We start from the raw sequence: 144179 nt of genomic DNA, 5'->3' as shown, positions 1-144179 counted from the left end.
CTTTGTTGCTGCTCAGGCCTTTCTCTAGTTGCAGTGAGCAGCGGCTACTCTAGCTGTGCTGCACGGGCTTCTCCTTGCAGTGACTTCTCTTGTCGCAGAGCATGGGCTCTAGGTGCACAGGCTTCAGTAGTTGTGGCTCCCAGGCTCCAGAACTCAGGCTCAGTAGTTGTGGTATGGGCTTAGTTGCTCCATGGCATGTGGAATCCTCCTGGACCAGGGGTCGAACCTATGTCCCCTGCATTGGCAGGTGGATTCTTAACCACTGGACCACCAGGGAAGTCCCTTGAGATGGAAGCCCTTCTTCTCTTAGTGCCCTCCAAATCTTATTGAAGCCCAGCAATAATGTTATTCCTCTTGTTATCTGACAATGAATTACAGTCATCCAAGTAGGTAAGATCACAGCCTTTAAACAAGCTGGAAAACTGTAAAATGCTTCAAGTTAGTCCTCCTGCAAAGATCTAGCTTTCTGAAATACTTCCTTCAGGGTCTTAGAGATGAGTCTCATGAGCAGGTCTTGGGTCCCCATCAAAATGCTCTAATGTCAATGCCCTCCAGCCGCAGGCCACCAGGAACACAGTCACAGTTGAGCTTTTATTACTTGTTGCCACAAAGGAGAATACACACCATGAGGAACCATGAGGTGTCTCAGTCAGAGGGAGTTAGAAAGGACTAATTACAGAATTTGGGTTTTGGTTGGGTAATTTGGGGAGAGTTTAAGAAAGCAAGGAGGGCTTCCCTGGTGGCTCAGTGGTAAAGAATCCACTTATCACTGCAGGAAAAATGGGTTCTGTCCCTAATCTGGGAAGATCCCACATGCAGTGGAGCAACTAAGCCCGTGGACCACAGCTGCTAAGCCCATGCCCTAGAGCCTGCGCTCTGCAACAGAAGTCACGGTGATGAGAAGTCCTCGCACCACAACTAGAAAGTAGCCCCTGCTTGCTGCAACTAGAAAAAAGCCCGCTCAGCATGGAAGACCCAGCACAGCCAAAAATAGATAAACAAAATCATGAAAGAAAGGGTTTGCTTTAGATAAGGTGCTGTCAGAAAGCGGGGACAAGTGTACCATTGGGTATCTCAGTAAATCTGACTAGAGTGAGGCTAAAGCTAGAATTGGGAAAGGCTGAAGCTAGCATTGGTAGATAAGCAGCAGTCACTGAGCTTAGCCAGGAGAAGGCGATGTTTGGCAGTGTGTCGGTTGCACAGTGACCTTGTTTTTGTTTGTGCTTAGACAAAATTATGAAGTGACCTTGTTTAGTCTGACTTGACTGTAGTCTTGGAGTAATCTTATCTGACACTGCATGCCAAGTCACTTCAGTCATGTCTGGCTCTGCGACCCTACGGACTGTAGCCCACCAGGCTTCTCTGTCCATGGGATTCTTCAGGCAAGAATACCGGAGTGGATTGCCATGCCCTCCTCCAGGGGACCTTCCCAACCCAGGGAGCGAACCCTTGTCTCTTACACCTCCTGCATTGGCAGGTGGGTTCTTTACCACTCATGCCACCTAGAAAGCCCTATCTGACACTGGTGTTCTGTATAATTATGTCTCACAGGAGAAGAACATGGTCTAGAACATGGTACCAGTCCAATTTGTACAAACACCAAGGCTCAGATGTGAGCATCAGACCATTTCCTGGTTGTCAGGGACTGCTTCTTTTCTTTCTCCTTCAGCCCAAGGCAGGTGAAGTCAGGCTGCTGGTCATCACTCTTGGGTAGCCACATTTCCCCGCTGCATATCGGGAGGTGTTTTGAAAATAGTCTTTACTGGGACTAGGAGTTTTCTCTCCTGCTTGCTGCAGAGTGAGTCGCTGCATGCTTTAATATGAAAATGACTGCACAATAAGAAGTTAATCCAAAAAGACTTTGGGTATTTTGCATCAGCCAACTGTAACACAAGCAATCATCAGAATCAATGACCAGTAATAGGTCTTGAAGTCAGAAGTCTAGAACATAAAACCCAGATAATGAAAACATGTTTCAGAATTCAGTCAGGTTTGTTTTAGACAAGCAGGTGGCTTTTTCTTTTAGCCTTGTCACAAACTCTTCTGCTTGCCCTGTAGTGCTTACATAAGTATAACAAGTAATATTGCTCTAGCACAAACTTCCCCTTGGCTGGCTAACAGGAAATCAAGGGCAATGTGATTGCCCAGGACAACTCTGGCTAATAAGTTTAGATGAGTTGTTGAGCTTCCAGAGCAGAAGTATACCTTTTATAACTTCCATTAGTGGCAGAGACAAGATTCAGACCCCATTCTAGTTGAATTATCCCCATTATGGGAATTGCAGCTCATAGTGCAGATCTAAAGAGGAAATCAATTCTCCCTCTGGGAAGTACTCCTGAATAACTTGTGTTTGCCTCATTTTAGAGGCTTCTGGGCATCCTTCTCAAGGTAGAAGACTGATGTCCACATAAGAAGTGGTACCCTAGTGGAGCACAGATTATATTATGCAATGTTAAGACTGCAACTATCACTTTCTACAACAGAAGTAAGCCAATTTGTGTCTCTCAAGGTGGACATATATCTTTTTTTTTTTGGACATATATCTTTAGTGGAGTTAAATAGTTCCCACAAAGCAGGTTGAAGAGAACAAACAGGCCACTGCAATCAAAATATGCTCAATATTAGCATCTACTCCTGATTGATCAGGCCTTGCTGATAGGATTATAACAACTTCAGCAGAAGCATTTTGTTGAGGTGAGGTCAAGGTCCAATTTTTATAAGACTAAACGTTGAGGTTAATGCTGTGAGGAAAACAGGTACTAGAAGGGACTTGTAAAAGGGAATCTACCTCCTGAAGTGTTTCAAGGAACAGCTATTAAATTGTTGCCAGCAGGGTTAGGTATGGGGTAACAGAGTCCACAGTCAGTTAAATTCAGAGCACTGGTTACAGGGAAAACACATAAGAAAGCATTACTTTTTCTTAAGTGATAGAAGGAGACATAGGGTGACAAAAATCATGGGATGGAGATAAGGGATGTCCCATTAGTGTTCTAAAAGGCCTCAAGTAGAATAATAGGGAGGTTTAGTGAAAGAGTAAAGGAATAGAAAAGTATGTAGAAGAGTCAGAAAATTCATCTTGTTCTGTCATCTGGGGCAAATGCTGTTCACTTTAGAGGTCAGCAACTTGTCCTGTCATCTTGGATAGAAGCTGTCCACCTCTGAAGTCAACAGACTTTGGAGGATTCCTAAGAATCCAAAGTTTCAGGTCTCCAAGTAGAGTGGATGTCTTGTAATCAGGATGAACTGACATGTATCTTTTGAGTTGAGAACCATGAAGCCAAGCATCAATATATTGAAGCCATACACCTGTGACATGTGTTAACAGTACCTGATAAGGTCTTCTCTTTTGCGGCTCAAGAGCAGTTTTTCTCCACTGTCTTTTCCAGAAGATGAAATCTCCAGGTTTCCAGAGCACATCAAGGCTGTTCAGGTTAGATATTTTGGAAATGTGACTGTACACATAGGTGATAAAGCCAGAGGTATTGTCTGAGTCCTTTGCATTAACAGAGTAGAATTGAAGGCTGAGGGTGAGATTCCCAAACATATAGAGCTTATTATTTCATTAACCTTTAGTAATTCATAAGCTAGTTTGGGGGTCCCAGAGGCAATTGACCTTACAGACATTAAAGTTAATGGCAATACTTTAGGTCATAGAAGATTTAGGGTTTCTGACAGCATTACTAGTTTTTACTAAAGTGTTCCATTAGTTCTGTCTATTTTTTATGAGGATGCTGGGTGATAAGGACAATGGAAGTTTCTGGGTAAAAGGGGAAAAGTTTACCGAGCTTCTTAAAAATGGCACTGGTAAAATGAGTTCCACTATGACTACAGGCATAAGTTGGAATGCCTCACGATGGAAAAAAATGAGATTAAGATTTTATTTTTTCCAGTTAGAACCTACTGCATGTTTAATTGTGTACCATCCAAATTTATATGTTAAAGTCCTAACCCTCAGAACTTCAGAAAGTGATTTTTTGGAAGTGGAATCTTTGCAGATGTAGTTAGTTAAGTTGAAAGGTCATCAGTGTTAGCCCTAATCTGGTATAACTAGTATTCTTATAAAAAGAGAAATTTGGACACAGAAACAGGCACATAAACAGGGAAATTGACAGCCATCCACCAGCCAAGGAGAAGGGCCTCACAGCCTTAGAAGAAGCCAACCCTGCCCACACCTTGATCTTGGACTTCTGGCCTCCAGAACTGTGAGACTGTCAATTCCTGTTGTTGGTGCCACCCAGTTTGTGGTACTTTATTACAGCAGCCCAAGCAAACTAATCCAGGGCTGTAACCCTCTGACAGGAAATGCTTTAACCACCCTGAAAATAAACAATAACCAGATACTTACAGCCTTGTTATTGTTGTTTAGTCACTCAGTTGTGTCAAACTCTTTTGTGACCCCATGGACTACAGCCCCACCAGGCTCCTCTGTCCATGTGATTTCCCAGGCAAGAATACTAGAATGGGTTGCCATTTCCTCCTCCAGGGGATCTTCCCAACCCAGGGATCGAACCTGTGTCTTCTGAGTCGTCTGCGTGGCAGGCAGATTCTTTACCAATGAGCCACCTGGGAAGCCTACTTATAGCCTCGTGGGGAGTTGTTTGTAGAAATTAACTTGGAGGTATTCAAATGGCCCTTCAAGCTTCAAATCCTGTCCACAACTCAACATTACAGTTTAACCAGGTTTATGTTGTTAGAAGGTAGAGCATGATTTGGGAACATGTCTCTAAAATTACCCCAACCCAACAATATTAAGTATAACATCATGGCAAATTTATCTCTGCTATTATTGTTAATATCATGAAGAATTCTGTCTAACATCCATTTTAAAGGATTTGACATAACTGGTTAGCCATACCAAGAGTACCAAATATTGTCTTTATGAAATGAGCCTTCAAACTTTTCCAGGTAATTTTTTTCCAAATTAGAAGCTTCTATCTGACAATAAACAGTAGCTAACAACAAACTTAGAGGAGTCTATTAATTCCTCTAAGGCCTCTCCTTTCTGAGTCATTACAGGAGCAATTATCTTAGTAAAAGCTGCTTATTTAGTGGTGAAAATGATCAGCTAAGGTTTTATCATGAGATGCTGAGCACTTTGAATGATGCTCCACTTTTATTGTAACTATTTCTTTAAGTTTTAAAAGTTCTTTAATTTGTCCATTTTTACAAGTGTTTCTGTTGAGGTCAGAAAACCTCTGTGTTTCAAAGCATTTTGAAGTCAGATAAACCTAAAGCCATGTACTTACAACCAATATAAATATTTTCTTTTATCCTTTGTCAATTGGTAAGTTTAAGTGAGGGCAACCAATTAAGCTACCTGAATAAATTTAATTTATATGAGAGGTTTATATTTTAAGAGTAAATGTAAGTCTGTGATTGTATATTCTGTTTGTCAACTTTGGTTGTACTTCTTATATATGAACAATTAACAAACACAATTATATTAGCATTACTCAAAGAGGGTTCTAGAAGTTCTGTACAGTATATGGTGTTGGGGAGGGGTAAATCCCCCCCTCTTACATTCTTGTGGCTAGACTAATAATAAAATTGATACAAGACAGATTAAAAGGAGGAAAAGAAACAAACTTTAATTTGTGTGTACAAAAGTCTCAAAGAAATAGGATCTAAGAAATAGCCAAAGCAGGCAGCTTTTATACTTTTTAGACAAAGAAGCAACACATTTGTAAGGAATTGACAGGACAGAGAAAGGTAGATTTTGGGTGCTCAGTTAAAGAAGAATCTAAACAGAGTATAAGCTTGGGGTAATCAATGAAAGAAGCGACAAAAGTTTGTTTATACAAACCAGAGATGGCCTAAATTCCCCACCTCTGATGTTAAGAGCATCCTACCTCCAGATGTAGATGTGTACCTTCCACAGGAGATTTATTTCCTTCTTTCAGGGAGACAGAAAGGAGGTCAGGGTGTCCCTCTTACACTGGCCATTTCTAAGTAACTTTTATTAAAAATATTTGATATGTCACTAAAGCATATTTTGAGGTAGCCTGCTCTGGGTCCCAGTGGATACTTTTTTGCTGTTGGATTTTTTTTTTTTTTCCGACAGAGGGTATGGGGTTTCTTTTTATAAGCAAAGGAAAGAGGCTGGGTTTATAGCATTGCAGCAATAGACAGTGATATTTGAAGAAGAAAGCAATAGCACTTTATAGGAAGTAGGTAACAAGCTAAAAAATGGTGAGCACTATTTTTTTATTTTTTTCATTTATCTTTATTAGTTGGAGGCTAATTACTTTACAATATTGTAGTGGTTTTTGCCATACATTGACATGAATCAGCCATGGATTTACATGTATTCCCCATCCCAATCCCCCCTCCCACCTCCCTCTCTACCCGATCCCTCTGGGTCTTCCCAGTGCACCAGGCCCCAGCACTTGTCTCATGCTTCCAACCTGGGCTGTTGATCTGTTTCACCCTAAATAATATACATGTTTCGATGCTGTTCTCTCAAAACATCCCACCCTCGCCTTCTCCCACAGAGTCCAAAAGTCTGTTCTGTATATCTGTGTCTCTTTTTCTGTTTTGCATATAGGGTTATCATTAATACAAGAGGTTTTACAGCATGGAGAACCATGAAGTTTACTTAGAGCTAAACTCACTGAGGTTTTCACATGTTTTGCTACTGCTGTTCCATTTCTTTAGAAAGTGGGATATGTCTTGACTCCGGGGTCTAATCAAAGACTGAAATAAGCCCCGGGCTCTGATTAGTGCCATGGAGCTGAGGTGGTACTCCTAGTGCCTGTTCACACTCTTTATGAACCATAGAGGAAGTAGGCTTGTGAATCTATAGAATTCTGTAAAACATTTTGTGGTTAACATTTATTGTATCAGTCTTTGTGCTTATCTAATACTATGTTTCTTCTACCTTGAAAAGTACTCAGTCATTAAAATATATTCACATTTAACCTGGTCCTGGTCTGAGTACATCACAGTTAAGGCCAGGTCATAATAGTTGATTAGCACACAATAGCGGAATCTGGGCAGGGTCAGGGTATAAATACAGCGTCACTGCTTGTGAGAGCTCAGACTCTGGAGAAGAGCCTAGATGAAGACATCAGAAACCCACCTTCGTGCCTAGGCTCATATCCAGAGAATCACTAACATCTATCCACTCACCTGGGGTTGCAGTTGCCATCTATCAAGTCCTACCAGAAGCAGACTTGCCGGAAAAAGAACAAGGTAGTAGGAGAGAAAGTGAATGGGGTACATGGAACAAGCAGTAGAGCTAGGGTTTCGAGGTGAAACTCTCCAAGACTCTATTTACTATTAATTTATCCTATTTGCTGCAGAAAGAGTTGGAGACAGTTATAAGGATTCATTCAATAGAGTCATCCAAACAAATTTTAAATCAAGTAAGATAGAGAACAAAAGAATAAAGGGACAATGCAGGTAATCTAGTCCAGGAGCACGGTAAAGATGCAGTTATGACGCTGGGACTCAATTCAAACCAGCAGCAAAGGCAGAATTTGAACTAGAGTAGTAGGCTTAAAGGAAATAATGGACTTGGACTTTGAAAGATAAGTGGCCTTTGTGTGGGTGGAGATGAAGTTAACAGCCATTTCAGGCCGAGGTTGAGCTCTAACACCTACACTAGGTCTGGGTAAAGCACCTACAGCAAAGATGATGGGGCGGAGCCTTGGGAGATGGATGAGGCTAGAGGGAGAACAAGCGGCAAATCACACAGTCTTTAATGAATGCCTGCTTTTCCATCACTCAAAAGTTTTGAAGGTTCTGAAGTATGGGGAAACTTAAATGTGCTTTAGAAAATACATTGGATAATGAGGTAAATGTAGTGTCTCAATGTGAGTGCACCTAGGTATGGGAATGGGCAGAGTTGTCTACCAACGGTTGCCTGGTTACTGTGACTTAGGGAGACTGTGACATCACAAAATAGCAGCAGGGAGGATGGGTGGGGATATGAAGGGATGGAGGGTGAGAAAATGGGACCATGAGAGATTTCAGAGACGCCCTAGTAAATAACTACTTTTTGCACTTTTGCCCCAAGGGAGGTTGTTCAAAAAAGAGATACATTCCCTGACATCACTATTCATGTGCCTGAGTGGCTGAGGGGCCCATGGTGAGGTGGAGTGGAGAGGGAGCCAGGAAGAGCCATGATGCCTCACAATGGAGGCATGATTCATCTTCTGCACATGGGGCCTTTTAGTCAATCAGAGAGCACCTTCTGCTGACATGTGAATAGTGATGTCAGGGATGACTAATACAACCCTCTATTCCTTCCCCTGGGGTAGGGAGGATTGTGTGAAGATGGAAGTGTTATGGGGGAGTACTAACTTCTAGGTACAGCTAGTTTCTGTGGTATGGGCACTGAGGTGGGAAGCAAGAACACTGATTTCTAATAGCCATTGGCCAGCTCCCACTAATGGGAGATTTTGGTTTGTGAGACAATTAAAGCCTCACAATGGGAGCATCATGGCTCCTCTGTCCTCCTTCTCCCTCCCTCTCTGTGGGTTCCTTAGCCAATCAGAGGGCACCTTGTGCTGACATGTGAATAGTGATGTCAAGGATGGCTTCCACTACCCTGTCAAGTCCTCTTCCTAGGACTAGGTCTGGAGAATGAAAGTGGGTGTTCAGGGGGATTACTACTTTCCAAGGCCAACTCTATTACTATTAATGGCTGGGCACATGGGATGCTGCCATCAAATCAATCACCTTGGCTGTTGATACAGAGTTTACCATTAAGAGTCATCCATTGGTCAGCTTCCACCACTGACAGACCTTAGTTTGAGAGGCCATCAATGCCTCACAATGGAGATGTCAAGGCTCCTCCCCACACCCCTTGAGTCTCTCATCCAATCAGAGAGCACCTTGTGTTCACATGTGAATAGTGATATCAGGAATATTTTCTGCTACCCTTTCAAGTCCTTCTCCTAGGACTAGGTCTGGAGAATGAAAGTGGGTGTGTCTTGGGGGACAACCATCTTCCAAGGCCAATCTTCCAAGACCTCTCAAACTAAGGTCTCCTATTGGTGGAAGCTTGCCCAATGGCTACCCTCCTTTTCTTCACAGTCTTTTTATCAGCAGCCATGTGCTGGCATCTTACCCCAGAATTTCAGATCATAGTTTCTGATCTTTGAGAAGAACTAGGATTGGCCCTAGAAGATAGTGCTACCCTCATGACATCTCCACTTCCATACTCTGCACCCTGCCCTACGGGAAGGAATTGAGAGGGTAGGAGAACTTATCCCCAACATCACTATTCAAACATCAAATCTAGGGTACTCTCTGAGTGGTCAAAGGGAGCTACGGGAGGGGGAGGAGCCATGTAGTCTTCAATGTGAGGCGTTGTTGAGCTCTCAAACTAAGATCTCCCATTGGTGGAAGCTGGCCCAAAAGCTGCCTCCTACTTAGTCACATACTCTGTATCAGCAGCCCCTGTGCTTGTTTACCACTCCAGCACTCCAAATCATAAGATCTGGCCTTTAAGACAAATAGGGATGATCTTGGAAGTAGTGCTCCTTCATTATACCTCCACCTCTAGTGCAATCTACCTTGGGAAAGGAGTTCAGAGGGTTCCAGAAGCCATTACTGATATTACTATGCATGTGTCTGACCAAGGTTCTCTCTAATTGGCTGAAGGGACCCATAGAGGGAGGGGAAAGCCATGATGCCTCTATTGTCAGGTGTCAACTGGCCTCTGAATCTACGTATTCCCATTGGTGGGAGCTGGACCAATAGCTGCCCTCCTACTTAATAAGAGTTACTCTTTGCCAATCACGTGGGGGGTTTGTGTTAGATCTAAAGGTGAAAAGGTCTCTCTCCCATTACCACTCTCCTGAGTATACAAAAAGCATAAGCGAGTTTTAATGAAGGGATTATTATGTCTTAAGATGTTAAGAGATAAATGTCAGTTGAGAGTTTATGGAACAAGATAGATACTATTACACAAAATGGGAAAGGAATTTTTAAATCTTTCTGTGTAGTTATATGTAAATGCATGTACTATATGGTCTATATAATTTATATACTCTATAAACATATAATGTAAAAACATTTCCAGTCAGAAAAGGTATAGGCCTTTTCCTGACCCCATTTGAATCTTTTGAAACTGATTTTAATTTGCTTTGGGGATATATATGAATTGGGCCATGGTTGCTATGGAGATCTCAAAGCTCATCCTATCTTCTCTCTCGTTATGTCTAAAATGATGTCTTTGGGGAGATTCAAATTATGAGAATGAGGACTGTGGGTGTCTGCCTCTCAAGATGCCACTTGTTATCAGCTACCATCTTCTCCTAAACTAGAAAGGTTCATAGATTCCCAATCTTAATAGATGATTACATTTCATAGTAGATCTTTTATCCTGTCAACCATTCTGAATAACACACCAAATTAATTTGGGGGCATAAGTGGATGTGCTTTTTAGGAGAGTTTGGCTCTATTTTCAGCTGTGAATTATGCATTAGTAAGAATTATTTGGACAGCATTCATCATCGTTTCCAAAGTTAATGAAATTCCATTACACTTCAGTACATTTTCATTTCACCCAGTGGTAAATTAATTCTCCTTCCCTCTTTCAGTCTCTCGCTCCCCTTTTGCATCATTTACAGTAGTTACAGAGTGGGAACATGGAGAGGTTTCACAACTAGAATAAGTTAAATAAGGGCCAGGAAAGACAGATGTTACTGACTCCCTCTGTAATGATGATGTACTCTATAACTCAATGCCAAGATGAGCAAGGTTGCTTGGTTTCACAGCTGTCACTGCTGTTTCCATTGCTCAAGAATTCAGGGCAAGGACCAGATTCAGAGGGCTACAACTTAGAAGTTGGGCTCATGTCTCATCTTAACACAGAGCTCCAACTTAGAAGCTGCGCACAGCGGCAGCTCAGGCCACCGAGTCACCACACTGAATAGATTGCTTGACCTAGGGAAACTGTTTGAGCCAATGAGAGAGCCAGTAGCACTGCCAGGTCCAGCTTTACCCCACTGAGAAGCAAACCTGGAGCTCTCCTAGGTGCTGGATATTTTCCTTTAATTGTCTTGGTAGGACTTCCCTGGTAGCTCAGACGGTAAAGCATCTGCCTACAATGTGGGAGACCCGGGTTCGATCCCTGGGTCGGGAAGATCCCCTGGAGAAGGAAATGGCAACCCACTCCAGTACTCATGCCCGGAAAATCCCATGGACCGAGGAGCCTGGGGGGCTACAGTCCATGGGGTTGCAAAGAGTTGGACACGACTGAGCGACTTCAGCTCAGCTCAGTCCTTCCCTGGTACCACCCTGCTTCCAGTCCTAGTTACAACTCAAACCAAACCCTGCTCCCACATGGCAAGAAACCTATCTGTCTGGTTCTCCAGCAGCTGACCCAAGTGTACACTGGCAACTACTTTCACCCTCGCTCACGGGAGGCTGTGCGTGTTTCTAGACTCTTCTTCCAGTGAATAGTGGTTCAAACAGAGTTCTGGCTCTGAACTCAGAAAGACCAGGCATAGAGGGACTTGGACTTGCTTGGGAATGCTGCTGCATTCCAGACCAACTTGAACCCTAGTTTCCACAGCATGAAATGGAGATGAGATCCCTCTTAGAGACTGATGATGAGGAAGACATGAGATGCTATCTGGGAAAATATTGAGCATGGAGCCTGAAGCTTGGTAAATGGCAGTTCTTATGACTATTCTAGTGATGCTGTCTGACTGCTTTCCAATTTCTTGTGCCTTTTCCCTTTTATTTGCTCTGAGGAACGGCCTCCTGCTCATCCCTGATGAGGCTTAGAGGGAAGCACTAGTGTGTGACAGGTACCGTCCCACTCACATAATACCCCTGGCTTCCTAGTCTAGGCCAGTCTAGTCCAACCTAAGCATGTGACTTGCTTCCTTCCTCATTCCCCCACTCAGAAATCTGCCCAGATCCTGTTGTTTACCTCAGCTATTTAGGGGTTGGCGTTCTGCCTACAGCATATTTGAGAAGGCTAGGGCTTCTCTCTGCTGTTTCATTCAGTCCTGCCTCAGGTCCCATGAGGCACTGTGCTGGACAAATAAATATTTACTGAGAACCTGTTCCTACTCCGGACATCACACTAAATACTAAAGATTTGATGGTCAGCAAAATTAGACATAGTCTCTGTTCTCTCAGAACTCAGTCTACTAGGAGAGATAGATATTAATTCACACCTTAATGATTTAATAACTCGAGGCTAAGATAGGTGCTCTGTAGAGTGATTTTTACCACAAAGCTAAAAGAAGCTAATAAAGCTTCCAGTAAATGTCAGGGCCCCTCATTTGAACAAGCCCCTATAAGATACTGGGAGTTATAGAATGTTCTAGATGGAGATGGGATATAGATATTAAAGTCACCCCCAAAATATTACCCTTTTGGCTCAGCTGGTAAAGAATCCACCTGCAATACAGGAGACCTGGGTTCAATCCCTGGGTTGGGAAGATCCCTGGAGAAGGGAAAGGCTACCCACTCCAGTATTCTGGCCTAGAGAATTCCATGGACTGTATAGTCCATGGGGTCACAAAGAGTCGGACACAACTGAGCAACTTTCACTTCACTTCACTTCACAAGATGATACAAGACTTGAGGTGAAAAGGAAGCTCATTTTCAGAGTGTTTACTGATTTCATTACACAAATAGGTAACAAATTTATAGCCTTCAGGCAGATATATGTATTATTTTTAGAAAAAGGATGGAACTTTTGAATCATTTATAAAGGGAAGGGGTTCCAAATTCCTAAATATCAAAACCATACAAAAACAAGTCTGTTTCCATGGCTGAAAAAGTCCTTAGTTCTGTCAGAACAATTAGAAATGACCACAGTCAGATGAATTGTTTTCTGATCAATGGTATTCAGCCAAAGTAACTGGAATAAAATCAACCAGATGGCAATCCCATTGATTGTACAATCATCTGCCATTTTCCAATCCAAGAAAATGATCTCCACATGAACAATCCAGGCATGTCATAACAGAGATTCTTGCTTATATATAGTAGTCACCACTTCAGAGTACTCTTCAGCTTGATTTAGTTGCTCTGTATAACACAATGTGTATTTATTTAGATTATTTGATGCTCTCTACTTCAATTAACTCCAGACAGTTTCCTTCCAGAGGTAAAAGGCAGAGAGCATATTTATTTGCCTGCTTTAACCATATTGGCAGGTAGTCAGGCAAACACAACCATGACAACATCTGTCTAGTAAGCTACCCCGAGCTCACAGGCCAGGAGAGTGATTTGAGTCAGGTGGAGATAGCGGGTAACCTTGACAACCTTCTTAGTTGTCAGGGAAATGACAGAACCGGGGAAGTACCTACTCTTGCTCAAATGAAAGCCAAAGCCATCAATGAGGGGAAGTAATTAGTCCTGATAGTGAAAGGTACTGTAAATCCTGTGACCACATGCATCCCCTTATCAAGAGATGTTCTCCAACCTTCACCAGTCCTGGGAAGCTCAGGGTACTGGAACTAATTCAGGACACAGCAAACTCATACATAAACCTGAGGATTAAAAGGCAGTGTGATGCATTCATTAAAGGGAGCACTGAATTAGGCTAACCCCTAGAGGCTGTGTAATTTTAATAGAAAAAAAAATGTCAAATAAATGCCCCTTCTTTGGACCAGGCTTCAGGCTAAGATCATGAACTTCATCTTTCTCTAGTGTTCTTCATTTTCCTTAAGAATGATTTTGTCACCACATAACACTTGGTCACTGCTGTTTAGAACTACTGCCTCTGCTTGTAACAATACTTCATGGTAGCCCCCAACAACAACACAAAAATCTCCATTCTAGACAAGAGACAAAGAGGCATTTTCATCCTGCTTCCTCAAAGATATCTCATCAGCAATATACAAGCAGTACAGATACTCTGACTCCTAGTCAGCATTTGGTAGTATCAGTTTTGCTTCGTTTTAAACATTTATTTCTTTTCGGATAGTTACAGAAGGCAAGGGATCCTGACTTGTTTTGGCCACGTGGCATGTGGAGTCTTAACCACTGGACTGCCAGTGAACTCCCTGAGTGTGTCAGTTTTTAGTTTTGCTATTTGTTTTAGCCATCCTGATCCGTACATAGTAGTATCTCACTATGGTTTTAATCTGAATGTCCCTAATGACTAATGAGGCTTGAGCACCTTGTCATGTGCATATTTGCCAGCATTATGCCTGGCACGTAATAATTGCTCCTTTCCATGATGGTTTCTCCTCCTTTCTTCCCAAATACGTGATTTTAACAGATGTCATCCAGAGACAAGACTTTACCTCCCTTGCTCAGGATTTTAGGTAGCAGTCACAAGCTTGAGGAGAAAAGCTTGGGAGACCTAGGAAGAGAAAGGATGTCTTTGAGAATTTCTCACACATCACACCATGTAAGTGACCTCAGACTTCTGGTGGCAAGAATTGCCCAAATCCTAAAAATTATTTTCAATACTAGCTTCTTCGGATTAAACAACACATACACCATGGGGCTTTTTTAAATCAAATAATTATTTCAGTGAATTATACAGTGAAAGACAGCTAAATTTGAAGGCAGCTGTGACAAGTCCCTGAAAAACTATCCATATGCCCTGCTGGCTGCATTTTTACAATTATGATTCAAATACAATGAGATGAGTGCATTTACTACCATACAATCTCCCCTTCATACTCTGAAAGGAAGTCTGTAGTTTCTCATTTCTTTTGCTGTTTCACCAATAAAAACACCTTGATTCTTGAAGCCTGGAATCTGATTACAAAGTCCATTTTGACTCATTAAGTATTTACTGAGTATCTAAAACACACCAAAACTAGAGTAGGCAATCTGGGAGAATTTAGTGATTATAAAAGACACAGTCTTAAGCCCTGGAGGCAGCTTGTGGTCAGTCTACTGGCAGCTTGGGCTTATTTCAGGAAACAGCTGAAAATTCTGCTGATAGTCTAGACTTACTGTGTGGAGTCCAGGCAAGAGGGCCTCTTTTTTTAAAGCCTTTTCTTTTTTGATGACCCTCCTGACACAAAGTTGTCTACAGTCCCCAGCTCACTTCCTCTTTTTTAACAGCCTTCTCAGCTTGTGTTCAACCGTTTCCTGTTGACCTTTTCTAAATGCACTTGTTTATTATTATCTGCCTTAAAAGCAAAAAACTGTAGCGAGACAGCATAAAATGTTATATAAGCTCTTGCATGTATTCTTAGCATAAGAAACAAACAAACAAAAAAGATCAAAAGTGGGAAGAGGTGGGACAATAGATGATAAATTCTTCATAGAAAGTCTTCACCTAATTGATAATTTAATGGGAGGAAGACGGCTCAAACACTGGAAGGAAGTCCATCCCTTTTCGTGAATAACTGTGCATGCTTGTTTATTTCTGAAGGGACTTTTGTGTGAGAGAGGAAGGAAGGTTTGAATCACTTAACTATACAGTCAATTCATAACAGTCTGTTAAGCAATTGTTCTGATGAACTGAACAACAGACAATCAAAAGTTCTTCCCCTTAATTACCTATCTTCCTGCATAGATCTCCCCCTCCACTTCCATCTAGCAAGCAATTTGTTGGAAATTAGGAAAAATGTTTTCCCAAGGTAATCTCTCCCCCTACAGGCAAATAGCCTACCAAGCAGCTTGACCAATTCCCGGAAAAGAATGGCTGGATTACTCTGCACACGTTTACGACGGGGTCTGCGTGTCGAGAAGGGACTCCTATCCAAGTTCTCGGGGAGGAGGTGGTATAGGGTTGTGATTAAGGGCTGAAGTAGTCAGGGGAGCCTTGGGACTCTGGGTAAACTGCTCTCTGAGCGTCAGCTTACTCGGTTGTGAAATGAGGATCGTAATTAGTACCTCATGGGGCTTTTGTCAGATCTAAATGATACAATAAAAGCAAAGGCCCTGCCTCAATGGATACGCTTGGTGATGTCAGCCATCATCGTTGTCATCATCATGATTAAAGGTGGTTGACTGTGCAGAGGATAATTACAAGAGTACGTGGGCCACTTCAATTAGGGGCTATGAGTTTGTTGCAAGTCAATTTTTTAAAAATACATTCTAGCAGAAGCAAGTTATCCAGGATTCACCTTTGCTTTCATTCTCACTTCTGATATTCTTTCCTGCAAGCAGAGAAAAAGGTAAGATTACACCTAGTCCACTGGGAGCTATGGTCACTCCCCCAAGGATGGGACTGCCTCTCTGGAAGATGAGATCGTTGACTGGGGGCTTCTAGGAGCCCTAGGGAGACAGCCTTCCCTTTCTCCCTGCACTAAGAGCGCCTTCTAGTGCCTAAAGCTCCCCTCAGGATCTGTGCCTTCTGGTTTTTGTCAGACACCCATTCCTTCCCACTAGAACCCTCAGGCTTTCTTTGAATATGCAAATATCATTGATTAGGTCTCCTAATCTTGCTCTGGGCATGGGAGCTATATTCACCTCTGAAAGTGATTTTACAAATATCTAATCTTGCCCATTTAGGGTGGATTTTCAGTTCAGTCGCTCAGTCGTGTCTGACTCTTTGTGACCCCATGGACTGCAGCACGCCAGGCTTCCCTGTCCATCACCAACTCCCAGAGTTGACTCAAACTCTTTTCCATTGAGTCTGTGACGCCATCTAACCATCTCATCCTCCATTGTCCCCTTCTCCTCCTACCTTCAATCTTTCCCAGAATCAGGGTCTTTTCAAATGAGTCAGTTCTTCGCATCAGGTGGCCAGAGTATTGGAGTTTCAGCTTTAGCATCAGTCCTTCCAGTGAATATTCAGGACTGATTTCCTTTCCTTTCTGGTTGGATCTCCTTGCAGTCCAAGGGACTCTCAAGGGTCTTCTCCAACACCACAGTTCAAAAGCATCAATTCTTCGGTGCTCAGCTTTCTTTACAGTCCAACTCTCACATCCATGCTATGACTACTGGAAAAACCATAGCTTTGACTAGACAGACTTTTGTTGGCAAAGTAATGTCTCTGCTTTTTAATATGCTGTCTAGGTTGGTCATAACTTTTCTTCCAAGGAGCAAGCGTCTTTTAATTTCATGAGAGTGGATTTTATCAGATCGATTTTTAGAGTTCTGATGTCACCCTGCTTATGTCAACTACCTGTGTGCCTTGGTCAAAACATTTTTTCTGTCCAATGAAATGGGTTACTCTAGAAATTCTCTGAGGATGCTTCTTTCCTTCTCAGACCTTCTAGGGTTCTGGGATTCCAACTGAGAGAGAGAGGACCATGGGAAAGGACCCAATACACCCAATATCACATCTAATTAATAATAATGCCTAGAAAAGATATTCTCCCAATATCAACTTGGTCAAAAGGAAAGTAATTGAGTTGTAGAAACCTTGTAAGATTTAACATATCTGTGAAATCCCATGTTACTGGTCAATTGGATGATTTCTGCTGGCTTTCCCCTATGTTAGCACAGAAGAGGGCCTTGCCTGGAAGCCATGCTCCTTTTCCCCACTAGATGGCATCAACACTCAGCCTTGCCAAATAGTGTCTTCTCTGTTGTCATTTCTACCATGCTCAGTCTTACCTATATATATGTTGGATCTGGGACCTTGATACTTAGTATTTATAGTTCTACTTTCCTGAGCAACTAAACAGGTTAAAAGAATGAAACTAGAACACTTTCTAACACCATACACAAAAATAAACTCAAAATGGATTAAAGATCTAAATGTAAGACCAGAAACTATAAAACTCCTAGAGGAGAACATAGGCAAAACACTCTCCGACATAAATCACAGCAGGATCCTCTATGACCCACCTCCCAGAATATTGGAAATAAAAGCAAAAATAAACAAATGGGACCTAATGAAACTTAAAAGCTTTTGCACAACATAAGTAATTGTCAATAATGGCACAGATGTCAGAAAAACACAGAATGTAAAGCTAGGAAAGAACCAAAGCCACAGGGAAGTAGGATCCTTTAATTTGTAGAGGATGGAATAGAACTGGAGTGACTTGGGCAAGGTCACCCAGGTAGGTAGTGGCACCATAAGAACTAGAACTTAAGTCTCCTGAGTCGCAGTCCCCAGGTCTTCTCCTTTCCTTCTTTTGGGAGGTCGATATGCTGGTAGTTTCATTTAGAAGCTGTGTATCCTGGGGCAGATTGATTTCCTCATCTGTAATATGGGCATAACAATAGTATCTACTTCATAGAGTTTTACTAGAATTAGAGACCGGGTGTGTAAGAGACCAGGAGGCACAGCACACTCAGGGTGGCATGTCACAGCCAGGCGAGTGTGTCACACAGGTGTGTCACACGCAGGTATGCCCAAAGGCATCTTGTTCCACAATTTCCCATAACAGAGTCTAATACAATATATGACTTACACAGTGTTCCTTCTCTTTTCTCCATAGGGACAGTGCATACCTTTTAAACAAAAACAATAAAACTCAATTCAGGAAATAAGAAATGGAAGGGATCGGTGTCCAGTGAGAAGCTATCTAAGGCCTCTTTCAGGGCTAACAGCCTCTCAATGGTTGGTCTCTGGCTCAGGTATTAAGGTGAGCTGTGCCTAACTCCTGGTTTCTTCCTCAGGGACACAGCCACTCCTTCACTTGCCAGCTTCATGATTCATCCACACCAATAAAACCTGAAGCACATGAGGACCACAACCCCATCTAGTCCACTGGATTACTTTTGAAACATGGATCACTCCATAATCGGGAGCAATGGCACCGGCAGTGGTAAGTCTTTCCCCTGATAGCTCTATTGAGGGGGAGCACTACATTTGCAAATATGACAGTGTAACTTAAATCAGGGACCCACTTCCCAGAAATTTTTCTTAAAATAGAAATGACTGAATCTCTTCTGAAAGCCTAGACCTGTGCCAGGTGAGAGTCCTAGAGCATCACCATGACCATGTGAAGTCGTTCAGTCATGTCTGACTCTGTGACCCCATGGACCGTAACCTACCAGGCTCCTCTGTCCATGGGATTTTACAGGCAAGAATACTGGAGTGGGTTGCCATTTCCTTCTCCAGGGAATCTTTCCAACCCAGGGATCGAACCCGGGTCTCCCGCATCACAGGCAGACGGTTTACCGTCTGAGCCACTAGGGAAGCCTAGAGCATCACAGTAGTTGAATTAAATCCAAATGATGACCACGCCTCACATTTATAAAATGCCTACACATCTATACCCCTGGAGAAGGAAATGGCAACCCACTCCAGTATTCTTGCCTGGAGAATCCCATGGACGGAGAAGCCTGGTGGGCTACATTCCACAGGGTCGCAAAGAGTCGGACACGACTGAGCGACTTCACTTACTTACTTACTCACTTACACATCTATACAATGTTTTCTTTACTCTTTACAAAGCACTCTGGGGTTTTTCTCTCATTTGATACTTGAAACAACACTGGAGTAAGTATGGCAGGTAAGTCCCCATCTCATAAATGAGAGTATAAGAGGCAGAATGAGATCAAGCACAAAAAGACTTTAGAATCAGACCTGAGTTCTTATCATAGCTCTTGCACTTCTAGGTGTGTGACTTTGGGCAAGGTAATCTTTCTAAGCCTCAGTTTCCTCATCTGTAAAAGGAGGATGATTGTGGTGGTTATGACAATTAAATGAGATGACACATGGAAGCCAAGGTCTTTAATACTCAAAATATGTAACCTGATATTGTTAAATCATTGACAATTTGTGACAGAAGTCAGAACAGATTTCTCAAGTCCACTGGGCCAAGTGGTCAAATCAAACACATGCATACCTAGATCCACAGTGAGACTTTTCTCTCTGAAATGGCAGGCTTTTCTTATCAACTAATCTTGGAAACCAAAATCACCTTTTTGTCTTGATGGAAATTTACAAGTAAATCACCAACATTTCATTTGGTGAAGCACTTGAGGCAGTCAACTTCTGTATGTTGCTTTTCCAGCCCAGCGTTTCTCATGATGTACTCATTTGCCACTTACTGATACAGAACTGTTCATCCTCTTCTGTATTAGCATGGTCACTTCTGCTCCAAGACTCTGTGCAGAAGCGTGAAGTTAGGAAAAGGCCAGAAAAGCAGTAACACTGCCAAGGGCTGAAGGGTGGAGTACACAGGGCCAGGCTAGGAAGTTTCAGCCAAGAACTCCCAAGTTCCTTTTCTATGCCCAGACAGAAGAGTTAAACCACTTTTTTTTTTTTCCGACTGCCATAGTGTGCGATCACTGATGACACACAAACACAGTAAACTGGTGTTATTTCTCTAGAGAGCAATCTGCTTTGAAAACTCTTTATATGCCTCATTCCGTTTTTGAGAACATTTTCCAAAGAAACCAGCTAAAAAGGACCACAGTGGGTGGGAGGGTGGCAAGCTATATAAGGTTGTTCCAAGCCTTGCTATATATAATGGTGAAATGCTGGAAACCACCCAAATGTTCAATAATGGTAGCATGTAAAAAAAAGAAAAGTAGAGTCTATGAACCAGATGGAATGTTCTTTAAGCATTAAAATGGTAAGCATGGGGTCTGTGTCAAGTGAAAAAAAGAGATCAAGATGTGATATAGACACAAACATTACAACTCTGTAAACTCAAAATGTATGTGGACATAAATATCAAGGAAAGAAAATGTGTAATGCATCAGTTCAGTCCAGTTCAGTTGCTCAGTCCTGTCCGACTCTTTGCGACCCCATGAACCACAGCACGCCAGGCCTCCCTGTCCATCACCAACCCCCAGAGTCTACCCAAACCCATGTCCATCGAATCATTGATGGCATCCAACAATCTCATCCTCTGTCATCCCCTTCTCCTCCTGCCCCCAATCCCTCCCAGCATCAGGGTCTTTTCAAATGAGTCAGCTTTTCGCATCAGGTGGCCAAAGTACTGGAGTTTCAGCTTCAACATCAGCCCTTCCAATGAACACCCAGGACTGATCTCCTTTAGGATGGACTGGTTGGATCTCCTCGCAATCCAAGGGACTCTCAAGAGTCTTCTCCAATACCACAGTTCAAAAGCATCAGTTCTTCGGCACTCAGCCTTCTTTATAGTCCAACTCTCACATCCATACATGACCACTGGAAAAACCATAGTCTTGACTAGACGGACCTTTGTTGGCAAAGTAATTTCTCTGCTTTTTAATATGCTATCTAGGTTGGTCATAACTTTCCTTCCAAGGAGCAAGCGTCTTTTAATTTCATAGCTGCAGTCACCATCTGCAGTGATTTTGGAGCCCAGAAAAATAAAGTCTGACACTGTTTCCACTGTTTCCCATAAAGTGATGGGACCAGATGCCATGATCTTAGTTTTCTGAATGTTAAGCTTTAAGCCACCTTTTTCACTCTCCCCTTCACTTTCATCAAGAAGCTCTTTAGTTCTTCTTCACTTTCTGCCATAAGGGTGGTGTCATCTGCATATCTAAGGTTATTGATATTTCTCCCGGCAATCTTGATTCCAGCTTGTGCTTCTTCCAGCCCAGCGTTTCTCATGATGTACTCTGCATAGAAGTTAAATAAGCAGGGTGACAATATACAGCCTTGATGTACTCCTTTTCCTATTTGGAACCATTCTGTTGTTCCATGTCCAGTTCTAACTGTTGCTTCCTGACCTGCATACAGGTTTCTCAAGAGGCAGGCCAGGTGGTCTGGTATTCCCATCTCTTTCAGAATTTTCCACAATTTATTGTGATCCACACAGTCGAAGGCTTTGGCATAGTCAGTAAAGCAGAAACTGATGTTTTTCTGGAACCTTTTAATTTCATTTGCCTTAGCAACTGTGCATGCCACTTTGCAGATGTTATTTTAATCCTCCTGACAACTCATCAGCTTGTCAATTTTCAACACACAAAAATGACCCCTGCTGGCGTGATAATTTGGATTGTGTATAACAGCATCTTGAAAACTTTACCATATAGAGCTCTGCCATTTACTAGCTGTGTGACCTTGGGCAAGTCAGTCTCTCCAAGTGGCTTCCTTTGTAAGATGGGAGAGGACAGCTGACTAAATTTTAAATCTCTAAACTCTGGAAATTGAGTGTCTTTGAGGTATCCAAAGAGTCCCAGTTTGAGTTATTCCATCTTTGGCCTTTCCCCAAAGTGTCCCTTCACAACAGATTGTCTTGAAGTGTGATGTAAAATGTCACTGGAGAAAAACAGGACTTTTTGATTTTAAAACTCGACATAATACAAAATGTTACATTACTCTCTGTCATATTTCCATGAATTCTGGGGACCCGGCTGACTGTGCTTCTTCGACCACACACACCCAGAAATTTGGCAGAAGTGGCAGGGAGGGGGAGACGTAGTCAGAAAGAATTTGGGACCAGGCTCAGACGGTGTGAGGGAAAAATGTTGAAATTCTCTGCTGTGGCTTCCTGGAGGCCAAAGGGAAAATAGATTCTGCTTTGTCTTCGGTTAGCATTTAAATAAGCGTCTCACGCCGGAGGCAGCACTTCCCGCGGGTGTCTGCCCGGCCAGCGGAGGTGGGTGGGGCGGTGTGTTTAGCCACGTGACCGGGTTAACCCCTTCTAGACCTTCAAGGCCAATGTGCTTCCCTCTTTGCGATAAACCGCTTCCGAGGCGGATTCTCATCTGAGCCTGCTTTAGCTTTAGACGACCCTCAGGGGAGATCCTCTCTTCTTGCAAGTGCTTACTTCCAACCAGGCCGTTTCCACTTGTAAGAGGGGACTGCAAGCATCCTAGTGACAGCCGTCTCTGTGTTTGGACTGTATCTGCTCCCGCCTTGTACCTTCCCACCGGAAGAGGGGCCTGGGGGAGGGGACGGCTGGATCTGTGACCGCACCAAGGCTTTCTTGCCACCTGAAGGGAAAAGGCCCTACCTTGACCCCGCTTCCCCGCCCCCCCAAGAGCTGAGGGAAGCAGAGACGGAAGGAGGGTGGTAGCAGGAACACAAAGAGTCCTGGCCTTCTGTGAAGCTCCAGTATTCTGATTTAAAAGGAGATTTCTGAATGACTCTCATGTTTGTTCCCCGCCCCCCTCCCCCGCCAGCAAGCCCTTTTGTTAGATAGTTCCACACAATTAGTATTCTTTGCATGAAAATTTGATCTCTTATCTCTGCCTGCAAAGCCTTCTTCCAGCAATTGGGTTGCAAAATGCTTGTGCTCTTGGCCTCCTGAGTTCATTCCCCTGTCTGTTACCTGGTGAGACAACTCCAGCGCTCTGGACTCAAATGAAAACTCTGTGCGGAGGAGGATGGGGAGGTGTGAGGGCAGATGAGGAAGAAAAAGCAGGATTAGAAAGCGTGGGATTATCCTGATCTGAGCTGTATTGTATATAGTCATGATTAATAGTATCAGGCCTTTTAGGGGATAATTCTTCTGACCTCATAGAATTATTGTCAAAATAAGTGGGACAACGCGGGGAAAAAGTGCATAACTCAAAGCCTGGCACATAATGCATGCCTCGGAAATATTAGCTATTGTTATTACTATTATAGCTATTGTTATTATTACTAACATTAGCTATTATTATTACTAACTACTTTATATCTAGCTCATACTGTATACTGAGCATCTGATGCTTTACATCAAGTGGTTTCAAGATTCATAAAACAGTTTTAAGCAATTGTTATCATCCTCATTTTACAGATGAGGAAACCTAAGCACAGGGTCAAAGAGTCTTTAAGTGGCAGGACTGGGAAGCAAGCCCAGACATTTTGAGCTCCAAAGCCCATGCTCTTTTCACCACACAGGCATGCGTGTTAAGTTGTTTCAGTCGTGTCCAACTCTTTGCAACCCCATGGACTGTAGCCCTCCAGTCTCCTCTGTCCATTGGAATCTCCAGGCAAGAATACTGGAGTGGGTTGCCGTGCCCTTTTCAGGGGATCTTCCCAACCTAGGGACTGAACTCGCATCTCTCTGGGAATCCTGCATTGTAGGCAGATTCTCTACTGATGAACGACCGGGTGACAGTGGGCAAAAGGCAAGTTTGGGGACTTCACAAGGTAGCCAGCCAGTCAGTCACTAAATTTCAAATGTTTATATAGAATGGCAGCACTTCTCCCTGAACCAATTTGCTTCAAATATCATTCCCCCTTCTTTAAACAGAGCAAACCCATCCCTGACTCACATGTCAACAAAGTCCTTTCACATTTAGAATTTTCTTTCCCCTGCAGTCAGCCCTGTGGTGATTCCACAGGCCTGGGGCCAGATTCCAACTCAGAGTGGAGGATGTGTGAATACCATAGGCTAAGAAAATCGCATGAGACCAACTGACGGGTCCCCAAAGTGCCATCTTACCCAGTTCTTTCCCAGCAGGCTGAGGATTAAGATATAAATGAAACATATGGAGATGGGAAAAAGCATATGTCAGGCCTGCTGTGGCCCACGTTCCTGTTAAGTGCACACCCGGGGTCATTTTCAATCATGAAAACACCATCAAGCAGGCTGCCTAAATATTTCTACAGAACTGAAATTGAAATCAGTGCTTTATTTCTCACACTTTCTTTCTGAAGTCAGCCTCTTCAGCAGTTTCCCAGGGTAGGCACATCCAGAAGGAACCAGAATTTGGCATCCAGGCTCCTCCTCCCAGAGAAAGAAAAGAACTGGGTAGATCCAGAAGACTGAACAATTCCTCCTGGGTATGTTTCAGTTGAATTAATTATCTCCAGGCATAATAATATTGACAACAACAAAAACATATTGAACACAAACCCTCCACAGAGTACTGCTTAGGGTTCTGAGGGTAACACATATATGAATTTACTATCCAATAAATAGCCACCATTTATAAAGCCTGGTTTTAAAAGCCACTTCTTCCATGAAGCCTCTCTGGCTTGGCTGGTACTTGATCACCTCTTCCATCCCCACCTCCAGATTCAAGTAACAGCTGGATATGGCCACTCTTTTGGGATTCCCAGGTGGCTCAGTGGTAAAGAACCGGCTGCCAATTCGGGAGGCATAAGAGATGTGGATTCAATCCCTGGGTCAGGAAGATCCCCTGGAGAAGGGTATGGCAACCGACTCCAGTATTCTTGCCTGGAGAATCCCATGGACAGAGGAGCCTGGTGGGCTACTGTCCATAGGGTCGCAAAGAGTCAGACACAAGTGAAGCAACTTAATATGCATGCTTGGCCACTCTTTAAGCTCCAGAATAGACCACGAGGCACTGTTTTGGGTGGCTCTCTCCTGTTCTGGCTCCTAATACCTCTGGAAAACGCAAGAGAACTCTAGAGTCAGATTATCCTGAATTCAAATCATGTTTCTGTGAGGCGGGGTTAGGGTGGGGGAAAGATTAGAGATCAAGAGATTGGCTTGAGCCCAAATGTTTGCCTGGTTTTGCTGTTGCAGAATAGGGTTCCTGTGAGGATGTAGTGAGAATTATGTGGAGCAGCAGGTAGGAGCCAACTCACTGGTTCCTTCATAAAAATAACCGTTGTTTAACATCCTTTAAGTGTGTCTTTCATAACTTAGCGGGATCTCCATCTGTTTCCCTCCCATGTCCGTTTCAGTTTCATTGGGAGGATATAGGTCAAATTCCAGCTGGATTACATAGTGGTTCCCAGCACTGGGACTGCAATTCTCACTTTTTTTTTCTTCTTCTAAAAGATTGTGTGGACAGCCTTTCACGGGTGTGCAGAGGAAAGTTCATTAGATAGGGTGCTGGGAGACCTGGGTTCCATCAGCTGTGGGAACTTGCATCAGCAAGCCTCTCTGAGCCTCAGGGGAGAATAAGAGGACTCAATGTAGTGGCCTTGATGTTCCTTCCCAGCTCTCACATTCCATGATCTGTCCTCGACACTAATATCTAGAAACTAAAGAAAAGCAATGTCAAGGGAATGTGTCTTTCCCTGAGAGCAGGGAAAGATGTTCTATTTACTTGGCCTCAGAGATAATCTGCTCTTTTCCTCTCCTCCCCCCACCCCCATCTATCCCAGCACTTTAAAAATTCTGGAGGATTTTCTTTTCCAGGGCTTGGATGTCCTGCTGACCCTTAAGTTTTGTTCTATGTTACTGAATCTTTCAGCGCAGCTGCGTAGAGAGATGACAACCCATTGGAAGCCTGCTTCGGCTCTTGGCTGCCCACGTGTGCATCCCCACAGACCCATGTGCCTCAGAGCATGTGCACAGAAGTTCCCCTTTGCCCTCTCAGGCCTTTTTGTCTCTAAGAGTACACATTTTCTAAAGAGATCTGTGAGCTGGCCATGAAAAAACAATGAGGCTTACAGTGCAAGCTTTTGACTCCGCAAGGGTATCAGCCCAGTGACAAACACTTGAGTTCTGCAAAGGGATTCTCAAGAAGAGCCAGAGTTAGGGATAGAATTGTTTAGTCCATTTTCTGACCCTGGGAAACTTTTCCTTCTTGGGTGGCAAGGAGAGGAGATTCTTGTGCATTTCACTTCCTGTGTGTGATCTGGATGTCTTTACCTTCCCCATACCTGTGTTAGCTCCTTTTCAAATGTAGGTATGAATGTGTGATATGGGTGAACTATCCTATGGGGGTGAGGGTGGGGAAGAGAAGGAAAACTGTCTATTCAATGTGTTGTACCACCACACTGTCTCAGGAAATTGTGGTACAAAATGCTCTCAGGCTTCCTTGCCTGGCAGCTCAGGGTCTGTGATGTTCCTCCCTCCATTGTAATGCTCACCCCAAGGCCTTGGCCAGACCTTGGCTTTCAGTGAACCCTAGAGCAAAGCATTTGCCTGCCCTTAGTGAACAAATGTCAAGTATCAGGATGTATATGACACTAGATCTGTATTTGAATTTTTTAATATTTGTCATCATCAAAATGTAATGATGATGCTAGGTCTGGATTAGAATTTTAAAATATTGATCATCATCAAAGTGTAATGATATTAACCACTCAGGCTGTACTTGACATCACACTAGACATTCGGTACATTTCCTTAGTGGTATATGTTATACAATTAATCATACTTATAGAATCAGAAACTCTGGGAATGGGGCCCAGCAATCTGTGTTTTAATAAACCACCTCAACTCCTCTTTTCCTCTCCTTCTCTCCCATCTGGATTTTACCAAGTTTTAGCTCTTTTAGAAATTCCAAAGTGTCTTTAAAGGGCATTCCTTGATATTTTATGCTTTTGGGCATCCCCTGAAGCTCCCTTTATACTACAGGCCCTCTATTTAGAATGAGAAAACACAGCCCATGTTTGCTCTACTTTATTTGAAATCAAGCAAAAAAATAAGGACATTTTCTTGCCCTTTAATAATTTTCAGTCTAGACCTTTTCAACACCCCAGTGGCCATTGAAAATATTTTCGTTTCTTCCTCCTTCAGTACTGTGGAGGCTTTCAGTACTCTTTCATTCATTCAAAAAATATTCATTGCAGGATAAACAGTGAAATAGATGTGGCACATTTTCCTTTACACATACATTTTGAAGTCAGCCCTGAGTACCTGGCATTTACAGTCTTAGCTGAGCCTTTCTAAAGGCTGCTTAAGAGAAGTCATATTTATCTCTATTGCCAGATATATATTAAACATCCATTTTCAATGGTTTCTTATTGAATAGTTTGTGTCCATCTTATTAAAGACTTAAGAGACTGTCATAGTGGTACTTGAGTTAAAAGATTTAGTTTTAGGAAGACCTCATCAATGATTAAAAAAAAAAAGTCCATGTCTAGGGACTTCTCTGGTAGCCCAGGGGTTAAGACTCTCCGAGCTTCCAATGCAGGGGACTCAGGTTTCCATCCCTGGTCCTGATGGGGAAACTAAGATCTCATGCGCCACAAGGCTGAGCCAGAAAAAATAATAGGCTGAGTGTGGGGACTGCATCAATGGAGAAGTGAAGACATGGGCTAGGAATTAAAAGTGGACTAGGGCTCGTCATCTGGTAAATTAGAAGACACAGTGGAAGAAGTACTAGATATACATGGCCTTGAATCCTGGCTCTGTCACTTGCTAACTGAGCTAACCCCGGGGAGGTTAACTCTTTCCTTATCTGTAAAATGAGGAGATAACAGAAGCTACATCTTGAAGTGGTGTAAGAATTAGATGAAATAATCCATGTAGAACCTTAAGCACTGTGCCTATCAATGTATAAGTATTGGACAAATGACATATTACTATTTACCTGTAAGTATCTAAGACTCTAAGATGCAGCTTTTGCTCCTAGCAGATTGCACCACCACCATGATGCCCTTCCCATCTGAGGTCTGTCTGATCCAACTGACAGTGCTGGCCTCTTCTTCCTCTCCTCAGAAGCTCATGCCCCCCACCCTGGTGATCTCAGGACATGAGAATCAGTCCTCCACCACATCCCAGGAAAGAGCAAGGTCACCCTGGTCCTCAGTGCAAAGGGAAGGGGAAGGGGGGAGTGGGGAAAGGGGACTGAAGGATCATTGGCGGGAGGGGGAGGTGGGGGCGGGGTCAGGGCAATGTGCTGCAGTAGGAATTTCGGACCTGGGAAAGCTGCCATCAATCAAGCAAGAAATGACCAGAGCCTGAGGTGAGCCTGTAACTTAGAGAGAAAAAAAGTGTGGATTTGGGAAAAGGGAGGAAAACGTGTGAGTAGAATTGGAAGAGATGAGTCCAGAATGAAGCAACACTCTTCCCCCTGTATCACAGCCAAGCGGCAATAGATGTGAGACAAGAGTCAGAAATGAGAGGAGAACGAAAATCCAGAGCCCTGACTCTGCTGTATATATGACGGATGAATCTGACAGGCAGTCTAGGATGCAGAGGGACAGTTGTCTCAGGGCTGTGAGGCTTAGCACTCTTCCCACAGGGCTGTGATGGTAGCAGCTTCAATGCAAATTTGTTAGACTTGATAAGTGCACTGTGTGTTAATTACTTGTGAATTCAACGTATTAGTAGAAAAAAGTGACAATTCCTAGACCTAGTATGAGTGTGGTTTCTGAATATTTTTCCTGCTGGTGTCAGGTTTAAGGGAAAAAATAGCCAAGTAGGAAAGAAATAGCAGGAATTCAGGGTTTTTTTTTGCTCACGGGGGAACACAGGCTTTCCAAACAGGGGCGGAGAGAAGTTAAGTGGCCTGGGTTGTTTCCCAGCTCTGAGTTGGCTCCAGAACACACTCAATCTCCCCAAGATGGCAGTCTTCAGTTCCAAAATTTTTCTGAGAAATGTACAGGCAGTCCTGCGGGGGCTCCTTAGGGAGCTGCTGTAGCCCCAAAGACACATCTAAGGGGATCTTCCCTGTCTCTTTCTTTCTTTTTTTTTTTTGTTTTTTTTTTTCCCTGTCTCTTTCTAGCCAACCAGTCAGGCGCAGAGTAGGTGGTCATAAAAGCTTTTGTTGAATGACTCACCTACTGGACGTTTCACAGTGATCTGTCAAAGATGTTGGAGAAAAAGAAGGGTTTATCTATAGATTAAAAGAGACCTGTTTGTGAAGTTCCAGATAAATTCATCAAAGCTGAATTTCTGTGTAGGTATATGTGCTTTGCTTGTGTCCTAATCATGTGTGTCTTTTTTTTTTTCATGTGTGTCTTAATAATCATGGCTACCATTATGTATATCATGCAGAACACTGGTGTCTCTATACAAGTAGGAGCAGGGCTTCAGGTACTATAATGCCAAAGGTTCCCTGCCCCCCCCCCCCCAAAAAAAAACACACACACACTAGTATTTTTTCAAATTGAAGTCTAGTTGATTTACAGTATTATTTTTCTCCACCAATATTAAACTACATCTTCACCAACACTTATTTTCCGCTCTTAAATTTTTGTCAAATCTGTAGGTGTAACATGGTATCTTGTGGTTTTCATTTGTGTCCTCTTGAGTGCTTAAGAGTTTGAGAATCTTTTTTTATGCTTATTGCCCATTTGTGTTTTCTCTCCTGTGAAAGGCTTGCTTATGCCTTTTGCTCACTTCGGGGGGAATTGCCTTTTTCTTAAATATTTTTTAGATCTTTATGCATTCCGGATAGGAATCGTTAATGAATATTATATATGTAATATATAATTATGTATCTGGAGTGAGTAACATCAGTAAGTCCTCTCCTTCACTTTAAAGACCTAAAGACACTCTAAAGGTAATTCACGAATTAGTCTACACAGTGTCACGAATTAGTCTACACAGTTTTAAGAAAATCTTTCCTTGTGATCAAGCCCCCTAGAGCCTCACAGGAACCTCTCTCTTCCCCCAACCTGGGCCTTCGCGTCGTGTTTCAAAGACTAGCAAACTCAAGATGCAAGCGCACCAAAGAGACACTCAAGAAGAGCCCCATGAGTGAACAAACGAATGAAGGGAAGAATGGTACTGCGTTGTTAGGTAAAGTGAGGAAAAAAGGAATGTTGGATGCTGATGATCGGCCGGCCGCCAGGACACACGGTGCGGGGAGAGCAGGGCAAGTAAAAGAGCGTCTTTACTTACACCTGGTCGTCGCCGCCTAGCGGCTCACAACTTGGTGCGCAGAAGGCAGCGCTGAGCGGTCGCGGGTCCGAGGTGGGCGTGGCGGCCCTTTGGGCCCCGCCCCTTCCCGCCCCCCGACGACGCCACGGCACCGGCTCCGCAGCGGCCGCGCGAGAGCCTGCGCACTGGGGCCCCGGCGCGTGTAGCGGCTCCCGGCTCGGCTGCTCCGAAGATGGCGGAGCGCGCCGGCGGTGGCACATCCTTGAGGGGACTGCGCGAACGGATGGGTGAGCTGGTCGGCGGCTCCCGAGGGTGCTCGGGCCTGTGCGGGACGCGGGCTTCCCGCGGCTTCGGGGACCGTCGGAGCGGCGCGGCTCGCGCCAGAGAACTTGACTCCACAGTCGCCTCACGCGCCGTCGGGTCCTCCCCTCACCCGCGTCGGAGCGCCCTGGGACGGGACGGGTCGCCGAGAGGGGACGCGGGCGGGAGGGGAGACCAGCCCAAGTCCTTCAGCCCGCGCGGTCCAACTGCCACTGCCGACGGCCGCACCCCCTCCGGCGGGCGGGGCGCGAGAGAACTAACGGGCGCTGCTGGCGCGGGAGGGCGGGCGCCTAGCACCCCGGAGCCCGAGGACAACCTCGAGTCCCGCCTGCCGTCGGGGGGCGGCGGGCGCCGGGACGGCCCTCTCGGCTCCGGGCAGCCCTGGAGATTTCCCTCAGCCCTCGACGCTCGCGCTTTCTTCGTCGGAACCCCGGGCTCTCCGGAGGCTTGACCTCCCGCACCCTCTGGTTAGGATCTGGTTAAGGTCCTGTGAGGAGGGGGCCGTGAGGGTCTTGATTTGCAATTTGGGATGAGACTTGCCCCCATCCCCCGCTCCTCTTGGCTTGCCTCCTGTAGCACGTGATCGCCAGGATGTCACCTTCCGTGGGACGTCTTGCAGACCCTAGGTTGAACTGAACGAAACTCGGCGCTTCTGGGTGCTTTCTTCTAAACTGGTCCCATCACCAAAGAAATTTGTCTCCTAAATCGCTTATTTTATAAAATTTGGCAGCGCATGGCTTAGCCCAGGAGACTGCTCCAGTGCTTGAGCTAGTACATGTTGCTTGTGGGAGGTTGCTTTTAGTACTCGAGCTAGTTTCTTCCTATATGAGCTTGAGTAAAACAGTCTTATTGATTTTATTGAAGTCCTTCGGGAATTTTCCAATTGCAGTTAAGAAATTAATTTAGACTGGCTGCAATTGGAAGGGTTTGTGTTACTTTAGAACGCTTTGAATTAACTCCCCAGAGACTATGTCAGCAGCAAATACACTTTCATTATTGCACAAGGAGAAAAACTCTTCTGTCTCTAGCTTATTATGGTTCACCTACGGGGAGAGTTTGCAATAAATTCAGATTGTTTTATTGCTTATTGGCACCTAAGGTTCTCTGACATTGACTTACTTCACTGATTTAAACTAACCAGCATTCTGGATAACCCCCCCCCCCAACGTATTTTTATATTGAACATTGCAAAGTATTTTTAAAATTTTACATGGGACAGTTGCTTGAATTCACAGTATTTCAAACCAAAAACTTGAAAGCGAAATAAAAAAGGCTTAACTCAGAACCCTAGTTGACATCTTTGCTGTCCATTTCATATTAGGAATGAAAGCATCACATATTAAAGTTTTCAGAGGATCACCTTGATTAGAAAGAACTTCATGGTCACAGCATTTTCCTGAGGGGACAAAGGGTTAATGAAATGTGCTGCCACTTTGTGGCAATTGCTTCTTTTCTCTTACACAAGTGAATAAACTTGTATAACAGTGAATAAACTTTGTTGCTGTTTTAGGCAAAATTCCCTGAATCCCCCTTACTTTTGTTGTTTCCTGATTGCAAATTTCTTCGGTTTCTTTTTTTTTTTCCTTAATATTTTCTCACCCTCTCCCTGGCCTAATGACATGCAAACTTTAAGTTAATAAGGTCATGAACAGAGAGCCTTGGTGTGGGTGGGACGGATCTGCAGGGGACCACACCACTCCAAACTACTCAGCTTTGAAGAAGGATGGATTCTAGGACTGGGCCAGCAACTGTGTGGGAAGGCTCAGGGACTGGGTTGCTGGAAGACAGTCTGCTGCTAGATACCACTGGCAGCCTACGCTTTGAAGGCTGCATCCAGCAGGAGCTCAAGACTTGTAGTAATTTACCTCTTTTTATTCTGTTACCCAAACAACAGTGAATAGCACTGTATTCGTTCATCTGTAGCAACTTGGTTTCATGGTATGTGTGTTTCTTGCCACAACCATAGCCCTTAAAATAATTTTTTTTATTGCTATTATTTTTTTCTTTTATTTATTTATTTATTTATTTTTATTAGTTGGAGGCTAATTACTTCACCTAAAATAATTTTTAAAAAACCTTTCAATCATTTTTTTATTTGCAATCTATGCCCTTTGCTAAGTAATAAGAAATACTATTTCACTAGTTTATGTGATTTAATGTTTCCAGTTAGTACTGAAGAAAGGTCATGGAGAGGTGGGGCTATAAATTTTACGTGGAACTTTGTGATGTCTAGAGTAACAACTGTGGCAGATAGTGTAGAATTGCTAATAAGTATTGGGATGAATATTTCTCATTGATATCTCACCCATTTTGGGGTGATTGTGCTTGGGTGCAGATTTAGGAAGATTATTACCATTCTTGAAATAACTGTCTTAGAAAAATGTTCTTCCTTTCTTGCATTTTGCTTGCCCTAGTAGAGCAGAGCCCTTATGACACAGATTTTGTGTGTGTTGAGGAAGGAGGTTTAGGAGAGAAGCAGAAATTTTCTATGTTGAAGTCGGTAATGACCTAAAATGCCGTATGTCCAGAAGGGGCCTCAAAATTTCAATATCTTTAAAAAATCTATCAAGTGTAAAACATTCTTTAACTTTGGCCTTCTAGTGGCACCTATTTTTGGTTCATTTTATTCTGAGGCTTTTATTGGGTTAGATAGCTGGAATGATTTTTATTTTCTCCTCATAGAAGGAGAATGGCAGAGTTCCCTGGTGGTCCAGGGGTTAGGACTCTGCTATCACTGCTGAGGGTTCAATCCCTGGTTGGGGAACTAAATTGCCACAAGCCTTGAGGTGCCACCAAAAAAAAAAAAAAAAACGAGAATCGTTTTCTTTTTGTATTGTCTTTTACACATTTTCTTAAAACTTAGGCTTTTCTTAGCCACAGCATAATAGTGATTTCTTAAAAAAAAAAAAGTAAATGCTTTATTTTAAAATAATTTCCATTGCTGTATTTCCAAAGTATGTTTTATACCAAAACCCATATATTTCATTTACTTGTTGTTGAATAAGTTGTATACATTTAGATCTTAATTCCTTCATTGTGGTATTTTAAAAAGAAGTAACCTTAAAAGTAGCTGAAGTAAGAGTATTAGACTAAGTCATATAAAAGTTGATATGGGTTTTGTACAGTCTGGTCCTTCATAATTATGTAATATTTCAAAGTAAATTTACAATTGAAGTAAATTCTGGCTTTACTAGTTCCTATCTGTGTGATCTGGGAAATTCATATTTAGCTTCAGTTTGCTCATCTGTAAAGAAAATAATGAAGAAAATAATATCCACTTTATAGGATTATTATGAGAATTAAATGAGGTAATCAATGAAAACAGCTTCATAAATGGTGAAGTGATATACATTACTCATGGCAATTTTTTGGAAATACAGATTAAGATTCATAATTCAGTTTTAGTAATAATATCTGCATGTTTTCTTATTTAATCTACAGGCAGAAAGTAACTTTTAACTTTAATTTGGAGTTTAGAGTTAGTATATGAACTATAGAAATACTCTATTGCACCTGTTACTTTAAAGTGAATTAAATTCCTCATTGAATAGAGTTGAATAAAATGTTCATTTTGTTAACTCCAGACATGGAGGCTTTCCTCTAGTGTCTGGACATTTTTAGAGCCTGTCCTTTTGGTGAATGTATTTCTGTCAGTAGGAATTTGGAAGTAAAAATCAGATTTGAGGGACGTTCCCTGACTGTCTAATGGTTAGGATTTGGCACTTTCACTGCCATGGCCTGGGATCAATCCCTGGTCAGAGAACTGAGATCCCGCAAACCAACCTGTGCAGCCAAAATAAAAAAAAATTAGATTTGATATTATAATCTGTATATGATGTGGTCCATTATTGCCACAACAACTACTTTTAAGTTTACTTGTGATTAATAAGATCTTTAAATCTGGTAAGATTGTACATTTTGAGGGAAATTGTCCTTGTGGCCAACTAAATTGTGCCAAAATATGGACTTTCCTTAGGACTTTTAAGCAGGAAAACTGAACATGCAAAAGCAACAGTGGTTTTCTCTATGTTCACATAGAAATGTGAGTGGAAGGGGGGTGTGTAGGATGGTTTATTTAACTTATAGACTATATAAGAGTTTTAGTACACCAGGACTGAAATTGAGAGAATAATTGTGGTCCACAAAATTGATAAATTACTGAAGAAGTTTATAACTGAAGAAGTTTCGAAGAGTCTAATCTTCAATTCAAATTTAGCTAGATCGTGGATTATCTGAGCTGTTTGGTCTCTGGGATTAAAAAAAAATCATTTCCCCTTTTGAAATGGTGGTCTCTATGGCAGCAGTTGTGTCACTTTCAGAGTTACTCTGTAAAATGGCTCCCAGATATCTTTCATCAGTGGCAAGTAACATCTCCAAGTTCATTCATTCTGAGTACAACCACAGACCCTCTAGTCTCTTATTTTAACTGCCCATCTTCAACTGTTCTATGTCTTTCTTGATATGTAGAGACCAGAATTGTATGCAGTATCACAGGGGCATGTTTCCTGTGCTTTTATACTAGGGTAGAAGGGAGTTTTCAGTGTTATTCTCCAGCTCCTTCCTGAAGATGCCTGCTACTGTGAGGCATTTTAGATGGAGTCATATATGGAAAGAGTTCAGGGAATTCCCCAATAACTTGTTTTGGTATCATCCACAATTTTAGTTTTTCTTACTTTCTCTCAAATTGTGCTCCCACACTCTTATACTTCACCCTTATTGAAGTTTATTTACCATTTTCTACCTGTTTACACAAGATGTGTTAATTAATATTTATTAACTTGACATTTTCCTACCTCGAAAAATACAATCCCATTGGAACTTCCTTGAGTGTTTCTCCACCTTCACTGTGCATCAGAATAGAGCTTTTAGCAACTGCAAAGGCCTGGGCCCCATTCTCAGAGAGTGGAAGTGGGGAGGGGAAAGCATTGCTAATTTCTTTTTAAAACAATATGGGTGACTCTGCTGGGGAGCCAGGGTAGACAGCCCCTGATCAAGGTGATTTATAAATGTTCTCCTTAATATTGGGCCCAATCTCTGAGGCTCTCACTGTTGACACTTTTGCTTCCAAATTCAAATCCATAAACTCCAGATCTTTTTTTAATTACCCCAATTTATGGCAAAACATTTTTTCCGAATCCTTGCCAGCTCAGTTTTTCTAGTACTTGGTGTAATGTCTTGTCTGAGGCATTTTTGAAATCTGTTACTCATTACCTCTTATTCATCCACCAGCTCATGTTGCTGCTTCCAGTGACAACTGTGTGTGCACAGATAGGCTGGCGCGTCTACAGTAAACAGTGTTAATTCTTTGTTGAATTATTGTTGAAAATCATAGGTACTCAGTATGTCTTTGCTGACCCAGAGTCATCTGTCATGCCTTCTCGAAGAGATGCTATCCTTTATCCTCGAAGATAGAATTTGCTGCCCTTGGATTAGCTGTTTGTCTTCTTAATATTTAATCCCTTTCCTTTATCTCCCTGTATTTTAGTTGCTGCTGCTAATGCCATTGCTGAAGAAAGACGAAGTCAAGGTAGCTTTAGTTCTGTTCCATCCCAGCCTTCAAATATAAAATCACCATTTAAGCCAGGTATAATTTCTAGAGTACTTTGATAGATGTCAAAGTGTTATATCCTCTAAGTTTGATATCCTATTGACATCTAATTATATTTCTTTTTTTTAGTAATAGATGGCTCTGTGCTTAAAAATGACATAAAACAAAAATTAGCAAAGGAGCGGAGAGAAGAGAAAAAAAGACAAGATGATGGTATTTTTTAAATTAATTTTTATTGGAATATAGTTACTTTATAATGTTGCATCAGTTTATACTGTACAGCAAAATGAATCAAGATGATGGTATATTTTAAACTTTTTAAAAAATCAAAATGAATAAATTTTACATTAAGGTTACATATTTTCAAAGTGGTTTTACTTTTTAATCTTTTTTTAATAGTATATCTTATGCAGTATGTGTTACTGTCTTTTTACTTTATGTGCTATATTGGATTAAAAGCATATACTAAATGAGATAAGATTCGTGAAAAGTATTTGGCCAAATTTTTTATTTTTGAAATAGTAGTTTCTGTTAGCTTTCATTTTCTGAAAACTAAAGTATGAAAATTTCTTCAGCGTTTGTAGAAACAAGCAAAATGGGATTTCAGTAAAAATGACTCTGAAAACAAAAATGAAGGAATTCCCTGGAGGTCCAGTGGTTAGGACCCTGTGCTTTCACTGCAAGAGGCCTGGGGTTCAATACCAGGTTGGGGAACCAAGATCCCACAAGCCATGGCATGGCCAAAAACATAAATGAATTTGCTAATAATCTTACTATAGATTTGGTGTCTTTCACTGATTGCTGTGCTTTCTCAAGTGTGACTTTGTATCAATTAAGATCTAAAAGAATCTAATATTCTTTTCTAAAAGAACCATAATCTTGAGAGAATGCTTTTTCAGCTATGTATTTTCCTCATCTGGCCTTGTAAATCCACTGCAAAACTAGTGCTCACCTTCATTCAAATGGAATAGCAGTTGTCTCTGTTTTGGTGAGGAGCAGATTCTTCCTGTAGCTCTTTAGAAGAGTATTTTTACAACTGCATGGGTGCTCTCCAGGCTTTAGTGAGAGGAAATTTGAATGTAGGAAAACATCATGCTGGTCAGTAATGTGGTATGTGCCTAAGTCCATGAAGGTCAAATTGGCATGCTCAATATGGTCTGCTTAGATGAGGCCTTTAAAAAGAAGTTTCGTATTAGAAGAAAAAGCCATATATTCTGGCCATGTGTTTTTTAATTCTTATTTTAATGTACAGCATATTAATCTGATGGGGTTTGACTTCTCAGCTCAAGTCAGCAGAAACATTGCATGAAAGAAAATATTTCTTTTGAATTTGGAATTTTAGTTCAGACAGGAGGAGAGTCATTTAAGCCAATTCACTTCTCAGGAGTTAAATGAACACCCAGTGGAAATGATTCTTTTGTGGCCATCTCTGGTCATTTATATAATAAATCTTTAATTATTAGCACAGGTTATGTTATTTTTAAGAAAAAGAATAAAATACATTAACTTTCTTTCCCTGTCTGTAATGTGGAAAACTTAAACAGTTTTTTTCTTGGCTCTTACCTTGCATTTGGAATATTTCAGCTAATAGAGAGACACAACTACTTGAAAAAGAAAGAAAGTCTAAGATCGTATATGAAAAACAGATGGAAGAGAAACAGCGAAAGCTGAGGGAACAGAAAGAAAAAGATGAACAACGGAGAATATCTGCAGAAAAAAAGAGAAACGAAATGCTAGAGGAAGAAAGGGTATGTGTTTTTCTTCTCTGTTAATCAGATGATACACTGTGTTGCCTGGTTCTGCAGTGCTTTTTTCTTAGCCCTTCTCTGCTTTCACTGGAACCGATCCCGATTCTTCTGGAACTAATACCAGTTCTTCTTTGCTCTTTCCTTAAACATTAGCAGCTCTTGCCCCATCCTGATCTGAGGCCTGAGTTTAGGCTTTAGTAACTGAGGTGAAGAGGAGCCTTGCACATCCAGGGAGAGAGCCCTGTGCACCTGCAGGGTGCCTACAGCCTGGGCTTTGTTCTGAGGCACTTTCTCTCCTACCAAAGGTGTTGTCCCATTGCCTAGTATTCACCCACCCACTATCAGGCCCTCTCTGATAGGGCCCTCTCTGACCCTGACATCTGCTTCTCACCACTCCCCTCACTGTGTGAGTGGCAGAGCCCAGCCGATCAGAGCCTTCCACTCTCCCCATGGTTCCCTGGCTCCCTTTTCTTTGCTCTCTCCCCCTCTCCCCTTATTGTTCCTTTCTCTCTGTGTTGTGGTCTTGCTCTCTTCCTATCTGGACTCTGGGTGTCTTTGGCACTCTGTTGATACAAGTCACTACCTTTGTCCTGCCCTCTCTTTCTCTGTCTGTCCCTCTTCAGTCAGTTTGCCTTTGGCTGTTTCTCTGTGAGCATCTGGTTACCTGTCTCAGTTTGTAGGATTCTCTCTGACACCAAGTTTTTCTCCTGTAGGTTGTTCCGCATCTTTACTATGAGTGTCCTTGGCTCCTTCGGAATTGGCATGTTCCATCCTTTTCTTCACTGTCATTCTCTCTTTCTCTTTGTTCCAGTGCCCCTCAAGTGTCCCTGAGTGAGCCTTGGCCTGTCTCTGGCTCTTTGTCTGACTCTGGCCCTTTTCCAATAGCACCCCCTTTTTCTTTCTATTTTCTTTGTCTTAGCTTCTCCCTCCTTTTTGCTCCCCATCTTTGGAGTTTCTGCCATTGTTCTCTCAGTGTATGGGTTTTTATCCTCTCTCTGTTTTTTTTTTTCTGTTGCTCTAATTTTAAAATATCTTTTCTTTCCTTTTCTCTGTTTCCATTTCTCTCCCAAGAGCCCTCTTCTCTGTGTCTTTCTCTGTGGTGCTCACTTTTCTTCCTAACTTTTGCACACAGTTGGCTCTTGAAAATGCCTCACACCCGCCCTCCCAACTTCTTATCCCCATCAGTGAATCTTCTTTATTTTAGGACTACTCCTGTGGTGTTTCTTCCCTATCCATGGTTCACCAACACCTTCTCTTTTTCCCCACATGCCAGTATTTAATGAATTCTCATTCAGAACTTGTATCACTCTATCTTCCTCTGTGAACTGTTTCCTTAAAATTACTTCTCTGTGGTAAAGAAGAGTGAAGGCCAGAGAAACTGAACTTGATAAAGACAGAACCAAAGAGAGTAAAATAGGAAACTGTGCTGGGTCAGGAAAGGTCCCTGGAGGACAGAGGGAGAGTCCCAAGGACTATGAGTAGAAAAGACCATCTTAGGAAAAGAGGAACCTGAGAGAGAACACAGGGAAGGAAGACGCAACAAAACGGCACTGTAGACAGAGTGGGAGCCAGAGAGAGAGAGAGAGAGCCAGATAAGAGGCCAGAAGACAAGGAGAAAGGTCAAAAGAGAACCGGCCCCAGAGAGCTAGTGTGGGAGAGGCCTAGACAGAGCAGGGACCGAACATCACTGAGGAGGCTGCACATAGAAAAAGAGAATGATTCAGTAGAGCAGGAAAAAACCCCAAACTCAGTGGTGGTGAGGAGGGGCAAGTATGGACGGGGGCATATGGGAAAGAGGACAGGAGCTTGCACTTGAGCCACAGATGCCAGAAGGAACCTGAAAGAGCATGGAGGGTCAGCACATCTGGAAACAGCAAATAGAGTGCTTAGGAGAGAGGTTTTAATAATACAAGAATATTCTGTTTTTAATCTTTATTATACTTCTGGGGTGTCTAAGTAATTTAGAATAACTTCCTTTCTGTTAGAAAATATAATTTAAAATATTGTCATTAGATAAGTTTCATTTTAAAATTGCAGTTGCTTTTCTCCTCAGAGGATATGGATGACTCCATTTTCCTAATATGTTCACCCTCTAAGCTGTGAGAACATTGTAAGGATGATGTTGCTATGAAACAGTTGTTGTCAGGGAAGAATAGAAAACTTTCTGGCCCTGAGGTTGATTTGCTTACGTGAGTGTAGTCCGTGGTATGTTACAGCACAGAGATGAGGAATAGAAAACTGCATCTCATTTCTGACAGTGGCGCTGTTTTGCCACTGTGTAGCATTTGCATTCGTAGACCTGTTGTCCTGCACAGTTTAGACTAAAGCTGAGGTCAAGACAAACACAGCTCTTTTTAAAAACTTGATTAGTCCACTACAGTATTGTAGAGTAATTAGCCTCCAATTAATAAAAATAAATGGAAAATCAGAAAAAAAAGCAAAAAAACAAAAAAACTTGATTAGTTAACACCAGAATTTAAGAAGTTAGAAATATGGGTATAATAGATGATCTGGCATAGTTTCACTTGTATGTATTGGCTGATTTTTTATTCTGCCTCATTCTACAAAGAATTTAAGGTATATTTTAAAAACTATATACCACAACCAGATGAAAAAATAAATGTTTGAGGGAATCAAGCAGAGGGGGGAATTAAAGTAAGAAAATCATAAAACATAAGATATGATTAGCATACATCAAAGCATACTACTCAGTCCTTGTATAGTTGCTGGAATAGGCTACACCTTTATTTCTAAATTTCCTAATGATACAAGCAAAGAGGGACGCATGGTCAGTTTCTCAATTCATATCCATAAGATTAAAACCTACTTAGTTGGGAAAGTATGGATTCATACCTGAGATGTTTCCAATTTTAACTTTTCTTTTATAAAAAAAAATTTTGCCTGATTAAAAAATTTGGTGGTAGGGGTATTTTATAACTGATAGATCAGAATTACACTAGTGAATATAATACATTCCTAAACGTTTCTTGGCTTTTATTTTAAATAGGAGAAATTCAAAGCCGTCCTTCATCGTACACTGGAAAGGAGCAGCCACATTAACCGTCCAAAAAGATGGTCATGGGAAGGCTGTACAACAGTCAATTCCCAAAATAAGACTGGTAATTAATACAACTGCTAAACTTTAAGTTCATTCATTTTCACATGTAGATATTGGCTATTAGTATAAGGTTGCGTTTACAACGGATTTTCAGCTTTGTATCCTAAGTGAAAACACTGCCATGTACTCTTTGGAGTGCATTTAAATTTGTGTCATGTGAGATTGCCAAAGAAACAGGTGAAATTTTATAATAACTTTATTTTATACAGTATACCCAAAGTCTTACCATTTAAACTTGTAATCTCTGTAAAAATGAATAATAATTGATAAGCTTTACACAGCTTTATCCAGTGCATATTTTAAAAATAGATTGCCCTGTTTACTAATGATGTACTATAATTTTTCCTATGTGTGGATGTAATTCTAAGCAATTGCATAAAATGTAAGTTAAGTTTTCATAATTTATAAGGAATGATTGACAGTATTGTGTACCTAATTAATACATGTTTATGCTCTGTATAAGTGCATCATGAGCTCATCTTGTTTCAACTAATGATGTTTTTTTAAATATGAGTACAGTAAATCTTGCATCTTTTCTCAGTCAGTAAACATTCTACATCTACTGAAAAGCTTGAGCAGGGGACTTGTGGATTACACAGACAAATGTCATCTACTGGTCTTCAAAATTCTGTTGCCAAGAGTAAGTATTTATTTCATGTATTTTACTGAGTTTCAAACCAGTGAAATCAAGTCTTTATATGTGTTTCTACAGTACCACTTACTCTTTAGATTGTAGGACATTTAGATTTATTTTAGAAGAGCACCACGTTGTTTCACAGTAGAGACGGTCATTACTTTTTTGTATTTTCATCAGTATGTTGAAAATCAGTTGTTTCTTTTTAAAAATAATTTTTAAAAATTTTTGGCTATGCTGGGTCTTTGTTGCTTCTTGGGCTTTTCTCTAGTTTCAGTGAGCAGGGGCTACGCTATAGTTGCAGTGCATAGGCCCCTCATTTTGGTGGCTTCCCTTGTTGTAGAGCATGAGCCCTAGGGTGCCCGGGCTTCAGTAGTTGTGGCACACGTACTTAGTTGCTCCAAAGCATGTGGGATCCTCCCAGATCAGGAATCCAACCCATGTCCCCTGCATTGGCAGGCAGACTCTCCACCACTGCGCCACCAGAGAAGCCCCTTGTTTCTTGGTTTGTGTACTAATCGTATCAGATGGGTTTGTTGGGCTCAGGTAGCCCAACAGCTATGAAATATATTTTGACCCAAAGACATTGCCATTAAGTGGCACAATAATTTATTTTAGAATTAATCCATATTCTGTCTAACCTAAAACTGAAATCCGTTTTTCCAGAAACTAGAGTAGTCCATTCAATTTCCGTTAAGTTTCATGAATGTCACCTAATTTAAGAAAAATAATAGCATATATATAGCAGTGGACAGGTTGATCTGCTTCATATATATGTAAAGTTGACAAGCAAGTTACCTTCCTATTTTATAATTAAGACCCCATGAAATTCAGTGATTTCCATTCTACCCTGGTCTTCTGTGGTTTATATTTTGGTCTTCTGATCATAATTTTTTGGTCATTCGATCATGTTTTTATTTTATTTTATTTTTTCGATCATGTTTTTAAACTGTACATTCCACTAACAAGTCTGTGTCTTTCCCCAAAGCAAATAAAGTGGTTTTTTAACAGTGTTAATGAGAGAATATTTCTAAGCTCTACTTTACAAGTCTTTGTAGAGGTAATACAGTGCTCCTTAAAATAAAATAAAACTTATCTACTGCAGATACTTCAAATACATTTTGCTCCTGGTGTTTGCCCTTTTAGTTAGCACTCCTTAGTTTCTTGGCCAGGAATTGAACATGCACCCTTGGCAGTGAAAGTGTGGATTCTAATGACTAGACCACCAGGGAATTCCCTAGCGTTCCTTATTTTTTTTTTTTTTTTTATCTTTACCTGAGTGTGTCAGTGACTATATCTGGCGTATACTATATGGTGCTTCTCACTGATAGTTGAAATGGATTAGATAACCATACCCATCAAAAAAAATCCTTTTTCTTTCCAGAGGAAAAAACAGAAACCTTTGCAGGAGAAAGACATGGCAAACATATTCCACTTCATTCCCTCAAACTTGGCTGTAGAAAAGATATACCATTTTTGTACCTTGTGAATTGAAACAAAGGCATAATTATAGTTTGAATTAAAAATGTTTCTTCTGTGTTATTAGGTGTCTGAGCATTTTTTGAGCATGCTGATTGCTCTAAAATTCCAGTGTGGAAAAAGATTCTGGATATCATTTAAAGCATATAATTAGTTAATTGTAGCAGTGGTTAACTTAGTGGGAAAGATTTCCATTTTTGTCTAAATATATGTTGAAAAAGGATTTTTTGTTTTGTTTATACTTAAATTACATCATTTGTACTTTTAGAACTCTTAAAATTTTCAACAATGAACTTGAGAGATCTTTCGTTATTTGTCAGTTTTGACGCATCTCATTTTCTCTTGTAATAAATAGTCAAACAGGAGTTGATCCACTTTCCATCATTAACCTTAGTATGCTTTTCCAGAGCACTTTTACGTATAGCCCAGGTTCATTCATAGATTAATATGGGAAGATTTTCTTTAGCACCTTGCTTGTCATATAATAAAATTAATTTATTATTCACAAGCTCAATCCTTTAGAAAAATTAGATAACATTTATTGCAATGTCATATGTGTATACTTTCATTTTATTTTAATTGTTTCACAAGCGTTGACCCTGTTTTACTATCTAATTGATTGGAGGAATTAGCAAAGATTTCTCCACAGACATTTCTTATATTTTTAATATAGTGAGCGGACGCTCGTGTGTTTTTGTTAATATGTGTACCAGCTGTATTAGTGAAGCATGTAAAGAAAAGGGACAGGTGATGACTTCCAAGTTAGTAATGAGTTAAATTGCACTGAAGGAACAATTCCAAGTAATTTTTTAAATGATATCTTTACTTGTTTGTAATCTGAGAAGGTATGTGTGGAAGATACTTTATGAAATAACTTGCTTAAAGGTATGGTATATTACACACTCTGAAATGATGAATGCTGTAATTAATGATTCCACGGAAAATAAAATCAATATTTTCACTGGCTTACCTTTGTAAAATCCCTTCAAACTGAAATAAAGCCTGTTCAAACCAGAGAGATGAACATTTCAAACTTGAAGTTCATAATCTAACCTGTGATGTTTTAAATAGCTTGCTTTATATTTTAATTTTTTAAAAAATATGTTTGGCTGTGCTGTGTGTGTAGCATGCAGGATCTTAGCTCCCTGAATAAGGATCAAACCCCCACCCTCTGCAGTGAAAATACAGCCTTAATCACTGGACCACCAGGGAAGTTCCTAAATAGCCTTTCTTTAAATCTTGACTGATTCAAATAATCTGTTTTTCTTCTACTCAGTGCTGACTTACCATAACTTTACACTATTTTGTCATTTCTTGCAATGTGATAGTAAGGGATAGGTGATCTCATCATATGATCAAATTAATTACATTTCTGTGGATCGTTGGAGAAGGCAGTGGCACCCCACTCCAGTACTCTTGCCTAGAAAATCCCATGGATAGAGGAGCCTTGTAGGCTGCAGTCTATGGAGTCACTAGGAGTTGGACATGACTGAGCGACTTCACTTTCACTTTTCACTTTCATGCATTGGAGAAGGAAATGGCAACCCACTCCAGTGTTCTTGTCTGGAGAATCCCAGGTATGGGGGAGCCTGGTGGGCTGCTGTCTAAGGGGTCGCACAGAGTCGGACACGACTGAAGTGACTTAGCAGCAGCAGCTGTAGATTGTGCTGTGCAATTACATTTGTCAGTAGAATTTTCAAATCATGCTATATTAGCAACATTTAATCAGTTAAATGTTCACTTACTTAAAGAGTAACCTGGTTTTAACTCTGAGCATGTAGAATCTCTTCATAATACTTGAAATTCAAAAAAATTCTTACAAGGAAGAGTAGAGAAGATAAAAATTTACCACTAGAATTTTCAAATGATGCTATATTAGCAACATTTAATCTATAGCTCCCCAAAAGAATTCTTGTTTTCTTCTTTTGGTCACTCGGCTTGTGGGATCTTAGTTTCCTGACCAGGGGTTGAACTCTTGGCAGTGACAGCACAGAGTCCTAACTCCTGAACCGCCAAGGAATTCCCCAAAGGGTTCTTCTTTAAACAGACTTCCATCAGTATTCTGAGCCGGAATATTTAAAGTGAAATGGAAGTGTCTACGCAAAAGGGATTATTTTCCCACATGACTAGTTTGGGTTGCTAAAATTGTGACATCTGTGCCAAATATTAATTATCATTTTTATTTTAAAAATACTAGTTGAGAGAATTCCTTGGTAGTCTGGTGGTTAGGACTTGGTGCTTTCACCTCTTTGGCCTGCAGTTCAATCTTTGGGGAACTAAGGTCCTGCAAGCCATGCAGCACAGCCAAAAAAAAAAAAAAAGCTCATTAAAACTAAAGTGTATAAATTAGTTTAGTAATAGATGTCATGGACTGTGTCTAAAATTATACATTGCGTATTCCTAATTTGGGAACTGTGATATTGTCAGTCAGTATGAGACATTTTCTCTCTTTTTATTATTTCCTAGATAATTTTATTTCTCTTTGGATAACTTACTTAAAGAGTAACCTGGTTTTAACTCTGGGCATGTAGAATCTCTTCATAATACTTGAAATTTAAAAAAATTCTTACAAGGAAGAGTAGAGAAGATAAAAAAAAAAGTTTGGAAAAAAGGAGTGGCTCACTCCTGAAGGAATCTGTTTAAACGGCTTATAAATAGTGCGGTCCACTGGTTAAGACTCCATGCTCCTAATGCAGGGGTTGTGGGTTCGATCTCTGGTTGGGGAACTAAGATCCCACATACTATGTGGCATGGCCAAAATTTTTTCTTAATTTTCTTAAAAAGTATTATTTCTTTGCCTTTGATCTCCAGAAATACCAGAAAAGAGGCGAAGTTCATCTTTGACTAGAAGATGTAGCAGACTGCATTCATCTACAGAAACAGAACAAGTGGAAGAAAAACGACCTGGTTAGTTATTTCTAAGTGCCAATCTTAACTGGTGGTTTAAATGTATTATGTTTATGTCAACATTCAGCTGCTTGAGAAGTCATTCCAAAACATTGGAAGCCAAAATATCCCTTCTTTAATTAAAAAATATACTTTGGTGACATGCTTATTTGGCTGAAGCCAGAAGAATCTCTTTATTATTTTTTTTCTTTTTCCCAAAACTGAATTTTATTGGAAGGTCTGGTTCTCATTTAAGTGTCATACAACAATAAAATATATAATTCTGCCATGAAGCAGAGAACTAGACCATAGAATGTTGGTACAGATAGATTTGTCCTGAAGCTCTTGATTCCTTTGAACATTTCATTAGTTCATACATAGAAGTTCTAAATTACTGGCCACATTTTAAACTTCAAAGCTTTGCTGCTTCACAGCATAATCCACATCTATCCTTTGGGTGTATTTTCACTGCTGATCATTACACACAAGATTTCAAAATTATTACTGAAGTACATGTTTATTTAAAGTTGTTTTTGACACCTTTCCCTTAAACTTTCCCTATTAAACATGATTGTTACTTTTTGTTTCATAACAAACTGTTCACTTATAGAGGATTCAGGTTACATCCTGTTAAAACAAATGTCATTGTGGCAGGGATCTTCATGAACTTAAACATTTATTGGAGCAAGCTATTTACAGCATGATTTACTTAATTCACTCAGTCCCTGGGAGCTAGTGGCAATGAACTTGACACATGTGACTGTCAGTGACATATATCTGGAGGAATCCATGTTGGAGTGCTTTTGTCATGCACAACTTTTTTCTCCACATGTGAGTTTCTCCATAGAGACTCTGTACATTGGGTACGGTTCTGTTAGATACATTACCTGGATCCCCGCATTGGGATTATTGTGGGATGCCGGGGCCTTTGCCTGTCTATTCAGGTCTTATCTTCCCTAACAGTGCAGTCCCGTCAGGTGGCAGTGTTTGGTCCTGTTATGTATGTGTGGTTCTCAACTGCCTGTGCTTTTAGGCTGGGATACTTACCACTTAGAGCAGTTCACATTGCTCTTTCTTGCTTTCTTCATTTATTTGTGAGACCTGAAACTGAGTCCTTTCTGTTTGTTCTCATCATTTAGTTTGTTAGCTATATACCTCTCTTTGGGAGAATACTTTAATCGGTTGCATGCTCATCCCAACAAAAGTGTCAGTAGCCAGGAACAAAAGTACTGTTTCATTAGTAGTTTAATAGCAATAATCTAGGTAATAAGCATAAGGTAGAGTGCCTGAAAATGTTAGCATTTGAGCTTAAAAAGTAGGTTGTATCACTTAATTTTTTTTCAGAAAAGCTTAAAAATAATTTGAATCAATACTTTGCAAATGAGTGAGTCTGTACAACATTTTATGTTGCATATTTATTTTATGATGGCAAGCATAGTGGAATAGTTATCAGGGTAATTTATAGGATGAGATAAGGAGTTTTGATGGTTGTTAAATTTTAAAACCGTGGGTTTTTTTTACCTGTGCTTAAATATATAAGTATTATATATTATATAAGTAATATATAAGTATTATAACAGTATTATAAAAAGGGCTGGATTTTAGGTATATAGAAAAACCTAAATAAAATCAAGAGAGAAAGCCAACCTTCTTTTTGTTTAAAATGTGGAAGAATAACATTGAGTGACTCTTTAGCTTTTAATTAAGAACATAAAGATTGTTAGTAAAATAGGGACTTCCCTGGCAGTCCAGTGTTTAAGACTTTGCCTTCCAATGCAGAGGTCCAGGTTTGATCCCAACAGGGATCAAAATCCCACATGCCTTGTGGCTCAAAAACCGAAACATAAAACAGAAGCAATATTGTAGCAAATTCAATAAAGACTTTAAACATGGTCCATGTTTAAAAAAATGTTTAAAAGAAGATTATTGGTAAAAACGGATTTTCAGGGTTATGGGTCACATATCATGTTAAATATGCTTCTGGGTAGTCAGTCCGCAGTCACAGAGAGCTCTAATGCATTGTTCCCATCCTTTTTCTCTTTTTTCCCTCCACTTTTTCCTTTCCAGAATATATCCCTAGCCCCCTTTGCTTGTTTTTCGGTAAATATCCATATGATTAGTGAACCAAAGTGCTATCATAGACTTTGTTGTAGTGCAGCTTTATTTCTCTTGATTTTAATTCCTGACTTTGTTTCTGCCTAGTTGTATGTGTGTCACATTATTTTCTGCCCATCTCTCCCCAGTGTATTGTGATGTATTCTAATTCAGTTCAGTTCAGTTGCTTAGTCATGTCTGACTCTTTGCAACCCCATGGACTGCAGCACCACAGGCTTCCCTGGCCATAACCAACACCCAGAGCTTGCTCAAACTCATGTTCATCGAGTCGGTGATGCCATCCAACTATCTCATCCTCTGTCATCCCCTTCTCCTCCTGCCTTCAGTCTTCCCCAGCATCAGGGTCTTTTCTAATGAGTCAGTTCTTTACATCAGCTGACCAAAGTATTGGAACTTCAGCTTCAACATCAGTCCTTCCAATGAATATTCAGGATTGATTTCCTTTAGGATTGACTGCTTTGATCTCCTTGCAGTCCAAGGGTCTCTCAAGAGTCTTCTCCGACACCACAGTTCAAAAGCATCAATTTTATTTATTTAATCGGTTGTGTGCTCATGCCAACAAAAGTGTCCTTTTTGGATATCAGTCAGACTGATGCTTTCTTTATAGTCCAACTCTCACATCCATACATGACTACTAGAAAAACTGTAACTTTGACTATATGGACTTTTGTCGGCAAAGTAAATGTCTCTGCTTTTTAGTATGCTGTCTAAGTTTGTCATAGCTTTTCTTCCAAAGAGCAAGTGTCTTTTAATTTTGTGGCTGCAGTCACCATCTGCATTGATTTTGGAGCCCAAGAAAATAAAGTCTGTCACCATTTGCATTGTTTCCCCCATCTATTTGCCATGAAGTGATGGGGCCAGATGCCATGATCTTTGTTTTTTGAATGTTGAGTTTTAAGCCAGCTTTTTCACTCTCCTCTTTCACTTTCATCCAAAAACTCTTTAGTTCCTCTTCACTTCCTGCCATAAGGGTGGTATCATCTGCATATCTGAGATTATTGATATTTCTCCCTACAGTCTTAATTCCAGCTTGTGCTTCATTCAGCCCGGCATTTAGCCTGATATACTCTGCATAGAAGTTAAATAAGCAGGATGACAATACACAGCCTTGAAGTACTTTTTCCCAATTTGGAACCAGTCCGTTGTTCCATGCCTGGTTCTAACTGTTGATTCTTGACCTGCATACAGGTTTCTCAGGAGACAGGTAAGGTAGTCTGGTATTCCCATCTCTTTAAGAGTTTTCCATAGTTTGTTGTGATCCACACAGTCAAAGGTTTTAGTGTAGTCACTGAAGCAGAAGTAGATGGTTTTGCTGGAATTCTCTTGCTTTTTCTGTGATCCATTGAGTGTTGGCAATTTGATCTCTGGTTCCTCTGCCTTTTCTAATTAGAATTCTAATTACTTTTTAAAATAAGTTACTCTCATCAAAAATCTCAATGGTTTGTTTTAAATTTCTTTAGCTATTAGAAATCTAGTTATTATACTTTTATTTTCTGTAGCACAAACTGTCAGTGTTAAATAAGTGATTAGGCACATACAGGTATGTAAGTAAAATGCTTTCTCTGCCAAAAGTGAGGAAATGAAAAATAGCTGAGTTTTTTGGTATATTTACCAAGTCTTAAAAAAGCCATTATCAAATACCTTTTTATTTATTTATTTGTCCCAATTATTTTTATTAGTAGGAGGCTAATTACAGTGTTGTAGTGGTTTTTGCCATACATTGACATGAATCAGCCATGGATTTACATGTGTTCCCCATCCTGAACCCCCCTCCCACCTCCCTCCCCATCCCATCCCTCTGGGTCATCCCAGTGCACCAGCCCCAAGCACTTGTCTCATGCATCCAGCCTGGACTGGCGATCTGTTTCACACTTGATAATATACATGTTTTGATGCTGTTCTCTCAGATCATCCCACCCTCGCCTTCTCCCATAGAGTCCAAAAGTCTGTTCTATACATCTGTGTCTCTTTTTCTGTCTTGCATATAGGGTTATCATTGCCATCTTTCTAAATTCCATATATATGCGTTAGTATACTATATTGGTGTTTATCTTTCTGGCTTACATCACTCTGTATAATGGGCTCCAGTTTTATCCACCTCATTAGAACTGATTCAAATGTATTCTTTTAATGGCTGAGTAATATTCCATGGTGTATATGTACCACAGCTTTCTTATCCATTCGTCTGCTGATGGTCATCTAGTTTGCCTCCATGTCCTGGCTATTATGAACAGTGCTGCAATGAACATTGGGGTACACGTGTCTCTTTCAGATCTGGTTTCCTCGGTGTGTATGCCCAGCAGTGGGATTGCTGGGTCATATGGCAGTTCTATTTCCAGTTTTTTAAGGAATCTCCACACTGTTCTCCATAGTGGCTGTACTAGTTTGCATTCCCACCAACAGTGTAAGAGGGTTCCCTTTTCTCCACACCCTCTCCAGCATTTATTGCTTATAGACTTTTGGATAGCAGCCATTCTGACTGGCGTGTAATGGTACCTCATTGTGGTTTTGATTTGCATTTCTCTGATAATGAGTGATGTTGAGCATCTTTTCATGTGTTTGTTAGCCATCTGTATGTTTTCTTTGGAGAAATGTCTGTTTAGATCTTTGGCCCATTTTTTGATTGGGTCATTTATTTTTCTGGAATTGAGCTGCAGGAGTTGCTTGTATATTTTTAAGATTAATCCTTTGTCTGTTTCTTCGTTTGCTATTATTTTTTTTTTTCGTTTGCTATTATTTTCTCCCATTCTGAAGGCTGTCTTTTCACCTTGCTTATAGTTTCCTTTGTTGTGCAAAAGCTTTTAAGTTTAATTAGGTCCCATTTATTTATTTTTGCTTTTATTTCCAATATTCTGGGAGGTGGGTCATGGAGGATCTTGCTGTGATTTATGTCGGAGAGTGTTTTGCCTATGTTCTCCTCTAGGAGTTTTATAGTTTCTGGTCTTACATTTAGATCTTTAATCCATTTTGAGTTTATTTTTGTGTATGGTGTTAGAAAGTGTTCTAGTTTCATTCTTTTACAAGTGGTTGACCAGTTTTCCCAGCACCACTTGTTAAAGAGGTTGTCTTTTTTCCATTGTATATCCTTGCCTCCTTTGTCAAAGATAAGGTGTCCATAGGTTTGTGGATTTATCTCTGGGCTTTCTATTCTGTTCCATTGATCTATATTCCTGTCTTTGTGCCAGTACCATACTGTCTTGATGACTGTGGCTTTGTAGTAGAGCCTGAAGTCAGGCAGGTTGATTCCTCCAGTTCCATTCTTCTTTCTCAAGATTACTTTGGCTATTCGAGGTTTTTTGTATTTCCATAGAAATTGTGAAATTATTTGTTCTAGTTCTGTGAAGAATACCGTTGGTAGCTTGATAGGGATTGCATTGAATCTGTAGATTGCTTTGGGTAGTATACTCATTTTCACAATATTGAGTTTTCCAATCCATGAACATGGTATATTTCTCCATCTGTTTGTGTCCTCTTTGATTTCTTTCATCAGTGTTTTATAGTTTTCTATGTATAGGTCTTTTGTTTCTTTAGGTAGATATACTCCTAAGTATTTTATTCTTTTTGTTGCAATGGTGAATGGTATTGTTTCCTTAATTTCTCTTTCTGTTTTCTCATTATTAGTGTATAGGAATGCAAGGGATTTCTGTGTGTTAATTTTATATCCTGCAACTTTACTATATTCATTGATTAGCTGTAGTAATTTTCTGGTAGAGTCTTTAGGGTTTTCTATGTAGAGGATCATGTCATCTGCAAACAGTGAGAGTTTCATTTCTTCTTTTCCTATTCTGGATTCCTTTTATTTCTTTTTCTGCTCTGATTGCTGTGGCCAAAATCTCCAAAACTATGTTGAATAGTAGTGGTGAGAGTGAGCACCCTTGTCTTGTTCCTGATTTTAGGGGAAATGCTTTCAATTTTTCACCATTGAGGACAATGTTTGCTGTGGGTTTGTCATATATAGCTTTTATTATGTTGAGGTATGTTCCTTCTATTCCTGCTTTCTGGAGAGTTTTTATCATAAATGGATGTTGAATTTTGTCAAAGGCTTTTTCTGCATCTATTGAGATAATCATATCGTTTTTGTCTTTCAATTTGTTAATGTGGTATATTACATTGATTGATTTGTGGATATTAAAGAATCCTTGCATTCATGGGATAAAGCCCACTTGGTCATGATGTATGATCTTTTTAATATGTTGTTGGATTCTGTTTGCTAGAATTTTGTTAAAGATTTTTTTAACTATGTTCATCAGTGATATTGGCCTGTAGTTTTCTTTTTTTGTGGCATCTTTGTCTGGTTTTGGAATTAGGGTGATGGTGGCCTCATAGAATGAGTTTGGAAGCTTACCTTCTTCTGCAGTTTTCTGGAAGAGTTTGAGTAAGATAGGTGTTAGCTCTTCTCTAAATTTTTGGTAGAATTCAGCTGTGAGGCCATCTGGTCCTGGGCTTTTGTTTGCTGGAAGATTTCTGATTACAGTTTCGATTTCCTTGCATGTGATGGGTCTGTTAAGGTCTTCTATTTCTTCCTGGTTCAGTTTTGGAAAGTTATACTTTTCTAAGAATTCGTCCATTTCGTCCAAGTTGTCCATTTTATTGGCACAGAGCTGCTGGTAGTATTCTCTTATGATCCTTTGTATTTCAGTGTTGTCTGTTGTGATCTCTCCATTTTCATTTCTAATTTTGTTGATTTGGTTCTTCTCCCTTTGTTTCTTAATGTGTCTTGCTAACGGTTTGTCAATTTTGTTTATCTTTTCAAAAAACCAGCTTTTAGCTTTGTTGATTTTTGCTATGGTCTCTTTTGTTTCTTTTGCATTTATTTCTGCCCTAATTTTTAAGATTTCTTTCCTTCTACTAACCCTGGGGTTTTTTCATTTCTTCCTTCTCTAGTTGCTTTAGGTGTAGAGTAAGGTTATTTATTTGACTTTTTTCTTGTTTCTTGAGGTAAGACTGTAATGCTATGAACCTTCCCCTTAGCGCTGCTTTTACAGTGTCCCATAGGTTTTGGGTTGTGGTGTTTTCATTTTCATTTGTTTCTATGCATATTTTGATTTCTTTTTTTTTATTTTTTTAATGATTTGTTGGTTATTCAGAAGCGTGTTATTTAGCCTCCATATGTTTGAATTTTTAATAGTTTTTTTTCCTGTAATTGAGATCTAATCTTACTGCATTGTGATCAGAAAAGATGACTGGAATAATTTCAGTTTTTTTGAATTTACCAAGGCTAGAGTTATGGCCCAGGATGTGATCTATTCTGGAGAAGGTTCCGTGTGCACTTGAGAAAAAGGTGAAATTGATTGTTTTGGGGTGAAATGTCCTATAGATATCAATTAGGTCCAGCTGGTCCATTGTGTCATTTAAAGTTTGTGTTTCCTTGTTAATTTTCTGTTTAGTTGATCTATCTATAGTTATGAGTGGGGATCTATCCATAGTTATGAGTTAAAGTCTCCCACTATTATATCAAATACCTTTTTAAAAATGTTTAGGGACTTCCCTGGCAGTCCAGTGGTTAGGATACTGCACTCTCACTGCCCAGGCTCTGTGTTCAATCCATGGTCAGGGAACCAAGATCCCACAAGATGCATGGTGAGGCCCACAAAAAGCAAGTTTATTTTATTTTATTTTTTTTTAGTTCTACCACTTTATTGCTACCAACCCATCTCCCTCCACCCTCGTGCACACGTGCTCAGTCATGTAACCCCATGGACTGCAGCCCACCAGGCTCCTCTGTCCATGCACTTTTCCAGGCAAGATTACTGGAGTGGGTTGCCATTTCCTTCTTCAAGAAAGTTTATTTTCAAGTAATAAATATTTAAACTGATAAATATTTAGTGTAAAAAAATTTAATGTAATTTCCTATTATCGCAATACTAACTGATAACTGAATATTTGCATTTACATATTTTTAATAAATTGCAATCATAACCTGCTTTTGTTTAGACTCAAAATATACCATTTTCTTTGTCCAAAAATTGCATATTATTACTCTTAATGACTGCCTTAGTATAGTCCAAATTTTGTGTTGACTATTTAGATTATATTTTCAGTTGTCTCAGTATTATAAACAATGCTGTATCAAGTAACCACATACATACTCAGTTTTTAATTTAATTTTCTTTTAAGGATAACCTAAAAGTGAAATTGCTAGAACAAAAAGTATGTACTTTTCAGAGTGGCTTTTGATACACTATTGTCAAAATTGTTCCCATAGATCATGTGCCAGTCCATACTTCCACCAGCCTAGTTCCCAACATTGGTATCTAACTAGTACCAGTTATTATAATTTTTTCCATTTCTTAGGCTAAAAATATTTAGATTGTTAAAACTGGAAGAGACCTTGCAGATCCAGCCCATTCTGATTACTGTGTGTTAGACGCTCAGTCATGTCTGACCCTTTGCGACCCATAGACTGTAGCCCACGGGGCTCCTCTTTCCATGGAATTTTCCAGGCAAGAATACTGGAGTGGGTTGCTATTTCCTCCTCCAATTCAGATTACTGTCTTACTACAGTTTTTAGTATGGGTGAGAAAATGCTCTTGTTTATACTCTATTTTAAAACAATCATATATAGATTGAGTGTCTTATGTAATCACCTGTAATGGCAAAATCCCTGACCCTGGTGACTTTGTTTAGATTACTTTTTATAAGTGTCCAAGGTTTTGTAATTGTCTGTGAAAATCATTCTGAACTTTAGTGTGATTAAAATAGAAATGCTTATTGCAGACATCAGCTTTGGGGAAGTATCTTATTTTCATCTAGAGAGCTCTGTTGCTTTCACAATCCCTCTCTCTTAGTGGTGGTGCCTCTGAAGTACCAACTTTGAGATATTTCTGTTTCTGTCTTGTGTCTATGATCCATTTCACTAAACATTTCTGTATGGTGTGTCATCCCTGTGATTTCCTAATAAACGACTCTGTTTTTGTTTTTATACTGCTAATGGTACAGTTTCATCTTGTCAAATTTCTCCCTGTGTGGAATTTCACTCTCTGTTCTCATTTATCCACAGGCATCCACAATATAATCCAGTATGTAAACATGCCCCTGCTTAGGCTTAGCAGTGATGAATTGAAGAGTCCCATAGTGCCTCGCAAGTCAACAGCGGTGATGCCTTTCCAGGAGAAAGTAGAAATACCTTCCAAGGCTAATGTGGGAGTGGCTCACAAGGCGAGTGTGGAAGTGCCCCCTGAGGTGAGCGTTGAAGCACTCACCAAGGCAAGCTTGGATGAATCCCCCCAGGTGAACATGGAAGCACCCCCTGTAGTGAGCGTGGAAGCATTCCCAGAGGAGAGCATGAAAGAACACCCCAAGGTGAGTGTGGAAACACTCCTGGAGGTGAGCATGAAAGAACACCCTGCGGTGAATGTGAAAGCACTCACGGAGGAGAGCCTGAAAGAACACCCCAAGGTGAGTGTGGAAACACTCCTGGAGGCGAGCATGAAAGAACACTCTGAGGTGAACATGGAAGCACTCCCAGAGGAGAGCATGAAAGAACACCCTGCGGTGAATGTGGAAGCACTCACGGAGGAGAGCATGAAAGAACACCCCAAGGTGAGTGTGGAAACACTCCTGGAGGCGAGCATGAAAGAACACTCTGAGGTGAACGTGGAAGCACTCCCGGAGGAGAGCATGAAAGAACACCCTGTGGTGAATGTGGAAGCACTCGCAGAGGAGAGCATGAAAGAATACCCCAAGGTGAGTGTGGAAACACTCCTGGAGGCGAGCATGAAAGAACACTCTGAGGTGAACGTGGAAGCACTCCCAGAGGAGAGCATGAAAGAACACCCTGTGGTGAATGTGGAAGCACTCGCAGAGGAGAGCATGAAAGAACACCCCAAAGTGAGTGTGGAAACACTCCTGGAGGCGAGCATGAAAGAACACTCTGAGGTGAACATGGAAGCACTCCCGGAGGAGAGCATGAAAGAACACCCTGCGGTGAATGTGGAAGCACTCGCAGAGGAGAGCATGAAAGAACACCCCAAAGTGAGTGTGGAAACACTCCTGGAGGCGAACATGAAAGAACACTCTGAGGTGAATGTAGAAGCACTCCTGGAGGAGAGCATGAAAGAACACCCTGCGGTGAATGTGGAAGCACTCGCGGAGGTGAGCATGGAAGCACCCCCCAAGGTGAGCGTGGAAGTACTACCAGAAGTGAACATGGAAGGACCCTCTGTGAATGTGGAAACATCACCTGAGACAAGTGAGGACCTATCCCTTGAAGCGCATGTGGATCCATCCCCAGAGGTGAGCATGGACTCATCCCCAGATGTGAGTGTGAACCCATCTCCTGAAGTGAGCATGGACTCATCCCAGGAGGTGAGCACGGAAGCATCATCTGAGGCTAGTGTGGACATATCTCCCGAGGCGAGCATGGAAACACTCCCCGAGGAGAGTGTGGAAACATCCCCCGAGGAGAGTGTAGAAGCATTCTCAGAGATAAGCATGGCTGCACTCCCAGAGGAGAGTGTGGAGGTGCTCTCCAAGGATAGCACGAAAGGGCCTTCTGAGGCAAGTGTGGAGGTGTCCCTGGAGACCTCCCCTGAGGTGACCGTGGAAATATCTTCCAAGGTAAAGTGAAAGATTCTCCATAGGTTTGTCAAGTGCCTTTCATTGACAGATTTTCTATTAAAATCTGTATTTTTTGTTGTATAGATGATGATGGGTCAGATTTCACAACATACAGCGTTCTATGATAAAATATATTCACTTTAATGATTTAAAATTATCTACTGCTCATTGTCCCAGAGTTTCCCCCCAAAGCTGGAATAATAGATAATTTTTAATAGAAGGGACAAAATATAGCGGTTTATATGAATTATGTTTCTAAACTCTGAAGGAATGTTTTTGAGAACTATCACAGAGCTCAATTAAGATTTAAAAGTAAAATTAAGTTTTGAAGTAAAAGAATTCTAAATTATTTCTATGACCTGTTTGAATTGTATAATATAAAATGTTAGTCTGGAAGAATGAATGTCTGTACCTAAGCCTCATGCATGAAAAGAAAATTGGGATTTTAGGAGCATTTTGTTCAGAATTTTTTCTTTTGGAAAGGTAGCCACAAAAGGTAATACTAGTAATTTTTTTGTATGATTGTATTGATTTGTTCAGAAATCAGAAATGGACGAACAGCCCTCAAACCCTATTACCAAGAAGCGCATACCACCATCGCAGATACCGTGTTATAGATGGTCGTCATCTCCTACAAGAAGGTGGCGTCCACCATCTCCCATCAGTACTAGGTAAGTAGCTTATTTGCACCTGTTCCTGATACATGTTTTACCAGGGTAAACCTCGCATCAGTGTTTCATAAATAATGTAGTATGCATGGTAATGAAAATATAAAGGGAAAAGCCTTTAAAAATGGATTTACCTTTCTCTATTATAAAATATCATATCATATAATGTCAAGACATTATAGTGTGTGAAATGGTACAGTAAAAATCAGCACATATATATTATAAAATCATACCAGACTTCTTTCATTAACTGCTACTTTTTCCCAGCAGGCAAATTCAAAAGAATTGCCCCCCATCACCTTCACCTGGCACGTCAAAACAATCGACACAGTTTTGTTTTTCCTATAAAGTAACTCCTGTGCAGCGTACTGCATTTGCACAAAATGCATTAGGTACTATGGGAATGAAAAGCAAAGCCGGTTCTAACACCGTTAACAACTCTGAGACTGCAAGCCAAAAGGATATGATCTGTGAAGGTGAGTTCCTTCACTGACAAGTTCATTTCAGCAACCAGAAAATCTCAAGGTAGTTTGGGAACTGTCATTGTCATTTTATTCCCCAGTTCAGAGAACTACAGGAAGCAAATATTCTTTAAAATAAAGAGCATTGCACCAGTCACACTGGCACAATGCTTGTTTTTTCTTGCCTCAACTTCTTACTTAGTCCTATTTTTGGAACTGATGTTTAGTGTGTACAGATGGGTTGGATGAATGCCATGGTGTAGATGGTCCCTGCAGTTCCTTCCAGCTCTGATAGTGGATGGCCCTTCAGTATTTTCCATCCTTGGAAGAGAGCACATGCAGTCATTTGTGGCTGAGCAGGTTTCCATCAGGAGCTCGAGGGTAGTTTCCATACATAGGATGTAACATGTGTCAGGTCAGTGCGTGGGTTCCAAAAAACATCATACTGGTTTTTTGACTATCACATGCATTCTTTTTTTTTAATTGAAGTATAGTTGATTTAAAATTTTGTGTTACTTTATGGTGAACAGCAAAGTGATTCAGATACACATATAGAGATAGATATTCTTTTTCATGTTCTTTTCCATTATAGGTTATCATAAGATACTAAATATAATTCCCTGTGCTTATGCTCAGTCCAAATGAGGTATAAATCTTTTATTTTTCTTTTTTGGCCATGCTGCACAGCTTGGGGGATCTTAGTTCCCCAACCAGGGAGTGAACCCAGCAGTGAAAGCAAACAGTGAAGTAGGACCTTACTGTTTATTTTGTATATAGTAGGGTATATCTGCTAATCCCAAACTCCTAATTTATCCCTTCCCCCCTGCCTTCCCTTTTGGTAACCATAAGTTTGTTTTCTGTGTCTGAGAGTCTATTTCTGGGTTTTTAAAAATTGAAATATAATTGATTTACAAGAATTTTCCACAGTTTGTTGTGATCCAGACAATCAAAGGCTTTAGCATGGTCAATGAAGCAGAAGTAGGTATTTTTCTATAATTCCCTTGCTTTTTCTATGATCCACCTGCATTATTTAATTTTAAATACACTCATGAATTTTGCTTTTTGAAGGAATTCCACAGTGAATTCTTTGTAACAGAAGCAGTCTTTTTATTACAAATTATATATTCCTGATTTCTTAAAATCCTCATTTTCACATGTAGTTTATTTACAAATTTGCCACATGAACTAAAATACTATGCCTCCATGTGGTCACCTTATTTTACTGATAGTCTTGGTTTCTTTGGTTATCCACAGTTAGCCACTTTATAATCAACCAAATATATTAACATACTGTTATCAACACTCAGTGAAATAATATTTATTTAATAAAAGTGATGCAGAATTTTCAGAATGTATGCTGGATATATTTTTGTTTAATTGACTTGAGATTTTTACACTTCAGGGAATTCCCTGGCAGTCCAGTGGTTAAAGACTCGGCGCTTTCATGCTGGGTTCATTCCCTGGTTGGGGAACTAAGATCCCCCAAGCTGTGTGCCATGGCCAAAAAAGAAGAGAAAAGATTTATACCTCATTTGGACTGAGTATAAGCTTATCTTCCTCCATATTCAGTATATCTTAATCTTTTTTTTCGATAGAGGCAATTTAGTCAGGTATCTCAAAACAGCTAAACCAAAGCAGGAACACATTATTTCTTTTGGGGACAAGTAGTTGTTAAAAAGTTAACAAAATGGTGCTTCTGTTGTTGGTGGCTTGGGGTGGCCATGAGGGCATAGGAATTGAGCTTTTGAACAAAAGCTGTTACTTAAATTACTTATAGTTTATTTATACGTTTTCTATCATGGACATAGTGTTTTTTTTTTTTTTTTTAACATTGCACATTGTTTTGCACCTCTTTGTTGGACATAGAGGCAGTAAGTTCCCTAAACTTAACTGTTTTGCATGTTAATTTAAACTAGAATCTGGTAATAAAGGCACACCAGGACCTAAGAATGCTGAGGAGGCAACAAAGATTTTGGCAGAAAAACGACGCCTTGCTCGTGAGCAAAAAGAAAAAGAAGAAAGACTACAAAAAGAGATGGAACAAAGGTTGGCACAGAATCATCCTTTCTATACAGTAAATCTTGGTTGGGACCCAGATTCTGAAAGTCATACTTTAAGTTAGATGTATATAAATTCTCAAAGAGTAACTGACTTTTTCTTCAGTGTGAATCAGAAATGACTCATTGTCTTCTAAACAAACGTGGTAAACATTTCAAGCAGACAGGACGCTAGTGTAGATGAGTGTATGTTCCTCTTTAGTCTCCACGTGTCATGTGCTCTTGAGGTGCGCTGTGAAGATGCATAAAGAGATCTGTACTCACGTCAAGGGCCTAGCACTCAGCAGTAGCACCTGAGTAATCACACAAGACTGTTTCCGTTGGCATTCACTGGTGTCAGTCCCTTTCTTTATTTCAAAAGTCCTTTATAAGTTTAGAATTTGTAAACCTGTTTATGAATAAGTTGCATACATCATGACCCTTCCCTCCTAAATACTTCCCTGTATACTTCCTAAGAAGAAAAGCATTCTCTGATGTAACCAGGGTATTCATAACTAAAATCAGAAAATTTATTATTTTATTTTCTAATCCCGGGTCAACATACAATTCAATTTGCTATTTGTCCTAGTGACAGTCTTCTTTTTAAATGACAGTTCTTTCTTAAAAGTTAACATGTATGTGTAATAGGAAACTAAAAAACACAAACAAAGTCATCCATAATCACAAGCAGTTTACCTTTTGATGTGTCCTTCTACCAGTGACATTCTTTATATAATTTTTTCAGTTCAGAATTCAGTCCTTAAACAGTTCATAAAAATAATATACACACACACATAGAGATAGTAACTGGTAAAGCAACTTTGCTTGAAACTTTTTTGTAAGTTTGCAATGAAAAAGTTACCCCCCAAAATTTGTAAACCTGAAAAGGATACTTCCTTATGTGTTACTGGGTTTCCAATGATCTGTGGGCTGCAAATGTCATATACAGTTGTGGGCTACTTCAGTCTAAAGGTTTCTTGATCTTTGATCTGGAGGCCCATTTGATTTGGGACCCTGTAATGTAAACCTCTGTCCACGACCTGCAAAGAATAATAACTGATGTTGTTTTTAACTATTGTTCTTGAATCACTTTCATATCGTTTCCATGTATCTTATATGGGTTTTTGGGGGAGAGGAAGACATTTTGAATAGCAGAAAACCCTATAACTTGAAGAATATTATTTATTAGTTCTTGTAAACAGAGCTGGTTTCACATTTTAAAAGCCCTGAATACCAGTCATTTTGATGGACTTTTCTCCTCTGAGCACCACCAGACCCTTCTGTACATTCCTTCTGTCACACCCCCATGTGAGATCAGGTTGTGAGCATACATCTAGCGCAGTTAAGGAGGAGTGATTATGTGTGTGTGTGTGTGTATGTGCACATTTGTGTTTTAAGATGCAAAGTAGCCCACTACTTGATAAAAATCTTTTTCTTCTCCCGAGGGCTAGTTCCCTCTATTTAAGTAGGTGAAATTATGCACATCCTGTGGAATAACAACACAGAAAATGTAGGGAATCTGGTGTAAATATAAATTGTATTACTATACATAAGCAGCTTCACTATAAAACTGCACATAAAAAGAATTATTATTTAATTTCATTTTCATCAGGAAAATGAAAGATGTAGCAAAGAAAGTGGATGAAGGTCAAGAAGACAAGTTTTCAAAATTTGGAGATGGGCAACAACCAAAGGAGATGAAGAAGAGAGAAAGTCAGGAACAAGAAGACCAAAAAGTAGAACTCCAGGTTTGCTGGCTCTCCTTGAGAACCAGATTGTAAAATTCAGTCAAAACCCAAAGCAAAAGTCTGTTTATCCAAGAAAGAAAATGACCAGATGCTGCATGCTCTGGTTGCATTTTTACTTTACCGTCTAGCTTTTACCCAGTGTTGCTGTCAGTCCTCCATTACTACTAGCAGAATCCTAGAATGTTTTCCAAGTGAAACAAAAGCAGAAAGCAGCAAATTACAGATTAGCATTCCTCTAGTTTATCTACATAAATAATATTACAGGTTGGCTTCAAGAAATCCAAATTGCTCACAAAGATTAAACATCCTGTGTGAATTTTCCCAATCCTGCATTCTGTGGTGACATAGCTGCGCCACCCCCCTAACAGATCAGTTGAAAATTATGAATGCCTCAGCAAATTCACCAATTAGAATGTCTCACTAGTGTAACTTTAAATCACCTAGTAAATAAATCCCAAAACTGAGCTCAGACAATATTCAGTTTAAATTATTATTATAGTCCAATTTATATAAAAGTTTCGGTGTATCATTTATCAAAATCAGTTATGTGTTTCATAAATGACTATGCATTTGCATTCCTTGAGAAAGTATGTGTATCATTTATCAAAATCAGTTATGTGTTTCATAAATGACTATGCATTTGCATTCCTTGAGAAAGTATCTTTAAGAATCCTCTTGGTGCTTTTGAAGTGTAAGACTTGGCTCCTGGTATCTGTGTCAGTGGAAGACTACACTGTCACATATTTCGAAATGATAGTGGTCTGACAACCTTGAGGTCCTGAAGGGGTTTAACATGCCTTCTAAATCCCTAGCCATAATAGTTAGCCTAGTTCTGTACATTTTTGCTAACACTGAAAACTGATGATCCATGAATGTTGTATATATGAGTACTCTCAATCCAAAGGTTACATTTTATTTTGGATAACGTCTCACTGTTGCACTGTTGTCATTCAGATATATTGAGAGTCAGTGATATTTTTATACAAATTTCCTAGAAAAGTGATGCCAAAATAAAAGCTCAGGAGGAGGCTGACAAACGCAAGAAGGAGCGTGAGAGGATTATGTTACAAAATCTGCAGGAGAGATTAGAAAGAAAAAAGGTATGCCTCCTCTCTGTTGGGGGGATTTGATTCTTTGTTTAAAACAATGTTGGGTACATGATTCCAAACTATGTTTTTAACAATGACAAGTGATATGCTAGCTGGGGTTGTTTTTCCTCTGTACTCTCTCATCTTAGGATCTGACTCCTACTCCCTAGAATGGGCTCCTCTTAATAACCGTAGCTCTTCCTTGTGGACCACTGATGACTATCAGAGGGATGTCTCTCTATAGCAAACTGCTGGGAACAAAGCTCCTTTGAACCGAACCCCTTGTGTCATGGTAGGGGTTGGTAGAAGTTTGAGTTTTTTCTAAACTGGGCTGGAAATTGCAGCAACTGAACTTTAAGAAGTAGAAGGTGGAGGCTTATCAGAGAGGCCAAGGTGCAGGCTCTTTGTAAGGTTGGACTGCACTGCAATTTGTGCAACCCACGTGTCTTACCTGGGAGCAAGGAAGACCCCAGACCAGGCTAAGGGACTTCCCGGCCTTTCTGTCAGGAGATCAGTCACCTTGAGGAGCCCAGAGAGCTACAGCTCTCCTTACCTTCTGGGAAGAAGGGAACTCTTAGCCTTCCTGTGTGTGCTCCTTCTAGTAACAAAACCTGTGACAGCATTGTATTGTTGAGATGCATTCTTTTCAGTAACATCAGCTTCACTCATGGTCTGTTGAGACAAAAATCATGTTCACAAGTTTTGATTGGTTTGCAATAATACGTGCTTAGTCTAGTAATAAATTTCCACGTTGGCAAAATCAGGAGTGAGAAGTCATTTGGATTTCTGCGTTAGGGTAACAAGTACACCTTGTCACCATTCAGAGTATTTTCTAGATGACCGACCGTGAAACTGGGCTTGGAGGAAAGTGCCCACCCAGCTGCTGGCCCAGCATCTTGCATTGACTTTGGCACAGACAGCAGTATTGTCTGCTTCTGGAACACAGAAATAATCAACTTCTTCAGGACCAGTGTTTTGTTTTTAATCTGTTTTCATGTTTGAATTTTATTTTTTTAAAAAAATAGAGAATTGAGGAAATTATGAAGCGGACGAGAAAGCCAGATTCAAATGCCTCAAAGGTAGTCTGTGTGCTCCTACCAGCAGTGTATAAGAATTCCTGTTGTTTTACATTCTTGCCAACTTTTAAATTTTTGTCAGTCTCTGGTGCTAATGAAATAACATTTCACATTTCCCTGATTATTAAAAAGGTTGAGCTTGTTTTCCCATCTTTAGTTAGCTTTCATGTTTTTTCTTCTGTGGAATGCTTGTTTAGTCTTTTGCCCAAAACTTTCTGGCTGACTTATCTTTTTCTTACTCATTGGTAGTTTTTTAAATGTTATAGATACTTCTCCTTTCTTGCTTGTAAGTGTTGCAGATCCCTTCTCTCAGTTTGTGGCTTATCTTTTCTTATTGCTGTTTGCTACTACATAGATGTTCTTGATTTTTCACACCATGGAATTTATCAATATTTTTGGATGACTAATGGAGTTGAGTCCCTTATTGGCCATTTGGAGATTCACTTTGGTGAAGTGTCTTTTCAAGTCCTTTGCCCCTGTTTCTATTCAGTCACCTGCATTTTTCCTATTGATCTGTGGGAGAGTTTACAAGTTCTGCTTCTGAGCCCCTTGGATATCTGTATTGCAGGTATCAGCCCCCAGGCTGTAGTTTGCCTCACACTCTCATAATGTCCTTTGATGAACTGAAGCTTATTTTAATGAACTGAAATTTAGCATTGTTTTTTCTTTTATGGTTAGTGCTTTCAGGGTCTCTCATAAGTATTTGTTTATCCCTCCCCCCAGCGTCTTGTCTTTTGATGGTTTGCATGCTTCTCAGATCTTTAGTGGGGCTTCCATGGTGGCTCACTGGTAAAGAATCTGCCTACCAGTGCAGGAGATGGGTTCAACCCCTGGGTGAGGAAGATCTCCCAGAGGAAATGGCAACCCACTCCAGTATTCTTACCTGGAGAATCCCAAGGACAGAAGAGCCTGGCAGGCTACAGTCCTGGGGTTGTGAAAGAGTCGGACACAACTTAGCAACTAAACAACAGGTCTTTTTATCCCCAGATTCTGTGTTCTTCACCATCTGAGCTACAAAACTGACATTTTGCCTATTTAAAATTGCCTAGTTGTGGTCATTCACATCATTATGAAAATTTAGAGTAGAAATGTCATTTCTGAAAAGTGACGGCAGTCACCCTCTCAGAGAGCAGGTAGTAAGCACATTGACTTGAGAAGTCCTGCCTCAAGCAGCAGCCAAGTACATTTTAGCCATGGCACCACCTGGGCTTAGGGCTCCAAGGAGGCGGAGCCTTTACACCATCCTAGAGCTGTTGTCCCTTGGCTCCCATTTAGGGAAGTCTTTCATTTTTGGCTGTCTTTCCATAGCTGAAAGACACAACTTGGGTCACCTGTCCTGTCCTCTGTAGATTCTTGGGGCTAAAGAGGTTAGATTTCTTTTTTACCTTTTAATTGAAATGACAAAAGTTAGCAATCAATCCAGGCATGAAATATATCTTCTCTGAAATAACTGTCAGGATGACTGAATGTTAGATGCAGTCATGACTTTCTTCTCTCATTGTAGGCTGCAGAAACATTGAGTGGTGATGCGTATGAGGAGGATGAGGCAGATGATGAGGATGAATCAGAAAGTGACAATGATTCCTTTGATGACATGCATCCATTAGGTTTGCTTGCCTTTTGAGTTCTATTCGTCAGCATCTAGGAGCTAGACTGTCTAGGTTCATCCATAATTCCTCTGCTTGTGAGCTGTTTGACTTTGAGCAAGTTGCTTAACCTCTCTGTTCAGTTTTCCTGTCTGAAAAAGGGGAAGCTAATATTGTTCTCCTGGGGTGGGCATGAGATTGCAGTGAGGTCCCGTAGTACTAAGAATGGTGCTTGACACATAGTAAACTCTCAATAAATATTAGCTGCTGCGACACCTGTTCTTTTGTTTTGTGCTGAGAGACTGTAGATGGCAGCTCTTTCTCAGCTCAGTGTGAGGCTTACTAGCATCTCAGAGTTCAGGACCCTGTGTGGCATTCATGACTGACCACAGGTAGAAGGCCACTCCCTGGCTCACAGAGAGAAAATGTGGATCCTGTTGTTCTATGAATGCCGCTAAGGTACATTGTTGAGTCTCATTGCCTGGCGAGTATGAACCACAGTAATGGCATTTGAGAAAACACAATTTGTCCACCCTTTATGCCTTAGCAGGTATCAGGCACATGAATTGGGAACCCTGCTAGCTACTGGGGCCTCGAGGAACCTCAGCCAATGGGGAGCCAGACATGAGCAGATGGTGGTGCTGCCACATGCTGGTTGCACTAAAAGAAGTTAGGCCAGAATGTCACTAGAACAGAGCAGCAGGAGCAGCAGAGGGGTAGGCTGGGCCTGAAGTCATTGAGAAAGGTTAAGGTCAGAGGTGAGACTAAAATGAGAGGGTCATCAGAAAGAGGGACAAGAAGCACGGAGCTGTCCTGCCCTCTAGCCATCATTACTTGCTGGCAGAGGAGAGGGCACGTTCCTTAAAGGTGGCCACACCTTTGTGCTTTCAGGGCACAGTGGGCTTTTGCCCTGACCCTGCCTCCCCAGAGTCCTGCCTCCAGACAACCTGTCTTCAGGTAGATGTCCCTTGCCCAGACTGGCAGGCTCACAGCCTCCACTTTGCTTGTCTTTATTGTTGAAACTCCAATTTTAATCTTGCTGCTGTTTTTTTTTCCCTCTAGCTACTATAAATGGCATGGATTCATCCCCAAAACCAAAAACACATGTTAAAAATGTGAGGAACACTAGCAAGTTTTTAGATGTGACTTCTAGCCAAATCCATAAAGAAGAGACAAAAGCATTTTTAAATACTGACATGAAGACCTTCAGACAAAAAAGAGTAAAAGACCCTTTGAATCAGACAAAGAGTACCAGGTGAGTCACTCAGTGAGTTCATGAGAATACACCTGGAAGGGGTTATGATTGGCATCCTCAGAATGATGCACAGGATTACTGACTGAACTCTTAGTTTGTCCCAAACAGTATGTCACTCGCTCTATTGTAGGAACAAACTCAGGAAGGATGGGCATCCCCATCCTTACAGACTCGAAGACTGAGGCCTGGGCTTCCCTAGTGGCTCAGTGGTGAAGAGTCCACCTGCCAGTGCAGGAGACATGGGTTTGGTCCTTGATCCGGCAAGACCCCACCTGCCATGGATCGACTCAGCTCATCCACCACAATTGTTGAGCCTGTGCTCTAGAGCCTGGAAGCCACAACTAATGAGCCCCACTTGCCACAACTACTAGGGCATGGCCCTTGCTCACCACAACTAGAAAGCCCCTGTAGCAACAGAGAGCACATCTAAAAAATAAATAAAATTATTTTTTAATGAAAGAAAACTGAGAAATGGAGAGATTATGAGCCTTATTCAACCCAGCATCCCACAGTTCAAGAGCAGAATGTAAATTCAATCCAGATATACCTGATTCCATTCTGAGTTTTTATTCACACTGGTTAGTGTTGTCTCATACAATCAAGGAAGGGGACGTTGAGTGACTGCAGTGTAACAAACATTTTACCTATCTAAATTCCCATTGCAACTCTGGGTATGATATTAAAGTCCTCATTGTACATTTGGGAAAGTGAGGGTCAGAGGTAAGGTCAGAAGAACAGGACCAAATTCTTAGAAAGGATGGCTCATTGGGTGATTGCCTGAAAGAGTGTTACTTGCCACTGAGGAAAGACATCTGGGAGCCATTTTATAGCATAACCTTGAAAGTGACATCACAATTTCTGCCATAAATACCACCATTTCAGAAGGGGAAACTGATTTTTTTTAAAAATCGCAGAGACCAAACAGCTCAGATAAATCATGATCTAGCTAAATTTGACTTGAAGGTTAAACTCTTCTAAACTTCTTCAGTTATTTCTATCATCAATTTTGTGGACCACAATTATCCTCTGAATTTGAGTTTTAGTGTATTAAGAAAATAATAAAGCTTCTGTCAGACAAAGCCTTGGTTTGCTGATAATCAGGATTGTAACCAAATGTGTCTTTCCAGATCCTCCACCAAAAGACCAACCAACCGAGCAGCAAAAACTGGAAAGGCGGAAACCAGCAGCACCATGGGACCTTCCAAGAGTTCACATTCAGAGGTACAGAAGTGGGTGTGTGACCAAATTATCGACTTTTCAAGCAAGACAGAACAACCTGTATCCAGTTTCCCTCCTGAGAGCCCAGAACACCAGCCAAGAGGCTCTGTGACATCCTGCTCGAGTCACCAGCCACCTATAGACAACAAAAACAGAAGTGAATCTGTGCCTGCTCCATCAGGTAAGGCCTTCTCCCATTTCCACTTCATTTGAAAGTTGACCTTCAACCCTCCTCTGTTTCCAGCTGTGCCAGGGCTTGGCACCATGTAACTTTGGAGGTGAGGGAGAAGACAGTGGTGGGTCTAAAACTAGGTTGAAGAGCCCCCCATTAAGTTAGTTTTGAGAACATTCATGACATGACCAATTGTTAAGTCCTGCGTTTCATGCCAGATATACAGAGTAGGTTCATTTCAAACAGTGGACTCCTCTGCACTCCTGATCTACTGGCTGCTCTGCAGCACACAGATTATTTAGGGCAGTGGTAGGGGTATAGTCGCTAAGTCATGTTCAGCTCTTGCAACCCCATGGACTGTACCCCGCCAGGCTCCTCTGTACATGGAATTCTCCAGGCAAGGATACTGGAGTGTGTTGCCATTGCCTTCTCCAATTTAGGACAGAGGGTTGGTGAATTTTTTGGATTTAGTCCCTCAACTTGTATTTCCAAAACCAAAAGGCCTTGGTTTTTCTTTCCTTGAGAAGCTCTGTTTGAAATTGAGAGGCAGCTTCAACCCATTTAGAGGTTGGGGAGCATTAATAAGAGCACCAGTATGGCAGCAACTTGGGGTGGGGGGGTGCTGCTACTGAGGGTCCCAGGCCGGCCTCAGTGTGGGGCGAGGATCACTTGGTGTGGAACCAGCATCTTCACTAACAAACCTTTCTTTTCTTTTTTCCTCTGGTCAGATATGTAAACCTCATCCAGCCTAGAAGAGAATCCATTCTCCATTCTGGATTTTGACCTCCAGGCCCACCTTTCAAAATTTCTCTGCTTCCTACATGAACCTGGCAAAGAAAATGACTCTCAAAAAAAAAAATCATCTTAACGTATCTCAGAAGATGCTCATATCATCTTGGGTCTTGCCCATAAGCAAGGGTTCTGAGTAAAGAGTCATTTTATTTTGCTGTAAAAATCTCCATTGTCTGTCATTCTTGTATTTTCCTGCCAATACATTTGTGTATCAAGTGTGTCTTTATAAAATGTTCACTCTTAAGCATATATAAAATGCTAAGAGAATCTTACACCAAAAGAAGTTTTTTTTGTCAGTACCTATTTGAAATCTTAAGATCATGTTTACTGCATTTAACAATTACATTTGTTTTTGTTGTCTAGTCGCTAAGTTGTATCTGACTCTTTCCAACCCTATGAACTGTAGTCCACCAGGCTCCTCTGTCCTTGGGATTTCCCAGGCAAGAATACTGGAGTGGGTTACCATTCCCTTCTTCAGGGGATCTTTCCAACCCATGTCTCCTGCATTGGCAGGCAGATTCTTTACCGCTGAGCCACTAGGGAAGCCCCAACAATTGCTTTAATTTAGCAATAAAAACTTACATTCAGTCTGATAGAGAACATAATGAGTCTTAAGGGTCTCAAGATTCCTCACACAAGTTTTGTTGGATTGTTCTTAATATACAAATACAGAAAGTTGCAAGATACAGTAAATCACATTTTGTCATTAATGTATGTTTGTTTCTAACTCTGCCATAGTCTGCCAGTCCTAGGCACAGACACTGGTACCTTCAAATGCTGACGGTCGTAGAAGGTGTAGTTTTTTTTTTTTTTTTTCATCTTTCCTGCTTTTGTCAGCATTTCATTTTGGAAGTACATATTGAGGTTTATAAAAACATGTTATTTTTATTGTGTACATAAGGCAGTATTTGGCTGTTGTCCGATGGGGTATGTTCAATTCCTCTACATGTTTACCGTGTATAATCTTTTTCTGCTTATGTTCTCCAGGCCTGCCATTCAGTGTACACTTAGGCTTGAGATGTGGAACCAAAATTTGTTTGCCTTTCTCTAGCCGCTGGCTGCAAGTGAGTAAAGGGGCAGTGTTTTTCTTCAGTCCACGCTGGAGATAGGCACAGCACATACACAGTGGACATGCACACATGTATACACACACGTGTACACAGGATATATGTTTCCTGAAATCCACTGAATCATGCTTAAATGATTGACTAAAACTTGAATTCCGATTAGTTGTCCTAATGCTAATGAGTTTTCTGGTGGATCACAAATAGCTTGAAGCAGGCCCATCTTCCTTTGTAGCTAGCAGTCTTGAATTAGTAAACGGAAGTAGTTATTCTTTCTGATTCCCTAGTTCTTTGCTATTCAGAGTACTATATCTTTGTTGTAGATCAGAGCTTGGTGCCTTAGATTTTAAAACTTTATATACACAATCTCTTTTATATAAAAGGCAGAGACAATCATTGTAACAAAATGTGTTTCTGATATTTTTCTGCACAAATTTTACACATTGAAACACTGTTAAACCTTCATATGTGTGCTCTATGCAATAAACTTTGCAGGTAAAGCAAGTTTTCTTCATATTTTAATAGCAAAAAATGTACTGAAGGTGGTATAAAGGTGACACCAGCTTGCAACCAAGCTATGAACACAGGCAGGCAGTACGTTTGATGAATAGGAATCACCAGCCCCTCTGCAGCCACGTGGTGGTTTGGCAGTGTGCCACCGAATGCAACATTAAGATGTGAATTTTGAACTCTGGTTTTCTCCCTGCACCTGTTTCAGTGCTTGTTACTCCTGCCTGTGATGGCTCTGACTTATATTTGAGGCCAGTAATTAAAGTATCTTTCTTTTTACTGTGGTAAAATTACATAAGTGGCATTTAGTACATTTAAAACGTGCAACTGTCACTGCTCTCTTGTTCCAGAATGATTTCATTACCCTAAAAAGAAACCCAGGACCTTTAAGCAGTCACTCCCCATTCCGCCCTGCACATCCCTTTTAAAGCTCACATCTGGTGCTGGCCGCACACGAGGAAAACACAGTTGCTTTTGACAGTCTGCGTGTGTGCTCTGGCAGTCATTGTGCTCAGTTACACGTACATGACATCACTTCGGGACATCACTGTTACTGTCTGTGGCCAAACCACTGTTTGGATCTGTCCGTAAATGTTTTAGCTTCTACTCTGGAAACATGTTCCACTCCACTGGGTTTTGTGTTGGATAAAGGTGTGGTCCTTGTTTATCCCTGATCTGTGGCATCTGGTGCTTTGAGAACAGGGGCAGCCGCTCCCCACTTGGCATTCCATGCCGGGCCATGCACTAGGGTTGTTGAACCAGGGCATTCCTTGGTATGCACATAACCTAAAACACCAGTAAAGCACCCTCCTGACAGCTCTGAGGTGTTGGATACTGACCTGGCCTCCACACTTACCATAGGCTGGTGTCCTCTGGGAACACACCGATCACCTCACATTTCCCTTGCTCTCTGGAGAACCTCTTGGTGACCACTCCCCTGAGGAATAGGCCCCTGGCCTCTCCCAGTGTCACCCCTCTCGCCTCCCTAGTGTACAGTGAAGTCTTTCAACAGTTTCAACCCCCAACAACCACAGAAATGCAGTAAAAACACTGCAAAGGATGCTGGGCGAGTCTGAAAACCTGAATCCCAGCTGAGGTGGCCGCAAGCCCACCAGGTGACTTGGCGCACATCATGGACCTCTCTGAGCCCTCTGGTGTGGCGAGTTGGAGCCTGGGTTCCAGTCACTGAGGGCCTTCAGTTCTCAGGAGTCACCGACTCACTGTGGCAGGAGCTAGGTTGAAAAGTGGGCATAGAACTGTAGCAGCAGCTGGTGCCAAGAAGCACAAGCCTGAAGGCAGACTGTCCAGCATGTCTTATCAGGGATCATCCAATAGCGCCCCCCCCCGCCCCCACTGTCCCACAGGCCTGGTTGGTTGCAGACCCCTTGACCTTGGTCTCCCTCCCCACCAGTCTACTTTTGAGTGTTCCTGGATAGGCTTGTCTCATAATTTCTCTGACTGTTGTAATAACTGTAGTTACATGTTCTATATGCCAGGTACTTAAGAGGCATGATTTTAAACCCTCACAACAACCCTGTGAAGTGTGGGTATTCATTTTTACCTAGGACACAGATTTGTGGAGGTGGGTATTTGTTCAAGTTTATACAACTAGAAAGATCTGATGCTCAAATTCAAGTCTGATTCTAAAGTCTTTTGGTTTTTGTGGTGGGTAATATACTATCTTTGGTGCTAGAGATAAAAATAATTGCTAATGTTTGTTGAATGGTTTTCTTGGATGTTGCTTTTCTTGCATGCCAGTCGGTTGCCATGCTTAATAAATAAGCATTCGTATAATCATGTAATGTGCATGTGATTCTGCTAGGTAGGAATTCTGTCTTGTTTCACAGGCAAGGAAGCCAGCTCAGAGAGGTTAGGTGACCTGCCCAAGGTCTCATACTTAGGAAGTGGCAATGCAGCCAGGATTGGCATCCAGGCAGTATGGCTGCAGAATTTACCTTGTTACCGAAAAGTAGATTACGTTCTTGATACTCTGATCCTCTTCATTGTGAGGGAGAAAAGGGTTCTCTGCTGAAAATTCTGTAGCTAGAATTTCCCCCTCCTTCCTCCTGAGTCTTCGGTTGTCATTGTTAAAACTGACTACTGAGCACTGAGCATGGTGCTTCCCTCACTGTGATGTAGTGGACAGACAGGGTTCTCCCCCTATGACAAGGCAGTGTCATAAGCCTTATAGCCTGGACTAGAGGGACCTTCAGTTTTCTTATTTGGGAAATTGGGGCACTAGTGCCAGTGTTGGCTGTGAAGACTTGGTATAATTGTATAAGGTGCTTTTGAAGTGTTAAGCAATATCTAGGGGCCCAATGCTGGCAGGCCTGTTGCTGGGGGACACAGGTGGAGCCTGGGACTGGCGGGAAGCGTGGAGGGGGCTACAGGTGATCTCAGGCAGGGTTGTGCAGTCTAGTCATACAGCTTTTTCTCCGCAGAGCTCTTTAGCCCTGACACAGGCCGGGGTTTTGCATGCTGAGTGGGATGGGAAGCAAAGGGTGACAGGATTGAGGATGGCAAGGTGGGGTCAGTGATAGGGCGTAGCATCTTGGGGAGGTGAAGATGGAGAAGGGCTGAGAGAGGTAACTGAGCCATCAGTGGACCGGAGGGCTAAGAACTAGTTCAGTGAGATGAAGAGTCAGAATAGGAACGGAGGGAATGCCATCAAAGAGATGCAGGTCCAAGTGCCACGAAGGCCTAGGATATCCCTGTGCCAAAGCGGCAGAGGTGGGGCACTCGTGTCAGGGTCTCCCCCTGGGGCCCCCTTGGGCTCCAGCCCTTGCCACTGCCCATCACCCAGCTCCTTTGGGAAGCAGGGCCACCATCTCAACTCCCCACCTCACCCCTACTTCTTGGGGCCCCAGGAGATGACCCGATAGACTCATAAACAGAGTGTTAATGATTTTAACTGCTAATTTCTCTAGGGAAACACACAAGAGGCTGTTCTCCATTCACAGAATTAACTTGCTACAAACAGGTCTTGATTCATAACGTGGCAAATGCTAGCTTCAAACACGTTCTGTCCTTTCATTACCCTGGGTGTGAGTTCCTGAAAGACCTCTGCTCCTGACTCTGCCTTTAGCTGAAATGTCCTTCCACCTGAGGAGCCTGCAGCAGACACCTGTGGCACTGGGCCCCCAGCACCATCCTGAAACAACTACGTGGTGTGGGCAGGTTGGATGCCCCAAGAACCTGAGCCTCAGGGGTGTGGCTGTGAGCCATGATCTAGAAGCTACCTCCACCTCTGTCCACACCATCTCCACATTCCCCCACCCCTGAGATAGAGGGGCCCCAATGGGCAGCCTCCCAAATGACCGGTGTCCTTGAGCAGGATCACCTTCTTCTGAAGGCCTGGCAGTGGAGAAGTGGCCGCTGAGGCACAGCAGGGCTCCCACATGGCACAGGGAAGGGCAGTTGGAACACAGACAGGATGACTTCTCGACACACTTCAGCTGCAATTCCCTTCTTGGCCAACCCCCTGGCCAATGGAAAGCAATGTGCTCTTTTTAAGGGTGATCAACATCTGGGAAACATTTTGGGTCAGAGTGGGGTTTTTTGTTGTTATTGTTCTTAACTGGATCCAAGTGCTGTTATGGGTTTATCTTGTTTATAATTCGTGTAGTCATTCAGGTTTCTGGATCTCGGTATCACCTTAGAACAATTCCACCAGGCAGAATAAGAAGTCAGGAGGCAAGTTATTTATATGCTGCTTTATTTCTGTAAGGATACACGGAACTGTTAGATGATCATTGCTAATGACAAAATGTAGAAATGAGGCATCGGCTTCTCTAACCACTCCTATGAGAATGTTAATATGCATTGTCATTACATGTGTACTCTTGATATTGTCTCATTATACTATGTAATATAACAATGTAGCTAGAATACAGTAAATAGGGGATCCTGCAACTCAGGTAAGCACTACGTGGAACTCTGGTTCTGCCTATGGGCACAATGTCCTCCATGCTCCCCCAGAGCCAGCTAAGCTCTGGAGGAACAGTCCTCAGAATCACAAGAGAAGGGAATTGGCGGGCCTGTTTAACACACGGACACACAGCAGACAAGTACTATGTTACAAGGGATTCCACTCGTCACTGCTGGGAAATGTCATATCCGTGTCAATGATAGTTCTGGCGCCTGCTCACCTACCCCTCTTGAGTTTTATGGTTACTTCTGTAGGATGAATTCAAAACTGTAGGAACATATAAGGGGGCTAAAATATTCTCATGCAAGTCTCCAAACCCATAAACTATGTTGCTATTAATTAAAACAAAGGAATTATTAATTAAAAAAAGATAAAAGGACAGCTGGGTTAGTTTTGTTAAGCTTCCAAAAGTATTCACTGTGATGACGTTCTTCTGAAACAGGCTCGTTTTCTCAGATCTGCCTACACTTTCCAAATCACCTGTACGTTCCATGCTTGAAAGTAGGAACGCTCAGAAAACACGCCACATGGGGAAATCAAACGTTAGTACAGGGGAAAAGGTCAGTCGAGAATTACAGCTAAATTCAAATGTTAATTTTTTGGAAATTCGGATTAGTTATTTGAAAGCACAAAAAACAGAAGGAAGGTTTTGATGAGGAAGTTATTTAAACCATGCATTTCAGTAAGTTCTTTCTGCTCACAGAACAGGGTGAGCAGCTGAGTTGGAGCAGCCGCTGCAACTCTTGTGTCGTGTGATGATAATGTGGGTCCCAGCTGAGCCACGAGAGGTATCTCAGTGGGGTTTTAACTCTTAGGCTTCTTGCTTACATCACTAAGCAGCTACATGGTCAGCGCTTTTCTGCTCTATGATAAACATGCAGAAGAATCAATCTACCTAAGTATTTGTTTCCTAATTGCAGCTTTGGAGAAATAAACTTTGCTGCAGGCTTGCTTTTTGCTAAATCCTAATATGATCACTGTGTGCCCTTAACTCAAGTAATAACTGTAAAATGGGAGAAAAGACAGAAGGAGCAACTCTGAAGAGGTGAAAGGCCGCTCTTGCCCTATGGGTGGTGTCAGGCAGAGGGCAAGGACACAAGGAACAAGACTCAAATTCCATTTTACAGGACAGGAGCCCCTGTCACTTTACAGCTTTTTGGCACAGTCGGGGCAATACACTTGCTCCTGGTGGAAAACAAAGCGCTTGTTGGCCAGATTCACGGAGCATTTTTTGCAGTGGAAGCAGTAGTCGTGCCAGGATTGTCCTTCATAGGCCACCACACTGGAGCCTTTACCAAACCCTGTGGAGGAAACAAAAGCGGACAAGAACGACAGCTGAGTGGACACAGGTGGCAGCCAGGCCGCCGCCTTTGCCCATTCATGGAGCCGACAAGCACGCAGGCTGCGTCTGCCTGGTGCCCAGCCCCCCGCTCCACCGCGCACTGTCCCCCACGCCGCCGGGACCTGAGAAGATGCCAGAGCTCCGCCGAGGCACCCCTGCTCTCCAGAACCCACATCCCCAGCCACCGCCATCGCCCTGTGACTGACGCGCACCGACCTCCCAGCACAACCAGTTTCTTTGATTTAGGTCAGGGCCATGGCATCAAAGTGGCCACCAGGAGGCAAACTTGGGCTGTTTGTGGGGTGTGCACTTACCGGGCCTCGAGGAGCTGCTAAGCTTCGATTTTTTCTATAAAGAACCACCACCCACGAGGGACAAGTCCTCTCTCCACCCGGATGCCTGCCCCGGAGGTTGGCGCTGGGAAACAGGGTGAGAGGCAAGCGTTTCCCGTGGCACACTGGGGGCTTCCTAGCTTTAGAGACTGGGTGGCTCACTCTTGACACAGTCCTTTTCCCTGAGGATGGCAAAAGTCTTCTCAAATGTACATTTCAAGGCTCCCCGGGAGACGGGAAAATTGGAGGCGGGGGGAGAGGGCCCAGGGCACGTGGACCGCGGCCGCGAGATGAGGAATGAAGTGATTAGCTCGGCTCCTGATCGCAAAAGAACTGCCCACCGGCACCTCTGAGCTAGCCTTCTGCTACGGGGGGTGTTCTCATCCCAGTTTCTCACTTTCCAGCTTCCCCCCCCTCCCCCCTCCCCCACCCAAGCCCACCGTACTCCTCTCCCCCACCCCTCCCGCCAGTATCCCCCCTGCGCAGTGCCTGCCCGTGGCCGTGGGTCTCAGGCTCGTGATCTCCGGCAGCGGCGTAAGTTAGTCGGCAGTAGTCAGAAGTGTTCTGTGTTGCAAAGGCTAACCTGGCCTGGGGGAGAATCCAAACTACTTGGGGGCCTTTGGGACCACAATGGCAGGGGGAGAAGGGCATTCTTTGGGGCCTTTGTGGATGAAACCGACGACGTAGGAAAATGAGAGATGGTTACCATGCGCAAAACCTAGCCTGGCAGACTTAGCAAGGACTCTTTAGCCTACCAGTGATTGGGTTCTTGCATCCAGCACACTTCTTGGCCACAAAGTTCTTGTAGCAATCCACGCAGTAATACTGGTCCTCCACAGCGGTGAAACGCTGCCCAGCCAGCTTCTTAGAGCAGGTAACACACACAAAGCACTCGGCATGCCAGGGCTGATCCTGGTAAGTGATTCCTCCAGATGTGATGGCCTAGACCAGGGAGTGTAGCACCGGATTCAGATTCAACAACCATTAGGTTGAATGCCTACTACGTGCCAGGCACTGTGCTGGGCGCTCTGGTCTACAGTATCTCATTAAATCACCACAACGGCCATGGGAGGCAGGTGCTATTATTATCCCCCAGTTACAGATGAAGACACTGAGGCTCAGAGAAGATGAGCCCCTGTGCAAGGTTACTACATAGCAACTGGGTGCAGGAGGCCGGCCTCCAGAGCCAGTGTGCCCTTGAACAGCCTGCCTTGGCCTGGGCGCTGCTTTCTACTACCACAGTCTCCTCATCTGTAAAACGAGAATGATAATTCCTACGTCACAGGGCTGTCGTGAGGATGGAATGGGATAGTGTGTGTGCAAGTGCTCTGCAAACTGTCAAACACTGCTAGAACTCCCTTGACACGTACCTTGTTGCACTTCACGCAGTGCTTGGCAAACTTGGTCTCGTGGCAAGTCACGCAGTAGAAGTCCTCCCCTTTAGGGAAGAAGCTTCCTGTCCCGATGACTTGCTTGCAGTTGCTGCAGGTGAAGCAGTCCTTGTGCCAGACAGTGCCCTTGTACTCCACGTTCTGATCTCCTGCGGGGTGGGGGGAAGCGAAGGGGTAGCCACTGGCAGTGCCCTGCAGGGGGCTGCATCCGCTCAGGGTGCCACCTGGGCCCTCCAGAGTGGATGGAATGCAGGCCCTGCAGTGCTTGGGCCCCATGCTTCCATTCACCTACCCACAGGGAGTTCTCCACCACGTCCTCCATGTAGTCATGCCCACCCAGACTCTGTCAGGAAGGGAACCCCGGCCGTGGTGATTTAGGGTCAGATGCCTGAATCCCCACTCCCCCACCCCCATGGCTTTTGTGGATGCAGAGATGCAATGTGACCCAGAATTACACCCTAAGGAAGAAGCATGCTTTAATCACTTACTATCCCAAATGAGAAAGCGCTACATACTTTTCACTTCCTTCTCTTGCCACAGACAGTTCTCTCCAGTGTTCTTTTAGCTGCCAGGTGTGTGCGTGTGTGCAAGCATATATGTGTACACATATATTCAGGTATATATATGCGTGCATATATACGCTGAACTCCAGCGGCGGCTCCCCGAGGCTCCAGCCCCATCCCCGCAAGCAACCCCTCGCCACGTCTGCCCTCAGGGCCTCCTCCCTGGCTGCCCCGGGGCTGAGTGTGGCTGGTACCTGCTACGATGGGCTTGAAGCAGCCCTTGCACTTGGGGTTGTCCTCCCGAGTGGTGCACTTGTTGCACAGGATCTTGTTGTCCTTGGCCACGAAGGTCTCACTGGCCAAGGGCTGGAGGCACTTGGAGCAGCGGAAGCAGGTGTCGTGCCAGTAGCGGTTCTTGTAGTGCACCTCCTGGGAACCGAGCGGTGGCCGGGCACGGTGAGCAAGACCTCCCCACACGACCACACAGTCCCCCTGCCTCCCTGCCCAGAGCCCAAGCAGAAGGGCCAGGGCCCCATCCACATCCCCCCAGCCCCTCCCACCCGCCCCCCACAGCCGCCACTACCTTGGAGTCGGCGCCGATGGGCTTGCGGCACTCCACACACGTGTTGGCGCAGAACTTGTCGAAGCACTTGAGGCAGCAGTGGTGGCCGTCCTTCTGCACGTACTTCTTCCCCTGCAGGTTGTCCCTGCAGTAGTGGCAGTCGAACTTCTCAGCCATGGTGCCTACTTTATAGCTGGAAGGACCTGTGGGGGGCCAACAGGAGGGACAAAGAGCCAAGGGTTAGGCTGGAGTGTGCCTGAGGGGCTCCAGGGAGGCCACCCCGGGACCCAGGCAACAGGCACCTCACCAAGACACCCGCGACAAAAGCATCCTGCCATGAGTCCCTGGCACCCTGAAGCGGTGGGCGGGGGGCGGTTGGTAAGCGAGGGCAGGGCTGGGATGGGGCAGGCTGGAGAGGGGAGGCTGGTCTACACCAAAGGACACGCTGCTCTGGGTCGAGTCAGCAGGTGGCAGCTCGTGGGCTCCCCCTTCACAGGAACGAGGTGCCCAGATCCTCACGAGAGACCCAACCAGGAGCTCCACCACCCTCCCCGACTTTCTCAGCACCGAGAGTATCGTCTGGAGGCCCCGCTCTCCTCCTAGCCGCAAAGTTCAGTTCATCTGAACGAAAACTTACTGCTGACTCTGGACCACGCTAGGCATGGAAGCAATACTTAGTCATTTATTTTAAATGTCTGCATTTATTTTAAACCTGCCAGAGCACTTTTTAATCCCTACAAAGATCCTAAAGAATTATTACAAGATACTTTACTAACTTTCGAAGCCCAAGCATTCAGGCAAAAGAGAACTTATTAAAATGGCACTCTCCATAGGTACCAGCCAGTTTGGCAATTGAAAACTATTTGTCACAGTGAGATTTTGAGATGAGCCAAAATCAAATTCCCCTTTGTTAGAGCATCTGAAGATCAATATGGTTAATAACCTATCTGATTTAGAACATTTGCTTTTTTTAAAAAAATTCCAACTGTAAAGTATAATCTGGGCAAAAATGACTTTTAAAAGGTTTTAAGTTGATTATTCCAAGAACCCCTTTCCACTTTGTTCCTATGAACAACTCCCCTTGCCCCCTCCCCACCCCGAAGTCACAGCCCATAAAAAGCACTCTGAATCCTGCTACTTAAAAGGTAACAAATGTGAGTTTCTATTAGCTCCCAACTTTTGAAAGCATATGCTAATTTCTTCCTCTCTCCCTGAAAAAGAAATTTACACTGCTAAATAGACAATGATTATTTAATTTGCCCAGGAAACACAAAAATAGACACTATTTTCTCCAGCTACCCACAAACATGGTTATTGTGTGAGCGAACATCCCAGGAGTAATTTAGAGAGAAAGGAGGGAAGAGGAACGAGCACTTGCCTGGTACTCACCGTAGCTCTTCCGCTAACTGAACAGCCCCGGACTCCAACTCTGGGTCCCATTCCCAGTTTTTTTTTTTTTTTTTTAATACAAACACATGTCCACGTTGTTTGGATCCTGTTGCCGCAGGCAACCAAACAGCAGAGTGAGCTAAGGAAACCACACCCTGTGTCTGAGCAGCGCCAGGGAAGGCGGTGAACTCTCACTCAGAACCAGCAGCCTCCAGACAAGGGCGGGTGCTCGCCTCCCCGACCCCCCACCGACCCCATCAAGTTCCAGCTCCCACAGACAGACCCTCCTCTCCAGACACCCGACAACTGAAGACAAGGAGTGACATTCTTCTGGGAAGACAGGGGCTTGGGACAGTTGTGTCACAGTTCAGAGATTTGAGACCTGAGAAAAGTTCTTACTGGTACTTTTCCCCCAAAAGAAAACTGGGGTGCCCCCCCATAAGTGGGTTAGAAAAGAAAAGCAGAGCAGCGATGAAGCCCGGTCTATCTCCTTGAACTACACACTGCGTACTTAAGGGAGCTTTTAAACTGTCTTCAGCCCCTGTGTACATGGGCCAGAGTGCCTGTCACAGGGATAGAATGTTGACAATCACTCTCCTTAATTCATTCTTGTTGGCCTTTCACATGCCACATAAAATCCTTGTCTTATTAGCTTTTCCATATTGAAATTGTACACTCAACAAAGATTTACTTTCTTGTTAAGAGCTTCATGGAGAAACCAAATAAATCTCCAGTAACAGTAAGTGCCAGGAAATTAAATTCTCAGTGGCTCCTAAATGCCATTTGGCAGGAAATCAGAATTTGTAAGATTAGACAGTGCTGGCTTCCTGTGTGGCTAGTAACCATGGCGGATTTAGTCCTTCACAGACTATCTTCTTGGACCATATTTGAAGATCCCTCCTTCTCTCTTACCAAAGTCTACAGAAGTCTGAACCCAACTCATTTTAATATATATCATTCTCTTTTGATATTGTCCAAAATAGAAATGGATTCTAATATTTCTATCCCAGAGTACCATACATAGACCCAGTATTTCTGAGTCCTAGCTTTATGGTAAAAATACAGATATTCATGTCATACCAAAAAAGACTACCAGAAAACACAGTGAAATCTATGTAGAGGTTTTTGAGAGAAGGAAAACCACTGTGGTCCACAGTACCATAAGATCTTACCTGCCAAACCCTTCCCAGCTTAAAACTACATACTTTCAAATAACTACTTTACCAATGCCAAGTTCTTCACTGGTTAATTTTCATAGTTCTGGAACATGACTTGCTCAGAGTTTCTAGGCACCCAATGAACTAATCCATAATCCATGGCTCAGCAATGAACACAGCAGAAAAAGGGTATGTTGAAAACAGACTCTGCCAGTGAAACTGTTCACACCTACAGTACACGGTTGTAAACCAAGCAGAAGGAAAATTCAGTGGATCAACCCCTGGTTAATGGTACCACTAAGGAAAGTCTGACCACTTGGTATTTTTGAATCCCCGCTATAGGCATTACTTTTTCTTTCTGTAGGATGAAAAGTCCAGGGTTATTTCATATGTCCCACCACAGCATACATAAACCCAGAGAATGTGTATCCAGATGGAGTGACAGATTTCAAAGGGCATACCCTTTTAGAACAATTTCCACAGCTGACTTGAGCCCTTTTCATGTGTGTGGAAACACTTATTTGTCAAGATAAAATAGGCACTTCTAGGAATGCGGGCTTTATTGCCTAATACATAAATAGGCTGGAAATACTTGAAGCATGTTAACAATGTCGATGTCAAATTCATGAACTTTAGTACTTTTCTGCAATAAATCCAAATAAGTGGAACTTGGGCAACCTGAATGAGCTTACCTCGTGTTATTCTAACTTTATGATTATTTGGTCAAAAACTATTTCAAACCTTCATGCAGAATACTTAGGTAGAAGTTGGGGTAATACATTCCTGCTGCAGAAATAGTTACCACAACAGAACTCTGCAAAAAATATGGATAACGTGCACAAGAGCAAAATATTGTTACTACTTGTCATCAAATAGATTAATAACTCTAAGAAAATGGCTTATAAATGACAATGCTGAGACAGACAGAAGTTCCTAAAAGACAGCAAACACTCTGGTCTGTGGGCTCCACCAAAATGATTCACTGTGAAGATCTGACTTCATGAGAGAAAATCTCTACACTTTCCTTTTTTCCCCTTTGCTAGAAATAAGAGAATAGAGGGAAAAAATGGTGAAGATGGCATTTTTATCTCCTCTTTAATCTTAGTGAATGACATCCACTTAGGCGTTTAGCTCTTAGGGAACGATTTTCTACCTCCTTAGCAATTTCTAAATACGTGAAATACAAAACCTTTTAACCTTCCAAAACTTCCAGATCTCTCTGCCTTGGCCTACTGCTGTTATCAGGAAAGGGCAGGTCATCAATCAAAAGATGAAACACTGGATACATAACATTACAACGATCCTTCCCTTCAAGGTTGCCAGTCCCTGTCCAGAACATGTGTGCCCCAGGGGAGATCTCTGACTAATCTTACTTCACAGTGCGGCCCTCACTCCTGTGTGCTAGTGAGGTTCCTCCATCACAGGAAGGTTTGCAAGTACACTAGTAGCCCTGGAGAACCGATCCAGGGCCTGGGTGATGTGGGTCCCACAGTTTGTGCCTATGGATTGACAGGTGGAGGTGAGTTATCACTGTTAGCTTTGAAAACCTCTTTTCTTAAAAACATTTAATAACAAATATGTCTGTTTTAGAAAATCAGGGGACTGCTCATGGGACTCTAAGGTGCTGATGTCCAGGTGACAGTCCTTTATAGACTTAGCCACTTGGAATGCAGCTGGAAATGTGACTGGGTGATCAAATTTTAGTATTTATTCCAAGATGGTAGCCTGACTTTCTCGCTATGCCTGCTTCAAAAGACACATCATTTTTCACTTAATAAACAAGCTTCCTCTTTCAGAAAATTCCTGAGCTATATCCAACAGGCTAAGAGGGCCCTATATAAACCTCAGTATCTCAATAAAAAGTTTTGGCTTTCAATTTAATCATGTACACATACAAGAAATACAACATTACACAACATTTGTTTACTATAAACCTCTCATTAGAGAAGATACAATTTGTATTTAATAATCTTGTTTCTGTTTTCTACATATTCTCTCAGGGACTTCTTGCTAATCTTCATTTTCCCCCTCCTGCCCAATTCTCACAATAAGAATATTTAAGGAAAAAGTGAATATTATGCCTAGGTAGCATTTTTCTAACTATGTGCTTTCCATGAGTGGCATAATGTACAGTATAAACAACGAACAGCAACTCAAATGGGAAAAAAAAATGTAGGTTATTTCTGGTCTGTTAATTGCTAAGTCCAACATACCAGGACATTAGTCACTCCATGTATAAATGCTGGCTTCTAAAGAAAGGGTAGACTGCTTTCCTGAGAACATTCAGCAGAGCAAACCCTCAGCTGATGAAAGGGAGGCTTATGCAGCAGCCACACCCGCACACCTGGAGATGCCACCCCCATGGGGGGCTCATGAGTCACCACTGAAAAGTCGGCTTTCAGAGAATTTCACGGAAAATTAGAAAGTCATTTTTGCCCTACAAACAGACCTCGTTCAGGAGGCTTCCAAAATGCCTGCAGTTTCTCTTTTGGTTCATTGGTCACAGGTAACCCAGTTTAGATGACACCTGGGATCAGGAGGGGGCTACGTAGAGATGATCCAATGAAACATTCTGTGCCCCTGAACTTCCCCTGGGCAGATCCTCTCCCAGAACTGCTCTGTTCTGACAGAGAGCTTTTCTGAACATCGCACACAATACGTGCAGCACGTTCTGCCTTTCACACCGGAGAGAAAGGCCCGCTGACCTGGCAGCCAACAGAACATGTGTTTTCTGTTTCTCTAGTTGTGGCAAAGTAGCAGGCGGTCATTTGGTAGTCATTGAAAGTACAAAACGTTCAGTTTTACCCTTGAACAAGGTTTCTGCTGCTGCTGCTGCTACGTCACTTCAGTCGTGTCCGACTCTGTGCAACCCCATAGACGGCAGCCCACCAGGCTCCCCCGTCCCTGGGATTCTCCAGGCAAGAACACTGGAGTGGGTTGCCATTTCCTTCTTCAGTGCATGAAAGTGAAAAGTGAAAGTGAAGTCGCTCAATTGTGTCCAACTCCTAGCGACCCCACAGACTGCAGCCTACCAGGCTCCTCTGTCCATGGGATTTTACAGGCCAGAGTACTGGAGTGGGGTGCCATTGCCTTCTCCACAAGATTTCTGACTACCACTTTTCTGTGATTTCTGGAAGCCAGTCCACTGGGTCTTCTCCCCTTGCCCACTGTCCCCTTTACATTCTGGCCTGGAGAGAGAGCTACATGATTTCACTGCCCTCCCATCTGCCCCATCCTCAACTTTAAAGGCCGGGGTGGGGGCGGTGGGGGGAAGGAATGAAATCTGCAGAACTTTGCAAACGGTAAGTATTCAATACAAAAGCATAAGTTCTTGTCCTTGAAAGGTCCCCTCAGTATGTGGATCGTCCCTAAAAATGGATTATGACCCATCCAATCAGCAGAGCCTCTACTCCGTCCCCACAGAGTCCTTCACAGGGCACTAGGGGGCTTCTTTCTGCGAGCACTTCTTTCTCAACTGCTTTCATGGACCTATGAACCTAACGCAACAGAAGATGAGTTCTGATTAACTAAACTATTAAAATAGTTCCTGATTTCAAAAATCATCTAGACGGGGTCAGTAGTTTGTCTAGTCAGAGTCAGAGCCTTCAGATTTACATAAAAGTAATGTCAGGATTCGGTGCCATTTAAAAACTCAAGGTTGGGTGTGTTATAAATGTGTCACCTTTGAAATATATTTCCCTATTCTGTCACTTAATTGGTAAGTAAAACAGGGAGTTACTCTACCAGTTAACACACGTTCAAGGTCCACTGGAACAACTGCTACAACTGGCTAGTTTGTCTACACTCAAAGAAAGTGTATGCTGGCAGATTACCACAATCTCAGGCGTGTGGTGCCATGTTTGCAAAGTTGCTCCTGAGGGTGGGGGGAAAAACAGACTGCTCTTGAACACTTGGGAACAAGGAATACATTGCATACTGATTCACTAAAGCAGTGCATTCCATTATAGTGTATTTGCTTTAAAATACCAGAAAAGAAGTTTAAAAGTATTTCCATTGTTTAAAATTGACAGTCAATTTTTTCAAAAACGTTTTTTCCAAAAAACTGCCACTGATTATTACTTTGGCCCTTAATCTGAAAGCTGGGAGATGGCCCGAAGTGTCTGGTTGCTAAGAAAGGGAACTGTTACTTAGGCAGAAGGCAACAGAAACACAGCGACATTTCTGGCTTTGCAGGAGAGAGAGGCAGCAGGCTAACTCCAGAAAACTGGGCTTTCTGGGGGAAACTGGCCATCCTTCAGGCCTTTGGCCCTATCTTGGGAGTCTTGTCCATGGCCAAAGGGCTTTCTCAATGTCAGGAAAACTCTCATGATAATGATAATGATGCTCCAGAGGTTTGGAAGCTTTGACCCCTTTTCTGATGAGAACAATTAATAATCTATGTGTCATATCAAAAGTATCATAGCTGTTTCTTCGGGAAAACTCAAAACACAGCTCAGAAAAGGAGAAGGTATGGTTAAGTCAGTATGGACTCTCTTAGTTATAAATCTTCCTCCTTCCAGCTCCATATTTGATTGACCTTTTCAAATACTTTAAATTCGATTTATAGCACTGATAAGATGAAGATTTGTATCTTATAAATAACAACAAAAAAGTCCTAATAACAAAGAAAACCTCTTTCCTCACACAGTCTCCTCCAACTTCATAAGATGTCCTGGAAACTGTACGATATAGTAGTATATTTATATATTAAAAAATAAACTACTCAAACTGATGATTTCACTTGAGTAAGAATAATATTTTGTTGTGGAAACAGCAGTTGAAGAAGGCAAGGACAGAACAGAGATGAGCTAGACTTATTTACTACTTAGACAAGACTAAAATAATTTCATCAAAAAGTATCTTTCAGACCAATGATATGGATTCAGTGCCTGAATAAAACTGTGCTTGCTAGAAGATAAAGAATATGAAGCTTTTACCTGAGTGTCTATGGGAAGCCATGGCTAAGAGACCAAGTTCAGGCAGGAGCAGCACCTACGCCAGTCTTCCCTCGAGCCCAGCTGATAAGGCTGCGGCTCAGTTGTGAACATACATTTAAGGGGAAGTGGCTAACACAAAAATAACCAAGAGCAGATGGCCCACCCCTCCCCAGAGATCACAACCTTAATCCCACTAGAAAATTCTTAACCATTTTAGGTGATCCAAGGGAGAAGAATAGGACCCAGTAAAAATACCAAACACTACATATAAATACCTGTGGGGCTACTCAGCATCCAAATTAGCTCCAGAGCCAGAAAGGCCACATAGAAAGTGATCCCTGTACCGGAATAAAATTTGGACTCAGCCCTGGCATACCTTAACGCTGAGCCACCCTCATTAATCCACTTTATATGCCTAAAGAGCTTGCATTTGGTCTTCTGGAGAGGTTTTGTGCTGTTAATGATAAAAGTAACTATAAGAGATAAACTTATGTTACCAGTGTAATTAAAAGGGATTAGGCATGAAGAATATACAGATCAAGGGCATTATCTCTGTCCTCCTTGGTCTGCACCAGAGATCAGCAGAATATTGAAGAGGGCAATTCTAGCCATGTATCTCCTTAGTGTCAGCGTGGGGCAGGAGGGAGCGGCATACACGCATATATACCTACTATGGACGCCAAGGAAGAGACACTGTCCCATAAACAAAATCTCTTGCTTTTCACTGTCAGGGACAATAAAAGTAGAAATAGGGACAAAGACATGGCATCCTAACATGCTCTAATGGCTTCACAGGCCATCTGCTGGCTGGAGGCTGGTCACTGGGATGGAGCTCCAGGAGGAGCCGAGGTCCTGAGGACGGTCTGTGAGTCCGTCCCCCACCTCTGTCCTGACCCTTCTCTGGCCTCATCCCTGCCCCCCTCAGCCTCACGCCCTCCAGACACACCCCACCTCAGGTCCCCCCAGCCATTCCCTCAGCACAGAGCCTCTCATGGCTGCTCCTCTGCTTCCTTCAAGGCTTTGCTCCAAGGCACTTTTGCAGTGCCATCTTCTTTGGCCACCCTGTTTAAAAGAGCAACCATGCTCCCCACCCCACTCTCCCTACTCTCTTCCCCAATTTGCTCCCCATGAAAGATGTGTGTTGAAAAAGTGAATTTAAAGACATGAGAAGCATTCATCAAGGCACATATGAAACGGAGAGGTAGTCCCACCTGGATTCCTAAAAAGTGGCCTTGGCCACTGAAGTTTAAGAAAAGGAGACAACCTTCACTCTGGGTCATGCCATGTCTCATCTAGTGCTTGTCACTGGTTTCACCCTATTCACGCATTCCCCCCCTTCCTCCCCACAGGCCGAGGGCCAGGGTCATGCTTTACTTGGCTTCCTGTTCCCAGATCCCACAGGTAAGCAATACATGCTTCATGATGAATAAACCAATGGGTTTTCGTGGTTCTTATGGGAAGATCCCCTGGAGAAGGAAATGGCAACCCACTCCAGTACTCTTGCCTGGAAAATTCCATGGACTGAGAAGCCTGATGGGCTACAGTCCATGGGGTCGCAAAGAGTCAGACACGACTGAGCGACTTCACTTCACTATGTTCTTCAAATGTTTAAAGAGAAGTTTTTCTAAAAGTTAACAAAAACTACCAATAATTCCTAGTTGGCTGTCAAATGACATAACAATAAAGTCCCAGATGGTACAGGCAGATTTATTACACATTAGTGTCAAAAAAAAAAAAAAAAGCCTGGGGAAAGAGGGGAAGTGACATTGCCCTCCCACCATGCCTCCACAGCCTCCTTCTTATCTCAGCTGATTGCATTCTGGCAGGGAGACTGGGCAGGCTGAACTATGCCGCACCCGTAATACAAACTCGAACTTTTCACTCAGAGGAAATGTTCTTATTTTATCAGATGATTAACCTTTACTAACCCTAAATTTTCAATTTTAGTGAGGTGTATTTTTAGGTAGAGCTAAGGTATTTTTAAATGTCTGTCTGGCCTGCTCTTGAACAATAAGCTCGGTGACCCAGACACTGGGCCCCCAGGACCTTGAGCAAGAAGAGTAATTCCTTTATCCGCCTGGTCCTCATCAAAGGTGGCAACACAATACAGACAGACCAAGAGCCATATAAAATAAGCAAATACACCTAAATCTCTTTTTGAAACACAAGAGAAAACACAGAAGCAAGAGAACTGCTTTCTGAACATTCATTAATTAGTCAACTCCAACAAGCCAGAGTGAGCTGGGAACTGGGGCAATGACAACAGCATTTATGTCGCAGTTTACACCAAGAATGTGAACTCTGCCTTAAAAAATTCATGAGGTATGACCACCATCTGCTTTGACATCTGTCCCCACTGCCCATGTCCTCAAGTCACAAAGCTACAACTTTCACAAAACCAAAACAGAGAAGGCCTTTTGCTGGGTGAAAATCAATTTCTCAGTAAGAAGAACAGGTGGTTCAGTGGTTCAGCAACCTTGACAGTTACTCAGCGTCTGAGCCACCTTTGTTACATATTAACAGCATGATGTGTGCCAACATCCTTAACAATCACTGCACTGTTTACAAAGCACCTTCATGAACTGTTGGTGGAGCTGGTTGGTGTTTGATGAACAAATCTCTTTAGCATCTGAAGGCCATGTTTCAGGCCTTTCAGCCTCTCCTGCTCCAGCAAACATCAGGATGATTTTCTGGTGAGTGTTGGGCATCACAACGTCTAAGTCTCCTCTCACAGGAGAACCCAAGAACCATTTCAGAGGTTAGCTACACACTCCTGTCATCCAACCACTCTGCATTTACATTTAACCTACCTTTGGCTCCAGCTGTAGATAACACCACCCCATCCATTCGTTGATTTTATAACACTTCCTGAACACATGTCTCACTGTGCAGTGCAAGATATTTTGCTGGTCACAAAGAATGAGGGACAGCCCTTCCTTTGCAGTGTACCAAGATCAACATACAGACGACTAGCAGGCAAGGCATGGCACGCTGAGTACAAGACAGATGGAAAAGTGGTATCAAGATTTATCACAGTCAGAGATCACATCGGGTTTGGGGGACTGGACAAGGCTAGATGGCTGTGATGATATGTGCCCTGGTCCCTGAAGAATGGGGGAGACTGCAGCGCCCAGAGCAGGGGAGGGGGCATGCCAAGAAAGGGGACAGTGTGAGCAAAGGTATGAGAAGAGTGAGGCCCGCTCCAGAGGCAGGACGCAGCCCAGAGTGGGCAGGAGCGTACAGACAAGGGAGCCACAGTACACACCGCCTCACTTCCTCACTCACTCACTCCAGAAGCAGGGAGGGGCTCTGACAGGGAACGATGGTTCCCCCCTGAGATGTCAGGAGGATGACCTACATGAAGGCACCCTGGGCAGTGGGCCTGGAGAGGAGAGCTGAAAGGGACACTGTGGCACAGGACTTGAAAGGATAGCTTAGGTGCATTGGATGGGGAGAGGCCACCGCCCTGCTGAGGTCGTTCATGATTCTGGGTGATCAGGGAATCGATGGGGCACTTGGGAGGCAGAGCCAGTGTGGGGAAGAGTGGAACTTTATAACAAGGTTCTTCTGAGATGTCAACAACTAAGCCCCTTTAATGGGATCCCACATGTCAAGCTGAGAGAGAAATAGGGATGAGGGTAAGGTCGGGTGGAATCAACGTTCATGGGGATTCTCACCCTGCAATCAAACCTCAGAATCTCTACCTCACAAACAACTCTGGGAGGATCAAACTTCCAAAGTTCAAAGGGGCGCAACCTAAGAGTCAAACATGGCGAATTCAGTGACCCAGTTGGCCCATACCTTGGGAGTTCGTCACTCATGGCTTGGCTTGTGGTGATCCTTCTCCCTTTACCATAGTTTTCTTTTACTGAAGACATCGGAAAACTTACTCAGGTTTAGTTACTTGGCCGTGAGTCCAGCCAGAGACAACAGGCTGATAACAACCTGAAATGGAGTATTTGTGAACCTAACACTATTTTCACCTTAATTTTTCTCTTCCATTCTTCTTTTCCCCATGCCTGCTACTAACACATTAATACACTGCAAATTTTAACTTTGTCAGGCTCCCCAGTCCCTCCGCCAACAACTTTCCCGAGCGACTCCAACCGCGAGATTAAGGCACCCAGTCATGCACTGAGACATGGTGTGATTCAATGTTGTGCTCTCCAGAGTATTTCTTGTCCTATGTGCTCTTGCCAGAAAAAGGCCAGGACAACTTCTGCCATCTCATGTTCCTGTCAATCTTTAGGGTGAGAAGAGTACTTTTTCTTACTGACAAGCCAAATTTTGCAAAGTCACTGCTTAAGTGTCACAACCGGTCAAAGAATAAAACAAGGGGACCCCAAGAACCATAAAAGGGGCAATTATATCAGGTAAGATCCAAATGAAAGCAAACCTGGAATTTTTCCTCTCCAAAGAGGAAGCTTTCGCTCAAGAAAGGGTGGCTATCAAAGGGGAAGATCTGTTATAAGTGATATAAAATACATGGAACAGAAGACCCTGGCACTAGCAGAGCACGTTGAAAATGTTCATTCACTCCCGTGAAGGCCTGTTCATTTCACAATTCACCAGGGCTCAGAAAATTTCCATGAAAGACTCACAGATCAAGCATTTCAACACGTGCCATGGCCTCTGCCATTTGATTTTTTAAAATGTCAGTCCATGATTAGTAACAGTTTTAAATGTTTCTTGTCCCCAAAGTCTGCCCCTTCCCATACTGCTCCTACACTCTCACCAAGATGTAGGAACTATCCTAACCACACCCCAGAGATGTTTCTGTGGCCTTCTAACCAGAAAACACCATGAGGACAACAGTGAAGAAATGACTTTCAAGGTGAGCCACTATGATGATCTCAGATTTAAATATATATATTTGAAGTGTCACTTAAAAGAGGAAATAAAGAGGAAGTGAGAAAAATCAGAAAGAGTTTTAGAAGGAAATTTAGAATACAAACACAGAATTTTGATCAGAGGAAAATGAACACTTCATGAAACTGAGAAGCTCGTAAGGACAAATCTTTGTCATATTTTAGGTGTTAAAATTCTCTTCCAGTCTATTTCTACCAGCCACTTGTGATATATCTGTTTTAGTTCCATGGTGCCATGTGCCATGACTCAAAACACCCTTTCAGTCATGCAAAGTCCTGGCATTTACCAAGCCCCCACCTGTTATGGACATTTCAAGCCTCTGATAGATGCTTGAGAGCTAAACATTCCATGAACCTGGCCTATAATTTAGCCAGCTGATTAATATATATAACAGGAAAGAACAGCAAATCAAATAAGCTTCCATCTCCTTACTCTTAACTCTGCTACCTGGGACCAGAGGTATGATCATAATACCTTATGAGCCCTGCTTCAGGGTGTGATATCTTCGCTAGTAACATGCAACCTGTCTTCAGGCATCAAAGGACTGGAATAACTGCATCCCTTCATTATGCATCGGTGCTTTCAACTCCCAAATGCGGAAGCCCCACAATTCAGGGTTGAAGTTGCAAACACGAGTGGTTCTCTGGAGTTGGTCATGGTGCCCAGAAGAGAGTGTGAGAGCACAGGGGCAGGACAGGCTTCCAGCCATGATCTGAGCATCACTCAGGAAGTTTAGAGTTTGTCAGGCAATAGGGCCTGAGAAGGAGTCCACAGCCAAAGTGGCAGAAGCCACCACAGGTCACACACTCGGGAAGCCTCCATCACGTTTACCTCAAACCCCAAACCTTGTTAGTTTTCCAGTGGTATGTTAATCAAAGAGAACAAGCATATGAATACAGACTGAATGTAAACAAGACCAGGCTATCAGAGGCAGGAAAACCCAAACGAATGGTGATGGCGATCACTGTACTCAATGGGACTCAGATGAAATGGTTCAGACCGCACCATAACTATTTTGGAAGGTTTCCACAAAAGAAAATCAAGTCTTAATTTTATATGAGATTGTTTGAGCAAATAACATTGTTCTAAGACAAATAACATAGAATTTGCCCTGAGTTTAATATGGGGTTATGTTTTTTAAAGTTTCAAAGGAATACAGTATAGTAGCTAAGAGCATGGGCTGTGGAGCCAGAATGTCTAGAATTGACTCTTGCCTCCTCCACTTAGTGGTTGTGCGCGAGCACGTATTAGTTAACTTCTCTGTGAGTCTGCTCATTTTTAAAATGGGGATAACAAGAGTACCTAACCTTAACAGAGCTGTCATGAAAAATGAAACAGTAAATACTGGCAACATTTAGAACAGTGGTTAGGACACAGCAAGTACAACCTATTTTTATTTATTCAATTTCACTCTAAAAATACGGATGTTCCAAGAAGCAGATTCCTGCAAAAGAGGAATGTATCTTCAATTCACAGGGGATATGTGGAAAAAAAGATAAGAGCTCAGGATCTTGGCCAAGAGCCCAGCTGCAAGGATTTTGGGCCCGAGAATGACTGAGGCCACCAAGAGCAATTCTGAAAATCCTAGGAATTCAGAGGAATCAGTCTCTGGCAGCAGGACTGTCCAGGGGGAGAACTGTCCCTCCCATATTTTCAAGGAGGTTTACAGATGACAGAGCCCTATGGAGATTGAAACTCTGCTCTTTCGATCCTCTAGTGAAAAGACGGGACCCGCTAGATCTAGGTCCCCTGCTCAGTCTTGGGCTGGGGCAGGATCTTCCCCATGTCCCTCCTACATGTAAGGGCCTAGTGAGCCCAGTGGATGATCAGACCTTCCTACATGATCAAAAAGTCCTTGCTTTGATGAGGCGAATTAATGAGATATGCCCCCTGTGGCTCACACCTCTATCTTCAGTTTGCTTATGAAGATGAACAAGAAGAGGCTGCCTGTACTCCAGGAACCACAGCTTAGTCTTGGATCATGTGAGTTCATTCAGAATGAATGCCAAGGACACGCATCTTAAGATGTGGTCTTCTTAAGCCACTTACAAGATGAGGTAAGGCTGCTTGTGGGGAGACTTCGCTTGAGTGAGCTCACTCAGGCCGAAGGTCTCAGAAGTGGCAGAGCTGAGACTGTGCACTGTCTAACCCATCCCTGAGCCAGGATAGACTGTGGTCACCCTGCTGTGCCCAACCCAAGATGAGCTCAAGTGTAAGCACCTGGAGTGGGGAAGACTGACAGGAGACTGTTCTCTGACCAACCCATGGAGTGGCTGATGCTGCGATGGCAATGGCCCAGCACCTATGAACACTTGGTGACTAGGGGAAGAGAGGTCACACTGTCAGGTCCACCAATCTCACCCCAGAGCCCCAAAGCTAAGCCCCTCCTATTAGAAAGGGCTCCTCAAACCCTGTGGCTCAACATGACCCAGAGAACCCAAGAAGTGGTGGCTCAGTGGCTCACTGGGGAGGCAGGCTAGGGGCAGGGGTTGCTCTGAGGCCAGCTGTGAGGAGAGGAAGGGCAGACTTCTCCAAAGATTCTGGCTTCTTTGAAACCTCCCATCACTTTCTCTTTTAGCGGCAGGGAGTGGGGAATGCCTGCAGCCACCATTTCTCAATCCCATATAACTGAAAATCCTTTAGTAATTTTGCTTAAAATTCTATCAACCAGGACTTCATCGGGGTTAACAATGTTCCACTAGAAAACAGAAAGATCACTGGTGGGTATTAGTGAAAGTAGCTAAGGATATGAAGTTTTTCAGTGTTATCAGCAATGCTACGTAAAATATTTTACAACAGAAAGATTTCTTTAGTGGAAACTTAAAAGTTTCTTGTTTTATATGTTCACAGTGACTCAAAGTTTCCACGTTTATGACTTCACCAAGTTGTTTTTTATTTACTAAGATACTATTTATGCAGCATAAAATTAATCATTTTAAAAGTGTACACTTCAGTGGGTTTTAGTATACTCATAAAGTGGTACAACCATTACCCTTATCTAATTCCAGAACATTTTTATCACCCCCTATTCCCTCTCTTCCCAGCCCCTGGCAACCACTAATCTACTTTCTGTTTCTGGGGATTTGGCTATTTGGATATTTTCATATAAATGGAATCATACGATGTGTGACCAAAAATTTTGTGGCTGCTTTCTTTCACTTAGCATGTTTTCAAGGCTCATGCGTGTTGTAGATGTGTAAGTACTTCATTCCTTTTTATCGCTGAATAATACCCCATTGTCTGGATATCCTACAGCCTGTTTATTCATTCTTTCACCAGTTGATGGACATGAACTGCTTCTATTTTTTAGCTATTATGAATAATGCTGCTGTGAACATTGTTTTTGCATGTGGATTTATTTTCCTTTTTAATACATATTGAGACAAAAAGGTAGAAGAGAATATATAGTGAAAATTCTTTTTCCCTGCCTGTTCAAGACACCTATTCCCCTTTCTCCATCAGGAACCAATGAACGATACTGGTGTCTTATGTTTCCTGAGATACCAGGCATATGAAACATAGACAGCCATGCACATTTTTTCTTTTTAAAAAACATAACAATGATACACTACACATACTCTTCTACACCTTACCTTTCCTATTCAATATATCTTAGAGTTTTCATATTAGTACTTAAAGAGCCTCGACTTTTGTAACATGTATATGGTATTCAACTGTGAAGATGGGCCACAATTATAGTTCGTCACAGATAGATATATGTTATTTCAAGTCTATTATTACAAACACTGATGTAAGAGATATGCAAAGTTTAAAATGATGGGATGAATCAACTAAAAAAGTTGGTGAGTTTGATCAGACTGCCCTTCTCTAATACCAAGGGTCAACTTGCACTAAAAGAAGCAGCGTTGTGATTTATTTACAAGGAAACAGACAGAAAGGAAAAGGCTGAAGAGATCTCAAGTGGATCAGGCAGCACCCACCAAAGCTTACTGAAATGGCAGATTATTTTTGTTCAGGCAAAGAAGATGCCACTTGGAAATCCCATGCCAACTACGTTAAGGTTACCCTCAGCTAATAAAGCCACCCAGACAGGAAGTGGCTTTTGATTCCAAGTTGAGTGCTCTTTGCACCAAACCATGATGCTTGGCCAGTGAGTTACAAGACAATAAACCGAGTCAAACACTTATCCTGACAACATACACATATGCTCATTGCGGTGCAGTGTCGCACTGTGAGACACCGGTGACAACTGAGATGTGATCCCTCAAGATTGAGGCGGCGCTTTAGTGTTCATCAACTCTTTAGGCAGAAAAGGTATAAAGTATACATGGTATTTGCCTTTCACAGGTTCACGTTCTCTTCTTTATCTACTGAACAAAACAAAAGGTGGCTTCTCAGCTGGGGAGAAGCTGGACTGGAGCCAGCTGAGCTGGGCACAGGGCCTCTAGGCCAGCGGACGGGCACAGGAGCCCATGCTCAGCACTGAGCCAGAGCCGGTGCGGCTGAGTCACAGCTGACCTTCACCTTGCCCGCCCAGAGGGCAACACCACACACCTTCCTTATGGAAACCTGTCAGGGATTTTCCAGTTCTGCATCAGAGCTTTAAATGGACCCTGTGAGTGTCCCTTCTGTAAAGCAGAAGAGCAACTTGATGTCTATCATCTCAAAAGTCAGTGTTTTCTGAAATGGGCACTTGCTTTTTTAAAGTTCACGTAACTAACAGAAGCCAGGTGATTCGTGCTCTGTCACTGACTTACCAACTTAAGATTGTTCCTGTTTCTTCGACAAACAAGAAAAAGAAATATCACTCCCACTCCCACTCCAATCTCACAGTGAACATTTACAAAATTAATTCTTTGGGTTTCAGGAAAAGGGGGTTAATGCTTATAAATTAGCATAATACATGCAACTAGTTAAAACGTACATCTAGTTAAAATGTGCAACTATTTAAAACGTAGTTTTAAGTTAAAACGTACATCTACCAGTGATTTTTGTTAGATGTTAAAAGAGGGATCCTAGGTCACGGTGTTGTGGCAGGTCAGTGAGGAGGGCCAGGGGTATGCTAAAAATCACAAAAACAAACTAATTTAATTCTCTTCAAGCTATCTACTCATTTAAGGTCATAAATAAATGATAAAATATGCTATATAAATGACTACACTGGACAGGGGAGTGTACAGAGAAGAGATGAATTCAGGAACTGTGAAAAAGGACGTTTAATTTTGAAAGTTTTTAGCATGTGCAAAATCAATTACAAGTTATGTTTGTCAAAATAAATGAAGACAACATTATAAAAATTAAATTCGTTTTAAGCTTACATTTAATGCACAGAACAGTGAATATTTGGTTGGCTTCATTGTTTTGTAACTCAACGAATGAGCAATAGACATGGAATAAAAAACCCCATTTACCTGATCACAAGCCAATTTAGTTTTTCTTCCTCATCAATAAAATGGGAACATGAACCTTCCCTGCCTTCCCTACAGGACTGTTTTAGGAACCAAATTAAATCCTGTGTGTCCAAGTACTATATGAACTGAAAAGTAGTATAAAAAAATCTGTAAAAGAAAAATATATATAAAAATCAGGCTTTGGACCTAAGTAGATAGTGTCTTTTAATTTTTAAAGTGGATTTCATTTTTCACATGACTTACAAAAATTTCATAGTAAACACACACACACATTTATACACCACTAAAATCTAGTAGCAGAACACTGCAAAAGGACTGGCAAGGATTCTCCTTCTCTCATGTTAGCCCAACACTTCCAAGGATACAGAATTTAGAAAATAGGCATACGGGTATTCTAGTTTTCCTTAGGGTCTAATTATTTAATCCTCTTGCTATATAGTTAATATTTGATTCTTTGTAAAGGCACAAGTAGCAGGAAACAAATATATAATAAGCAAGTTCCACATAATCTTGGTTCTTTGCTTTGATCTAAAAATCAAAAGCATACTCCTCTGCCTATTTGTAGAGGGTAATTTTAAGTTGCTTTCAGTAACTGACACGGTTTATCCTTCATTCTTTACAAAGAGAACAACATGGAAAGCTCTCCACTTTTTCTCCAATTTTTTCCTCCAGAAAAAATTAAGCCAAGGTTGGTCAGAAGACTTTTTTTCCCAGAAAAATTAAATAAAACAAGGAGCACTTTTTATTCGTTGTCAGAGGGCTGGAGATTTAGTAACCACTTGAAGAAGTGAGTTAATCCCTTTGTAACACAGCCAAAACAGGGTTTATTTTCCTACTGTTATGATGGTAACTTAGAACACACAGGACAACAATATCAAATATCAATTCCCTCCAGAGTTGTAACTTTCTAAATGTAGTAATTAGTTATTTGTCAAGATTATCATTCAACATATGAATAATTTCTACAGAGTAATTGTGCCTTGATGCCACTTTCTATATCAAGTCCTCAAATGCTATCAAATATAAACCAGGTACTGTTTTCATGAAAGGAGAGTACAGGTGTTACAGATGGATAAACTGAGATGTTAGAAAGATTAACTGTCTTGCCTTAAGAGAGGGGAGCAAGGGCAAACTAAGAATAGAAGCTCATACTGTCACCTGTCCCCATAAATCTAGAAGCTTTCCACCTTCCTGCTAGGTACACAGTCTAATCAATTTCTATGTGGTTTGAACATCTGTTTTGCAGTCAGGAAATGAAGTTTCTAAACTGTTTTGTGGACATGTCATTTACTCCAGGGTGGCTCTGTACATATGAATGACAGAATATAAAGTATTCATATACAAAATAACAGTTTTCAAACAAAATTAAATCAGATTAATAGTAATCATTCAAAAACTTGAATTATAACAGAAGCTAGATACAGTTTTAAACCTGTCTACTACACCATATACAGTAAATCCGTTTTATTATCAGAGCTTATGAAAGTCTTAGATCAAAGAGCAAGTAAGTAGTAGAGGAATCAAAACCTTTGCAACCTAATAAGTCTCTTCCAAGACCAAAGGGCATTATCCTTTCACGGTGCTAAGGACTTCTAATAGGTTTTAAAGAAGTAGTGTGTCTGTCTCAGGGCATTGCTTAAATTTTTACAACTCCCTATAGGTAATTTTTAAAATCCATGTTCTTTTGACACATTTAAGATATATCTAACCACCCAGTTCTTCACCCACATCCCCAATCCTAACTTTTTATTCTTAAACATTAAATTTTTCTTGGAAGTTTCACAGCTTGGAAGCATCGAAGAGATCTGCTTCTACCCAGGCAACAGCAGCTGGAACTGAAGTGGAAACTGCAGGATTAGCCCCGATAGGGAGGGGGCCCAACTCCTTGGAAATACTTTTAAGGGCTCTTCAGCCAGCTAACTCAGGACTGCAAGGGAAGGCTTCCAGAAGGAAATATACCCAGCCAACCCTGGGGTCAAGGGAGAGTGTTTGGATGGGATTCTGGGGATTGAGAATAAAAAGAACAACAATGCAGCTTTGCAAGGACAGAGGGCGTGCTTTCCACATCAAGGGGGCAAAAGCCACACTGAAAACCTCTCATCTCCATCCCAGTCTCAGTGTTCCCAATTGTAACAAGAGTATTTTTTAATAATTTGCACTTAACACCTTGACACCAGGGTTTGGGACAGGATCTAGCAGAGAGCAAATTTAGTCCTTAGTTAATTGTTTCCCTGTTTTCCAAATGCAACAGATTTTGTTGGATTGATCAACACTGATGTATTTTTTAAAACACTTTAAAAGATGATATCCTGCCTCTCTGTAAGAACTGGAAGTTATTTGGCTCTTGTCTCAACGATGAAAACAAAATTTACAAGCATACACCCCCCCCCTTTCTATCAGGGGTCAGCAATGTCTGAGTCACAAAAAAGTCCAGATTTAAAAATAAGCCAGTATTCTTTTCCAACTCCATGCCGGAATTCCAGAAAATGTGCGACTTTTAAAACAAGGCTCCTATTTTTTTTGCCCAGTAAAAGTGGGGCATCTATTTGACATCTTCTTTCACGGGACTCTATGCCACTTTAGGCATATTTGTATATTGTTCGAAAAGCCAGACTCAAAGTATGTAAAATACATGAACTTACTTGACTGGTGAAATCTACCACATATTCTTGGAAATGCATCCCGAAGTCATTTGGATTGGTAGATACAGACAGAGGGATGACTAGATATGTCATCAGACAAGTAGAGTAAAATGCTAACGGCACACTCCAGAGGCTGGGGATACAGGTGTTCTTCACACCATCACTGCAACTTGGAAATCTTCATAATAAAATGTTAGCAGAACATAAAAATAGATAAGCAAACACTTAAAAAAAAACCCAACTTCAGTGATAAACAAGGCAGGTACTGGCTTAGACTACCTACAGGCAGAGAATGTGGTCCAACCCAGAACGAAAGGACCAAAGTGAGGACAGTGTCCTCCAAGCAAAAGAAAGAAGCCAGAGCCATTGTAAGGCTTTTTAAGCATCATCAAAGAAGCCCTGAAAATCTCCTAACGAACTGTACTATTGCACCCACACATTTTCAAACTTGTGTTGAGCACTTTGAGCTATGGGCCAAGAGAGAGACCTTTCGAAAGGTTCCCTAATCCATTCACACGGCCCCATCTGAGGGATGACACTGGAACCCGCCTCCAGCCTCTTGACTACCTCTCCCCTTTTATGGTGGTTTCAAGTTGAAAGCAGTACTCATCTGTTTCCAGATTCCTAAAGGTACTAGAAAAAAAAATCTAAATATAACAGATGGATAAGTGCTCACAGTAACTGGAAACCAAAATGTAACTTCAGCTTTTGCAGGCTGATACCCTAACACATGGCTTTAGTGTAATGGTCTCACTGAAGACCTTTTGTCTTTATTCCCACAACAGAAATATTATCCTGACTTTGATGGATGACAGATAAGTGTTATTCAAAATTTTATTTTAAGCTGACATTAATAACCTTTACTTATTTTAAAGTCATTCAGTAAGTGTTCTCATGTATGTCAAAATTTACTATGAAACACAGTTGAGGGTGTCTGTTGCTTTTTTATTGTCTTTAAAATAGTTCGATGCACTTTAAAAAATCTAATTCAAATGTTGGTGAATCCTCTGAAACATCTCTATGAGTTATAGGGTTCCATGGAATATATGTGAAAACCAATAGGTTAGAAGGACCCTCTATTTGTAGTTAGTGTTTATAAAATCTACCATCCTTAGGTAATATAAACAGCCCCGGAACCCTCTCAAGATTTTACATAATGCTATCATGCTGGTAACTTCCTGTTTCGGAATCCCTTTCCTCATCACTTACAGTATTTAACTCAAACCTCCTGCCCCACTATCCTCAACACCAATTCTCCAGTTTTACACTTATAAACAAGACCCTCAATTCTTATTTCCTATACGGGCCTTACAAGTTTCAACACTACAAATAATGTGACCGTGTAATGTGGGAGATAAAGGGCAGCAATATGAAGTGCTTTTCACTTGCTGGTAGTTAAAAATAAACAAAAAGTCCCCCGAGTCTGAAAATGGAGCTTATTTCACATTCAACTTACATCTTTTCCTAGCCACCACCAAAGTAAGTGTCAGAATCTTAGCAAATCCGATAGCAGGTCTAAGAATTTCAAAATTGCAACCACATAATGATATGCATGCTGCAGTGTTCCAGAGTGAAGTATATTATATATGGACACCTGCAGGTTGCTCTGAGTGAGCATCTGAACCTACTTTAGTGAATAAACACACTTATGGATTATGAATCCTCTAGCCACGTACACTGGTACTACGTACACAAACTCCTCACCAGAATCCACAGAAAAACTCCACTGGTTGTGGGAAAGAAACACTTGGAATATCTTAGGGAAATTATTAATTCGTACCCCTGAATCAGGTATGGGCTTCCCAGGTGGTGCTAGTGGTAAAGAATCCACCTGCCAGTGCAGGAGATATAAGAGACGCAGGTTCGATGCCTGAGTTGGGAAGATCCCCTAGAGGAGGAAATAGCAACCCACTCCAGTATTCCTGCCTAAAGAATCCCATGGACAGAGAAGCCTGGTGGGCTACAGTCCACAGGGTCGCAAAGAGTTGGACACGACTGAAGCGACTTAGCAGGCATGCAGAGGCAGGTATAAAAACGTTCATAACACATACATATCACATGGCTTAAGAGGTTTCCATAGTCTTGGAAAGACCACAAATTCTCACCAAACTACCTAAGGACCACTGCTTTCCTACTTAGGTGAAGAACTGGGTGAAGAAACTAAATGTTCACCCATCAGATGGAGATCCTTCAGTGAGACATGCTATACAAAGAAGGAATTATCTGGCTGATAGGACAGCAGAATGAGGCTACCATTCTAAACACATTTTAATATACTTCATCCTTTTTAAATTTAAATTGATTTCATCCTTAGACCCATTAAAACAAAAGTAAAACATTAAGAATTAAAGACACAAGGAAATAAGCACAGTTCTCCACAGTAGGCTTTCAACACACAAGGATGATATGATGATCATGATGTTGATGTGGACAGTGATGAGGATAAAAGTGCTTGCTATTCTTCCACAAGCACTGTTAACAGCTTTGGGCTTCGACATTTTAACTTCTGTAAAAGCTTTGACCTCAGCTATGCTAATTGTACTGACCATAATAAAATGTATATGACTATGACCTTAATGTCATAAATTTTCTAAGTTCACGGTTGTAAGACACTTGAGCAAGGTTTCAACCCCAGAACTTAAATGAGTTTCCAACATTCGTCTCACAAGTATGGATTTCTTTCACCAGTTAGCATCTGTTGTTGGCTTCTCAAGTCTCTGTACTATTAATAGAAGAGTTGATGATGGAGAAAACCTTAAAACAACATCCATATCCACTGAGTTTTATGATGTTAAAAAATTGTAATAAAAACATTAAGTATTCACGAGTTCCTATCAGACTTGAACTGAACTTGATGACAGACTTTAACACTAATATTTTATTGAGGAATAAAGATGTAAGGGCACTTAAGTTGCTTCTCTTGTCTGTCTTTGCACAGTCCTCATGAATCATTTACTAATTCCTTTGCTTGGTTTTAAAGAAAATTAACATGTGTGAGTTTGTTCCTAGAGAAGATGAAAGGACTTGCAAATAGACAAATTATCCATGAGTAAACTAACACACTATACACCAGCATTAAATATGGCACTGACTTGATTTGTGATATATTATTAAATTTCCTAAAACTGAAGTATCTTGTAAGTCTCAAAGTATCATATGGAAGAGGATAAAAAGTTTTACAAAATGATTTGAACTAACTTCAAGATGGTTTGACTCAACCTACCTTAACTACTCAGAGATCCATGTTTTCATTTACATCATTTGGGTATGGACAGAGCACTAGATTTGAATTCCAATGTCCAAACCTGACTTCTTCTGTGGGAATCCTAGTCAAACCTAACCTTTATAGTTTAATACATTTGAACTTTGAAATATGGTTTCAACATTTCTATGCATTGAGACTTAGAATGATGTAATAGATAAAGGAGATACTTTTTAAAAAATCTGTAATACCCAATCAATGTCCCAATTGATTTAATATTCTTAGAAAAGAGTCACTTTTAAAAAGTTCTCACTGAAAGTTAATTCACATTAACAATATTTTAATTGAAAAAAAGTATTTCCTGGGGCCAATGGTAATGTTGCACATGTTTATGTATGTATGTGTATGTGCATATTTATCTAAAAGACTTCACTTTCTCTACAAGTGCCCCATGAACTCTGAACGAAGAGCAGAAAAATCGAAGACTCTGGAGATACCACTTTTCCAGAGTCCAATTCAGACACTTTTCTCTAAGTGAGGCAGTTTCTCTCTTATGGTAAAAATGAATTCTCTCTATATCAGAGGCTGGGAAAGTCAAGAGATGTACAAGAGGTCAAAATTAAGTCCATTAAATCCCAGCCCTGGATTTAGTCACCATGGAGACAGGGGAGATAAATAAACCAGCAACCTTAACAAATGTGCTGCACCTTTGCCAGACATCTCTCTGACTTTACCGTTATTTTTACTTAAGTATCTTTCAGTCCAAACATAACTGACGATGAAGACTACGAAACCAAACAGAACGAGGCCCAAAAGAAATAGGAATGCTCATGCCGGCAAAGGGCAGGCAAAGAGTCAAGAGCAGCCCCCCTCAGCAGTGTGTGCTCTCTGTTCCCCTTGAAAAATGATTGCAACACGAAGCTCCAGAGGCAATGACATATGGGGAAAATATGTGGCCCTACAGCCAGAGGAAACCATGTCAAAAAAGAAAAACAGACATGAAGTAACTGACCTAATTAAAGGAGAAAAGTATACTGAGCAGGGAGACGGGAACACAGCTGGAGGGGAGGGGGCGCCATGAGAAGCTCAGGACACTGAGGTGGGGTTTTGCTGCTTCTTTGATGGAAACCAGGAGCTGAAACGGGTGCTGCCCTTCATCAAGGCTCCACTGCAATGAACACAGAATCCGGACACGTGAAGGTCTACCCCCAGCCCTGCTGCACGCCAATGAGAAGCTCTGAGACAGACAGCTACACCTTGTCACATGGGACACCAAGATGCCTTGCCAGAGACCACAGGAAGAAAAGGGGGAGGTTGGGGATGGTGGAATGAAGCAAGCAAGAAGGAACTAGACTATCAGAGCTTGGCATTCAGGCCCTGGGCTGGAGTCTTCACTGTGTTTCACAATTATGTACTAAACACCTACTGTGTGATCAAAGGAAACATCACTGCTTGTGATGTGGCGTCGACTTAAGAGGTAAAAGCTGAAGACTCTCAACGTCTAACGTGTACAAACAGGATAACAACACAAATAAAACCTCAAACAGAGTGCTACTTACATTTGTTCACGTGCCTTCTAGTTCTTCTCCGTATGTACATGTCACTTGACAAGGTTATAACCACAGCACATATACCATTTTGCATCCTACTTTTAAAAATCAGGTCGTATTATACAAATTCTTTCATACTGCTTTGCAAGTGTCTAAATTTTAATTTTGAACAGATACATGGAATTCTACTACATAGAAGTATCATAATTATTTATCTAAAACTATTAGTTGAATAAATGAACCATTTCTCTAATGTTGGATGTTTAAATTCTAATTTTTGTCCTTATAAACAACACTGTAATGAATATCCATAACATACAGTTTTTTTCTTTTCTTAGAACAGCTTGTTTCTTAGGACACATTTCCCCCAGATAGGATTACTGGATCAAGGGGTACCAATCTTTGTGACTTTTGCCATATATTGCCAAATAATGTTCCAAAAAAGCTTTTTACCAACTTACAATGTTACCAGCAATGAGTAAGTGTTTACTGCTTCCAAGGTAACCGTATTAGCATCAGGTTTTCTTTTTGTTTTTGTTGACTTAACAGATGAGAAATGTACCTCATTGCTATCTGAATATGCTCATCTTTGCACATCCGTGATGCTGAACATTTTTCCATGTGTTCATTTACTTTGCGATAGAACGTGAATGTCTTTTACCCATCTCCCTACTGGAGAATTCATTTAGCCAACAGAGATGGAGCCTCTCCGATATGCCAGGCCTTGCAATCTATATGAACTCCGTGCACAATACGGAAACCAATTATCCTGTCATATTCACTACAAACATTTCCTGGCCTGTTTTCCTTTTCAATATTTTGCCCCAGCTCTACTGAAGCATAATTACAAAAACTATACATATTTAAGGTATATAACACAATGTGATGGTTTGACATGAATACCCTGTGAAAAGACTATTGCTATCAAGTTAATATAGCCACCACCTCACAGTTACCACTCCGTCTCTGTGTGGTGAGAATACTTAAGATCTACTCTGTCAGTCCATTTTTATATATTTGATTCCATTGATCTCTTCCTTTCTGAGATCCTTCAAAAATTTTTTTTGTGGCCATGTGGCACAGTTTGCAGGATCTTAATTCCCCAACCAGGGATTGAACCTGGGGCCACAGCAGTGTAAGCATGGAGTCCCAACCACTGGACCACCAGGGCAGTCCCCAGAGTTTGATCACTGTATAGTTTACAAGGTTATCATATTCCCAGGGATTTGATAATTACACTATTTTCTGTGGTCTTCTTTATAAGTTTCTATAAGAGTCTCATAAATATATCCTTCTGTAATTATAAAATTCAAAGCTTCAATTCCTACTTCATGATTTGTGACCTTTAACATATCTCGCTCTTTCAACAGAAGCACTCAATTTAAAAAAACAAGATATAAAATAAAAGCTGGGGTTTCCTTGTGGTCCAGTGGCTAGGACTTCACCTGTCCAGTGCAGGGGGCCTGGGTTCGATCCCCAGTCACAGAGCGAGATCCACAACTAAAAGTTTACATGCTGAAACAAAGGCATGGTACTGATGCTCCTGCTCTGAATCAGGTCCCATCAGAAGATATCCCTCCTATCAGATGTTTACCCTCAACCCTTTTAAGGTATTCCCTTCAAATGAGCATCACTTAGTATGCACTTGAAAATTGACACACTGCTATTTTGAGAGGAAGGATGGCTCTAACTTTGTAGTCGCAATAGCGTAATAGACCTGGGGTTGAAGAGTCACATGTATGTAAGAGCCAAGCAGGCCTTACAAAAGAGTAAGACATTCAGATAACGGCACCCGACCCTTGTCCTTAGTGTCAAGGAGATAACAGAGTGGTGGACACTGTGGCAAGTTTCAGAGCTCATGTTCTATCTAAAGATACAGCAGCTATTTGGCTCCAGCCTAGCATTGCTCAACAGGAATGCAGGCTCAATGCTGCCAGATCTTCTGATATTTCAAGAGAAGATGAAAATCTGGATTTTTTTAAAAAAAATGTGAAATCTCTCAATTTCTAAATGATTGGCAATTCACTGAAAATTTTAAAAAACACCTCTGTGTGCCAGATCCAGCCCACCAGCTTGAGACCTTGGCTCTAGACAGAAGATTTCCAAAGTCTTTAAGCCTGTGTGACCCATCTGGGCTGCTTTTCCTGCTTACTACTAGTGCACCAAGAAGAGCGGTCACATGAATATACATGGTACGAATCAAATCACCATGACTACTACTCTTAAAAATTTTGTTTTGTGAATATTAAAAACTGCCAAATTGATAATGAAAGTGACCATATGTCAATGATACAAATATTTCCTAGAAGTGAAATGAATGTTTCCTTAATTGACAATATTATCTCTACTACAAAAACTAATACATAGAATACCCAGCTCAAGTATGCATGAAGAATTATGTTGTATTCAAGTTTTTGTTCCACGTAATTCCATACCTATTGGGCAGCCAAAGGGAACAATTTCAAGTTCTTGAATTATAAAGCTTACCTGTGAAAAACGCTGTGCTAAACATAAAACAGGATACATTATCATTAAAGAAACCCAAAATATATCCTCATGTGGAAATTGCAAAGTCCATTTTCCTTAACTGTCCAATTTTTCCAAATAAACTTTTAAAAACAAGAGTGTGAAATACACAGTTACATTTGTTTTCATTTTGGGGGCATTTGAGTCCCAGACACAGCTGCACATGCTCATATGGAGGTGGCATAATTCACAGGCTCAAGGAGCAAACTGCAGATAGGGACTTTGGTTTGCACCCCTGAACCCATACTGTTCTACTCAATACTGGGCAATTTATTTTAAAAAGGAAAAGCAAGCTTCCGCTTCTTCATCTGCAGAAGTGAAAATAATCTAGGGATGTCCTACCCCTGAAGACTATTAAACCAAAATGTACCATTCTTTTTGTTTTGCTCACTCTTATATTCCTGACCTAGTCCATAGAAAGGCTGAATGAATGAATAAAAGAAAGGAAAACAGATCACAAGACACCATGGCATCATGACTGTTGAGCTGTTACTTTAAAATCAATGTCATCGATTTCTGTCATAGTGAAGCAAACTTAATGAATTCTATTTCATTAACTAACTTGAGAATCTCACTGCTCTCAAAGAAAACCCAAAGATGTTAAGTTTTAGTCAAAGATGTCATTGGGGGAATTGTTAATATCAGAAAACCACTTCAAATATGCCTTCAAAGGACTTCAACTATAACGTTCCATTTTAAGAATACAGTCTTGTACACTTAAGTTTCTACTGAAGTTTTCTTACTGACAAAGTTTGTCAAGGCTTCAAACTACAGTGGAATTAGTAAGGGCAAACAGTGTATGTGATTGCCCAAGTTTCACCTGGCCAGCATTTCCAACTCAGTTGATGGGAGGATGTTTTTAGCTTTTCTGTGTATGTCCTTAAACAATCTAGTGTTTGTTTCTGTGGAAAGGGCACAGAGCAAAAACCTTGGCTCCTTAAACAGAGCTTTTCAACTGCCCTAGGGCTCCTTGGAGAAGAGTTGCAGCCTCCTACTTGAGCCAAGGCAGTTCTGGTTTGGTGTTCTCTACTGTGGTTAGACCTAAAGCTTTATTTGAGGACAGGCTTTTATCATTTAAAAAAAAGTTTGAAAACCACCCTTCTGGATAAAGCCTGGGGTTGATAGTAATGCCAGGACTTAAACCTGAAGATGGAAGAGTTGATCATGGCTGGCAGCTGAGAGAAACTGGGAAGGATCTCTAACTACCACTGTAACTGATGAAATTGATCACATTCAGATTAAACATTTCTAAAAAGCTGTCCTACTTGTTCACTCTTTAGGGTTTAATATCTTTAGGGTTTATATTTTCTATCTAGGGTTTAATATATTTGAATATATATATTTAAAAATCTCTGGAAAATTCTGTATCAAGTAGATGTAACAAAGGCTACTGCTGCTGCTAAGTCACTTCAGTCGTGTCCGACTCTGTGAGACCCCATAGACGGCAGCCCACCAGGCTCCGCCGTCCCTGGGATTCTCCAGGCAAGAACACTGGAGTGGGTTGCCATTTCCTTCTCCAATGCATGAAAGTGAAAAGTGAAAGTGAAGTCGCTCAGTCGTGTCCAACTCTTAGTGACCCCATGGACCGCAGCCTACCAGGCTCCTCCGTCCATGGGATTTTCCAGTCACGAGTACTGGAGTGGGGTGCCATCGCCTTCTCCGAACAAAGGCTACTACCCTAACTGAAATGACAGGCCCTACACTGCATGTGGGACAGAGCATGGAATGGGGTGGGGTGGATGGGAAGGCAGAAATGCAGCAACCTTTTTGATGGATGAAACTAGAAATCCTGAGTGGTCTGGTGCCAACAAATGTTACTACCACTCTTTTATTTTATTTTTTTCATTTATTTTTATTAGTTGGAGGCTAATTACTTCACAACATTGCAGTGGGTTTTGTCAGTTCTAATGAGATGGATGAAACTGGGGCCCATTATACAGAGTGAAGTAAGCCAGAAAGATAAAGAACTACCGCTCTTTTAAACACAAGGAGACTGGGTCCCAGAGAGCAGCAAGACTGCAGCTCCTCACACTGTGCCTAGGGGAACCGTCTTGCAGAGTCCCTTCTTCCAGTTTTTGCAAAGGTGAACATCCCTGATCTCTCAAAAAAGACAGAAAAGTAACCTGGCATCATCACAGAGTCTCCAGAAGCTGTCAAAGCTACTGGGACTAGGAGGACGCAGGATGCCTCTCCAGGGTATGTGAAATGGAAGGACTGGCCTTGCCCGGCTGCTCACACCCATGCAGCTGCGCTCAGAACTTTAGTCCTAATCAGAAGATGATCTGCCAACCCACATTAAGGTGACCCCACGGAAATGCTCCAAATTGGCAGACTGTGAGCAGCTGCCCTACACCTCGGCTCGGCTCACCCCAGGCCTGAAGAGTCCTGACAGCTGACTGGGCGGCCCAGGAGCTGCTCCACGCAGCTTTCCTGTTCCCTACCGTCAACAGGGTGCCAGAGGCAGGTCTGTAGCCTCGGGCCGACCTTCTAGCCACTCTGCTGTGCTTGGCACATTCACTTCTCATGCCCTTAAATTAAAAGCAAATGAGATGTTTTCACCCTTGAAAAGGGAATCCCCAGAGACCTCGTATCTAGGGTAAGCAGTGACATTGGTCAGCTCAATTAAAACAAACACGCTCAAAATCTACCACACAGATAAGATCTCTGGACAGTGTTGACCCGAACACCACACACCAGAAGGTGGAGACTGGTGTAATAATGTGTGGCAGTTGGGAAAACTTACCTCACAGTGGATGTGCGCAGAACGGGATGTATTCAGTGAGGGCGGGACACCGCTAACCACCTCTGATGTGCCTAAGTTAGGAAAAAATGAGAAGCAAGAGGTCAAGTTACCTTTTCAGGAGAAAAGCTATAAGTTTCTTTAAAAAAAAAACAAAAAACAAAAAAAAAAACAAACCCCTCACGATCCAAAAGTCAACTTCCTTTGAAATGGCTCACGGTAACACCTTCTTCTCTGTATTTACAACTCTTAAAGTTAAGGAAACCTGCCAAGATGTTCTGCATATTTCCCCAAATGTCTGTTTATCATATAACATTCGCACCGGCAATGGATCTGGCCCCCTCATTATCAAGCTGTATTAGCTCAAACACTCAGCATTGTTAGCGGAGTGAGCTCATGGCCTATTTCAGTTTTAAATTAACATTTGGCAATCACCCGGGTAATCAAAACAAATGACTCAGTCATTTAGAATAGATTTATTAGTTGAGTCTCCCCCCCCCCCACCTTTAACATCTCTAGCATATTTTGCCACAGGAGAGCTCAGATCCAGACAGAATGTAGAGCACAAGTCACCAGAGGAATATTTAGAGGTGTTGCCATGGAGATGAGGTGCTTTGTGACCGCTGAAGTTATCTCCAATCAACAACAGGATTAGGCAGCAGGCTGGTGGGCAGGCTCATCCCCGCATGGATGGTTCTGCCTGACTAGGAAACAGGTGTGCCCTGTGCTTTCCCCACTGACACAAAGATGGTACACTCTGACATGCTGCCCTCTCCACACCCTCCAGGCCTCCCCACAGGCAGCGCTGACATCACCACCTTACCCGCCCCCATTATTCAGAAAGGCCTGGCTGGGGCGAAGGAGAAAGGAAGTGTGATCACTGTATCCTCCCCAACATGTGAAATCCTGAAACTCACACCAAAGGCTCTTTTATATCAACTGTGAAATGTACATGAGTGAAAGAATTTGAAGGAAAAGAGAGCTCCCTGAGAGAAGGCCCTTCCCCCTGCTCAACCCAGGCCCACCTGTTCTGTTCACTCCTCCATTCCCACACCTAGAGTACCTGGCACACAGGAGGCACTCATGAAGCATCCATTGAATGAAATAAGGCAAACAAAAACCAAGGATTATAACCTGGCTCATAACTGCCCCCCCTCCACAACCAACCTGTTCCAAGCTGATCATCAAACAAGCAGTGGTCAGAGATTTTCTTTTCAATGTTAATGAATGGGAAAATAAATCCAGTTAGTTCAATAGGCTAAGGGGTTCATCTATTTAGAGACCTTAATGACAACTGTTGAAGACAACTCTTTCAAATTCAGTATGGACAAGTCTGCTGATGATTAGGGACAGGGGTCTTGTCTGCCAGATTTAAAGCCCCAGATATAAAGGCAAATTTGTTAACTTTCAAAAGTGAATGCTTAAACTGACTGACTCCAAAGAAATGCCTTCTAGTCCCCTTCCCACTTACACTTAAGGAGAGACAATATTTTCTTGTTCTAGCATATGAACAAAGTCTCACTGGTTCCATGTTCTACCTCATTTGTCTTACAGGACTTTAAGTTTCTTGGTGACAGGGACAGGAATCCCTGATTTCTTTTCTACCTCCCACGACTTGGCATGGTATGTATATACAGAAGGCTTGGCTCAGCCTCATCTCCCACCACCCGCACCCCAATCATACAGAACTCACTGTTTCTAAAAGGTGCCACGCCCTTTTGTGCAGCTGTGGGAAGAATGCAGCATGGCACAGCTGTTCACAGCAAGGGAGCTGGAGTCAGACTGCCTGGGTTCATGTGCTGGCCCCGCCTCATATCAGCTGTGCAACCTCTGGGAACCTCATAATGGTAAGTGACCTCACAGAGAGACTGCACGCTGGCAAGATGGCAGGGCATGTAACGCACTTAACCAGGGCCTCCCTCATACAAGGTACTCAGTGAACATCAGATATATCATTATCGTGATGATTACAGCAGGCAGAGAGTGAAATGTTATCAAACTCGGATAATAAATTCATATGCTGCCACTGACAGTTGGCCCCAAGTATACCCCTACTTAGATCCAACCCAACCTAAACTTTGAATCTGAATCCATCACAGTCTAGCCTTATGATACTAGCCCATTTTACTCACCTTGTTGGAACCAATTTTTCCTAGAGATAGATTCGATATGTAGTGGGCTCTATTGGAAGGAACCCCATTCTCTAAACAACCAGAATAGCTTTCTCCCTAAGATCCCAACACTGCCAGTACCTTCCCTGCCTTCTCTCTGTCTGCTCCCCACCTCTACAAGCTCAGGCTCTGAGGAGCCTGGTGGGGCCAGGGGAGGCCAGAGAACTTGTTTCCTAGTAACCACACCAAGTCACCGGCTCTCCTTGAGTCCTTGAGTGTTAATGTTCCCTGACACCCTCCAGAGGGCAGTAGAGAGAAAGGCCCCTGACTGACTCCGAAGAAATGCCTTCTTGTCCCCTTCCCACTTACACTTAAGGAGAGACAATATTTTCTTGTTCTAGCATATGAACAAAGTCTCATTGTGGTTCCATGTTCTACCTCATTTGTCTTACAGGACTTTAAGTTTCTTGGTGACAGGGACAGGCATCCCTGATTTCTTTTCTACCTCCCACGACTTGGCATGGTATGTATATACAGAAGGCTTGGCTCAGCCTCATCTCCCACCACCCGCACCCCAATCATACAGAACTCACTGTTTCTAAAAGGTGCCACGTCCTTTTATGCAGCTGTGGGAAGAATGCAGCATGGCACAGCTGTTCACAGCAAGGGAGCTGGAGTCAGACTGCCTGGGTTCATGTGCTGGCCCCGCCTCATATCAACTGTGCAACCTCTGGGAACCTCATAATGGTAAGTGACCTCACAGAGAGACTGCACGCTGGCAAGATGGCAGGGCATGTAACGCACTTAACCAGGGCCTCCCTCATACAAGGTACTCAGTGAACATCAGATATATCATTATCGTGATGATTACAGCAGGCAGAGAGTGAAATGTTGTCAAACTCGGATAATAAGTTCATATGCTGCCACAGTTGGCCCCAAGTATACCCCTACTTAGATCCAACCCAACCTAAACTTTGAATCTGAATCCATCACAGTCTAGTCGTATGATACTAGTCCATTTTACTCACCTTGTTGGAACCAATTTTTCCTAGAGATAGATTCGATATGTAGTGGGCTCTATTGGAAGGAACCCCATTCTCTAAACAACCAGAATAGCTTCCCCCCTAAGATCCCAACACTGCCAGTACCTTCCCTGCCTTCTCTCTGTCTGCTCCCTATCTCTACAAGCTCAGGCTCTGAGGAGCCTGGTGGGGCCAGGAGAGGCCAGAGAATTTGTTTCCTAGTAACCACACCAAGTCACCAGCTCTCCTTGAGTCCTTGAGTGTTAATGTTCCCTGACACCCCCAAAGGCCCCTGACTGACTCCGAAGAAATGCCTTCTAGTCCCCTTCCCACTTACACTTAAGGAGAGACAATATTTTCTTGTTCTAGCATATGAACAAAGTCTCACTGGTTCCATGTTCTACCTCATTTGTCTTACAGGACTTTAAGTTTCTTGGTGACAGGGACAGGAATCCCGGATTTCTACCTTCCAGGACTTGGCATGGTATGTATATACAGAAGGCTTGGCTCAGCCTCATCTCCCACCACCCGCACCCCAATCATACAGAACTCACTGTTTCTAAAAGGTGCCACGCCCTTTTGTGCAGCTGTGGGAAGAATGCAGCATGGCACAGCTGTTCACAGCAAGGGAGCTGGAGTCAGACTGCCTGGGTTCATGTGCTGGCCCCGCCTCATATCAGCTGTGCAACCTCTGGGAACCTCATAATGGTAAGTGACCTCACAGAGAGACTGCACGCTGGCAAGATGGCAGGGCATGTAACGCACTTAACCAGGGCCTCCCTCATACAAGGTACTCAGTGAACATCAGATATATCATTATCGTGATGATTACAGCAGGCAGAGAGTGAAATGTTGTCAAACTCGGATAATAAGTTCATATGCTGCCACAGTTGGCCCCAAGTATACCCCTACTTAGATCCAACCCAACCTAAACTTTGAATCTGAATCCATCACAGTCTAGCCTTATGATACTAGTCCATTTTACTCACCTTGTTGGAACCAATTTTTCCTAGAGATAGATTTGATATGTAGTGGGCTCTATTGGAAGGAATCCCATTCTCTAAACAACCAGAATAGCTTCCTCCCTAAGATCCCAACACTGCCAGTACCTTCCCTGCCTTCTCTCTGTCTGCTCCCTATCTCTACAAGCTCAGGCTCTGATGAGCCTGGTGGGGCCAGGGGAAGCCAGAGAACTTGTTTTCTAGTAACCACACCAAGTCACCGGCTCTCCTTGAGTCCTTCAGTGTTAATGTTCCCTGACACCCTCCAGAGGGCAGTAGAGAGAAAGGCCCAAAGGCTGAGCAGACAGAACTCTCCGCACCAGGGTCCAACTTGGTCCCCTGCCAGAGGAGTCTTGGGTTGCAGAGTTCATGGTTTCACCATCAAGAACTACCCCACAAAGAAAGATAAAAACACATAGCAAGATTTTAACAGCATCTGTATCTCCATTTCACTTTATTGTCAGGGCTAGTGCATCCCACTGAACATTTAGTTGGGGTTGGGGGGATAAAGGCACTCATGGCAATAGTGTTGTGTATACTTTTCAATCTGCAGCTGCAACTGTGGCTCTGACCAGACATAACATAAATTGTGTTGATGATATTGCACAAGTCAAAGAGTAAAAACAGGACAGCAGCCAAATATACTGGGTAAAATGTGATGACAGCAAAGTAATCCAAAATAAAACCCAAACACTTTAGGGTCAGTCATGCTTTCAAATCAATCACGTTAATCTTATCCCACCCTGACAGAATTAATAAGTGAAGTTAGACAAACTATTTATGTTATTCCAGAAGCCAGAAGCTACATTCTAGTGACATTCAACATACACAATCATTCTCCTTCAGGTTTAACAAGGGTATTTTGGTCACAGACACTGACGATCCTATCACTATGGACAGCCAAGCCTAAATGATCCCCAAATCACCAATCACCTGAGTGAATTATATGGAAACATAAGATCCAGAAACAGCAGCTGTCTGAATGAACCTAAAGACCAGTTGAATCAGTCAAAATGGATGAGCTCCATAGAATCATTGTCTCCTCCAAATTCTCTGAATGCAATTGTCATGGTAACCATTCCTTAATCATATCCTTCTGAATATTCTCTACCTTAGAAACCAAAGAGCAGTGAACCCCAAATACCTTCTTAATTAGGTACGCTTGTGATGGTATCAGGCAGCAGCTTAGGCTTATTTATCCTGCTTTGATTCAAATGCTTACACTGCTATGGTTGTCAAGACATCAGCATATGCACGTCTAAAACACATTTGAAATGTTTCCATTATATGCAATAAGAAATACAAATGAGATGGCCACTGGCTTCTTTCCTTTAGCAGAAGAACTGATAAAGCGGCTCTTACTCAGTAAAATTATTTATTGGTATAAACAAACAGGATAAAAGATGTCTCATTTTAATAATTTCAACATAATCAAGATCTACAACATCATAATCAAATCTTTACCAACACATTAACTTAATACATAAACAAAAACCAAAAGAATATTATGTTATAGAAACAAAATAAAATCCAATTTTGTGTCCTTAGATTGAGTATAATATACTCTGTCTGGAAGATTATCTATTCCACACAAGTTTCTACATTTACTTTATATGAGATAATATTCTTCAGAAATTGGAAAGAGAAAGGTTTTATCTTTATTCAACCTGGCAAAAGAGAGATTATATTTTTAAATGATATCTATTAGGTGTACTACACATTTTAACTTGTGATCCTTCTAGATTCATCCTTATACTTTTATGCACAACTTTTCCAAAGTTAGAGTAGTAAGCCATTTAAAAATATTGCATCGGAATATATGGAACCTTTTTAAATATCGAATTTGCTTGTACTGGTTTCCAACTGGTAATAAGAGGTCTTTCCTTCCAGACATGGCACAACCTGTATACTAATAAAAGGAGGAAAGGTAAGCAGTGTGCCCACCAGGCCCCAAATAAGCACTAAGGAGCTCTTTTGACAGGCCATTTCTGGATGCAAATTTACAGAATTTTTTGTCACATAGGGTGGATAAGAAATAAAAATATATTCATTCCTTTTTAATTGGCATACTAAAATTTGCAACAAAAGCAAAAATAATCAAGTGGGACTACATAAAATAAAAAAGCATCTGTGCAGCAAAGAAAATGATCAACAAAGTGAAAAGGCAACCTATGGAATGAGAGAAAAATATTGCAAATCATATATCTGATAAGGAACTAGTATCCAAAATATACAAAGAACTCATACAATTCAATAGCAAAATAAATAATCCAATTAACAAATGGGCAGTGGAAGTGAATAGACATTTTCCCAAAGAACACAAACACATGGCCAACAGGTACACGAAACGATGCTTCAACATCACTAATTTCCCTGGTTCAACATCAGGGAAATGTGAACCAAAACCACAAAAATCACCTCACACCCACAGAATGGCTATTATCTAAACACTACAAATAACAAGTGTTGGCAAGGATGTAGAAAAAAAGGAACATGCTTACACTGTTGGCGGGCATGTAAGCTGGTGCAGCCACTACAGAAAACAGTATGGAGGTTCCTCTAAAAATTAAAAATAGAACTACCCTATAATCTAGCAATTCAATTTCTTGGTATTTATCCAAAGAAAAGCCCAAAAAGATCATCTGCATCCCCATTCATTGTAGCATTACTTACAATAGCCAAGATATGGAAACAACCCTCTTACCCATCAATAGATTAATGGATAAAGAAGACGTAGTACATGTATATACAATGGAATGTTACTTCAACATAAAAAGAAGGAAATCTTGCCACTTGCAACAACATGGATGGACCTCTGGGGCATTATGTAAGTGAAATTAGACAGAAAAAGACAAATATTGTATGATTTCTCATATATACAATCTAAAAAAAATTTTTTTAAAGCTCATATATACAAAGAACAGATTAGTGGCTGCCAGAGGCAGGGGTTGGGGAAATGGGTGAAGGGGGGGGTCAAAGGTTAAAAAAACACTATAGGTATTTTCCTCATATGCTTTTACATAACTGCTGGCTAATGAGCTTTATAAGACTAAAGAAAAGTAGAAAAACAAATAAAACATTAAGAATACTTAGGAATACAAAAGTCATCGATAACAGAATAAACTAAAATTATGAGGCATGAGGAACAATGCAAAAAAAACCATCACCACCAGCGCCACCAAAAAAGAACAAATGGCAAAATCCAGCAAGAAAAATGGAGCACCAAGTATTTGCTAAAGTTAAAAGGTAAAACCTTAAGATCCTGTCCTTTGCCCTAATGTTCAATGGTATTTTTGTTTTAAAAATATGAAGATTGATGTCCTTTCAATGACTATTACAACAGTTCCCAAATAAAACAAACGATAGAATAAAAATTCACTTAATTGACTGATAGGCTTGAATTAGTCATTGCCAAGTTTACGACGTTCCCACAACTCCAAGCATTCTTTTGTCAAGAGAAACAGGATTCCCCCCTCCTGCCCCGCCATGATGACCATGGGTAGCTTTCTGGGTGACTATGATTTGTGTTTTTCTATAACTCATTGGGGAATACCTACCCAATTAGAACTCCAAAATCAAAGCAATGAGGGACAAAGGATGAGTACAGATGCATAAAACGTGACACTTCTGATAGCTGCCTCTGCAGGGCCGGGTTATCCCAGGACAAGAGAGAAATTCCTGAGCCAAAGGCTTAGTTCTAACCCTGCCTTCTCCCCACAGAGCCATCACTGAGTCCTAGCCATTCGTCCTACAAAGAGCTCTCACACCTTTTCTTCCTTATAATCACATATCTACAATGCTAATTTGGTTCATGATTACTTTACACCTAGACTACTTACTTCACCAGGCTTCCTAATATGGATGCACTCCTGTCTTCATAGAGCTGCTAGAATAACCGTTCAAATGTACCACCTTGAACAGATCACTCCCGTTCCTCCAAACTTTCCTCTCCTTCAATCTAAATGCCAAATTTCTAGCATGAAACTCAAGGCCTCCCAGTCATATTCAAATCTACTTTTCCCCATCCTCCCACACTCAACTTCAGCTTTGGCTGACTCCTTGCCTCTGAACTTTGTTACCACTGCAGAGTAAGAGGTGCTTTGATGCATGTCACCTTCCCTAAATCAGTGAGATTCTCAAATTGGCTGCACCTGGGATGCCAAAGCAACTAGTAACGTCTGAGTGGCCCCCATGGTCCCCCAGATGAATCTAATGTGCAGCCAAGTTTGAGAACAACCGTCCCAGTCTCCTGGGGGAGGGGGTTACTGAAACACAAAGTGTTGAGCTGCATCCCCAGTGCTTCTGATTCAGTGGGTCTGAAATGGGGCCCATGAATCTGCATTTTCAACAAGCTCCCAGGTAATGCTGATGCTGCTGGTCCAAGGACACCACTTTGATAAATACTAGTCTATAGTTGTGTGAAAGTGAAGTCGCTCAGTCATGTCTGACTCTTTGCAACCCCATGGGACTGTAGCCTACCAGGCTCCTCCATCCATGGGATTCTCCAGGCAAGAGTACTGGAGTGGGTTGCCATTTCCTTCTCGAGGAGATCTTCCCGAGCCAGGGATTGAATCTGGGTCTCCTGCATTGCAGGCAGATGCTTGACCATCTGAGCCACCAGGGAAGATAGTTGTGTAATCAGTACAATTATATAGTATAAATATATATACCATATGCACATAATAGTAACTATCATATGCATATTTCATTTGGCAAAAGAAAAGGTACCACCTCCTGGAATCCTTCTATTACCACCCTGTACTGTTGTTTAACTTTTTAACCCATTTGCTTTTGAACCAATCTATATAGAAAGTCTTAAGAGATTATCCAGTCCAATTCCTTTTCTAAACTGAGACCCCAAGAGGGGAAGCACTTTGCCCAAGGGATCAGATGGTTATTTGTAGAACTGGGGCTAGCACTCAACACTCCCGACTCCTTCCTCTTCCCCCTCAGTTCAGTGGTCTTTCCACCACATCCTTAATGTGTCTCTAACAGCTTCTCCAATTAGGATGGATATTCCTTGCTTGAAGAGATCCCTTTTGTTTTTAATATTCTCCACTGCATCTAGCAAAGTGCCTTGCACACAGAATAAACAGTCAATAAACATCTGATGATTTCATTTGAGGAAGTGTTCAGAGTCTTACTCTAGAAGCTGGCTTTTGTACCCTATGAACTGTTTCCTGAAGCGCTGACAACTGGGCAGGCCTGCTCCAATCAATTAGCTGCAGCGGAAACCCTTCACATCGGCATGCTCACAGCCAGGGTGTGCTACAGGGACAATAACACACACAGAAAGGAAAATTTCAGCTTCCCAGGTGGTTCAGCAGTAAAGAATCTGCCTGCCAATGCAGGAGACACGGGCGAAGCGGGTTTGATCCCTGGTCGGGAAGATCCCCTGCAGAAGGAAATGGCAACCCACTCCAGTATTCTTGCCTGGAAAACCCTAGGAATAGAGGAGCCTGGCAGGTTACAGTCCATGGGATAGTAAAGAGTCAGACATGACTAAACAACAACAGCAACAAAAGGAAAATTGTAGGGGTTTTAAAAGAGGAAGGGACAATAAGCTTATGAGGTGACACAGATCAACTTTCAAGTTGTACATCAGAAACTTTCACAAGTACCCCAAGTTCCATCTGATACATACCAGGCCCGTGCAGCCCTAACAGCCTGGCAGTGGGGGAAGTCTAAAGTACACTGCTCTGGGGGCTTGATGGCCTCTGCCAAGAGGCCCCAACTTTTTCTGAACTTTCCCTGCACCTTAACAGAAAAATCCAGGGTAAGCAGGGCAGACCCTGTCACATACCCGCCCTGCCTGCCATCATCACAGCATCTCCACAGGCCTTCCAGCTATTTCCAGCAGCCTGGCTGGGAGAAGCAAGACTGTGCCAGGCCTCTCAACTGACCAAGCCTGTGTACACCTGTGGGCTGAACACAGGATGCATTGGTCAGACCATTACTTTTGCTGCCTCTACAATGGAAAGGAACTGCACATACAATCCAGGCAGCTTGCAGAACTTGGTGTCAATCATGAGGGTGACCACAAGGAATGCAGTGCTTGTGCCACCATTCGGGTCACCACTGGCCCACAGTAACCCGTGACCTTGGCAGCCAAACTGGAATCCCCAGCCTCCATCAAGGATTGTGACTCAATGGAGAGATTCTCCCTGTCCCTTCTTTCCCCTTCTCATTAAAATCTGCTGCTCCCAATAGAGGTAGGACCACACGTACAGTCAACCAGTCAAGCATTGAAATCTAGAAAAAAATATGTGAAAGCTTTCCTAATAACAGGCATAATAATAAGTATATATAACAGATCCATACATTAAAAAATTCTTCCAATATACAATGAATTTAATACATTAAACAGGTGAACTTGATAACCAACTCCCCCTTCATGAGTAATTTTGCACCTAACCGTATGAAGATTTTGACCCTGGGTCTCATCACAGAGCTGATGGACACATTCCATGAACAATCACATCCCCAAGATATCCGTTCCTTGATTCCTTGAATGACTGCCCTCATTTGTGTTCTAATTCCTAATTCTTTGTCATTTTTTTCTCTTCCAATGACTTTAACACCATCCCAATGTTCGCTTACCTCCCTCAGCCTCAGTGTCCCTCTCAGGCCTGATACCCACCCACCCACGCCTACATAGAAGGGTCTGTTTACATAGCCAACTCAAGAAAGCAACACATACTTGAAGATGCTCATAATATTCACTCAGTTCCAGTAATATAGAAATCATTTACAATAAGACCTTAAAAGACCTCATCTTTTCACACAGGTTTACTGTCACGTTGGCCAAGCTGAATAACTGCCTGGAGGTTTTGGTGTCAGATTTATGCTACTACAAGCCAAGCAATAACCTTTGGTCCAAAGCAATCAAACTCTGCCCTGGATACTGGCTCCAAGAGTTGGCATGAGCTCACCGACTGTCACTGTCGCTGGTGACACCACAAACGCAAGGGTCAAAAAGGGGCTCTTGGAGTTGTAGGGCAGGCAATTTGTCAAGCCTGGGGCTCCACTCCACCACAAAGATGGCATGATGCCTCAGTGACCACAGACAAAGTTCCAACCCCGTGTTCACACTGACCTGCCCAGTAACTCTTGTACAACCTGACAGAGGTGGGCAACACTGGGCAGCTCTCCCAGGAGCTCACACTTTCACTACTCAGGGAGCCCATGGGGTAAGTGAAGGGCTTTCCACATGGCTCTGTGGTCAAGAATCCGCCTGCAGGAGGCCTGGGTTCGATCGCTGGGTCAGGAAAATCCCCTGGAGTAGGAAATGGCAACCCACTCCAGTATACTTGCCTGGGAAATCCATGGACAGAGGAGCCTGCTGGGGGTCATAAAGACTCGGACACGACTGAGTGACTGAGCCCAACACAGCATGATTCAACTTACAGCACTCATGAGAAGCACGTCTCTTATGTTACTCTATATGCTATGCTCAGACTCAGTCATGTCCAACTTTTACGTTACCTTACTTAAAAACAAACACTGTGCTTTTATCTACAATAATAAAAAGTGCCTGATAGATTCATTATATTTCTGAATCTCAAGTGAAAATAATAGATTTATTAGAGCAACTTTATTTTTTGGCAATAATTTTTTAAGTTGATTTACAACGTTGTGCCAACCTCTGCTATACAGCTTAAGTGACAGTGTTATATACCTATACACACTTTAAAAGCAGTTTTAGGGTTACAGAATTGAACAGAAAGTGGTTCCCACATACCTTCATAAGACCCCTTCCCACTTTCCTCTATTTTTGATACCCTGCATGACTGTAATATATTAGTTGTTGAACCATCATTGATAACTATTAACTAACCTTAATAGTTCATTAGGGTTCACTCTGTGTGTGTTGTGCATTCTATAGATTTTGACTAATGTTGAAGGATTTAAAAAAAAAAAAAAAAAACCCTTTCCAGGAATGCCCTGGCAGTCCCATGGTTTAAACTCCCACACTTTAACTGCCGAAGGCCCAGGTTTGGTCCCGGGACAGGGAACTAAGATCCAACAAGCTGCAAGTCATGCCCAATAAAAACAAAACAAAATCTTTCCAGTACCTTTTGAGGAACAATAAATTTCCTTACCGCAAGAGCACTTTAATTGCTTTAGCTTTGTAAAAGTAAGTTTTGTAAGAAGATTGTAATGTACATCATTCACTCCTTTTCAGTGAATCATGGTTTCAACAACTGTCTGTAACAGGCCCACATATTCAACTTTATCTGAAAACCAACCCTTCACAACTCTCAAACCACCAGCATGGCCCCAAACTTAAAAGGAGTTTGAATTATTGGACCACAAAACAAAAAGAAAAATAATCTCCAAGATGACATCTGACATGTTGGAATTCGTCTGCTGCTGACTTGGTCTTGAGATGTTTATAAAAACAGCTTTGTCATGAGAAAGCGGAGCAGCGTAAGAGAAGTAGCATCAGGAGACAGACAAGAGGAGGAAGAAGAAAACTGGGAAAGAAAAGCAAAGAAGGGCAGAAACAGTCGAAATCAAGAGCGTCAGATGGAGACTAGATGCAGGACAGAGCAACAGCAATGGAAAGGAAAGCTTGTTAGACACAAATTACGGTGACATGGATTATTTTGAGGGAGTGAGTGAGGAAGGGAGAAACTGCATCTCAATACTGTGTGTATGTGCTCAGTTGTCTGACTCCTTGCACCCCATGGACTGTAGCCCACCAAGTTCCTCTGTCCATGGGGATTCTCCAGGCAAGAATACTGGAATGGGTTGCCATTTCCTCCTCCAGATCTTTCTGACCCAGAGATCGAACCAGTGTCTCTTATGTCTCCCGCACTGGCAGGCAGTTTCTTTACCACTAGCACCACCTGGGAAGCCCCTATCTGTACTATAGCCCTTCGACTGTCTAATCATTCGTTCAACTGAATATATCAATGGGAAAGCAACAGTCAGCATGTGAAAAGCTGGCTTTGCACTAGTGTGTAAAGATGGTATACCTTCCATCCACTTTAAATTCCCCCTGAAACCATTTCAAATCTTTTGGAAGCCTCAGGGGATAGGGTTATTCCTGAATAATGATTGTATAATGAAATACACACTAGCTGGATGTATAGATCTACAGATGTAAAACATTTGTTCTCATTGCTTTCAGTCTTAATCTATGAAAAAGTATGAAGCAAGATTCAAATCACATTATGTGTCCTATCCTTGAGGGATGTGACATGTCACTACCTATTTCAGAAGAACACATACCACTTTTCCATTTTATTAGAATTGTTTCTCTCTTGGTTTCAATCTCCCTTCAATCCAAGTATGTAGTGAGACTATTTAATAAGGAGGCTGTAGTTTACTCACAGACAAAATTCGTAAGTACACATCTTTAAGCAATCAGGAAAAGATTCTAGAAAGTCAAACCTGGAATCTCCCTGTAATATTATTTTATCTCAAATACAGAGAAGAAAACAGCATTTTAGATTTATATCTGGTCTTTGGATCAAGAAAGATCCACAAACTTTTCAAATCTAAGTTGAGAAAGCAGCTTTTACACAAAAGCAGATCAGCAGTGGCCTGGGGACTGGGGCAAGGGAAGAATGTGCTGCAAAAAAAGAAGCGAAAGGAAGCATGGATGGGAAGTGAGTGCCCCAAATATTCCACACCCCCAGAGTGGCAGTAGCCTCACGGGTGTATACCTCTGCTGCAACCCGTATGCCTTAACTGGATGTAGTTTACTGTACATAAATTATACTCAATAGAGTAGATATCAGATTATCTTGATAATCATTCCACAATGCATATGTATATCAAACCATCACATTGTACACTTCCTTTTTTCTTTTTTCATATTATTTTTAATCATTTTTAAATTGAAGTGTAGTTCATTTACAATGTTTTAAAATTTACAATGTTTTCAGGTGTACAGAAAAGTGATTCAGTTATATACATATATCTATTCTTTTTCAGATTCTTTTCCATTAGAGGTTATTACAAGATATGGAATATAGTTCCCTGTTATACAGTAGGTCCTTGTTGTCTACTTTGTATATAGTAGTGTGTACATGTTTATCCTAAACTCCTAATTTATCTATTATAATTTATGACAGATTTATTGTACCACACTACACCTGTAAATATATACAATTATGTATGTTATTCTTTAATAAATTGGGGGAAGTTGATATTTAAAAAGTGGCTCCAACAAAGGCCAACTGTTTTATCTGTAGATGCAAGTATAAACTTTTACCTCCGATTAGCTTGGCTGCTTCATTTCTTTTCCTTAGTGTGGTTACATGTGCTTACTACACTGGAAATTTTTGCATCTTGTGGCCCAGAAGGGAAGGGTCCAGAATTTGAAAATCTGAACTGACCCTGGTATTTGGAGATGAAGAATCTTTGACAAGGAACTCAGTGTCTCCTCAGCATCTAGAAACCATCTGACTGACGATATTTTTAAAAAAAACAATGTAAGTATTTGAAGCTATCATTATTTACAGGGTGCTTCTTACAAACTGTTGAAAAACAAAATTTTGTTAATTCAAATGTCTAAATTCACCACTATGGCTTAGTGATATAAAAATTTTTTGGAATTTATGTGTCTGTGTGCCCATATGTACTTTTTAGTCTCGGCAACCTGGGGGGACACCTGTTACTTCAGTTCACCTGGTCACAAGAAGTGCAAATGATTAATTATGTCTATACACAGATGCTGGCAATCAGCTTCCCAAACAAGAATAAAGTCTAATAGTAGACCTGACAGAGATCCACTGAAAAACCAATCCTTAATGTCTTCTTAATAAATCACACATTTTTAATCTGACAGATGCCAAGCAGCCTTATCTGCACTCTAAAATTGAAAGTGAATAACAAAACTTGTTGAGTACAGAAATTAACTTTTGTAACATCCTTATCAATACAACCTTGACAATAAAATCTCTTCATTGCCAGCTATCACGTCTTTAGTACTGAAAAGCATGTTTAGAATTTTGTGAATTTTGCAAATTCTTGTGATTAGAACGTCTACTGTGGACTATGTCCTGAACATTTGTAAGAGCCAGAGTTTTCAGGTGGGTAAATAAAACCTACAGAAAGTAGAATGCTGGCAACCATGACTTATTTTGATAGCTCTTTTCTTTTTCTAGGTTTCATCGCACTTACAAAGCCAGTACACATGTATCTTTTATCTGTATATTTTACACCTAGAGGACTCCCAAAATAAAATGCAAGCAAATCTCCTTGATTTAAATACAGAGGAAAACCCATTTTCAGAAGAGAAATACAGCATACTGCAGGAAGCTGGGAAGAGCTGGCAGCTCACTGACAATATACATACTCATTAGCAGGCAATAATGAGGAACAGGAGCAAAAACTACTTCAGAACACACCCCTAGGCAAGGGTACAATTTTCTCATTTGTTCACATAGTAAGCCCTTGGCAGGGAGTATCCATAATCATTATTCCATGTAGCTTTAGCATTGGTTGGGCCCCTGGCCACGGAGAAGGGATGATTTTGTGTAAAAGGTTTACATGTGTACGCAGCCTATGTAATCACCAGATGTACTTTGTTGAATTCTCTTCTAGCAGTGACATTTCTGTATCAAGCGGCACCGGATCTCACCACACACCTGCTCTGGAGAGCAGCTTCCCTGCCTATCCTAGGCTGAAAAACAGACCTGGTCCACAGTGGGCTAACTGTAATACTGGCAAACGAGGGAAGAGGAAGACACAGCGGCAGAAGAACTTGATGAGGACTCCAAGAACCTGGAAAAAAGGCAAGTGGGCAGAGTCCATTGGACCCCTCCCCCGCCAAAAAGAAAAAGAAAAGTCACCCTGAGAGTAAAATAGACATTCAGTCAAAGGAGATATGAAGAGAATGACCCACACAGCTACAGAAAGAACAAAGACAGCCAAGAAAGAAAGGGAGGAAAGTTGAAGAATTTATTTTTTTAACGGTGCTAGATTTAAAACAACATTTGCACATGTGGGCGCATGCACATGTGCATTTGCTGCAACTGAACTTCCTAAGTTTGGAAGCAAATACATCTTTTTTTTTTTTTTTGCAAATACATCTTTAAAATTTTTTTTCCACAATTTAAAGACATCTCATTTTATAAAGGCGAAGGAAACTCATGCAGCAATGGCTCCAATTGGGGCCTTCCAGGCTAGTATGTGTAAAGACTCTTATAAAGTTGCCGCTGCATTTCTGTGATTCTAGGCATATTCCATAGGCTGTGGTACTTGTCCTTACCTCCCAGACCAAAAGAAATTAAAGGCTAGCTGCTCAAAAGAGGATTCCCACCACTAATGTTCAATTTCAATAAAGCCAATAACATAATAAACTCCTGCAAACAACTGTTTTGATAATTTTCTGAAATTAGGAAAACCATGGCCTTTTTGGTATCCTTTACTATATAGTTAACATACTTTCACCATAATAACGTATTCTTTTGAGACACAGGCCAACAGAAAGTTCTGGCTTTGAAGAGTTATTAATTAGGAAACTCAAACTTACCTAAAACTTCAAATTGGAACTCTGACATTAACACATCATACAACCTTGGATCATGCGCTTGGCCTCTTTGAGCCTCAGTTTTCTCGTCTGTAAAACAAAGGGAGGTGGATCCTGACAGCCCACTAGCTGAAATTCTCCTACTCAAATTGGAGGAGGAGGTATTTTAAGGAGCTTACAGGAGGAGGCCACATGATCCTTCTCTAACTCTTGGATGGCATTCCCATTTCACTCTTCATGACCACGACTTCTATCTAGAGATGCAACAGTATTTCAGATTTTTTTGGTAAAATTTTTAAAAAACCTAAGACTACACTTATAAACTGGAGATTCTGCAATGGACTTGGGTCCACCATTAAAAAAAAAAATCACTGCATCTGGTGCAGTGGGGAGACCCAGAGGAAGAGGGAGGTGGGAGGGGGGGATCGGGATGGGGAATACATGTAAATCCATGGCTGATTCATGTCAATGTATGACAAAAACCACTACAATATTGTAAAGTAATTAGCCTCCAACTAATAAAAATAACTGAAAAAAATAAAAAAATTTTTAAAAATCACTGCATTTAAAAAAGATATTCAAAACACTATCACTAATTTTGGGGTGGTGGATTATAACTGATTTTTATTTTCTTTAGGCTTGTCTGTATTTTCTGAATTTCCCCACAATGAAAAAGTGCCGTTCTTATTTTAAAAATAGATTTTCAAAATGATTAATGTGTTCTTGCAAGTTTTACCAGATTTCTCAAGTCCACTCTAAAATCCTGGGGGAGGGAACTTCCTTGTTGGTCCAGTGGTTAAGAATCCACCTTCCAATGCAGGGGTCACGGGTTCAATCCCTGGTTGGGGAACTAAGATCCCACACACTATGAGGCAACTAAGCCCATGTGCCACAAACACAGAGCCCTCTACAGAGCCTGTGTGCTGCAATTAGAAAGAAACCTGTGTTCTGCAAGGAAGATCTCACATGTTGCAACTAAGACCCAACGCAGCCAAAAGTAAATGAGTAAATAAATATTTAAAAAACAAAAACAAAAAAAAAATCCTGGGGGAAGGGGTAACAAAATCAGGCAGCATCACAAAACATGTCCACATACAGTGGTTGATTACTCAAATGGCTGACTGCTATAGTCAGAATCAGGACATTATTACTATAATCAGAATCTATGCCTCACAGTTTTATGTGGAAATCAAAACGTACATTTTATCTAGATAATCTTTCTTTTTTCCTCCAGCATCCTGGCCTTTGAGAATCATGGTTAAAATTCCTTTAAAGTAAACGAAATGAAACATGAGGTACTTCTTCTACACCACCCCCCCACACACACACACAAAGCTTGCCGGACAAAATATGGTTGCTATCGGGCTGGTTTTTATTTTTCCTCTTTTTATGCTCTAAAACACAACACATCTAAAGTTAAAGTAAATATTTAGCTGTCAAAACAAAACACACACGCCCATATGGAAAACACAAGTATGAATTTGATGACGCTTATTGTAAAAACAATGTCCACAGCAAAAACAAATGTTTAAATTGTGTACAAAGACTACAGAACTAAATACTGTCATTGTTAAGTTCTAGACAACAGTTCAAAAAAGGCAGAAGGTAAGCCATGGAAAGGATATACATGCAATTAGGTAACTTCTAGTTTCACCATTATAAAAACAGTGTTTAAAAATTTCACAGTAGACAGACTACAAAATCCTCCAAAATGACAACTGCAGTTTCAGTTTGGGTAGAACTCTAGAACAAACTTCCTATTGAACTGCATTCTCCTCAGTTGAAGAAGGTATAGTAGTTCACCTCTCCACTCTCCGCCTGGATGTAATCCATTTCTACAACACATTAACCCTGAAAGGACTTTTTACCCAGGACTACTCACTCACCTCTCTGCAGTAGGCTCCTTCCCTCACCCCCTTCAGCAACCCAAGCTTCAGAGAACGCAGCAAGGGACAATGGCTTAGTTACAGGACTGAAGTTCAAATCCCAACTCTGCCGCTTATTAGTTGTATACTTAACCAACTTCATCCGATAACCACTTTGCACAGTTGCTGTCAGGATCAAATTATGTAATGGGTATAAATTCAATTCACATTTTCTTTTTTTAAAAATTAAATTATTTGGCTACCTCAGGACTTAGTTGCATCACGCAGGATATTCACTGTGGCATGAGGGCTTAGTTGCCTCATGTGGGATCTTAGTTCCCCAACCAGGGATTGAACCTGCATCCCTTGCACTACACAAGGCAGATTCTCAACTGCTGGACCACCAAGGAAGTCCCTCACATATTTTCTAGAGGTATAGTAGGCCTTCAAGTAATGTCAGTTCTCTCTCTCCCCATACTTCTATATGATCAAATTTAACATTCATAGTTTTAATTACTCTTCAGCAAACTCAATGGTATATAGGACATACTGTAATTTTGATTTTAAGTAAGATTTTGAATGGAGCACACCACAAGGGAGACAGTATGATGTTGTGCTCAAAACCATGAACTTCTGAGGAGTAGTAAGACAATCTTAATTTCAGTGTCTCTGTCTAACCGTGACCAGCTGTGAGACCGAAGGCAAATAACCTCTCTGAGCCTGGTTCTTCATTTAAAAACTGAAGTGACTATACAACATATACAGGGGCCTGGCACAGGGTTAAGTACCATAAATGATAGCTTTTATCAGTCTTAATTATTTGGATTGATGTTCAGGAACTAGTCACTCTTAAGACTAGTAAAGTAAGCTCAGCCAACTCCTTATTCACATCAAGACACTGTTAGTGTTCTCTCCTAAAATTATGTTTTACTGTGTTTCATACAGGAAATTACATCAACCTCAGCATTGTTCACAATTGGGGTCAGGTGATTCTCTGTTGTGGGGGGCTGCCCCGTGCATCATAGAATGTTTAAGCCTCTTGCTTTATCTCTACCCACTAGACATACCCAAAGCTGTGACCACCGAAACTCTTTCCAGACACTGTTCAATGTCCCCTAGGGGGCAAAAGTGCCCCAGTTCAAAATCACTGGTCTAGAACTACCCGCAGATGGGAACTCTCAAAAACTTGGGAGGCAGCCCCGCAGGAGGACAAAGTTTTACTCACACACTCATTTAGTTTTATCTACTCCTCCATGCTCCATCATTCATTGGTATCCATAATTCAAAGTTGACCATAGAAAAATAAATTTTTTGGCCCAATTTGCTGTCAGAAGCTGCTTTAAGTCACAGGAAAGAATGCTGGCCTGTTTGTGTTTTCACTACTCTGTACGTGCATGCCAAGTCACTTTTGTCATGTCCGACTCTTTGCAACCCCATGGACTGTAGCCCACCAGGCTCCTCTGTCCATGGGATTCTCCAGGCAAGAATACTGGAGTTGATTGCCAGGCCCTCCTCTAGGAGATCTTCCCAATCCAGGGATCAAACCCATGACTCTTATGTCTCCTGCCCTGGCAGGCGGGTTCTTTACCACTAGCACCTCCTGGGAAGCCCCACTACTCTATACGGTCATACAAAATGTTGGACTTTAAAAATCAAGACATCTGCTATGTCCTAATTACATAAAAAATTTAAAAGGCCATTAACCTTAAGATGACTTATAAATCATATTACCCAAACTGACAGACTATGTCTTCGTTGGGAAGGTGAGATGGAATTTATGCAGTGACTAAATACCCCAGAAAAAATGGCTCCCCTGTTTGCAGGGCTGTAGCATGTTTACTGTCCAGTCCAAAAGACTCTGGACAACTCTCGATTATTCACAATGACTTCACTGTCTATTTTTCATTTTAATAACTGCACCGGAAAGCAGGAGCCATTTCTTATCCACCGTGCATCTAGCACAGAGTACCTAGCACAGAGCCTCCAACAGAGGCAGTAACTCAGCAAATGTTGGTTGAATAAATAAATGGCCATATAGTCTGCTTAATTAAGTACTCTGTTGACAAAAAAAAAAAAACCTTTCTTTGCTCTTGTCCAACAGGAGCTGAAAGAAAAGATCTTTTAAGAGAAAATAATTATAGTCTACTCCCTTTTACTCCAAACCCAAACAACTGGAAAGTTCAATTAACCAAAAAAAATTTTGTAGGTAAAAGTTGGGGATAGCAGCCAAATAGATAAGGACTAGAGTTCAAGCAAGCATGAACATTTGTTCAACTCCCACAAGGTCATAAAAGTTGGCACAAGAGGGAAAGAAGGGAAGCCGGAGGTGGGAAGCAGGAAAACAGGGCTGGGTCAGCCTCAGGAGGTAACGGCCATCCTTCAGTGAACAGCTCTTTTTTTCTCTAAGGTCAAAACTTTATAGAGGTGAGAGTCAAGGTCTTAAATTAATTTGGAGGCTTGATTTACAAATGGATATAAGCAAAAATTTTAAGAATATTTAGAGAAACTTCCCAGGTTGTCCAGTAGTTAAGAATCCGCCTTGCAATTCAGGGGCCATGGTTAGATCCCTAGTCAGGAACTAAGATCCCACATGCCACAGAAGAACTCAGCCTGAGAGCAGCAACGAAAGATCCTGCATATCACAACTAAGCCAAATAAGTGTAAAAAAAAAATTTAGAAAGATATCTGACCATATTTTTGTTAATTTTTGAAGTTTACTTTTTTTCTCTCCTTCTCCAGTCCTGCAGGGCAAACACCACATCCTCAAAAAGCTGGATAAAAGACACTTCATTTACTCATTTTGTCTAGAGAAATTCTAGGGCCCACCACCATCACATGCATCTCTCTGTAAAAAATTTCACCACTCCCAGCATTTTATTTGCATGAGAAAATACCAGATTTAAACTGCACTTTTAATGTATTAGTTTTAGATCATTGACCAGTGTATAGAATTGGATATCACATTAACATTAGAAATGGTGCAAACAATAGTGTTCATTTAAATGTACTCTCGTCCATCTTTGAGACCAAAACCTCTATTTCCACTTAAAACATTTCCAGTTTATCATTTCCAGTACACAAATAAATTATCTTGTTTAAGTGGTCCAGTAGTTGGACACATTAAGTTAGCTTCAATTTCCTGGTATCATATAAGGGGAATTTTACCAATTTAAATCGTATACCAGTTTTTTAAACTTTCACTCAAAAATCTAGACTTGGTTGAAAAAAAATGTTTCTGTTCTCCAAAAATTCAATATGGGAATGGTAGCTCAGAATTTCAAAAACCAGATATAGTTACAGAATCTGTATGGTAGTCTTAAGACTATATACTTATTGGTAGGTGGCTTGCACAAATCATGGTATATCTGACCAGTTTCCTGTTGCATAAAGATTATATTTGCTCTTAAAAATGTTAAATAAGCATTTTTAAAGACTAAAGGTAAATACTAGATTGGAACCTTATGTAACCAGAATGGGAAAGCACATATAGCCTCACCACATTAAAGGCCTGAGCCTTTTCAATACGTATTCTTCCTAAACAAACATGAGCATGAGTTTCCAAAAGCAAAGCAACCATCCCAGAAGCCCTTGCTTCCTCAGTGTAAAGAATGGGGAAGATTCTGTTGTGTTCCTGGAGATGAGCTGGGGAGGAAAAGGCTTCGTAAAATTCCAAGGGGCTCATAATTTAAATGTATGCTATCCTGCAAATGTTCACATTTCCAAGGAACAACATAAAATTTACATTAAAACTGTCTTAATCAAGATAACGAAAAAAAAATTATTCCTGCTGCTCTATAAGCTTGCCATAGATTTGATAACCCAGGGAAGAATTACGGGCAATTACAAAATGATGGCTCCAATTAGGAAAACTGGCTCTACTCCAAATTCAAATCAAAGGGGGCTCAGACAATCCCGATGGAATAATTTAAATGAATACAGGGGACTTCCAGCAAAGACGTACGTTTAATTCTATTTCTACGTCTTCTGAAAGCCAAGGAAAATACTACAACGACGTATCTCTCGCACTTCAGGAAATTCAAAAACCAAACCTGGAATCCCCTTAATAAACCTTGTTCTTTTCTTTCCCCAAGGGTTCTCGCTGGTACAAACCTGAGAAACCCGTACAGTCTCAAACGCAGAAAATCATATAGCGCCGAACACAAACCACAAGTCTTCCCTTGCCGATTTCCAAATCTCTACCTAGTCCTGGATCCCTGCGAAGAGGCCGCAAGGAATGGAAGAGGAAAGAGAAACTTCCAAAGCAGAAACCTCTCTCCCAGAGCCTAGAACAGACGGCACCTCGTAGGGATTTCACGCTTTTTGAGACGGAAAGGTCACACCCTGCAGTTTTGAAAATCCACCTCCCAAGACTCAACCCGTGTTACAGAACCTTCCTCCAGCTTCTCTAGGTTTCGCACTGGAGCTGAAATCCCCCTCTCCCCACCCCCATTCGCCCACCCCCCGCCACCCGCTAAGAGAAGAACCAGAGCGGGCCCTCCGCGTCCTCCTCTCTCCCTCTGCACTCCACCCCCACTCCTCGAACCACCCCCCGCATCTTCGACGAGAAAACCCTGGGAGCCCCTCACCTCTACTCTTTCCCTTGCCCACTCCCGCCCGCCCTCCTCGTTGTGCGAACCGAGGCAGGTTCCCCCTCCCTCCCTCCCGTCCTCCCCATCCTCAAGAAAACCGAGGGGACCCCCGCACTTCATCTTTACCCCCTCTCCGTAACCCCAGCTAGCTATCCTCGTTGAGGGAATCGAGAGGTGCCCCCTACCTCACCCCACCCCTACTGCCCTCCATCCCCGGGCAGAAAGCCCAGGGCCCCCGTACCCTCGGTCCCCACGCCCCACCATTCCGCAGAGGAAAATGGGGAGAAGCCCCTCCTCCCTCGCGCTCCCTCCACCTCCAGGCGCTCCCGGTCCCCTCCACCCGCCACCCCGGCGACGAGAGCCCGAAAACCGAGGGGAGGCTGAGGCACGCACCAGCGGGAGGGCAGGGGAGGGGACCCCGCGGCCGGCTGGCCCGCAGTCCCCACCCCGGGCCGGGCGGTCGAGGCCCGAGGCCCCAGCTACCCGCCCCGGGGGCCAGCCCGCGAGCAGCGGCTGGGTAGGAGGGCAGCCGCTCCCCCGGGACGCGGGCCCACGGGGGCGGGAGGCACACACGCATGCACTCACACGCGGAGAGAAAGCGGGCTTACTGCCTGGGGATGCACGCCCGCGCGGCTGTCTCGGCGGCGGCCGCTGCCAGCACCCAAACGGAGGCGCGGCGGCGGCGGCTGCGGACTGAGCCCCCTCGGCCGGGCGGTGGATGTAGGGCGCGGGAGGGGCGCGAGAGGAGGGGCGCGCGGGGGAGGCGGGGAGGGAGGGCGCGCGCGCGCGGGGGCGGGGGCGGGCGCGGCTGGCCGGGGGCGGGGCGGGGCGCGCGCCAGCCGGGGCCCGGCCCGCGGGGCTGCGGTGCGCGGCGCGCGCGCAGGAGCCGGCCCGGCCGGGGGCGGGGCGGGGCGGGGGCGCCACGCACCACGCGCGGCCACGTGCCCCCGCCTCGGGAGCAGCCCGCCGACTGCAAGGCGCGGGCGCGCGGGGAAGGTGGCTACGAGGAGGCGGGGGCGAGCGCTTCCCCGGCGGGCCGGCTCCGGCGTGGGAGGCCGAGGGGAAGGCGGGCGGGGGGCGACTGAGCCCCCCGCCCCCCTCCCTCGCGCCGCAGCCCTCGAGGCCGGCGGGGAGTCACGAGTCACTGCAGGCAGCCGCGGCCGGCGCCTGGGAGGTGGGAGCAACAAAGGGAGTCGAGCGAAGGTGGCGTCACCCGGGGCCCCTGCTAACCTGCTCACCCCCTGCAAAGCGGCCGGGGTCCGGGGCGCACCGTGATTTGGCCCCAGACTGCAGGAGCCCCGTGGTTCTGAGGGACGCCAGAGGACCCACCGGCGACCCTTCCCCTTAGCAACCGGCCGGAGGGAGCGGAAAGGATCCCCAACCATGAGCCCAAAGCCACCATACAGAGGGCTTTACATCATTCGGAAAAGCACCGATGGCAGAGCGGCACGTGGCTACTCATTCATTCACTCAACATTCGTTTTACTGAGCCCTCACCGTGTGCCAAGGACTCTGCCAGGCGCTCAGGGTATGGGGCAAAGTCAAGCAGAACACCTTCCACTTGCCCTGGGATCTTGCAATCTAGTGGGGAAGGCAGACGATCAAGAAGTGAGAAAATAATCAAATTTGGCATTAGGCCTGTGCAGGGAAAAAAAAGGGTGCAAACTGTGTGGTTAGGAAAGTAGGAGGTGGCATTTAGCCGAGCCCTGAAACTTATAAAATGGCAACTATTGGAAGAGCCAGGAGAAAGCCTTGCAGAAAGAGGAAGCAGACGTATAAAACCCAGGAGGGGCAAATCTTACCTCCTTAAGACTAAGAGGCGGTGGTTGTGATCAGCACCAGAAGAGCTGGGGAGAGCAGCATAAGACTGAATAGGTTGGCAGGGACCAGATCCTGGACTGCATTCTAGTCAATGGACAGGCCGTTTTATTCCAAAATCAATGGAAGGCCAGTGAATGAATGGCTTTACCCCTGGAGCATGACATGACCTGATTTATATTTCTTTTCTGTTCCTTTTTTTCTTTGGGGATAATTGTAGATTCACATGTTTGTAAGAAATAATAAAGAGAAATCCCATGTATTTTTTTACTGGGTACTTACCCAGTTTCCCCTTGTATGATGCAAGATCATAAGTACAAAATCATAACCAGAATATTGACATTAGTCTAATCTACCAATCTTATTATTTCCCTGGTTTTATTTGTACTTTGCCATTGTTTAGTCGCTAAGTCGTGTCCAACTCTTTTGCAATCCCATAGACTGCAGCCCACCAGGCTCCTCTGTCCATGGGATTTTTTTCAGGCAGAATACTGGAGTGGGTTTACATTTCCTTCAGGGGATCTTCCTGACCCAGAGATTGAACCCACATCTCCTGCATTGGCAGGCAGATTCTTTACCACTGAGCCACCAGGGAAACCTTATTTGTACTTAATTCTATCCAATTTTATCATGATTTTATCACTTGTAGACTCATGTATCCACCACTATAGTTGGCATACAAAATACTTCCATCATTGCAAGAATCTATCCTGTTGCTCCTGTAGCCTCAGCCACCTCCCCAGTACCACCCCTCCCCCCATTTCCTTGCCATTGGCAACCATTCATCTGTACTCCATTTCTATAATTTGGTTATGTTAAGAATGTTATGTAAATGAGTCATACAATGTGTAACCTTTGGGGATTGGTTTTTTCACTCAGCTTAATTCCCTTACGAGTCATCCAAGTTGTGCGTGTCTGAAGTTTGCTCTCTTTTATTGTTGAGTGGTATTCCAGGTCCAATTTGTATTTTTAAAAGATCACCTTGACTACCATGTGGAGAAAGGTTCAGAGGAGACTGAGGCTCAAAACAGGAAAACTAGTTAGGATGCTTCCTAATAATCCCTATCAAAGTGGATGGTGGTTTCTATTAGGCTGGTGCCTGTAGAGGGAAGTGGAAGGATTTGATGAAACAGGTTAGGCGAGGAAAATGGAGTTAAAGTAGACACAGCATAGTAGAGACAGTTGTTTTGAGATGTTTCACTGTAAAGGGGGAACAGAAGTGGAGTGGAACGGGAGGGACGAGTAGGGACAATAGAAGATTCCTTTCTCTCTTTTTCATTTGAGAGATGAGAGCATGTGAAGGGATAATCAGTAGGGAAGGATTGCTGATGGCTTACTAGTGGAGTCAGTCACTGCCTAGTCCAGAGGAAAAGAGAGCTGGGACCCTCCATCTGCTGAAAGAGGTTCTCCACTGTAAAGACAGCAGAGGTATATGCTGATCAGTGGCCCGGGGGTGGGGGGGTCCAGGAAGGGCGGTTATAACTCCTATTTCCCCCCTAATGCACCAACTGGGCACTGGCCTCCCATAGGGGGGAGCATACATCCTTGCAAGATCCCCTTTTCTCCCTCTGGTGTGTAGCTCTTCCCCTTTCCCATTCCAAGCCCTAAACTTTGCTCTTTCTGGATGGTTGGAGAGGCTGTGGCTTCACACTTGCTAGAAAAAGAAGTCAATCTGTCCCACCCTGATCCCAAGAAACTTACGAGCAATGAACTGTGTTGCAGGTAACTCTGGGAATAGAGTACTAGCTCCCAGCTTTATTTTGGGGGCTCCAAAATCACTGCAGATAGTGACCGCAGCCATGAAATTAAAAGACACTTGCTCCTTGGAAGAAAAGCTATGACAAACCTAGACAGCATATTAAAAAGCAGAGACATTACTTCGCCAACAAAAGTCCATCTAATCAAAGTTATGGTTTTTCCAGTAGTCATATATGGATGTGATAGTTGGACTATTAAGAAAGCTGAGCACCAAAGAACTGATGCTTTTGAACTGGGGTGTTGGCGAAGACTCCTGAGAGTCCCTTGGACTGCAAGGAGATCCAACCAGTCCATCCTAAAGGAAATCAGTCCTGAATATTCATTGGAAGGACTGATATTGAAGCTGAAGCTTCAATACTTTGGCCACCAGATACGAAGAACTGACTCATTGGAAAAGAACCTGATGCTGGGGAAGATTGAAGGCAGGAGGAGAAGGGGGTGACAGAGGAGGAGATGGCTGGATGGCATCACCAACTCGAAGGACATAAATTTGAGCAAGCTCCGGGAGTTGGTGATGGACAGGGAAGCCTGGCATGCTGCAGTCCATGGGATCACAAAGAGTTGGACAGGACTGAGCGACTGAATTGAACTGAACTGAACCCAGCTCCTAAACAGCCCAGAGGCATCCAGGAGGGAGGGCTCTAGGAAGGGCCCTCTCCTAGAGAAACTTCCGGCTGTCTAGCCATTTGGCATTCAATAAGTGTTACTTGTGGTTCATTCCTCACAAGATCCTTTTTTTCTTCCCCACTTTCTTTCTCCATCTTTCCTTCCCCCCTTCCTTCTGCTCCCCACATTCTTTCCTTCCTTCTTCCCTTCTGCAGATGTTTGTGTCTTGCTCCTACTAGGTGCAAGGTCCAGATCTCCCACATTGCCCATGCTTGGTCTACACCCTAGACCAGTCCTATCTGCCTCTTAACACTTCATCTCCTTGGATTTGAACTCAACTTTTGTGGGTCATGGAAACACATTGTTCCACTTAAAATATGTGGGAGACTGTGTTGCAGAATAAGCAAAACAGATAAAAGGAAAGAGGCTGCCCAAATTGTGAACTTGTGTGCTACATTCTGGTACTGTTTTCAGCATCAAGAAGCAAAAAAGAAATTAAACAGACTAAAATCAGATGGTATGATTTCAGATCTGATCTTTTTCATTTCTGTTTGAGTAATGAAATAGGCCCGAGGACAATGGTCTTAGATTTCGACAGAATTTTTGTTGTTGTTGTTTTGGTTTTGTTTTTTTTTTAATTTTTATTTTTTTCCATTTATTTTTATTAGTTGGAGGCTAATTCCTTTACAATATTGTGGTGGTTTTTGCCACACATTGATATGAATCAGCCATGGATTTACATGTGTTCCCCACCCCGATCCCTCCTCCCGCCTCCCTCTCCATTCCGTCCCTCTGGGTCTTCCCAGTGCGCCAGCCCTGAGCACTTTTCTCATGCATCCAACCTGGGCTGGTGATCTGTTTCTCCCTTGATAGTATACTTGTTTCAATGCTGTTCTCTCAGAACATCCCACCCTCGCCTTCTCCCACAGAGTCTAAAAGTCTGTTCTGTACATCTGTGTCTCTTTTTCTGTTTTGCATATAGGGTTATCGTTACCATCTTTTTAAATTCCATATATATGCATTAGTATACTGTATTGGTGTTTATCTTTCTGGCTTACTTCACTCTGTATAATGGGCTCCAGTTTCATCCATCTCATTAGAACTGATTCAAATGAATTCTTTTTAATGGCTGAGTAATATTCCATAGTGTATATGTACCACAGCTTTCTTATCCATTTGTCTGCTGATGGGCATCTAGGTTGCTTCCATGTCCTGGCTATTATAAACAGTGCTGTGATGAACATTGGGGTACACGTGTCTCTTTCAGATCTGGTTTCCTCAGTGTGTATGCCCAGAAGTGGGATTGCTGGGTCATATGGCAGTTCTATTTCCAGTTTTTTAAGGAATCTCCACACTGTTCTCCATAGTAGCTGTACTAGTTTGCAGATTTCAACAGAATTTAAAGCACACTGGGAAGGAAATATGAAGCATGTATTAGCGTATGAAGTTATCAACTCCTTTGCCTTGTCTTCAAAAAGTAAGGTCTGACCAGTGATTCTGTTACTGAAAGTGTATTACCTACCAGACAGTTTATATGCATCATTTTATTTATTCCTCATTTTATTTACTTTTCAGTTCAGTTCAGTTGCTCAGTCATGTCTGACTCTTTGCGACCCTGTGGACTGCAGCACACCAGGTTTCCCTGTCCATCACCAACTCCCAGAGCCTACTCAGGTCCATTGAGTCAGTGATGCCATCCAACCATCTCATCCTCTGTCATGCCCTTCTCCTTCTGTCTTCAATCTTACCCAGCATCAGGGTCTTTTCAAATGAGTCAGTTCTTCGCATCAAGTATTGGAGCTTCACCTTCAACATCAGTCCTTCCAATGAACATTCAGGACTGATTTTGTTTCGGATTGACTGGTTTGATCTCCTTGCAATCCAAGGCATTCTCAAGAGTCTTCTCCAACACCACAGTTCAAAAGTATCAATTCTTTGGCGCTCAGCTTTCTTTATAGTCCAACTCTCACATCCACACATGACCACTGGAAAAAGCATAGCTTTGACTAGACAGGGCTTGTTGGCGAAATAATGTCTCTGCTTTTTAATATGCTGTCTAGGTTTGTCATAGCTTTTCTTCCAAGGAGCAAGCGTCTTTTAATTTCATGGCTGCGGTCACCATCTGCAGTGATTTTGGAGCCCAAGAAAATAAAATCTGTCACTGTTTCCATTGTTTTCCAATCTATTTGCCATGAAGTGATGGAACCGGACGCCATGATCTTAGTTTTCTCAATGTTGAGTTTTAAGCCAACTTTTTCACTCTCTTTTTTCACTTTCATCAAGAGGTTCTTTAGTTCCTCTTCACTTTCTACCATAAGGGTGGTATCATCTGCATATCTGAGGCTATTAATATTTCTCCTGGCAATCTTGATTCCAGCTTGTGCTTCATCCAGCCCAGTAATTTTTGCCTGATGTACTCTGCATATAAGTTAAATAAGCAGGGTGGCAATATACAGCCTTGACGTACTCCTTTCCCAATTTGGAACCAGTCTGTTGTTCCATGTCCAGTTCCAACTGTTGCTTCTTGACCTGCATACAGATTTCTCAGGAGGCAGGTAAGGTGGTATGGTATTCCCATCTCTTGAAGAATTGTCCAGTTTGTTGTGATCTACACAAAGGCTTTGGCATGGTCAATAAAGCAGAAGTAGATGTTTTTGTGGCATTCTCTTGCTTGGATCCAATGGATGCTGGCAATTTGATCTCTGGTTCCTTTGGCTTTTCTAAATCCAGCTTGAACATCTGGAAGTTCATGGTTCACGTTTTACTCAAGCCTGGCTTGGAGAATTTTGAGCATGACTTTGCTGGTGTGTGATATGAGTGCAATTGTGCAGTAGTTTGAACATTCTTTGCATTGCCCTTCTTTGGGACTGGAATGAAAACTGACCTTTTCAGTCCTGTGGCCACTGCTGTGTTTTCCAAATTTGCTGGCATATAGAGTGCAGCACTTTCACAGCATCATCTTTTAGGATTTGAAATAGCTCAACTGGAATTCCATCACCTCCGTTAACTTTGTTCATAGTGATGCTTCCTAAGGCCCACTTGACTTCACATTTCAGGATGTCTGGCTCTAGGTGAGTGATCATCGTGGTTATTTGCATCATGAAGATCTTTTTTGTATAGTTCCTCTGTGTATTCTTGCCACCTCTTCTTAATATCTTCTGTTTCTCTTAGGTCCACACCATTTCTGTCTTTTATTGTGCCCATCTTTGCATGAAATTTTCCCTTGGTGTCTCTAATTTTCATGAAGAGATCTCTAAGTCTTTCCCCATTCTACTGTTTGCCTCTATTTCTTTGCATTGATCACTGAGGAAGGCTTTCTTTTCTCTCCTTCCTATTCTTTGGAACTCTGCATTCAGTTGGGTATATCTTTTCTTTTCTCCTTTGCCTTTCTTTTCTTTTCTCAGCTATTAGTAAGGCCTTCTCAGACAACCATTTCACCTTTTTGCATTTCTTTTTCTTGGGGATGGTCTTGCTCCCTGTCTCCTGTATAATGTCATGAACCTCCATCCATAGTTCATCAGGCACTCTATCAGATCTAATCCCTTGAATCTATTTGTCACTTCCACTGTATAATCATAGGGGGGTTGATCTAGATCATACCTGAATGGTCTAGTGGTTTTCTCGACTTTCTTCAATTTAAGTCTGATTTGGCAATAAGGAGTTCATGATCTGAGCCACAGTCGGTTCTTGGTCTCATTTTTGCTGACTGTATAGAGCTTCTCCAAAATCTGATTTTGGTATGGACCATCTGGTGATGTCCATGTGTAGAGTTTTCTCTTGTGTTGTTGGAAGAGGGTGTTTGCTATGATGAGTGCATTCTCTTGGCAAAACTCTGTTATCCTTTGCCCTGCTTCATTTTGTACTCCAAGGCCAAATTTGCCTATTCTCTCTTGACTTCCTACTTTTGCATTCCAGTCCCCTATGTGATGAAAAGGACATCTTTTTGGGTGTTAGTTCTAGAAGGTCTTGTAGGTCTTCATAGAACCATTCAATTTCAGCTTCTTCAGCATTACTGGTTGGGGCATAACTTGAATTATTGTGATATTGAATGGTTTGCCTTGGGAATGAGTGGAGATCATTCTGTCATTTTTGAGACTGCACCCAAGTACTGCATTTCGGACTCTTTTGTTGACTATGAGGGCTACCCCATTTCTTCTAAGGGATTCTTGCCCACAGTGGTAGATATAATGGTCAGCCAGTCAGTTCAGTCAGTTCAGTCACTCAGTTGTGTCCGACTCTGCGGCCCCATGAATCACAGCATGCCAGGCCTCCCTGTCCACCACCAACTCCCAGAGCTTGCTCAAAATCACGTCCATTGAGTCGGTGATGCCATCCAACCATCTCATCCTCTGTCATCCCCTTCTTCTCCTGCCCCCAATCCTTCCCAGCATCAAGGTCTTTTCCAATGAGTCAATTCTTCTCATGAGGTGGCCAAAGTATTGAAGTTTCAGCTTCAGCATCAGTCCTTCCAGGACTGATCTCCTTTAGGATGGACTGGTTGGATCTCCTCGCAGTCCAAGGGGCTCTCAAGAGTCTTCTCCAACACCACAGTTCAAAAGCATCAATTCTTCGGTGCTCAGCTTTCTTCACAGTCCAACTCTCACATCCATACATGACTACTGGAAAAACCATAGCCTTGACTAGACGGACCTTTGTTGGCAAAGTAATATCTCTGCTTTTTAATATTCTATCTAGGTTGGTCATAACTTTCCTTCCAAGGAGTAAGCGTCTTTTAATTTCATGGCTGCAATCACAATCTGCAGTGATTTTGGAGCCCAAGAAAATAAAGTCTGACACTGCTTCCATGGTTTCCCCATCTATTTCCCGTAAAGTGATGGGACCAGATGCCATGATCTTAGTGTTCTGAATGTTGAGCTTTAAGTCAAATTTTTCACTCTCCTCTTTCACTTTCATCAAGAAGCTTTTTAGTTCCTCTTCACTTTCTGCCATAAGGGTGGTGTCATCTGCATATCTGAGGTGATTGATATTTCTCCTGGCAATCTTGATTCCAGCTTGTGCTTCTTCCAGCCCAGCGTTTCTCATGATGTACTCTGCATATAAGTTAAATAAGCAGGGTGACAATATACAGCCTTGACGTACTCCTTTTCCTATTTGGAATCATTTTTTTGGTCCATGTCCAGTTCTAACTGTTGCTTCCTGACCTGCATATAGATTTCTCAAGAGGTGAGTCAGGTGGTCTGGTATTCCCATCTCTTTCAGAATTTTCCACAGTTTATTGTGATCCACACAGTATCTGAGTTAAATTCACCCATTCTAGTCCATTTTGGTTTACTGATTCCTAAAATGTTGATGTTCACTCTTGCTGTCTCCTGTTTGACTACTTCTAATTTACCGTGATTCATGGACCTAACATTCCAGGTTCCTATGCAATATTGCTCTTTGCAGCATTGGACTTTACTTCTGTCACCAGTCATATCCACAACTGGGTGTTGTTTTCGCTTTGGCTTAGCCTCTTCATTCTTTCTGGATTTATTTCTCCACTTTTCTCCAGTAGCATTTTGGGCACCTACCGACCTGGGGAGTTCATCTTTCAGTATCCTATCTTTTTGCCTTTTCATACTGTTCATGGGGTTCTCAAGGCAAGAATACTGAGGTGGCTTGCCATTCCCTTTTCCAGCAGACCATGTTTTGTCAGAACTCTCTACAATGACCCGTCCATCTTGGGTGGCCATACATGGCATGGCTAATAGTTTCATTGAGTTAGACAAGGCTGTGGTCCATGTGGTCAGTTTGATTAGTTTTCTGTGATTGTGGTTTTCATTCTGTCTGCCCTCTGATGGAGAAGGATAAGAGACTTATGGAAGCTTCCTGGTGGGGGAGACTGACTGAGGGAGGAAACTGGATCTTGTTCTGATGGGCAGGGCCATGCTCTGTAAATCTTTAATCCAGTTTTCTGTTGAAGGGCAGGGCTGTGTTCCCTTCCTGTTGTTTGAAAAAAGTGAAAGTGAAGTTGCTCAGTTGTGTCGGACTCTTTGCAACCCCGTGGACTGTATCCCACCAGGCTCCTCCATCCATGGGATTTCCCAGGCAAGAATACTGGAGTGCGTTGCCATTTCCTTCTCCAGGGGATCTTCCTGACCCAGGGATCGAACCTGGGTCTCCCACATTGCAGGCAGGCACTTTAACCTCTGAGCCACCAGGAAAGCCCTGAGACCAAACTATGGAGGTAATGAAGATAATGGTGACCTCCTTCAAAAGGTCCTGTGCTCACACTGCCACACTCAGTGCACACAACCCTGTAGCAGGCCACCGCTGACCCACACCTCCACTGGAGTCTCCTGGATACTCACAGGCAAGACTGAGCCAGACCTGTGTTTGAGTCTCCTGTGGAGGTATGGGTCAGCAGTGGTCTGCTGCAGGGGCAGGGGCTCTGGGTGAAGCTACCTGGGTCACACAGCCTGTGGCTTAAGCCCTCTTGGAGGAGGTTGCCATTAACCCCACCATAGAGTCACCAAGTAGATGACCCACAAAGTGCAGAACAATTATACCAAAGAAATTCTTGCACTGTTAAGAAACTTCTAGGACCCACGACAGATTTCCCAGCCTGGGGTTGTAGCAAAGGGACTGAGAACCCCTAGAGAATTTGACATTGGAGGCCAGTGGGATTTGATTACAGAACTTCCACAGGACTGGGAAAACAGACTCTTGGAGGGCACAAACAAAACTTTGTGGGCACCAGGACCCAGGAGAAAGGAGCAGTGACCCTGCTCTTCATGTTAAATAATATTATCTCCACTGTACAGGTGAGAAAATGGAGGCTCACAGATGTCAAGCAACTTTGTAGCCAGGATTTAATACCAAGTATCATGGCTCCAGCAGAGAAGACAATGGCAACCCACTTCAGTACTCTTGCCTGGGAAATCCCATGGACAGAGGAGCCTGGTAGGCTACAGTCCACGGGTTCGCAAAGAGTCGGACACAACTGAGCAACTTCACTTTCACTTTTCACTTTCATGCACTGGAGAAGGAAATGGCAACCCACTCCAGAGAGCCTGGTGGGCTGCTGTCTATGGGGTCGCACAGAGTCAGACACGACTGACGTGACTTGGCAACAGCAGCATGGCTCCAGAGCCCACAGTCCAAACCAGTATACTGTACTTCCAAAATGATGAAAGAAGAGAGTTAATCACTTTTTACTATGGTCATCCGAAGTGGCTGCTTCTTTCTGGTAAATGATTCTTTTTACAAAGTGATGCTGAGTCCTTCATCTTCATGACTTCTCTTGGCAATGGAAACCACATAGTTCAAGTGTCACCTTCCACAAGGGGCCTCAAACCTACTGACCATTGCTCATCATGTATAGTTGCAATGACGGAACCCAACCTAACTCCCACTGAGCACAGCTACCTCTCCAGCCAGCCTTACCTCCTGTTTCTCCCCTCTCAGACCCTAGGAGCCATTAGCCTGGGGCCTAGGAGGTTTTGAAACATACCTTGTTCATCCCTTTTGGAAACCTTTGTCATTTCTGCCTAGAACACAGTTTTCATGACTTCCTGCACATCTCTACATTTCACAGGTATCCCGCTGATGCCTGCCCCCACCCTGACCTATTTCTCTTCACATATCCCTTGTCTTTGTTAATGGACTGCTACCACTGCCCAGGTGCCCAAGGTAAACTTCCATTTCCTTCTACTCCTTTTTTCACATACACTAGGTCACCAAGCCCTGTAAATTCTACTAGTGAAACAGTCAAACCTTACCTCCTCTTGCAATTAAGCCCTGACCAAGTCAGTCAGATTTAGTTTCTCCTATGGCAATTGGTTTATACTGTGGGTACAGCAGGTAATTGTTTACACACCTGCTGATTTCAAGGATCTTCTTCTGCCCCACCAGATCATAGGCTTCTTGAAGGCAGGCAATGTGTCTTTCCTGATTATACCTCTAGTTACTTGGAACATGGTAGGCATTCAATGAACATTTCTTTTAAAATATTTCATTATAAAAATAAACATATAAAAATAGAACACAATTTTATGAAACAGTATAATGAATTTACATATACCCAACATCCACCTTCATCAATGATCAACACCAATTTTATTTCATTTACATTGCTCTATCCATTTCCTACATGTACACACACACACTGGCCTTTTTTAAAGCAAATGCAACACATCATATCCCACCTAGAAATGTTTCAGTATATATTGTTAAAAGATAAAGATTTTCCTTTTTAAGACATAAATACATGAGGGGAAAAAACATAAATGCAATATCACTGTTACATTTCAAAGCAATTA

At 42.2% G+C, this 144179-nt stretch overlaps 2 protein-coding genes across 13 annotated transcripts; one reads left to right on the top strand and one right to left on the bottom strand.

Annotated features, from left to right (window-relative positions):
• The first annotated feature begins 30298 nt into the window (after nucleotides 1-30298).
• On the top strand, nucleotides 30299-70209 carry MAP7D3 (MAP7 domain containing 3). 5 transcript variants are annotated; one of them, XM_061137835.1, is made up of 18 exons: nucleotides 30299-30424; nucleotides 35944-36042; nucleotides 36136-36219; nucleotides 37591-37754; nucleotides 40762-40873; nucleotides 41414-41512; nucleotides 45797-45892; nucleotides 54987-56221; nucleotides 57086-57216; nucleotides 57481-57689; nucleotides 59591-59720; nucleotides 61323-61458; nucleotides 62454-62558; nucleotides 63572-63625; nucleotides 65127-65229; nucleotides 66271-66463; nucleotides 67591-67862; nucleotides 68582-70209. In XM_061137835.1, the coding sequence occupies exons 1-18, from the start codon at nucleotides 30370-30372 to the stop codon at nucleotides 68587-68589; spliced, it is 3285 nt and encodes a 1094-aa protein (XP_060993818.1). In that variant the 5' UTR covers nucleotides 30299-30369; the 3' UTR covers nucleotides 68590-70209. The 5 variants fall into 5 exon arrangements, with proteins under 5 accessions (XP_060993818.1, XP_060993815.1, XP_060993816.1 ...); XM_061137832.1 differs by having other exon boundaries at nucleotides 54987-56545; nucleotides 57484-57689; XM_061137833.1 differs by having other exon boundaries at nucleotides 54987-56545; nucleotides 61323-61446.
• Nucleotides 70210-73917: 3708 nt separating this feature from the next.
• FHL1 (four and a half LIM domains 1) lies at nucleotides 73918-132466 on the bottom strand. Of its 8 annotated transcripts, none has more exons than XM_061136196.1 (7): nucleotides 132345-132466; nucleotides 108665-108735; nucleotides 78299-78480; nucleotides 77970-78144; nucleotides 77192-77361; nucleotides 76577-76763; nucleotides 73918-75448 (listed from the first exon to the last, which is right to left on the bottom strand). In XM_061136196.1, exons 3-7 carry the CDS (start codon nucleotides 78452-78454, stop codon nucleotides 75294-75296), a joined length of 843 nt encoding a protein of 280 aa, XP_060992179.1. In that variant the 5' UTR covers nucleotides 78455-78480; nucleotides 108665-108735; nucleotides 132345-132466; the 3' UTR covers nucleotides 73918-75293. The 8 variants fall into 8 exon arrangements, with proteins under 8 accessions (XP_060992179.1, XP_060992180.1, XP_060992181.1 ...); XM_061136197.1 differs by having other exon boundaries at nucleotides 132322-132448; XM_061136198.1 differs by lacking the exon at nucleotides 132345-132466 and adding an exon at nucleotides 132130-132148.
• Between the last annotated feature and the right edge of the window lie 11713 nt (nucleotides 132467-144179).

Source organism: Dama dama, chromosome X (genome assembly GCF_033118175.1).
Source record: "Dama dama isolate Ldn47 chromosome X, ASM3311817v1, whole genome shotgun sequence".
Classification (NCBI taxonomy): Eukaryota; Metazoa; Chordata; class Mammalia; order Artiodactyla; family Cervidae; genus Dama; species Dama dama.
The sequence above is the reverse complement of the archived record's forward strand: the minus strand, read 5'-3'. Positions and strand labels throughout refer to the sequence as shown.

Coding starts and splice junctions, on each gene's coding strand:
- MAP7D3 (XM_061137831.1), top strand. CDS start 30,370: ATGGCGGAGCGCGCCGGCGGTGGCACATCCTTGAGGGGACTGCGCGAA. Junction 57,217..57,480: donor CCATCTCCCATCAGTACTAG/GTAAGTAGCTTA, acceptor ACTTTTTCCCAG/CAGGCAAATTCAAAAGAATT. Junction 62,559..63,571: donor AGAGATTAGAAAGAAAAAAG/GTATGCCTCCTC, acceptor TTAAAAAAATAG/AGAATTGAGGAAATTATGAA.
- FHL1 (XM_061136202.1), bottom strand. CDS start 85,782: ATGGCTTCCCATAGACACTCAG. Junction 78,145..78,298: donor CCATCGGCGCCGACTCCAAG/GTAGTGGCGGCT, acceptor CTCGGTTCCCAG/GAGGTGCACTACAAGAACCG. Junction 75,449..75,803: donor TAGCAGCTCCTCGAGGCCCG/GTAAGTGCACAC, acceptor TTTCCTCCACAG/GGTTTGGTAAAGGCTCCAGT.